Below are 121185 nucleotides of genomic sequence, written 5' to 3' on the forward strand. Positions count from 1 at the left end.
CATGTGTCTGTAATTTGTCCATTTTTCTTACTGCATGAATATCCCACAACTGATGTATCCAGTCTACTGTTGACAAAAATTTGTGTTCCCACCTGGGTGCTCTTATCAATAACACTGCCATGGGCATTCTCGCCCAGGTCTGCTGGCGTACGTGAGCATGAGATTCTCAGGTGGGTTTGCTGGGTCAGAGGTTTAGGGATCTCATTTGCTCCCATGGGCGTGGCCATCACCGTATGACAGTTGAGGAAACAGCATCAAAAGGTTAAGTAGCTTGCCCAAGGTCACTCAGTCGTTGAACTCTGCTCTTCCAGACCTGGACCCCTGCTGAACATCACCACCTCTCCTGTCATGCCCCGGGCTTGGATTCCCCTTGGTTCATGCCAGAGGAGTCCCACCTGCTGAGAATCTCTCTGCCTGAGGGTGTGTCCTTCTGGGGCTTTCGGGTGAAACCCTCACAGCCAGCTGGTCCCTCCTCTGCACCTACAGGAACCACTGGCATCAACCACACTGAGCCTGGGGCATTAGCCTGTCCCCGAGCTCCCCCGCAGCCAGACTGAGTGAGCCCTCTCTCAAGGGCAGGGATTGGGACCTAAGAGTGCTTGGTTGAGCACTGAATGTGCCCCCGGCCCTGTGCTGATCACCACAGCAGCCCCAAAGGGAAGTGTGTATCCCCAGTTTTGAGATGGAGAGAATCAAGTGTGGGAAAGGGTGGGTTGGAGGCTGGCCGGCTGGCTCACTGGATAAGGACATGAATAAGCCAGGCTATGAAGCAGGGCTGGGGGCCTGCTGCAGAATCCAGGTATCCCTGCGCTGGATGGTCTATATGGCCCGTGGTCCTGTCAGATCAGCGGCCAGCCTTTTTCAACAAATATGGTCCCTTCCAGAAATGCCAAAGTGCGAGGCAGGCCCTGACAAGCCCACGTACCTCTGGAAAGGCATGCGGGGTACAGACTTGTGCTAGAATGATAATACTCTGAGTCCCTACGCTGCACCAAACGCTGGTGAAAGGGCTTTCCGTGGGAAATCCCGAGATTCTACAGGATCTCATTTTACACACCCCCTAGGGCGTGTGCCCCATCCCCAGTCTCTCCCACCTTCAGAGGGGCCCTCACCTCCTTGGAGGGAGTTTTCTTGCTCCATTGGGAATGCAACCCAGGGGAGAGGAGTGCCTGGGTTAGAATCCTGCCTCTATCCATCCTTGCTGGACATCCTCAGGACCTCGGGCACGGCTCTTCACCTCCCCGAGCCTCAGTTTCCTCTTCTGTGAAATGGGGAAGCTCCCAGGAAGGTACCAATAGGAATCATGAGATTCCACTTTGCACACACTTTGATGACGAGAATCAAAAAGATAATAACAAGCGTTGGCGAACACTCCTACTCCGCGGGCGGGATTATCGAGTCATGCGGCAGCTTGGGAAAATACGCAGTTTCTCAGAATGTTAAACATAGAGCTACTCTGTGACCCAGCAGTGCCACTCCCGTGTATATACCCAAGAGAACTGAAAACATGTATCGTGCACAGAAACGTATGCAGGAATACCCACAGCAGCATTATGCCTAATAGCCAAAAAGTGGAAACCACCCACATACCCATCAAGTGATGAATGCATACACAGGATGTGGCATATCCAGACAGTGGAATCTTACTTGGCAATAAAAAGGAATCCTACACGCTCCATAATAGATGAACCTTGGAAATATTATTCTAAGTGAAAGCAGCCAGACACAAAAGGTCACATACTGGATGATTCCGTTTATATGAGATGTCCAGAACAGGAATATCCACAGGGACAGAAAGCAGCCTGGTGGTTGCCAGGGCTAGGGGGAGAGGAGAGGGGGAAATGAATGCTAATGGGTAGGGGGGCTCTTTTGGGGATGACTGAAATATTCTAAAGGGGATTGTGGTGATGGATGCACAGCTCTGTGAAGATACTGAAAACCACTGAATTGTATACTTTACGTGGCTGAACTGTATGGTGTGTGAATTATATCTCAGTAAATCTGTTGAAAGAAAGGAGCTGCTCCTAAATACAGCACGGTGGCCGTGGGAGGCACCCAGGAAATTCTGACTCCCTATTAATATTGCTGTGATTCTTTTTTAAAAAAAATTTAATGTTTATTATTTATTTTTGAGAGAGAGACAGACAGAGCACGAGTGGAGGCGGGGCAGAGACAGAGGGAAACACAGAATCCAAAGCAGGCTCCAGGCTCTGAGCTGTCGGCACAGAACCCGACAAACTGTGGTGCTCGAACCCACAAACTGTGAGATCATGACCTGAGCTGAAGTCAGATGCTTAACTGACTGAGCCACCCAGGCGCCCCAATATTGCTGTGATTCTTATGTGGAAGCCAGAGCCCCGTTGTGCTGACCTCAGAGCATCTGGTGGACAGAAGTTTCTAAAAGGGTACCTAGTTCTGTCCTCAAGTCTCAGATAAACCTCTGGACACCCGCAGCTTAGCTGCAGGCCATGTTCCCCTTTGTGTACCACCATAAGAATAATGGGGCTGGTGTGCTTCTTATAAATTCAGATGTCCAGGCCCCCTCTTGCCTCAGATCCCTGCCTACATCAGTAGCTAATGCCCGTAGGTGGGTCTCATGATGGGGAGAGAGAGCAAACTCCTGGCCAGGGACTTCTTCCCATACTCTTGCTCAGCAACCTTACTCTCGCATCTCTAGCCCCCAGCTCCCTTGGTCTCCAAGGCTCTGAATTCTGGCCCAAACCCCACCTACCCTGGCTGCCTGGTGTATGCCCCTCTCAGGGCTCCCCTGTTAATCCTGTCCAGGGCTTCCCTTTCCCTGCACCCACCTTGTGCAGGGTGGGGATGGGATAACTGAAAGCAAGAACAAGGCGTCTGCTCCCCATTCTTGGTCCTTCACCCCAGGATTCAGGGTGTGAGGCAGGGATGCCCCATTTTAGGAGGTGAGAGCATGTCGAAGTTTCAACCCAGGGGCTGGCCCTCCGGGTTCAGGGCAGAACTGTGTTCTCAGTCCTGGCAAGTCCCAGCTATGTGATGAGCGACCTACAGGTCCAGGCACAGTTCCAAAATCACCCCAGCACCTGAATGAGGAACCAGGTTGGGGCAGAGGATGATGGAGGCCTGGTCCAGGGAAAGGGGAGAGGGACTCAAGAGCCCCACCAGGGACCCTGGAAATGAGTGGGGTCTGCTGCCTACCGAGGCCCACACTTTGGCCAAACCCGGGCATCTGAGTCAGGGGAGCTTGTGAGCAACCCAGGTTTGGGGGCTCTATCCCTGGAGATTCTGACCCAGTAGTTCTAGAGTGGAGCCCAGGGAATCTATGTCCAACAGGATTCTGATGGAGGTGGCCAATGGATAGTTTGAGAAACACTGCACCATATGATCCTTTAAAGAAACAGACACACATAGAGAAAATAATAATAATACATTTCATAAAAGTGGGTGTTTATTTCACTTAACCACATGTCACAGTCCTTGCTTCTTACCAGCTCTCGTTTTTGCTGCTAACCGAAAGAGCATTCCAGCACGTGGAGGCACCACAATTACCCTAAGGGCTAAGTTATTTCTAATGATTTGCTGTTGCAGGTAATGATTCTCCAAATACGGTTCTATGAACTGCTTGGCACACTCAAGGTGTTTCAGAGTGTGTGGGAAATCCTTAAAACATGGAAATACTAGCACCAGACAGATGAATACACACTTTGAATCTGAGACAGTCTATCCAACTGCTCTCCCCCAACAAATCTGACAATCTCAAATAATTGCGGGGGGGTAGAATTTAAGGGGACACGGTGAACTTCGCATTTGGCACACAGAAGCTGCTCTCACTCACCAACGCGGAGGGGGGCAGGGCCTGGGAACCTGCACTGCTCACACATGCTAGCTCGTGAGCTGTTGGGATGCCTTGTGTGCACAGCGACTTGTCTGAAAAGACACCCCCCAAGCTGAGAACTGTGGTCCCTTCTAAGGAGTAGAACAGAAGGAACATACCCCAGTGAGCTGAACATTTGTAACGGGCAAGTGTTGCGTCTGTAACTTGATATGCACATAAATATTTTTCAAAAATTAACCAGGAACCAAAAGTAAATAAAATGGAGGGAATCCTGCTATGAGCACCACGCGGTGACTGAGCTCTCCCTCCCTCCCCACTCCCACTTCTTGTGTTGCTCGATTTTGTCTTGATGTAGCTTAGGGATCCACACTGGTTTTAGGCCATTTGTCTCAGCGAAGACTTGCCCGCTCCTAGCCCCAGCGTGTGAATCTTGATTAATCTAAGCTAGGGGCTCTTTGTGTGGAGTCCACAGATCACCCCAATCAGGGGTCCGTGGATCATAGGCATGGGATTCACCAACTTTCATGGGGAAAACAACCGCTACATCTCTGTTTTTACTAAGCTCCAACTGAAGTTTAGCATTTCCTTCTCTTATGAATGTAAGCAACAAACCACAGGAGTGTGGGCAGCAACTTTGTGACTTTATCACCAAGAGAAATCACAAATATTTTCATATCACAAAAGTTATTACAGTGTCTCAGAACACTGTTCACACTCATCACTACTACAAAATTATGGTTGTTATTAGATCTGCTGCTAGAATTTGTTATTTAATGCACTAATAAAGAAGCAAGTTTATTCCTATATCACACATTTCCAAAAATATATTTTGGAAACTGTATTTCAATGTAATTGGTTTCCTTTGTAATGCTATCATTTTATTTTATGCAGTTAAAAACAGTCTTCTGAGAAGGGGTCCATAGGTTTTGCCAGACTGCCAAAGAGGTCCATGGCACAGAAGAGGTGGATAAACCCTGGTCTAAGCCAGGGCTGGCAATTCCATTATCCTGGCTGGGGACTAGCTGAAGAAGGGTCATGTGACCTGCTGTGTTACATTCACCGTGACATTTGAGGGGACATCTGCTGGAGGCAGAGTGGAGCCCCTCTTGGGAAAGGTTTCTTAAAAGGAGACACAAGGAAGTCATACTTTCTTCCTCTGCTCCCTAGTGTCTGGACATGTGAGCTGGGAATTTCTCCTACCATTGGGCAACCATGCAGAGAGCAGCTGATCCACTTGAGATGTAGAAGCAACTGGTGTGAAAAGCCTAGGTCTTTTAGGATGCAGTGGATTGAGTGAATTAGACAAGAACCTCCCTACCTCTGGATTCCTATTATCAACCAATAAATCCCTTATGGTTTAGGCCAGTTGGGTCAGTTGTCAGTTACTTGAAGACAAGAGCAGTTTCTTCAACCCACCATGTTATTTTTGTTCCCCCATGTTTTCCATGCCTTGATCCTAACCATCACTGGAGTCACATGGAGAAACAAGCCCGTTCCTTCTTCCATCTGACCCTTATTTAGATTGATCACATCTTTTCTCCTTGAGGCTGAACATCTTCAGGTCCTTCAATGGACTCAAGAGACATGTTTTTAATATGTCTGTCTGTCTAGGTCAGTAGTTCCCAAACTTTAGCATGCATCAGAATCATGTTAATGTTTGTTAACGTTAGCTTGTTAAAATGTACATTTCTAGGTTTGCTGAGAGTTTTCGATTCAGCAAACACGAGTGAGTCTCAATAATTTGCATTTCTAACAAATTCCCTCACTGTGATGATGCTGCTCATCTTGGGGACCACAGTTGGAGAACCACTGGTCTAGGTCCCTATAAAAATATGGCTTCCCCAGATGAAATCACTACTCAAGACGGGGGTCTGACCAGTGTTAGTTAAGCAGAGCAGAACTATCACCTCCCTCAGTATCAAGAGCATGCTCCTATTATTGCAGCCCAGATTACAAACTGGTGTTCTATACTATTGAACTCTATGTCACCAAAACTCTGAAACTTGTATCATACATGTGGCTCCTATCCTACAGAATAGGAAGTATCGCTTGTTGAGTACTTGTCATGTGCCAAGTGTTTTAATGGGTTATCTCATTTAATTCTCACATTGAGGGGCGCCTGGGTGGTGCAGTCGGTTGAGCGTCCGACTTCAGCCAGGTCACGATCTCGCGGTCCGGGAGTTCGAGCCCCGCGTCAGGCTCTGGGCTGATGGCTCAGAGCCTGGAGCCTGTTTCCGATTCTGTGTCTCCCTCTCTCTCTGCCCCTCCCCCGTTCATGCTCTGTCTCTCTCTGTCCCAAAAATAAATAAATGTTGAAAAAAAAAAAAAAATTTAAAAAAAAAAAAAAAATTCTCACATTGATCCTTGAGATGGACAGCAATCTCTGGGGAGACTGATACCCAGAGAAATGAAAAAAATTCCCAAGGTCACCTAGCTAGTAAATGAATGAGAGACCCAGGATTTGAGCCTGGCTTATAGAACTCTACAATTAAGAACTTTCCTCCTGCTTAACAGCATCTATTAATCAGCTGCCCTTTGGGGCTCAAGACAAATTTACCTAATTGTGCCTCATCCAACTCATTCATCTTTCTTGTCTACAAAGTCATCAAATGCGATTTCTGTCAAATGCCCTAGGTTTCTTGACCCTCCAAGATCTCCTTCAACGACAACTCAGCCCTTTTACTGTCTCTACTCCTGCCCCAAAGAGAAGGAGGTTAGGCTTGCTGAGTTGCATTTGGAGCCACGTGAGTTTGGTTTCTGAAAGTGTTAACTGTGGGCACATTTTAATAAAGACCATTTTCTAGGCTACAGTTACATAAATGTTCTAATGTAATATGCAAATGTACCACAAGTGATTTAGGGTTTGCTAGGCCTTTATTGTTCTAGTTGCAGTTATGTTGATTTAGCCCATAGCTTTATGGTTAATAATTTATTAAGCGACCTTATTTTTTAATCTCCCTTTGTCCTCATTTCTCATCTTTTTCCACATTAAGGGACTTAAGCCTGCACAAAGATTCAGTTTAATGAACCATCAATCCTTGAATAAGTGTAGTTGCAATAGGATTCCATTCAAATTCTAGGGAAGGAGTTATGTTCATGAGTTTTCACCCTCTTGATGGGATGCTTGGTTTCATCATAAATATAATGACCCACTTTATCCTTAGTAGTGCTTTTTTGCATTACATTCTAATTTGCCTGATATTAACATTGTTAGACCAATTTTCTTTGGTTATTATTTGCCTGGGCTATCTTTTTCTGTCTGTTTTGAACATTTCTGTGTCATTGTCTTAGGTATAGTATCTCTTATACATAGCTACTAGCCGGATTTTGATTTTTAAAAGAAAAAAAATCATTTGACAGTCTCTGTCTTTAATAGGTAAGTTTAGTCCACTTACATTTATTGTGATTACTGATTTATTTGGATTTATTTTCTACATCTTATTTTGTGTGTGTGTTGTGTGTGTTTTCTATTACCATGGGATTTTGGTGGGTGAGGTGGGGTGAAGAGTATGTGTGATTAGTTTAATTTTTTTTCTTGACTTTTTGACGAATAGTACCCCATCCCTTTTCCTCCCCACTTATTTGAAAGCTATAAATCACATTTCTTTTAGTGGTTTTATTTTACTTTTTAACATACTTATTTAACTATGTATTTTCCTAACAGTTTATTCAGTAACTCTATTTTCCTTTTGACAAGACAACCCCTTTAATACAATGTAACTACTAATTGATCTGCCCCCCCACCCCATCTTCCTGGTAATAGTCTAGAATTTTAATTACACTATTTTTCATAAAAATTAATATTTATATGATCAGAAATTAACTAGATTTACCAATATATTTGACCAATTTCTGACCTAGTGTTTTTCTTCTTTCACTTTCTGTTTTGCTGAAATACATACTTTATTAATCTTTTCAATGAGGATTTGGGTGGTAAACTATCTTAACCTATGAAAGGCTGAAAATGTCTGTCATTTGCTCTCCTTTCTCAGTGTTCGTCTAGCTGTGCATTGAGGTAGGTTGATTATGCCTTTCCTTCTGCATGTTTAGGATATTACTCTCTGTCTCTGTCATCTGTTGCTATCGATGAGAAATCTTCTGTCAGCTCAATTGGCATTCTTTCACAGGCAATTTCTTTTGTAACTCAAGATTTTTCTCTTTACCTTTGACATTCTGCTCTATCATTACAATTTTTCTGCTTGAGATATATTTTTTACCAACTTGTTTTAACTGTTGGTATGTGTTTTTTGCCTGAGGACTTTCTTTCTGACTCTGAAATATTCTCAGCCACCATATCTTAAATATTGTAACTCCATTACAACCTTTATTCTATCCTTCTCGAATTTCTATTACACATATGTTGGAAATTTTCAATCTGTTTACCATGTCTTTCTTTTTTTTATTTTTTATTGTTTACTTATTTTTGAGAGAGAGAGAGAGAGAGAGAGAGAGCAAGCACGCGGGGTGGGGGCAGAGAGGGAGACACAGAATCTGAAGCAGACTCCAGGTTCTGAGCTGTCAGCACAGAGCCCAATGCAGGGCTCGAACTCACAAACCATGAGATCATGACCTGAGCCAAAGTTGGACACTCAACCGACTGAGCCACCCAGGTGCCCCTGGTTTACCATGTCTTAACTGGCGCTTTCATATTTTCCATTTCTTTATCTCCATCTACGTGAATTACTCAGGACTATCTATCAATTCACTAACTATCTCTTCAAATGTGTTTGATTTAGAGTTTATTCCATTTGAATTCACTTCAATAATACTTTCATTTTTAGTATTTCTCATTGTTTCTTTTTCACATCAACAATTGTTTTACTTCATAATTTTCTCCTTTTTACAGGAAAGGAAGTCAATCCTTCCTTTACCTTTTTTAAAGTCCTAAACTTAAAGTCACTTCCAAGATTGCTCTATTATTTGCACTTATCACAAGTGAATCCATCCATTACGAGTTGAGCTTACTGGCTGCCTCAGTGTCAGTTTCTTCACAGGCTTATTTTTAAGAGGTATTTTTCTCTCCATTTTCTTTTTCTGTACTTGTCTAAACCCACACTCTTGGGACCCTAGTCCCAAACCAGGCTTCCTAAAGGTGGCTCAGGATTCTCAGTCTGGGGGGCTATCAGAGATGTCACAGACAAAGTTAATGAGTTGGGGTGGCTTAGCTCAGGTCCCACTTGCCAGACCTACATCTGTCCCCCCTGTTACCTAACATACAGTTTTAAGCAATGAGTCTGATGCTAAACCTCCAGTTCTCCAAGAATCCTTTTGGTCCCCATTTACTCTGCAGGACTGGAATTCCTTGTCACTTCTGGACCCTGGGCCTGGCAGGTCTGAGGCTTTGGCCTCCATTTACTTTGTAGTTCTCATCCCTTTCCATTCCAAAGAGTTTACCATATTTGTGAGTATGGCTATGTGATTTCATTTATTTAAAAATATATGTAATTTATATATTATTGTACTGTATAAAGAGAAGTTTTTTTCCCCCACAATTCATGGACAGTGTGGTTAATTTTTTCCTATATCATTATTGAGGTATGACTTATATCCAAAAAAGCATCAATGCAAAGTGTAAAAATTCAATGAGTTTTGATAAATATAGTCATGTAATCACTGTTACAATCAAGAAAAGAATACTTTCATCACCAGCCCCTGCAAACTTCCCTTGTACACCTTTGCTATCAATCCTCTTGCCAAAACCCCAGCCCAGGTTATCACTGATCTGCTTTCTATCTGTAGAATAGTTTTGCCTTTCCTACAACTTCACATAAATTGAATCAGAGAGTAGATACTCTTGTGTTTGGCTTCTCTCACTAAACATAGTGATTCTGAGATGTATCCATATCCTGTATTCCAATACTTCATTCCTTTGTACTTTTGAGTAGTATTTTGTTGTGTGGATTTATCACAATTTGTTTATCCATCCTTTTACTGATGGACATTTGGGTTGTTTCTAGTTTGAGGCTATTACATACAAATCTTCCATGTATATCCATACACAAGTCTTTGTGTGGACATGTTCTCATTTCTCTTGGGTAATTATCTAAGACTGAGATTACTGGGCACCGAGCTAAGTGTATGTTTAACTTTACAAGGAATCTCCAAACTGTTTTTCAAAGTGGCTGCACCATTTTGCATTTCCATCTACAATGTGTGAGGGTTCTGGCTGAGGAGCAGGTTATTTTTAAAGCGCGGACTCAATGCCATCTTGACTGGAGGTGACTATAAAAACACTTGCGAATGTAGACTGAGCTAGAAAATGCCAGGAATGGTAATGAAGCTCTGTGAGGGCACAGACTCTTAAGTGTCCTGTTTACTGCTGCATCCCCAATGCCTAGCACAGGTCTTGGTTTATGGCACACACTCTGTAAATGAATATGGATTTGCCTCTGACAAACATTAACAGCCTGTAAGGGCTGGGTCAAAGTTTAGACCCACTGCATCTTATTAACCAAAGGAAGTTTTTTGGAGCCCTGTTTTCTCCTTCCCTAAATTTCACAAAAACCCTTGTTTTGAACTAGTTGGCATTTCTACCCTGAGCTCTAGCATCCTTTCAGCCAGGCTTCTTATCACAGTTCAAGAGGGCCACCCTACCTCCCTGCACTGGGTATGCATTTCAGCCAGCAGGAAAGAGAAAAAGGGTGAGAAGGGTACACACTCTCTCTTTAAAAGACACTTGTGTGACGATGAAGATCAATTCTGTTTACCTGTCATGGGACAGAACTTAGTCACGTGGCCGCATCTAGCTGCAAGGGACACCAGAAAACATGGCCTTTATTCTGACAGCTGTGTGCCTAGATGAATAGCAGCGTTCTTGTACTCAGAGGAACGGGAAGATAGATATCGGATCACTTCCAGCAGGCCCCACTGCCAGCCTGACTTTGTCCTGAATTCTAGGTACTTCAGGCTCAGTACACTGTATTATTTGAAAAACATGTTTATTCCTCAATTCTACGGAGGAATTTTCAATTCACTATACAAAAGAAAGCCAGGCTGGTGGGGATAGCAGAGGCGTCTCATTCAGCACCACCAGGCCCAACTCCCTGCCCCCAGGCCAGCCACCCAGTTCTCCTCCCTCAGGGCTGTCTGCTCCAGGTACAGGGGGTAGGGAGCAGTTGAAGGATGGGGCCTTTGCAGAAGGGAGGAGTTAATGATGGGATCCGTTAGGGGCCCATACCGCTAACCTTCCTGGGGCCCTGGGTGACCTACCTGAGGAAGCTCTGGCAGATCCTATCACTGCACTGAGTGCAGACAGCTGGGTCCACCTGGCTGCCCTTCTCACAGTCTATCAGGTTTGGGCTCCAGGAAGCTTAGCAGCCTACAGAGGGTAAGGCAAGTCTCAGAGCTGAGTGTCGGAGACAGTAACCACCCGCCACATATATCTATTTGAAGTTAATAAAATAGAATACATTAAATAAAACATTCAACTCCTCAGTTGTATCAGTCACATTTCAAATGTTCAATATAGGGGCGCCTGGGTGGCTCAGGTTAAGCGTCCGACTTCAGCTCAGGTCATGATCTCGTCTTCCGTGAGTTTGAGCCCCGCATCGGGCTCTGGGCTGACGGCTCAGAGCCTGGAGCCTGCTTCTGATTCTGTGTCTCCCTTTCTCTCTGCCCCTCCCCCGTTCATGCTCTGTCTCTCTCTGTCTCAAAAATAAATAAACGTTAAAAAAATTTTTTTCAAAAATGTTCAGTAGATACAGATAACTAATGGCTACTCTAATGGATAGCACAGATAGAGAAAATTTCCATCACTGAAGAAGGTTCTATCAAATAGCATCGTTCCAGAGGAAAGACATCTCAGGTCATGTTAACAGAGGCAGAGTACCAAGAAAGAGACAGGTGATAGGGCTGGTCTATATCATGCCAGGCAGACCTCAGCTGGGCCACTATGGTCCATGGGCCCCAGATTCTGTGAGGGAAGCAACTGAGAGAGAGGAAGGCATCCAGGCATCCAGAGTACAGAGAAGTGTAGGAAATATATCTGTGTCTTGCTTAAAGGAGTTTTAGCATGGGTTCCTCCAGAAGCAAATGCTAGGCCAAAACACTGGGGGCAAGGAGTTTGCCTGGGGGTGATCCCAGGAAGCACCAGCAGGGGAATGGGGAAGTGAGACAAGGAAAGTGTGCACTGTCAGACAAGTGACCGTTGTGAGCAAGTGGGGCTCCATCCTACTGGGAAGCTCTGGGAGCCAAGACAGAGCACACATCTCAAAATCATCCTGCCCAAAGGCTGGAGAGTGGTGGTTTTTATGCCTCAGCTTCCTCAGTCATTGGCTGAGGCCTGCTTCTAGGGTGTTAATTCACCAGGACTTCTGGCCTGCAAAGTATTAAGACAGAAGGACTTCCTTAGCTGTTAAAGTCCTCAGGCAAAGAGATGCAAACACGGGGCAGCTGGAAGTTGGCTGGAGCACACTGAAGGGATAAGACTCGCAGAATATGGGCTGGGCTCTCAGCACCATCTGCTACAAAGGAGGAAGATCAACATCCTTAACCCTAGCCTAGCCTCACCTCTCTCTCTCTCTCTCTCACACACACACACACACACACACACACACACACACACACAAAACCGTATGTTTCCCGTACACTTCTCACACAACCTTCTTCCTTTTACTCAGACTTACCCTGCTTCCTCCCACCACAGGACCTTTGTATATAGTGTTCTGGATGTCGGAGACACTCATCTACTCTTTCTTTTCTCCTTCCATTTAGTTAAGTCCTACTTACTCTTTTTTTTTTTTTAATTTTTACAGTTCATTTATTTATTTTGAGAGAGAGAGAGCACGAGCAAGGTAGGGGCAGTGAGGGGGCGAGAGAGAGAATCCCAAGGAGGTTCTGGGCTGTGAGTGCAGAACCTGATAGGGGGCTTGAACTCACTAACAGTAAGATTATGACCTGAGTTGAAATCAAGTTAGACGTTTAACTGACTGAGCCACCCAGGTACCCCTCTACTTCCTCTTCAGGTCTTTGCTCAAAAGACCTGTCCTGTAAGTAGCCTTCCCTGAGGGACACCCCACCCCCTGCCCCAAGGCAAGAACAAGTCCTCCTGCTGCACTTTGCCCCAGCTCCCTGACCTATAATTGCATCATTATATGTTTGTACGGTTAGCTAATACTGCCTTCCCCATTGGACTGTAAGGAAGGAATCTTGCTTGTCTCGTTCACAGCAACACACAGCAGATCCTCAAGAAATGTATGATGAATGAAAAAAAAATTAATGAATGAATAAAACAATGAAGCAACAAATGAGTGAATTCCAGTCGGACTGACTAAGACTCCCAGTAGCCAGAGAGGGAATTTACCAGCTAAAGACCCCAGGAAGAGGAGGAGGCTAATTAGCAATTCATTAGGATCCATTTTCACTTCTGTAGTCAATGCTAATCACTTGTTTGTTTAAAACAGGAAGTTCTGCACTCATTAAATCCATTAGTAAATGAAAATGTTTCTCAGGGAAGTCTGGCCTCCCACACTGGAGTCTACATTCAAGGGGCTGCACCCCCTCTTTTGTACGGACCTCTCAGATGTCGGCAAAGCAGGTGCTCACAAGTTGTTGATACCCTAGGCTAGGACCCTAGTCCTTTCTCACAGTAGGAGCCTGTTTCTTCAGCTGAGCTCGGGTTCTGCCCCGACAATGGGCACAATGTTTAATCTCATGGCTAGTAGTGAAGATTAGAGGGAGCTGTGTAGTCAGGAATGTCAGCTCATACCTTGGTATTATCCTCCCTGAAAGGCTATGGGAGGAGGGAGTCTATTTTAAGGAAGTAGCTACCCAGCAGCCCCACTGGTTTGAACTCTTAGGGTCTTATTAACAAACAGGCTCTTCTTTCCTCATAAGCAAGCAGCCCATGCTTAGAGGGTGCTCACAGGCCCACCCTTGCTTTGCATGGGCTCATTTAATCCTCACAGCCAAACCAACAAGGTAGCCCTCATTACCTGCATTTGCAGGTATGGAAACTGAGAGTGGAGGGGAGCAGCTCTTGCCCGGGGCCTTTTCTCTTGCCCATGCTGAGTCATATCCTCAGGAAGCCATCTCTGACCCTCGAAAAAGAAATGGGTGCTCTGCCCATCTTAGGCTTCATCAGGTGGGTCTGCCATTCCTGGGTCTTACTCATCCTAATGTTCCCAGGAGGCCGGTAGCTCTGCAGAAAAGAAACAGTTATGTTTGTCCGAGTGCCAACTAGCTTCAGTACTCGGTGCTTGTCATGCGTTAAATCACTGAATCCTCAAAAAAATTCTACTGGGGGAGCTATTATTATTATCTCCATCTTACAGATGAAGAAACTGACTTGTCAAAGATCACACGGCTGGTGTTGGGGGGGAAGAATTTCCTCTGACCTTCAAGGTTCTTCTAGCTGGACAAAGAATCAGATTGACACGAGACAAATTAACAGGCAAAAATAAACTTTAATAGTGTATGTATGAGGAGTCCACACACACATGGAAATTCTGAAGACAGTGAAGCAATATGATGCTTATATGAGCTAAGGAGAGCAGTAGGGGATCTGAGGATACAAAGGAGAGAAAGACCATTAGCAGGAAGATGAGAAGAGATGTTTGGAAAACAAAGGTTGTCCTGTTATAGAAATAAGTTTCTTAGGTAAGAAGGAATCTCTGTGAATAACCCTCTTCCCAGTATAAGCAGGCAGTTGAGGAGAATCTGCTGGGGTTTTATTGCTTTTAACTCAAAATAATGTTCATGACAAAGTGGCCCATTTTGGGGTGGCCTGCCTTGAACCCCTAACCGTGTGTAAATGGCAAAGGCAGTCTGCCTTCAGAGCCTATGCACTTGGCTTCTGGCAGGACTGTTTTGCCCCCACCACAGGCTTCAGGAATGGGGGACAAGGGGCTTGGGGGTGGCATGGCAAGGGTGAGCTCTGCCCTTCACCCAACCAGAGGCCTGCAGACAAGCCCCAGAGAACAACTTCCTGGGGGAATGCTACCAATCCCTCCCTCAGGCATCTTTTTGATGTCCCCTGACAGTAGAGCCCAGGCCCACCTTTGGGGTGTTAACCTGAAAACTAAAACTACCAGTTTTGTTTTTTTTTTTTTACCAGCAAAAGATGGGTCTATTCGGGAATAAAAGAGAATTGCAATCTGGGACAAACAAGTTGTGGCAAAACCATAGGCAAGTTGGGAACAAAGGAGAGGCACACTTTTTTAAGGAGAAAAGGGGCAAGCCGGAAAGGCTGTTATGAACTCAAAATCCATTGGAATAAAATGGAAGTTTGAAGTGTGCTGGCTTCTCACTGGTGGAGCTGTTGCTGGGGGGATAAGGAAAGAATCTCTTCCTCCACTGGAGTAGTGGAGTAGAATCCACCTGCAAGGTCAAGTCTGCATGAGGTCAAATGTGTTTCTTCCTTTTGGGTCTGCAATCGACTGAGTGGTAGGGCATGAGAGCTCCCCCTGCTGAAACCTTCATTTTAGTGGTTTCCCATTACTAATTTTTACAGGGGTATTGAACAGACCAGGCTCTCTTCCCAAAGCTTCATCCTTGTCTCCAGCCTCACTCTTTATGGTTCCTACCTCCCACTGACATGAGCAACACCCTGAATGTGCTGCGTAAGCCTCTGTATATGCTGTTTCCTCTACCCAGAGGGGTCTTTCCCTTTGTGTCTGGCAGGCAAATACTGCAAAGCTAGCTTGGATGGCCTCTCCTCCAGGAAGCCTCCCAGTTTCCTTTCAGTTCACCCTCTGTGCTGCCATTTCTACCTCTAACGTATCATCATCTTCATAATGATGACCAGCTCCTACAGAGCGCTGCCCAGGGGCCAGGCCTTGAGTCCAGCACTTTATCAGTCAGTTTCTTATCATGCTCCCAGGGAGGTATATTTTTATGCCCATTTAATCAATGCTTAGAGTTATGAAGAGACTTGCCCAAAGCAGCAGGGTGAGAATTCAAAGCCAGGCTGTCCATCTCCAGAGACCATGCTCTTAACTGTTGCTTCTGACCTCCTCCTAATACAGACTTTATACTTGCCTCCTCATGACATGTCTTGTTTAGCGCTCCTTTGAGCCTAGCCCCTAGAAGGCAGCATTTATGTCTTTTTATCTCTGGGCCTGGTACATAGAAAGCCTTGAAAAATGCTTGTTGAATTGGTTTCCATTCTGCAGATTTTGGATCCTGTTGCCCAAACTTGATATAATTGATCACGTGATGTCAGCAGTCTCAGGTTTGAATCCTATCTTTGTCTTTAACTTGGTGTTTTGGGGCCTGGCATTGGAAAGTTTGGGCATCCTAATGTTGAGAGGAAGGCGCAAACCACAGCCCTGTCCAAGGTGCTGAAGATGCAGTCAGGAAGGCAACCCCTCAACGGGGGGAGGACGGGGGTTGGGGGGGGGGAAGGCTGCAAGCCCTGGACAGTGCTGTGGCAGGGCACAGAGCATCCAGCAATGCCTTGAGAGCACTGAGCACGAGCCCTAAATTCTGTCTGGGAAGTCACGAAAAGCTCTGATGCTCGACCTGCTTCTCTTGGGGTCCTAAGGGACTCGGATGAGCTAGGGCATAGATGGGAGATGGTTTTCCTGTATGCACACGGGAGCCACGGTGGGGCAGGGGTGCTGCCTGCACAGTGCACAGCCATCTCCTGAAGAGATCCTCTCCAAGATCCCTTTGCATTTTTGGATTAAGCAATGCCCCCTCCCAACTCCAGCCCTGGTTCCACTTGGGAAATGCAAAGCACAGAAGAGGAGACCCCGACGACATTAGGCTCCTATCACCACAATGTGAGTTTACCATAGAACTGTAGACTCACAAATGTCTTACATTTTAATAATAAAAATTTTTGTGAGTGAATAAGTTACACAGGTATATGGTTTAAAAATGTGAAGAGTATAAAGGGCATAATGTGAAAAGATGTCTTCAGCACTGATCCTGTTATCCTTCCTGGAGGCTGCCACTTGGGTGTTCTTTAAGAGAAATTCCACACATAAAGTGCCCCCATCCCCCCAAATAGTTTCATTGTTCTGCGTGCCATTTTCTTTAATAACGTACCTTGGAGATATACACAGAGAACTAGCTCTTTCTTCTTAAAGACCACATGGCAAGTGTGGGTAAGGAACTTATTTAGCGGGGCTTCTCTGGATGGACCTTCAGGTTGTTTCCAACCTTTTATTTATGCAAACAATGCTTCAACGAACACTTTGTTCATCCTTTTTGCACATGGACAAGGAAATTCCTAAGAGCAGGACTGCTGAGTCAAAGGGTGTGTGCATTTTAAATTCTGATAGCTGTTGCTGTTTTATTCATTTTGTTACAGGGATGTACCCTAGTTTGTTTAACCAGTCCCTCCCTCCCCAAGCTCTTCTCCTACCTTCTTTTCAATTTCTAATATTTGCTTTTACAAAATAGTTAACAGTAACATTTCACTTTGGAGGCACCATTCTTCAGTATAATGGTTCACTAGAATTTCTGTGTTGTGAGGGGGGAGGTACACGGGATGTTTTGGCCTCTTTTGGATGGATGTTTATGTTCTATGATTAGGTTATTTCCTATCTTTTGCACCCAGTCTCTTGAGATATTAATGTAAAGCATTAGGCATAATGCCTGGCACATACTGGACATTCAGTACTTGCAAGTTCCTGTAAATCACAATGTTGCAGTGAATTGCCTATGCATGTACATCTTTGTGCACACGTGTGGGCATTAAATTCTTAGAAGCAGAATTGCCGGTCGAAAGGTGCACACATTCAGATTTGCTAACGCTGCCAATTTTGACCTCCGAAAAGCTTGTGCCACCTTACATATCCGTTTCCCCACATACTTGCCAACACTTTATTATCAAGTCACAGATGTTTTAAGGGGGTGGAACAATGCTTGGAGGCTGATTGGTTCAAACCCTTTAGGGAGCAGACAGGGACACTGAGGCCCAGGGAGGGGGAGGGGGTGCCCAAGGTCACCTGTGAGCTGTAGCGCAGTTCAATTAGAATCTCTGGCCTCTCCTAGGGAACTGGGCAGTGTCCTGGGTGGAATGTGTGAGAGTACTGGATGGGCTCCATGAGGTGAGAAAGGACACAAAGATGGGGCGAAGGGGAAGGGGGTGCACTGAGGTCTGTCTACTCCCCACCCTGCCTTAGGGAAGGCAATATTTTTATTTCATGAAGAAACTTCTGACTCTTCTCTACTACTTCTCTCCACCTCTCCCCCCACCAACGTCTTCTCCCTTGGAAACGGCCTCAGAGATTCTGAAAGGTGCTTTCCTTACTTCTGAGCCCGCTTGTGTGGGAGGAAGCTGAGGACGTGAGGGTACTGATTGAGAGAGCAGGTTGAGACCCAGGAGCTGTTGTGCAAAAAGAATGGCAAATTATATAAGGAGGGAAAGCGGAAGGGTGGGGGCTGGAGGCAGCCATTCATCAGTGCTTCTTAACCCTTTCCTGTTGCAAAAGCAGGCAGCCCCGGACGCTGGGAGGGATGGCTGCAGTGAGAGACATTTTCAAAAATGGTTTGTGCTGAAGGCTTTGAAGGGAGGACAGCACCACTCCCTCCTCGCCCTTTGCAGACAGGCTTTGTACTCTGGGTAAAACTGTCGGAAAAGGTAGAACAGCTCCTAATCTAGGAGATGATTCCTGGGGGAAATCAGGCTGCTTTTCAAGCGTAATTTGAAAAGCCGCTGCCTCCAAACTTCAGTGGTGGCAGGGGGTGGGGGGGCGCAGAGAGGAGAATGCCATTTATAAAGCAATCAACGCTTCGACAGAGTCAGCCATCACTCAGAATTATTTTCCGAAATTTGGCCTCTATTCCGTACTCTGGAGGAAAGGCAGTATGGGCACTTTGCTTCCAATCAAGCCCGACACAGAAGCTGGGGTAAGTCACACAAAGGGAGAGGGGCCCCCGCACTGTTCATCACGGCTGGAGCTGCGGAAAATCATTTCTAGGGCTTCTCAACTCTCCGGCACGAGCTGGAGGAAGCCTCATCAGAGGCTCCATTCATCTCACTTCTTACTTTTAAACTTTAAAGCACATATTTATGTGCCTCAAGTTGCCCATGAACCACGGCACGTCAAACAGTTTGGGGTTGATGGAAGAGGTGCATTTTCTCGTCCTGGGACTTTCGGGAACACAATTTCATCGCCAGTCTCCCTCCCTTCCAATTGCTCCTGGATGCTGCCACGAGATGAATATTCCTAAAATGCTGCTTTCCATACATTACTCACCTGTTCAAAAACCTTCTAAGGCCACTTCTTGATCTCTTACGGCTGGAATCCCTAGGTTGGCCTTCAAGGCCCTTCATAAATGTGGCCTCAGCAGCCACACCTGCTAACACATACCCTCCCAGACCGCCGGGCCATAATGGTCACCTGCCACAGACACGGGGTGGTAGCTGTCACTGGTGCCCACTGCCCACTCCGCATCTCTTCCTGGTAACCAACTGCGGTCCTTCCCTTTAGGGGAAACCACTCCACCCCAGCTCTGCCTCCATTTGGTTTGGGGGAGCTGACCTGAGCATCTGTCTCCAGGCCTGCCATGAGAATGCTGTATACGAGGCAGTGAACTACGGTCCACAGGCAGAATAATGGCTCACGGCTTATTTTGTAAGGATTTTACACATTTAAAAGGTTGTAAAAAAAAAAAAATCAAAGAAAATGCCACACAGATCCTATGGCCTGCAAAGCCTAAAATATTCACCATCTGGCTCTGCACAGAGAAAGTTTGCCAAAACCTGCTTGGATGCACAATGCTTGGTTTGGGGTGGGGCAAAGGACGGGCTGAGCCGAGAGGAGCTAAGCCTAGGACTTGAGTTTGGAACTGCCAGGAGGAGGCGCACACACTCCTAGGCTTATTAAAACTCAGAGAAAGAAGCCTGGAACTATTGGCCATCCTGGACACTTGATAGAGGGAGGCTGCTAGAGAAGGACGGGGAAAACAGAATCAAAATACGGAGCCTGGCTTTGGGATCTGGAACCAGGAGAGCCCGCTGGTTACGTGAGCCAAGATGTTTCTTTCTGCTCAAGCCAGTCTGAGTTGGGTCTTCCTGTCAGTGGCAATGGAAGGAGTTATGATGAGATAAGCAGATATTGGCAAGTATCCCCGTCTGCCTTCCGGCACGTCACTTTCTGCGTCTGGAATGCCCTTTATCCTCTCTTCCTGCCAAAAGTCTCCTTGTCCCACCAGGGTCTTACCCTCCTCTGCTGGGGTTCTCCTTAGTTCCTGGGTGGTTTATTCTGAGATTTAACCATCTACTTCGTCAGCTGTAATTGTCCAGGGGAGTACGTATCGCATCCTAACAAAGCTGTGAGCGAAAGGGTCGGGTGGACGGAAGGGAAAGGATGCAGTGTCCACGCCCCGGGCACTATGCTAAACTTTTGGAAACATGACAGCACTTACCCTTCCTGCTGCAGCCATTCAAAGAGGCAGAAACAGTAACTCCGTTTTAGAGATGGGAAAATAAAGGGAAGTGACTCACCCAAGGTCACACAGGCACTAAGAGGTAGAGTCTGAAAACAGCCCCAGCGCTGATGAGCCCTGGGTCATCCATGCTCTTTCTCCAACACGAGTCTCCTGAGGACCACACTCAACCCCTCTGGAGGATCCCTGGATCCATGTCTGTGCTTTCCTGCATCCCCCAGGAGGCGCCCACTGCCTACAGATCAGAGCTCAAAGTCTCCACCTGACACTCGAGGCCTTTCAGGACCTACCCTTAACTCCAGCCACACCAACACTCAGAAACCCTGAATGAAAGAAAAACCGTCACTGCACCAGCCGGGTTTCACAGGGGGCAACGATCGCTTTGAGAAGCCCACGTAAACAAGGACTGGAATGAGTCAGCTGGACGGGTTCAAATTAAAGTTGCTTGGGTAGAATAATAACCGGAGAGGCACTCTAATAAGGTTTTGTTTTGTCTTTTTTTAATCAAGTGCAACAATCTGCCTACAGGAATATGAAAGCAACTCAGGATGTCTTTACTCTTTGAGGGGGGGAGATGGGTTTTGGAACACGATGGCAAGTCCTCCCACACGGATTATCTCCGGGACAGCCTCCCGAGAGCCCACGTTTTATCACGGCACAGGAAGTGTGTGCGTGTTCCCCCCGCCCCTCTTGGCACACCATTATGGCCTGCCCTGCCCAGGCGCCCTGGGAAGGCAGGCTACTTTAATCGCACTGGAAGCCTGGAAATACACGACAAGTCACACCACCTCTCTGACCTGTTTTCTCATTTGTCAGGACCTAGAGATTGAATTAGCCTCTCACTTTGCGTCCCCGGTGGAATTAGGAACAATGCTGTGAATCTTTTTACAGTACTCTCAATTAGAGGGCATTTCCCCCCCCCTTCCCAAAGGAAATCATCCCAGAATTTTAAAGTGGAATAGAGTTAAGCGATTCTCTCTCTCTCTCTCAGGGGTTCTTCACTTGGGATCCCCACGGGGTCATAGATGAAGTCTCTAGAATTAGACCTAGAATTTGTGAGGTCAGCTAGGCGGACCCTGTAAGCAATGAGATGGTGCCTGACTGGTCTTGGAGGACGCAGTGCCTGGGAGTGATGGGGGAAGAGTAGGTCCTGTCATCAGATTCCCCCTTGAGGGACCCAGAATCCCCCAAATTAAGCTCCCTCTCTCTGGTCCATTCTCTCCACTCTGCAGGCGGGATTGCTGAGGCCCAAAGAGAGAGAGGGCCCCTGATGACCCAGACCAGAAGTCAGGCTGCCGCCACCTAGACCCAAGCTGGACATCCTTTGCCCTTGCAGAGAAAGACCCTAAAAAGAAATGAGGGGCCTCTCCAGACTGGTTGGGAGCCCTTGCTCCAATATGTCTCCATGCCAACTGCCTTCTGGGTTTTATAGATCTTGGGGATTATCTGCATCACTGGAGAAGTTATCTAGATGGTGCCTCACCATGCATCTGGTAAGGATGCATTCATCATTTGTAGGATCCTTCAGCACATTTGTGTGTGTGTGTGTGTGTGTGTCTGTCTGTGGCTGTGTACCTAAATTTACATAATCTGTGTTTTAAATCCCTCAGCTAAAAAAAAAATTGAGTATTTATCCTGCCTTTCTACATAAACTCCCTCAAGGTTACTGCATGGTTGATGAAGGGAAGGTTCCCTTTACACAAGTACTCTAGCTAAAAGCAAGCTCGTGTGGTGGGACTGAACAACACTACTGTGCATTCCCTAACGAGTGAGTGGATCCAGGCGAGGATCACCAGTGACTGCCAATCTCATAAGAGATCAGATATTATACACCTCCTGATGGAAGTAAATAATCCCACTTATGGAGGAGTGTTGCCAAAAACAAAAATGAAAACAATCAAACCGGATCACGCCTCCTGTTCTGCCTTCCCATTTACAGGAAATACAGGTGACAGGAGAAGCCTGTGAAATGACCCCCACGGGGATGTAATCAGTAAATCCAGACTGTGGGAAATGCAGTAGGATAAATGACCTTATTTCCTCAACAGAAACTTAGCGGGAAAAGAAAAGAGAGGTGGAGAGGGGATCTATAAAAGGGATTTATGAAGGGACATACAGATAACAGGAATGTATATACCTTATTTGGATCCTGATTCAAACGCACTGGGGAAATGTAAACATCTAATTGCCTACAACATGAACGGGTCACTGCTGATTCGTTTAGGTGTGATGATGCTATTGGGGTTTATGTTTAAAAAAAAAGTTTGGGGATGCCTAACTGGCTCAGACAGTTAAGCATCCGACTCTTGATTTCAGCTCAGGTCATGATCTCAGGGTTGGTGAGTTTGTGTCCGGCGTCGGGCTGTCTACTGACAGTGTAGACCCTGCTTGGTTGGGATCCTTTCTCTCTCCCCATCTCACTGCCCCTCCCCTGCTTACACTCTGTCTCTGTCTCAAAAATAACTTAAAAAAAAAAAAAAAAAAGGTTTGGATAAGATATCTGAGATGTGCTTCAAAATACTCCAGGGACTGGATGGGCTGGGGAGGTAAATGGGTGAGGGTAGCAATGAAAGAAGGCTGGCTGTGTGCTGGTGACTGGTCCAACAGGGTTATGGGTACACAGGGCTTGCTGTATACTATTATCCATAATAAACAGTAAAAAATAATCAATCTCTTCTTGAACAGGTATCCAAAAAATTGTCAAGAGTGTTTGTCTTTGGGGGCGCCTGGGCGGCGCAGTCAGTTAAGCGTCCGACTTCAGCCAGGTCACGATCTCGCGGTCCGTGAGTTCGAGCCCCGCGTCAGGCTCTGGGCTGATGGCTCAGAGCCTGGAGCCTGTTTCCGATTCTGTGTCTCCCTCTCTCTCTGCCCCTCCCCCGTTCATGCTCTGTCTCTCTCTGTCCCAAAAATAAATAAACGTTGAAAAAAAAAAAAAAAGAGTGTTTGTCTTTGGAGAGGGAAACCAGATGTCTGGCGAATAAGGAGGGGAGACTGACTTTTCACTGTTTCTGTTTTGTGCTGCTTGGATTTTATACCAGGGCTCTGCATTATCCATTTAAGAACTTAAATGCATTTCTTAAAAATCACCCAATTTAAATAACAAACTTTAAAGTGAGCTCTTGATCATACTGTTCGTCCAAGAGGTGCCTTTATTCCATTTTCTTCCAAATAACAGGTTAGGTACAATGAGCTGGCTCCAGCTCATTGTTTGAGGAGAGGACGTGCACGTGTCTGTGATGCAGGGCTGTGCTCTGAAGAGTCTTGGATGCGTGGTACTTCCACATGGTCGTCAGATGCCCGGGGGACACACTCGGTGCGCAGCAGAGGCCCTCCCCGCCACCTGTCCTGAGGCTCTCCGATGTGGGAGGATGTGGCGGGGACGGCCCAGGAGGCAGCTGGGGCCTCGGAGATGGTAAGCGAAGGAGTTAAGCCCTTAGAGCTGCCAGACAATGTCATTTGAAAACACCAGGTATGAAATATAAATAACAGTCAGCTACTTTCCTTCAATCCAATTTCTAAGCAGTTGTGTGATCGATCAATTTATAAATCGATCGGCTGTCTAATCCACCTTCGGAGTCTTCTCTGCTGCCGTGCCACCGCCTCGGGCCAGGGTGGGGTCGGCCCCGCATGTGGGGACAGGGGATGCTGCTGTATCCAGGTGTATGTGTGTGGGGTCACTGAAGCTCCTGGAGCAGGCGGAGCACATTGGCCGCATAGGGGTTGCCCTGTCCTGTGGTCCCCCGCAGCTGCACAGGGTGGAGGCTGGGGTGGGGAGGTGTGAACTGCTCCGGGCAGTAAAGTTCGTTCAGGAGAAACCAGGTGGAGTCCGGGTCCACCTTCATCAGGTGGAGGAAAACTCTGTGGAGAGATAGAAGGGATGGTGAGCTGAGGTCACGAGGGAGGGGAGAGAAGGGACAGAGCCCGGTGTTCTACGGAAGAGGCTGCTTATTGGGCTATTTGAGATGAAACTGGTAATAACATCAAATCCCTTCGAATAGCACAGCAAACCCACTTTAGTTCATAAGACAGGGCCATTAGGATGGTCCCAAAGTGTATAGTTTCATATCCATTGACACAGAGAAGTAATTAGTCTGAGCAGAACAATATTGACATCAAACAAGCTCTTGGCAAAGAATTCAGTTAAGTTCTGGGGTGTCAAGCAGACGTTTTCAAAGAAAACTGACAGGGCCCACCCCTCATTTCAGGCTCACAGGGCAAGCCCACACTCCTGAGTCTCCGGGTCCTCATCCTTGGCCCCCCAGCTTGCTGCTGAACTGGGTAGCTGGCCTCTTCTGGCCACCAAGAGCCAAGGATTCTTGGTAGTCTGGACATGTTCATAAAGGGATCAGACCCAGTTATTTGCCTGAGGCAGGAACGGACAGAGCCAGGCCAGTCTAGAGGCAGAGCACTGGTGTCCTCCACATGACAGGGACAGAGCTGAAGGAGCCAGGGCCACCTAACACCCTATGCCCACGAAGGGTGAGGCTTTTCAACTTGGGCTGAACTCTGGGGCCACACCCTTGCCTCTTATCTCCTCATATCCCATTTCTGAATGATCAACCATGTGCCCAGGGCCACCGCACTGGGCAGTCCAAATATAAATTTCATCCCCCTGGCTGATGCAGTGGTTCAGGTTCTGGCTTTTCAACCTCAGGGAGGAGAAGGTCCTCCTCAGTTGGGCAGCTCCGTTAGCCATCCTCCCCATCTCAGTCCACAGAGCACATGCTCAGAGAAGATGACCTTCCTGGACCATTCTGTTTAGGTGGCTGTCCCCTCCTTTTCTCTTTCAGGACACCCTTCCCAGCACTCACTGTCCATCTTCCTTCCTCACAATACAGCCCCTGAGGGCAACGACCATGTCTGTTGGGTTCACCTCTATACCCTGGGCACCTGGGATGGCACATGGTAAGCTCTCAACAAGTACTTCACCCGACAGGTTCTTGTATTTAGCTAAGTGGTCTATTACACTGCACACTAATGACTTAAGATGACAGATCTCTCTGGAAAATTACATTCTATAAAAGGATCTAAAGGAGGGGCCAGCTGCTCACCACCAAGGAAGGACTAGGGAACATTACCAATAGGATTCATGTTATCGTAGGCACCACTGCTATGTGGCCGTGGGAGATTTTTCAACTTGTCTTGCTCTCAGTCTCTAAAAATGCCTTGTTTCTAAAAATTGGGGATGTACTTCACTCAGGGTTTTGCTGAGGTTTAAATGAGAAGACACAGATCCAGACCTACACAGCGTTTAGCCCATGCGATCCCTATCTACCCAGTCATAGGGTAGATAGTATCTATTTGATGGATCACATTTTATTCTTGATGCCCATCCCTAGGAGCCTTTCCCATACTGGTGGGCATTAAACGGGAACTTAAGTGGAGCTAAATCCTGTTTTTAATTTTGTTAATCTGAAAAACCGTGCCCTCAGGGGATCTGGCTTTTACTTTGGGGAAGCCAGTCTTGCTTTCTTCCTTGGGTTTAATAGACACCTGCGAAGGAGGCAAGGTAGGCAGGTGGGAGGGGACCCTTTGAACATGTTTTTGGCCTGGTCTGTGCCTAGACAATTTAAGTTTCCTTTACTTAGGATAATCTTGTGCTTATAATCTCAGCAGTGGTTGCTGGAGAAGTGGTTAGAATATTCCAATTCACTGTTTCCACTTCACCGCAGAAAGGAGATGGGGCCTGCGTGGGAGACAATTTTTGTTTAAAAACAAAAATATCTTTGATAATTAGAGTGGCAAGGGAAATTATGAAAAAACACACCAAAAATGGGAAGCTGATTTCTATTTACACGTGACACAGCTGACAGGTTTCCCTGGTGCCAAAGACTGTCAGAATGCAAATGGTTTTGTGTGATTTTTTTTCTCCTTCTAGGACTAGAACAATTTCTCAAGCTACAGCATGGCACACGAAGGAGTATTCTGATCCGGGCAGTACCCAGCGAAGTGGTGCCCCAGCCCAGCCCACGTCAGTCAGAGCTCGGCTCTGACTTACATGGCATGAAAGCGTTGCAATGTTCTTTTTGAGTCCTTTTTAACATGCTAAATGTGCATGTTGTATTCTCTGGCAGGAAAGGAAAAGGAAAGAAGCCACTCTCTTTGCCCTGTGCACCTTTTTTTTTTTTTTTTAAGTTTATTTATTTATTTGGAGAGAGAGAGAGAAAGAGAACGAGTGGGGCAGAGACAGAGATGGGGACAGAAGATCCGAAGTGGGTTCTGCATTGACAGCAGGGAGCCTGACACGGGGCTCGAACTCACAAACCATGAGATCATGACCTGAGCCAAAGTCAGATGCTTAACCCAACCCTGTGAGAACTCGTAAATAAGATACTAACAGGGAGGCAAAGAAAACGTGCGTACGAAGTTCACTTTCTATTACTGAGTAAAAGCCAAATTCTTGGGAGAATTATTTGGAGTCTCTTTCCTTAGCTATTAAATGGGTGGACTCCCCAGAATGGCAGGCAGCAATGCAAGTTCCCTCTCCTGCCTATGCGGCTTGGAGCAAGTTAGTTTCCTCTTTCTCCAAAGGAAGATGATCACAGCCCCCACCCCCACCCTCCTCACAGGTTTGTTGCGAGGCTCTAAGGGAGATGAGGGGCAGGAAAACACTTTGAAGTATACAATGAAAACACTGTTCCTTCCAGAGAGTATGTGTGTGTCTAAGGAATAATTATCACTACCAACCTTAGCAGCACCGCCACACCACAGAACCTTCTCAGACACCCTGAAAAGGACAAAACATTTGTCTTTTGTTTCACTCATAATTTCCTTCCTACTGACTTGGTGGGGGTCCCAGTTCTCAGCCGATGGTGTTCTAATTTTGCCCGTTATTTTCAGGAAGAAGCGAATGCAATATTCTTTGCCCTCTGTGCACCTGAGGTTGGGAGTGAATACCACGCTGTGCAACCAGGTGCTGGCAGGTGTAGCTGTGCGCTTGCTCGGCCAAAGACATGCAGCCTGCTGAACTCTAAACACCGACACACATTCTGAACCTGGACCTTGTTCACTTTAAGGCCCTGGGAGCCGAGCGGAGATCCAGCAGGTCTTGTCTGAGAGCTCAGTGGCCCAGCTTTGCTCCAACTCTGGTACCACCTTGTCCTGGGGCTGGTTCCTGCCCATCCTGAGCTGGGGACAGGGGCTCCCAGAAAGTGAAGAGCCCAAAGCTGAAGACCTTAAAAGCCCTTGTGCATCATCCAAAGCCAGAAGACAAAGACAGGACCTCTGCTTTGACGAGATTGGGGCAACTGCCCGGAAAATGTTCCTAATACATCGTGAGACGTGGCAGAGATGGCTGTTGAACATGCCAAATGGCCAGCTCCACGTTTTCTCAAACCCAAAGAGAAACACTTAAAAAAAAATATATGTACACCATTTAAGTCCTGAACAAAAATTTCCTTCTCCTTCCCCTAGGCCCAAATCAGTGGCTCCAGGGAGCACAGTTATCAAGAGATTATCTGGTCCCCAGAGTTTCGGGAGGCACTCAGCTGTGCCTCATGCCTCCGAGTGTCCTGAGGCGAGTGATTATCTCTCAATAACCTGTAGGGCCGTGTAGCTTAAATGATAACTTGACTTTAAAAAATTTAGAACTTGCCGTTAGGCAGTTTCTAAGCAACCTCTGTTTCCATGGCAAAGAAGCCTGGTGTTTATACTGATTTTTCACTTAAAATGCGGTTTTATTGAATTTCGCTTCATGCAGGCAGCCATTTCCCCGCACTCCAGCCCTATCTACAATTGACGGGCATCAGCAAGTACCTAATAAACTCCAGACACCAAAACCCACAGAAGCGGCTCATTCCTTTATGATCAATAGCGGACCGCTCCCGGTGACAAAGCAGGGGGCGAGGTGGCCTGGGGACATAAGCAATGTGCTACCGGAATCCGGTCAGCAGGGGCTGGGGACCATCTCCTTGTGGTTTGCCAAATGTTTCCCAGCACCTGCTCCAGCCCAGGCGCCGGGCTGGGTGCTTGGGATACAATGATAGATGGACAAAGGCTCTGGCCTCGGGGCTCCCCATGTGGGTGGGGAGAATGGACTAATCACAGAGGCCCATAGTGTACTGTGGAGAGGACCACACTAGGCGTCCCATGTGGGGTGGGGCTGGGGAAGGACTCGAGGAGGGCACGGCAAGCTGCTTCTCGGAGTAACATCGATTCTATGGCCCCTTCCAGCCCCAGCAGTCCACAGTGGTCCTCAAGCATGGGCAACGGCTCAGTGGCAAAACCCCAAAGAAAGCCCTCTGCTGCGGATGCAAACATTACAGGGTGTACCCTCGGTCTAGACGACGTCTGCTCTAAAGACACTCTAGAAAACCGCCAGCCAATCGAGGCCCAGTAGAGCTAAATAAACCGTAACTGAAATGCAGAGCTTCCAGCCCTCCTGGGTGACAGGCTATTCTTTCTCTGTCAATTACTTGCTTGAGGGATCTGCTGCTCCTTGTCTCCTTCTGGATTTATAAAATGCTCTCATGAGCTGTCTGCATAAGTGCCAGTGGTAAAGAACTTGTGGCTTTGTGATCTGTTTATTTATTTATTTTGGGCTTCTAAAGAAGTTATTCAGGGATGTCTCCTTAGGAACATGATACAGGCTGTCACTACACAGCCATGACTAAATGCAATCAGAAAATAAACTCACTCGTCGGAAAGTGGGCACACCCACAAAGTTATTCTAGCTTCCCTGCTATTCCCTCGCTGGCAGAACCTCCACACTCTTTTCTTCTCTGGCCATCTCTTCTCCCACGACTCAGTACATGCTGATGCTACAAATGAGGCTGTGTGTGTTTCCTTTTAAACAAATGGATGATCAGGGTGTCGACGTGTCCTAGCCAGCAAGCAGTGGGGTGATGTTTCTATCTCGGTAATTTACTCTAATGGGTCTCGGTTCATTGGTTAACCAGTATTTCAAGCCTGTCCTTTCTTGCTATTCAATTTAGCTATCTTCTCCTGCGAGGAGGTCGTTTTTTGTTTCTAAATGTTGGAAATGGAGGATTATGACTTGGAGCAACGATTTACTCTCCAAATAAATACTACCAATTACCTTTGCAGCTATATGTACTCGTTAGACTTAACTATATTTACCTGTTCAAAACCATTCATCTATCGATCTAACTCCATCTCGCATCCTCACACAGAGACTGATAATAAAAATATTTAAATGCAATGGGGACGGGATTTAAAACCATAAACACCAGTAGAAGCTTACAATGCTAATCGTACCCCTAAAGTACCACAAGACAAAGTATCATAAATGCAGTGGAATGACTCCATTGCTTTGTGCATATTTAAAAAGATATGGCACTGAGAGGACCAATCTGTTACAGACAATTCAAAAATAAGCCAGAACCTAGAAGGGTTTAAATCCCACTGGGGCAGGATTTAAAAGCAGCCCCTTCCATCTGGCTGCCTCTCCTGCCTCCAGGCCCCCTGCAGGCCTGGATCCCCCTGGCTACGAAGCCGCTGCTAGGTGCGCAGATTTCAAAGCGGCCCTGTGCCAGAGCGCCAAGGGGGCTGACTCAGGCCACATGCGGTGTTCCCTGCTCCTCAGCACTCCCCCTCCACCCCCCACCACAAAGGTGCAAACCCTGAAAGATAAAGCTATCTTGTAGCAGCCTACCTATTTTGTCCCCCCCACCCCCTTCCCCCGCCCAGACTGTTTTCCTGGAACCTACGCTTTGGCGCTAAGCCAGCAGGCTCTGCTGATGGATGCGGGGAAGAAACAGCTCTAGGAAGTATACTTGTGTATTCACTGCAAGGGCGTTAGAGATATTAGTCACAACAGTACTCAGTGTTCTTCTAAGATGACCCATGGAGAAATTTTCCTAGGGTTCAGGACCAAGGAAAGCTGTGCTTTTTTCTACAAAGCCCTCTTCTCCCTCTTTTCTTATTTCAGGGATGCCTGGAAGTTGCACAACATATACATTGCCCTCTTTGCTGTCTGTTAGGGACAGGAGAGTCACATTTAAGGCTCATCTCCAGCAAGGGTGCTGAGCTCTAGGTGTGCGCTTTCTATGTTAACCTCGGCCCCGGCGTCACCTTGGGTTTTTCCTTTTATTATTTTTTGTTGTCGTTGCATACACTTAATTGATAAGATAGCCTAGGTCTTTTTTGGAATCAGGAAGAAGTTTAAATAATGCTAACAACCACTACTTACTTTTTCCCATGAGCTGGTATTCTCTGCTAAAAAATGTAATATGCACGAGTTTACTGAATCCTGGCAATAATGTGACTGGGTGGAAGGTAACAGATATGCCTGCTCGAGTCTCGTAGGTGAGGGAGCAGAGGCTCGGAGAAGTAAAGTGACTCGTCCACGGTGCCACTGCTACCGAGCAGCAACGCGAGGCTCCCTCTAACTCGGCATTCACCTTTGCAATCTTTCAACTTTCAACACGGTACACTTGGCTCGTTAATAAAAAAAAATCTTGTGAATAAACACACATATAATAAGATAACCAAGGCCATCTTCCTGGCTACTTTACTCAAGACTGAGATCATGACATTCACGCCAGCCTCTTACGTGCTCGGGACAGACCACGGATGCTGCAAAGTGAGGAAATGGCTACCCTCCGGTTTGCCAGGCAGTCTGATATGTGAAATCTACTCTGTGCAGGTGATCCTGGCTCCCAACCCAGTAGGATTGGCGTGCACACGCACAGGCACATCCCATACTTGCCTTTCCCACCGGGTTGTAAAATGGTTGACCCTGGTAAATTATCAATCACATGACAACACCGAGGAAGCAGGGAAAGGATTCGCAGCACTTGATTTAAGTAGCACGGAGGTCCCCACCTTCAGATCTGAAACCCAGCAACCCACTTTGTTTATAATCTGCATGGCAGATGTCTCTTATCTTTGACACCAGGAAATCATGCCTATATACGCACAGTGAACAGCTTCAGATCTGAGTGTATTTTTAGAACAATGAGCCTGGAAAAGAAACGCAGCAATGCCTGTCAAAAGATGGATAATAGGAAAGCTAACTACTTGGGTCTGGATTTGTCAACTATTAATCAAGTGTCAAAAGAAAAAATATCAGGAATGCCCTCATTTCCATGCTGGGTGCAACCCAAGGGGACAACAGCTCTGCAGCCCAAGCTCAAACAAACTGCCCACAACATTTAAGGGGATGAGCTGCTAATTTCAAGCTCAGCTGAACTAACGGATCACCTCGGTGGCTCCTGATCTGTTCAAATATAATAGGCCCAAGTGTGGGTAAAGAGAGGAGCTGGGCTCTGACGGGGATGAAATGAACGAGCCTGTGCTAGTCTGTGTTCGTCCAGGGTTTGAAGGCACCGGCTGGTTCTTTGATGGGCTGGGATCCTACTGCTAGAAAGAAAGCAGGGAAGTCAGCCAGTAAATGAACCTTGAAACCTGGTCCTGACTTCTCACACAGAGGGTGGTAGGGGGACGTGGCACAATTAACATGAAAAGATCATTCTGGGGTGAAAAACTCTCTTCAGAGTTCAGTAAAGATGAAGCAGACTTATAAGAAACGCCATGCCCAAAGGTACAGGAACTCATGTAAAGCATCATACATCTAATGTATTTATATATATCCCACATAGGTGTGTACATACACATGAGTATACCTCCAGAACACAAGCCCTGTGAGAGCAGAGGCCTCCTCTCTCATGCTCTCTTCTATTATCAGTGCCTAGAACACTGCCTGGCACGCAACAGATCCTCAGTTGGTCAGTGGAATGACTGAACTGGCTGAGTGGTCTCCCTCACGTATAAATGTAACTCGTGTGCACAATGACTCTGGGAGGAAGGTGTTATCACCACCCTTAGTTTACAGGGGAGAGAAATGAGGCACAAGGAAACGAAGTCATTCGCTCAAAGTCACAGAGTCAGTAAGATCTGAACCTACGTTTGTCCGCCTCCAAGGCTGGTGCCCCATGCCCTTATATACAATGGCTATGCAGAGGAAGCTGGGAGGGGACCCCCACCCACAGTTCCCCCTCCCCGACCACCACCACACCGAGGACCACAGCATTCAGTTCCTGTACAATCAGAGGGTGCACCCGCCAGTCACTACCTGCTGGCCCCCTGCATCCCCACCTGGGTCCTGTGCTTGGCAGGCAGAGGCAGGACTGGGGGTGGAGACCAAGTGGCCTAAAAGCTCTGTTCTTCATCTTTTTCAGAACAGGTATTGTTCCTTTTAGCCCCAGGATGGAAGGCTTATTGGATGATTTGAGTCCTCCCCGCAAAAGACAGGGAGCCTCAGAGGACGCTCAGAGAGGCCCAAAGAGTGTGGTTTTAACGGAGTTGAGTTGAATCAGGCTGACAGCATGTACAGGCTTTAAGGAAAAACACAGAAATTTGGGGTATGTGCTCTCATCTCAGATTCCTTTCATGTATGGGAAGGAAAAGCTCCATGGTCAGGGAGGCACAGAACTGTGGAGGTCCACTGCATGCCGGGAGAGATCTCAGAGGCTTCTGGGGCTACTCGAGAATTTAAATCAGTTGAGTCTGCCTCTGCCATGGTGGAGGCGGGGGCATGGCTGACACAGACCTGTTATCTGTAATCTAACACTTACCCTCAGGGACACTGCCCTGTTTACAACTGTGGGTAGGCTGACCCCTTCTCCGACACCCCAAATAGGATTTGCTCACTTGTAGTTACCCATTGAAGTTATTTAACCAAATGGACTGGGGGGAGCTGGTATTTCTCTTGCATAGCCAGTTAACAGTGACACCTAGTGGTAATACACAGTGAGGTTCTACCGTACCCCTACCCCCGCCCCTCCCCCAAGTTGCAAGATTTATGCCCCTCCTTACAAGGCACATTCGCTAGATAAAAGCATTAAACTGGAATGGCGTTTCTGTTCTTAGCATTTACAGCCTTGGTTATATCAACCACCCCCTGATCAATTTCCATTTCTAGAGTTTACAGCCTGGATGTAAAAGCCTGCCACAAAGGCTCTATTTAATATGACAAATTAAAAAAGCAAACACAGGCTTGGTCATCCTTTGGAGCCAGGAAAAGCAAACAGGAGGGAGGAAAAAGCCAACCGTAATGCACACAAAGAGGAACTTTCACGGAACTGCTGAGTTTGTCTCCATGCCAACGCTAGGGAGGCCGCCCCTCAGAGGCCCCAGCCCCGACCCGATGGACTCACAGACATGTGAAGGGGAACAGAGAAGGATGCCCCAAAATGTGCCACTTTGGTGTGTGAACTGACTTGAGATTGAAGGGAATCAAGACCCAGCAGATTCAAGAAAAACTTTTACTTCTCCATTAACTACCTAAAAAAATTTGAATAGGGAGCCTGACCCAGAAAAAGAACTATTACCAGAGATAACTTTTCATAAGAATAACCTAGGTGTATGGCAGGGCAAACATCTAATTACCAAACACCTGATCTTAGGTCCTGTGGATCACCCTGCTCCCTCCCCTTGTGAAGCCCCTGCCCCTAGACCATTCCTCAGGATGGCAAGGAAGCCTCAACTGCCCCATGTGACCCTGGGTCTCATATTTTTATAAGGCTCCCTTATATATGAAATTAAAAAAAAAAAAAGTGTTTATCTCCCACTAATCTGTCCTGTATCAATTATCAGACCAGCCAAAGAACCTAGAAGGGTACAGCAGAAGGAAAATTCTTATCCTCCCTAACACAGCTGCTCACCTACCTCCTTTCAGAGCAGCCACCGGTCCTCACTTGTTTCCTCACCAGCCGTGTCAGACAGAGGGGCCACTTCCAAATGAAGCTGGTCATCCACCCCGCATCGGAAACTCACCAGCTCCAAGGAAGCCAGGGCATTGGGGCATCTGTGGACAGCTCTGGTTTTTACTGCGTTTCTGTTACCCTCTGGCTATAGGGTTTCCCCTTGGGCCCTGGCAACAAACACAACAGCCTTCCCTTCTCCCATGAGTGGGCGGCGGGTGTCAGTGCTCGCTGTGTGGGGAATACAGAGGGGCAGGAGTGGGCACAGGGTGGGGGGGGGGGGGCGGCGAGGAGGCTTCTGCAATTGTTCAGGTAAGAGGTGAGGGTGGCCTAGCCTGGTGGCTTGGAGGTGAAGAGACGTAGACAGTCTGAAGAGAAATTCTGCAAGGTAGGTGGACAGGCTTCCCTTCTGGAACGGACGTAGGGTGTGAGGGAAGAGAAAAATGAAGGACAGACAACTGAATGGAAGATGGGGCCACTTGCTGAGCTAGGGGACCTGATTCATCAGTCCCTGCAGGCATGAGTGTCTCAGTACCCAGCCACCAGCCTCTCTTCCTGCAGTAAGGAGGCTCACAAAGAGACCAGGTTTCCCATTGTCTCAGGCTTCTTTTCCCATTTAGAGAGCTTATTAGTTTCTGAATCAAGATGCCAAATCAGCTCCTGATCAAGGACAACACTGGTTTTTTTCCCTTGACTTCAAAATAAGTTTGCAGATGATGTGTTTGTGAACCAATCAACCTTGCACTTCCTCCCCTCCCAGCCTGGCAAGAGGGAGGTCATCTGACTCAACCCCGAATGGAATGCGGTAGAGCAAACAAAGGCGCTGCAGTCAAGTGGTCTGGCTGCATTTTCCTCCTCCAGAGGCACCTTGAATACCAACTCAAAATTCAGCAAGGTCCAATTCCAGGTTTAATTGCTTTTAGCGGCACAAAAGAAAATTAGAAATGAAAAGATAATGGATTGCGAATATTAGCCTGTTTGATGGTTCTCAACTTGAAGGATAGGTATGGGGTGGATGCAGAAAAAGTAGAATGGGGCAGAGAATGTGAAAGTCAGATCGTTGTGACTCTTGGTTGTAATAGGCACACAGAAGCTTCAGGATGAATTTATTACATTCTTGGGTTGTACCTGAAATCAGCACCATTAGCTTTAGGAACACTGCCAGGGGTGTGTGTGTTGGGGGGGTGGGGAGACTATTTTCACCCTAAGTTGGTTCTTTAAGGAACAAGAATGTCTGAGGATAAGAAGCTGGTTGGGATGCGCCCCTGTGCTCCAGAAACCATGACTGATTCTGGGCCTAGGGGAAGTGACGGGGAAGTGACAGAAAGAAAAAAGGGAACTGGGGAAATCAAGAGCAAAAAATTGCAAAGGACAATAAATCAATTCAAAAAGATATTTCCATCACTCCCAGAGACCGCAAGGTTTATAAGGGAGCAAGCAGACTTCCTCATTTCACAGTCTGAGCAGCCTTGCAGCCCTTCAGGGAATGGGATGACTCCTACCCCACCAAGGAAGCTCAGGGACACGTTTCTAGAAGCCTAAGAAGTGGGAGGGATTGTTTATTTGCTCGGAGCCAGAGCTGCAGGGCCCAGGGTAATACACAGAGCCAGGCCAGGGAGGCCAACTTTTGTTTTAACTGCAGACACCCAGGAGATAGCAGGTCCACTCTGGTCCCCTTTCTCCCGATGGATGGAGAGCTGGGGAAAGGGGGCCACAGTACATTTTTGGTCTCAAGTCTGGGGACTGATGATGTGCTTGGTTTGAGCTTTTGAGAAAAGCCCTTTGGGACTCGAGGAAAACGGGTTCTTCCACTGGAGGTGGCGCAGCTATTCTCGAACAAGCAAAACTCTTGGAAATTATGATCACATAATATCGGAGCCAGAAAAGACCCTTTAAACTATTAGTCCGTGGAGTTTAACTATTGGTTATTGGGAGAACTATTAGTTCTCCATAATCAGATGCATGTTGTGGACTCTACCTAGAAAAAGGAACATACGCGTCTGCTTGTACACACCCAATTTTGTGCACACTCTGCAAGGGTTTAGAGCACCTGACAGCCGTTAAGATGCTCCGTGGAGTGAAGCCACTTCTGCCATCTTACTGCCAGATCAGTAACCTAAGGCTTTTGCTTTGCACACAAAGGAGCTGAGGTCCGGAGAGGTGCCAGGGTCACCTGGTCACTAGAGTAGGGCCTAGAAGCAGATCTCTCTCCGGCCAGGAGAGTGCTTTGTCCCCTTCAGCACACCATCTTTCTGCTTTTTGCCCCTTTGGCATTGCTGCTGACACTGCAGCAGAGGAAAAGGTTACTTGCAAAGAGAAACGCGTCCAGTAAAAATACCATCTCTAGAGTTGGCCTAGTTAAAGAAACCATCGTAACCTGGCAAGAAGGGCGAGGAGAGAAAAGCACAGATGTGGCTTGACTCCGCTCACCATTAGCAAATCATCGATAATTTAGAGCAAACGTAAAGAGATGCGGGTGATCAAGCAGACGTACCTCCTGGCAGCCTCTTGTAATTTCACGGGCTGTTTGGCGCTGAGGTAAATCAAGCAGGCATCAGCCACTCTATTCAGGTCACCCTCACCTGCGGAGAGGAAAAACAAAACAAGCATCGGCCCTCAGACTTCATTTGGGACAAGCAGTAACCAACTGCTCTCCGCTGAAACTAGAACAGCTAGGCGAGATGCCCTGGGCTCTTTACTCCATCCCGTGTATCAGAAAACACATCAAGATAGGTGGAAAAATGAGGCCAGAGTGAGACTGAAGGAGAGGGAGGAGCACAACTGGGCACGGAGCGCAAGAGTGGCGGTGAGACCACGCAGGGTGTGTGTCGCCAGGGGCGAGAGGCTGGTACCTACCTAGGTCCAGTCTCTCGCAGAGAGGGCCCAGGCCCTGCAGCACGGCCAGCTGCAGCTTGAAGGCCAGTGTGTGGGAATAAACTGGCCCAGCCCGAGCACTGACAGGAGCCTGGGTGACTAAGGAGCCGGCCAGCTTCGGCAGGACATCTTTGCAGAAACGGCTCCGTAGGAAGTCGCCACACTTGCCTCCCAGGGTCTGCAAGACCTGCAGAAACAGCCCCCAGTGTGGTGAATGCGTGTCGCCACGGCAGCAGAGAGCTAAGGAATGTCTGGTAATTCAATTTCTTCTTGGAAAAAAAAAAAAAAAATAGAATTACTGCTGTTAATTCCTTGCCCGTGGTTTGTGATTCTGACAGTTATGAATTCGGAGGTCTCTGCTCCCAAGGCATGGCTGCTTCTATCCATAAATACAGATTACACGGGGAATAAGTCAAAGGAATCTTGGGTTGGATGAATAATATGATTAATACCTTGATTTTCCTCCCTTTTTTGGTTAGAAAAAAAAAAAAAGCTTAAAGCAGTTCACATAGATCATCTCTTGACTCTTCCTAACATCCCTTGAAAAAAGGCTTGTGCTTTGAACCCTAGCTAGCTGAACAAACACAAACAGTGAGGCCCAGCTGCTGCTACGCAGGCACTGGGAGGGCAGTGGTTGGCTGAGGCCCCTCGGCTGAGTCGGGGCATGGACCCAGTGGTCAGGGGCATGGACCCAGTGGTCAGGGCCATGTCGGGGCCTTTCCCGTCCCATCACACCATCTCCTTTGTACATTACCCTCGTCCCATCTTCCACAACAGGCGGTTTCTTTGCACGTCTCGTTTTAAACTTTCTCTAGCAGAACGTATTGAAACGTTTTGCCCTGCTGCACAAGGCTGAATATACAGGATAATAGGAACTTCTTTAAAAACTGGTAAGCAAAGCATAACCAGCAGAGAATGTCTGCCGACTTTGCAGAGAATAAGGCCCTTATTTCAGGTCCCTCGGCTGGCCTGCACAAGGCATTACAGACCTCAGATGTCATCAGCGTGTCTGGGAGTGGGAAAGCAGCCTCAGAGCACACACATCTTTGTATCTTTTCCTTTTTCTACGCTTGCCGTTATTTCAGATTACCTATTAATTTCTACAAAGGAAAGCAGCACATCTGAATAAGATTTAGCAAGACCTCCCTCCTTCCCCCTCCCCCCAACCTCCCTCCTCCCCTTTCTGTGTGTGTGTGATTTTGCATATTTTGCTTTACAAAAAAATATTAACAACGTTGACAATTTTATATGTTTTAAACGTAAGCTTATATTTTGGTCTAGACTATGCTGAAGAATCATACAGGAAACCAAAACACTTGCTCCAACTAGTATACTAGTTGCATTTCTGGCTTCATTTTATGTCCCTACGGATCCTTTTTCTTTGCCTGATCTTCCTCACATACTCCTAATTTATGTTAGTTTGCCCTGATAAATATATTTCTGTAGGTTGCCTTAAGTGCGTTCCAGAATAAGGAAGGATATAAATAAATAAGCCAAAATACATGTGCTGATATAAGACAAAGTCAAGAGAATAATACCTGACATATATATATATATATACATATATATATATATGGTTTTTAACTTTCCAAAGTATTTCACCAAATAGTCCCGTTTTACCCTTGACAACAATACCATGAGGAAGGTAGAACACATGGTCCTAAGGCCAACGTGACTATGAGTGGTCCTGGGCTTTGCCCCAAGTCACTGGATGGGCGGAGGATGCCCACTGCTAGAATCTAGGCCCCTTCCCCTGGACTCCCGTGCAGTGCGAAGAACATGGGCACAAACTCAGATTTGGGTTCTATCACTCACTAGCTGTGTGATCTTGAGAAAATCCCTTAACTTCTCTGGGCTTGTTTCTTCCTCTGTCAAGAACGGGGGGGAATAGTAGCTACCTTGCCAGGTTGTTGTAAGGAGATGAGTTCGTACGTGAGGATGTGCCAGGCACACAGTGGGTGCTCCATAAATACCGGCAGCCCTTTTCATCTCCTAGTTCCTTCTGCTTCAAATTCAAAATAAGAGACTTTTACTTCCTTTTCTGTGCCTTTCTTGTTTTGCTATACTTTCTTCAAAGTACGTGATGTTGCAATCCGATAAAAAGAACCATCCCCAAAGACACCGCTGCGCTCTGTGCTGACCACCCCCCACCCCCGTGACTGACAGCGGTGGGGCAGCAGCACCGTACCTTGAAGGCTCTGAGCACTGCCAGGGGGTCGTCATTTGTGAGCCGGTGCACGAGTGGGGGCCAGGCCCGGTGAGCCAAGGGAAGGAGCTGGTTCTTGTGGGATTGCAGAACAACTACACACAAATCCAGCACATCCAAGACCTGAAAGAGAGGATGTGATTTTGGCAGAGTAGGAGTTAGTCACGGGAGGAGTGGAAGAGCATTCCTAGAAGTTCCTAAAGGTGGGAACAGCCAACGGGGAAGACCCCGAGGAGGGAGGGCTTGCAGGGCTTAGGAAACTAAGGCAGGGCCGTGTGCGGCATGACAGAGGAGGGGTAAGAGGGGGACTGTGAAGGTGTCATGTTAAGAATTTCTTATTTTGTACTAAGTGCAGTAGGGAGCCATCAGAATGGTTTAAGCAGGAAAGTGCCAGGATACAATTCGTGTTTTAAAAAGGTCATTCTGGCTACTGAGTGGGGAGAGGACCTGCAGCGGGAGAGAGAGGCCAGTAGGCCCCTGAGGGAGCTGGCACTGTGCCCCTGAGAGGAGGGCATGCAGGCACAGGGTGGTGGCCAAGGGGTGAAAGACTTTGAGGTCTGTTCTGGGATGGCTGCACCTGCTGATGGACTCCATACTGGGGCAATAAAGAGAGGAATCTATCCAAAGGGGCTGCTTGGGGTCAGGCTCGGCAACTGAACAGGTGCAGGCGCCTCTGGATGAGGCAGGAGTGGTGGAAGGCAGGAGGCTGAGATGTTGGGTGAGGTCACATGCTCTTTCTTCTAAATGGAGAGGCCAAGTAGGCAGCCGAGATACAAGTCCACTTTCAGAAGAGAGGCTCGGGGTAGCCTAATGTAAACTGGGTTTGTTACCCTCCCTGAAAATGTTTCCTGATCTCCCACAGCTCAGAACACACGGAAGACCACTGGCCTGCCTCTGTGTTGCCGGCAGGGGTCACGATGATGACCATTGTAGGCCTTCCTCCTCGAGACGGGCCAGCCTTCACAGCACAGGGGAAGGAGCACGTCTGAATAAGACAGAGCGAGGTCTGCCAACATGGGAGTGGTGAATCCTGCTGGTGCCTATTATATGCTGGTCACACTGACACCGGAATAGAAACAAAGAACAAAAGTGGGCCTGCCCCTCGGAGGGAACAGGCAGGCAGGAGAGAGAAACCTTGGCGTATAGCGGAGAGCAGAGTAGCCCAGCAGAAACAGCACTGCCATCACTGGCTGAGTGTGAGTTCTGTCACTAACTGGGCAAATTAGGTCGGGCGTCATTGATTCCAAGACATACATTTCCTCCTTCTGCCTGGAATGTTCATCTCCCTGCCTTTGCCCCTTGGAAAGTTGGCTTCTTCTCAGCCTTTAAGTCTTGGCTCAAATATCACCACCTCAGGAAAGGCCTTCCCCAATGACTTGGTCAAAATCAGGGTACAAGCTCTGTCTTATTCAACAGGGCTCGGTACAGAGTAGGCTCCTAATGCAAGTTCACTGGGTGGGTGAATTACTATTTTCTATCCTAGAACCTGCTTATTACCGTCAGAGATTTCCACACCTTATAGGTGTGTGTTTGTATACTGCCTTTTTCCACAAGAGACAGGAAGTTCCATGAAGACAGGAATGCTGGCTTCATATCCTTCTAGACACCCTCTGCCTGACCTGTAGCAGTCCTCAATAAACATTAAGTGAACGAATGTGTGTGTGAAGCTGTTTCATATCTATACTCAACAACTCAGTGAGGTAGGTACCATCACATCCATTTTACAGAAGAAATGGAGGCTTAAAATGGTGAATTAACTTTTTCAAGGTTGCACAGGTAGAGCCGGGATGTGAACTCAAGTATGGAGGTCTGATTCCAACGCTTATGATTTCAATAACTATGGTGTGGCTATAGCTGCTACAAAGCCTCTATGAAAGGGAAGACACTTTGCTAATGCATCACCCAGACATCTACAATAAAGCCTTGCATACAGTAGGCACTCAAAGAGTACCTGCTGAATGGAATAAGAGATGAGTGCTAAGAAGTGTCTCTGGGGGAACTAAACAAATGTGAGATAATCCTGGATCGGGGTTTCCTAGCCCATCACTCCAAGCAGGGCAGTGCGCTCTCATCACTAACAGGAACTCACTGAAGCAGCTGTGTTTCTCAGGCCTGCCTGGGAATGGGGAAGGGACGGGCCAGGCTGCGTTGTCTTCCCTTGGCTGTGTGATCTTCTTCCAGGTGATTCTGAAAGCCCTGTCCCCACCCCCACACACCCCACCATCCTGTTTCACTACTGCACAATTTAAGTCCTTGCTTAAGGGACTTAAGGGACAGGGATGCTGCTCGGGAAACTGCCAGCAAACGAGGATACAAGACTAAGAAGTGTGAAATGGAAACAGAAACAGATAGAGGCCAGAGTCATGTTTGGAAGAATGACCACCCCCAAGGATTAAAACCTGCATCCCGCATTAAGTCGCTTCAGAAAATGATATCCCTTCCAAAGCGTATGATTTCCTTTCCCTTGGAGACTCAATGAATGTCCAACGGCACTTTGCGGTTTTTAATTCCAGAAAGGGGACTTGGCTCCCTTTTGACATCTGAGCCGATACAGAAGGACGTGAGGCTGTCATCCCACAGATAAATTCTTCCTGAGGTCTTCTCTTGGCCACCACACATGGACCAGGAGATAAGGGCGGCTGCTTGCTCATCCGTGCAGTCACTGCCAACCGGACCAAACCTGAGTCCTGCTGCCACAAACGCAGGGAAAGGGCTGCACACTGACCTTCAATCGGATTTTCAGATGTTTATCTGACAACAAATGGATGCAGCGTTCCATCACATCTGCGGCTATTTGGACCTGCACTGGCAGTGGTGGCTCTACATCAGGACCGGTGTCACGCTCGTCCCCTTTGGGAGGGTCTGGCTGCTCCTCTGGAAAGAAAGCATAACCGGGGACAGTGTTTTATGAGGGATGCCCACTTTGACTTATTCTCCCAACCTCAGGCATGGGAACAGCATTCACAAGGGAAAATGTCTAGGAAACGACCCTAAGGAAACCATGTAAAATTTGGGTCAAGCTACGAGTCAAGATATTCACCACAGAATTAACTATAATTGCTAAAAACTGGGGGGAAAACCCCTCCATGGCCGCTCAAGGAGGTTATATCCGTACAATGACATATCACAAGGGCCCCCAAATTTGTGTTTGCCAAGGGCTTTCACAACCAGGGAATATGTTTTTGAAAGAATATTGTGTTAAAAAGAGAAAAGCAGCATATAAAATTGCATACACAGTGGGAGCATTATTATATAAATTTTTGCATGGCAGGAGGTACAATGAAATACTAAGAGAGATGGGGTCATGAGATCATACGGCATTTCAAATTTTCTCCAAAAATTTTTTTTCCAAATTTTTTTGCTCTTTTCTAAATTTCCATTAATAAATATTTAAGATAAAAACGTAAGAGGGCAACATTCTAATTTGGAGCTCTGACGCTGGACAGCTCCTGGGCTGGCCTTGCTCCGTCCTTTACTCTTTCTTTCCTCTTGGTTCATTCTTTGACTAAAGGACTCGTGTGTCTTCCACCAGCCTGTAAGACCTTTTAATGGCCAAGATCAGACCTTACTGATGCTGCACGAGAGAGAATAGCAGGGCAGCTTAATGTAACAAACGGGGAGGGGTCTGGTCAAAGGAGGTCAGTTCAAGTCCTGCCTACACACCTATTAGCAACCCTCTCATCCTGCATTACTTCATCTGGAAAAAAGGTACAAAGCATGCACAGCTCATTTGCGTGTTGAGAGAGTTAAATAAGATGAATGTCACCAGCTATTATTCTTTCATTGCCTAGAGTGCTGTGTCGCATGTGATAGGCGTAAGTTTGTAAATTAAAACAACAACAAAGACGTGGGAGTTGCATGAAACCCAGGCCAAAATCCCCATCCGGAAATTTTTTCCTCTATCTACTTACAGCCCCCAGCTCCCCCTGCCCAAGCCCCCATTACTAGTTGTGCTCATTTCCACCGAGCTGACGTCGTTCCCTTCACTCTTTCGCATTTCAGTTTTTTCTGCTGGAAAAACAGAATCTTACAGTACAGGCCACACTATCTCTACAAGATGCTGCAAAGATAAATGAAAAGGCATCTGTAGAGTGCTTGGATTTCTTGGAGAAAGGGACCTCAGGTATGCGAGGTGCTTTCATTGTGGTTAAAACAAAAAACACATGTCAAACCAACATCACGCCAGACATTCTTTATAATGCCAAGTGTTTGGTGTGTGCTTGATGAATGATAATTATAAGAATGATAAGGCTGTGCTTTTCTTCCCAGAGGAGGATTTGTTGTTTGAAATTCACCTACTGCAGAATGTTATTTGAGGGATGTGGATTTCTCCGTTACTGGGAGAAAGGTTGATTCATTCAGTCTGCTCCTAGCCAACATCAACTAGAACCAGAAGATCCTAATCATGAGAGAATGGATTCACAGACAATGCTAGAATTTCCAGCAAGAATGGCAAATCCGGATTACGAAGGATCATGATGCCTCTCCTTCTGGGTTTCTGGGTTTGGGTATGGGGTGCAGGTTGGGAGAACAAAGACTGGGTTGGCTTCAGAAATAAAACCAAGAAGAAAAGGCCTGATAATAGACTTCAGATTGGGAAACTGTCCTCAGGGAAGGCAATGACTCAATTCTGCATAAACCACTATCTGGGGCCTGCGATGCTTCTCTGCTATTTAGAAGGAACTTGCTGTAGTTAGTTGCACTGAACTACGATTTCCTGTTATCCTGGAAGTACTGGCTTCAGTTCACCAGAGTCTGAGTAGAGATCACCAAAAAAGAAAAAGAAATCTGCTCAGTTCCAACCTAGCAAACTAATTTGGGACTCAGTTCGATTTAGGATAGTTCTGAGACCACCAAGCTCATTATGACTTGGCATTTTATATTTGCAGAGGAGATTCTAACAATTTATTAATCCTTCCGTGACCTGAAGCTCCAGATTGAGCTTGTGAATAAAACAACAGGCCACAGCTTCAACTAGCCTGAACTCTCTTCTCCTTTCTCGTATAAATAGGTAAGAAAAACACTGAACTCTCCTCCCACTAATAAGTAAATAGACAAAGCATATGAACAGACAATGGGCAGAAGAAAAAAATTGTTAGGAAAAAAGCATATAGGAAGATGTTCAACCTTACCTGTAATCAAAGAAATGCCAAGCAAAATAGTAAGAAACATTTTTCACCTCTTAATTTAGCAAGAAGTGAAACGAGTAATGGCCAATGTTGGCAAGGTTGTGGTACAACCAGTGTTAATCCTGCACCACTGAACGGAAGGTATAAATTGACACAACCTTTCTGGAAGGCAATTTGGCAAGCATAAAATAATGTTCATATCCTTGACCCAGAAATCCCACTTCTGGGATTTATAAAGAAATATGCAAAAAAAGAGAAAAGGTCACGTGCACAGAACCAACCACTGCAGCGCTGTTTATTACAGAGAAAAGCTGGAAGCAACCCGAACTGGCCACAGGGGAATGGATACTTAGTAGCAGCTATTAAAACATTAATTATGAAAACTCTATAGCAACGTGGAGAGTTGCTGATTATATAACTAAGTGCAAAAAGGGTATAATGCATTGAAACTGTGGCCACAACCATATAAAAATAGGTTTGCAACAAAAAGGAACGGGATAAGATTGCACAAAAAAAAAAAAAAAAAAAAAAAGAGGATGCTTATGTTTAGCATGGTGAGGTTGATCCAGGATCTAGAGGTTTGGTAGACTTTTCTGACTACCAAACTTTCTGTAATGATATTTCATTCTTATAATAATCTGCTTCAAAAAGAAAAAAAAAAAAAACCGGCTAAGTCAAAATAAATAGTTACCTTCTTCATCATCAAAATCTGAGACATTTCCATCCGCCACATCCTTTTCTCTGAGGTAGCTCAGCAAAAATTGTTCAATGTCTTCCGCTGTGGTGGTATTCTCGAGTCCTTTCTCAGGAGTTGCTGGTCTCTGGCTCAAATGACTTCCCTCCTCCCCTGCACTTTGCTCTTGGAGTTGCCCAAGATCACCTGTGTCTGGGAACCACTGGGCTGTAAGCAAAGTGTTACAACGATCACCATAGTCAGGGACAACAGGCATCGGTACTCTATAAGCAGTATAAACTCTTTGCCATGGCCTGTGTGGCCCCACATGATCTAGTCCCTCTGTCTCTCCAGCCTCATCTTCCAGCCACTCCCAGTTGCCTGTTAACTGGGCACCGTCCCATTCCTCCAATGTGGCAGGTATTTTCCTGCCCTAGAATGTTTTGCAGACGCTGTTCTCGCTGTCTGGAATACTTTCCCCCCTATGTCACATCTGGCTAATTCCAACTCACCTTTCACATCTCAATACACATAGGACTTGCCCAGCAAAGCCATCCCTTGACTTCCCAATCCAATTTAGGTCCCTCACAGGCTCCTATATAGCACCATCTTCTTTCCTTTCACATCAACTCATCATGATTTGCAATTACATTTATCTTGAGTTACTGTTGAGGGTCTGAATCTCCCACTAGATTCCAGGCTCCATGGAGCGCCACTGGAATCCAATATGCCCAGCATGGAGTAGGTGCTCAAAATATACACTGGATGAAAAAACATGCTAGACTGGAGAATACATGCAAGTGACAAAATTCTGAGTACAAGATGCACTGCTCAGTAGCAGAAGACAGGCTCTACAGGGACTTAGAAAGGACACAGCCCCTCACATCTGTATTTCTGATATAAAAGGCTGGCATTTTCTCCCCAAAGCTTTCCCTTCTTCAGTGACGCTCCAACACTTCTGATGTGCCACCACAGAATAAGCCTTAAACATCAACTGAGCCAGTGGTTTTCAAACTGGAGCCCTAGGGCTCTGCAGAAATGTCCTGGGGCCACAAGAGGGAGGGCCCCAAAAGACAGCATGCTAAAGGGGGTGCACTCCAGACTTCTAACCCCTCTCTAACCCAGCAGCTCTGATTTCAACTATTCTTGTATCCTGGGGTTCCCCTAGGGCTTCATTTCAAAAAGGCTCTAACACTTAAAGAAACAAGAAAACCCCAGTGTGAATTTTCACCCTCTTTTTACAGACAGCAGGAAAAATGCCTCTGATAACCTTTAGCACCTGCTAATTTCCTTTCCATCAAGGAGCATGTGCACAGAGTAGGAGCAAAAACACAGGGGAGATGGCAGGGCCAGGGTAGTGGGAGTGGCCTGGTAAGAACCTGGTAATGCTGGGTAAGAACCTTCAATCCAGGATCTAGAGATCCCCGTATGTAGGGATCAACCATGCCATTTCTTCAATGCCCCATCCCCAGATGCATCAGGCCCTAGTATCCTCTAAGGGATCGAATTCCCAACAAGTTAAAACCAGGACCCAGCATTTACAATACTCAGAGTGGACATGCTGCGAAGATTATTTCTACATTCTTTCTACATTCGGCTAGTGCCAGACATTAAAGTCTTGGCTCACAAATGGCTTTTAAACATATGAAAAGAAGCTCAACCTCCTTCTTAACGTAAATTAAACTATAATAAGGTACTATTTTTCTCCTATCAGATAAGCAAGGATTAGCAAAAAGCTCCGGAATATAGTGTGGATGAGGGCGTGGCAAAATTAGCACTCTCCTGCATTGCTGATAGGGGTTTAAATTGGGGCAACCTCTTCGGAGAGCAGGTTGAAACTTTCCATCCAAAACATAAATGTGGGGCGCCTGGCTGGCTCAGTCAGTGGAGTGTGCGACTCTTGACCTCAGGGTTGTGAGTTCGAGCCCCACGTTGGGTATAGAGATTACTTAAAAAACAACAACAACAACCAGATTAAATGTACTGCCCTCGAAGTCAGCTCTCCTAAGGAATTAACCCTCCTGATATACTTTCATTTCCTAAAACGTGTGTGGGGTTCTTTGCAGACCTTTTGGAGGTTCTGTGAGACCACACTTCCACTCCCACCGACTTCAGGTCAGGTCATGATCTCACGGTTCGTGAGTTCGAGCCCCACACTGGGACTCAACAGCACCTTTGGATCCTCTGTCTCCCTCTCTCTCTCTGCTCCTCCCCACCTTCTCTCTCTCAAAAATAAACATTAAAAAAAAAAAAAAAAAGTGCTACACAGGGTTTCTCCTTTAGAGATGACCAAAGATATCAGCAATCCAAGGGAATTCAGTTTTCAAGGCCCACACTGAGATATCTCCTGAGAGGATATATTTAATAGGCCTTTCCTCAATATATTTTTAAAATCTCAAATGGACACACAGTATAGTTCCCTGAAGTACTAAAGGTGGAAGTCTGTGCTAGATTCGGACTGCGGAAGCAAGTCACAGTCTCAAATGTGTAAGCAGTCAGCCAGCCTGCCACGAGGGCAGGGGCCCGGTTCTTCCCAGTCAACACTGACGTCCCAGCAACTAGTCCAGTACACAGACTTACGAGTGGTTGCAAAATAAAATCCAAACTCCTCCCCTTGGTCTACAAGGCTGTGCAGGGTTTACCCTTGCCCACCCTTCCAGCTTTGTCTTGCGTCACTCTCTCCACAGCGGCCTCTCTTCCAGTCTCTGAGGGCCTCAAGCCCTTTCTTCCCTCCAGATCTTTGCACCAGTTCCCTTTGCCTGAATGTTCTTAAAAACCATAAAAAGGATACGACAGCTCTGTATGTACTGAGGGACCCTTCTCAGCCTTCGGGTCTCAGCTTTAGTGTTGCTTTCTTAGAGAAGCCCTCCCTGACCGCTCTACTTAAAGTTACCTGGCCCTGTTGCTCCCTTGCAGCAAGTTATCTATTTTCCTCGCAGTGCTCATTTGAATCCAAAGGGAACTTGTTCAATGATTTACTTGTTTTTCATTTCTTTTGCAATAGCAAGAAAATTTCATGAGTTTATCTGTCTTGTTCACGGCTATATCCTGGTTACTTAGCAGTGTCTGACATATGGCAGGCACTCTTCACTGAATGAATGAATAAAAGGACATTTAGACAGCATGTGAACGTTCGTGAATGAATGAATGAATGAACAGTGGAAATGGCATCAGGTACAGCGCAGACGGCTATCTCTGTTCCAGTCGCCTGCCTTGCTGTGAGAAACTTTCTTACATGGCTTTGGCTTTCTCGGCTGACGAAATGAAGCCAGCGACATTCCCACCTACTTTGGAGGCTACTCGTACTGAAATAAATACTAGAGATAGGGTCTTCGGATAAAAGGGACTCAAGTATATAACTCACTATGTTTTTTTCGTTTGAAGACGGACTATCTAGTTGAGAGGTTCTTTTTCTTGTAGTCCAAAACTTCGCCATTTTAATGGTTACTAATACCTGCCATAGACACCCAACAGGACTAAAAGAAAGGAGAGAAACTCAAACCACCTCATACAATTAAAAGGTTAAAAGAAAGTTTCTAGACCTCTACTATGGTAGTCACTAGCTACATGTGGCTATTTAAATTAAAAGAAAGAGGGGCGCCTGGGTGGCGCAGTCGGTTGAGCGTCCGACTTCAGCCAGGTCACGATCTCGCGGTCCGGGAGTTCGAGCCCCGCGTCGGGCTCTGGGCTGATGGCTCAGAGCCTGGAGCCTGTTTCCGATTCTGTGTCTCCCTCTCTCTCTGCCCCTCCCCTGTTCATGCCCTGTCTCTCTCTGTCCCCAAAAAAATAAATAAACGTTGAAAAAAAAATTAATTAAAAGAAAGAATTCAGTACCTCCGTTACACCAGCCATATGTTGCCTAGTGGCTACTGTAATAGAACATATACAAACTGTTTCCATCATCACAGAAAGTTCCACTGGACAGTAATATTCTAGCTGATCTGTGGACTGAGTAATTCCTGCTATTCCTATTCCCCACTAGCACAGACACCACTAACTCCAAGTATTGTCAGAAGCAGTTTGGTATATTGAAAAGAACAAAACTGTCATAAATCCTGACTTTACTCCTTATTTCCTGTGTGACCCTGGCTAAATAGGATCTCACTGAGCCTTAGTTCTTCTTTTCTGTAAAATAAAAATGATGTTTACATTTAGTCTACAGGGTTTATGTCTGTTGCACAGAGCAGGAACTCAATATATGGTAGAGATTATTAGAAGTATATAAAAAAAGTGGGGCGCCTGGATGGCTCAGTTGGTTAAGCGGCTGACTTGGGCCTAGGTCATGATCTCACAGTTTGTGGGTTCGAGCCCCGCATGGGGCTCTGTGCTGACAGCTCAGAGCCCAGAGCCTGCTTCAGATTCTGTGTCTCCCCCTCTCTCTGCCCCTCCCCTGCTCACGCTATGTCTCTCAAAAATAAACATTAAAAAAAAAAAAAAAAAAAAGGGCAGTGGACCGCTCTCGTAACATGTGGGACTGGGCCGACAACTATTCAAATTATGTTCTCCATTACATAACCACACATGGACAAAAAACAAGGATACTAGTCCTTCCCCCAAATCAGCATTAAAAAGGGTTCTGAATGTACCTAATGCTGCCAGCAGGGCATGCAGGACACTGACAAAGGAAGTAGCTCTCTTATCATAAAACTGGTCCAAAGTGGCCAAGACATCCTGAACCACATCTGCCACCAAAGGGAGCAGGCTAGCATCTGAGTTCCACAGCATGACTTCCAAGACCTTTGGGGTATGGGGGTGCAGAGACAGATGACGCAGATTTAAAGAGATTCCATTCACCAAATAGTCCGAATTTTGATTGATCAGGTGCCGCAGAGAGTCGTAGCCACAAGCACGGCAAATGTCCATCATGGCACTGGTAGCTGCCTGACTAATGAGCAGGGTTTGGTCTCCAGCCTTCTCCAGTACTGGGTAGAGGGCTGACATCAAGAGCAAACGAAAGTCTTTTCCTAGGGCACACGCAAAGCGCCCGATCCCTTCCAACTGGATGCATATTTGCCAGATGTTGCCGTTCATGGAGCAAATAGTGGCACTTGGCTTTGAGAAGGCTGGAAAAGATGGAACTTGGCAGGTGTGTGCACCAGATGTGATGGCCCGGAGGCCTGACTGCTTCACTGTTAGCTCCTCTCCCGCTTCTTCAGATTCGATACAAGTGATCAAATGCCAGTTTTCTTGGCTTGTGTATTCTTCAAGTATAGATGTCACGATCTCTCTCAGTTCGTCTGGGCTTGTTTTAATATGTTTCTCATGAAGATTCTCCACCTCCAGCCCAGCAGCCCCCGCAACCAGTTCATTCAGGATCATGGCAGCTTGCTTCCGGTAAACCACAGATTCGTGGTACAGCTCCATAAAGTGATCTGTGAGCAAATAGAGGTCCCCGTAAAAGCCGAGGAGCCGACACACCTGCTGCAAGAGCAGGAAGAGCCTCTCGTCGGTGAAGAAGCGGAAGTACCTCTTCTGCATCTGACTCCATGGCTGCGCAGCCACGGTCTCCGGAGAAGCACTCGGCTGATCGGAATTCCAGCGCCGCGCTTCAACGATTTTGATGTCAGTCACGTCTAATTCTAGAACCTGGACAAGCGCTTTGGAAAGGCGCTGAAGATGGGCCGCGGAGTTGAGGACGAAGTTCACTTTGGGGCCCAAGAGTTTCAGATAACCGAGTAACACGGAGAGCGTCGAGAATTTGCCCTGATCGTCCTGGGAGTTCATTAGGCGGGGAAGAGATGTGGCAAGGGAGTGCAGGTTCTCTGACAGGATGTCAGCGAAGGCTCTGTTGCCTACCACTACTTTCTGGTCCGCAAAATGTCTCAGAACTCTATTGCACTGGGCTTGGACTTCAGGACTCTCGTCATTCACTAGACCCACCAAAGCCTTCAGGAGGGGTCCAGCCGATCCGACCAGTGATTGGCTGCACTTCAGAAGAAGGGCTTCGACGAGTTCTATCAGTGCTAGCCTCACCTTCCAGTGTGGGTGAACTGAAACACACTCGATTATCTTTTTAATAAGGAGAGTCAATTTGTCGCTGGTATTTTTTACCCACTCGGCTTCCCTGTGAACCACCAGCTCTGCTACTCTGTGCTCCACTGCAGGCTTCGGTTGAACCTGTGGGATTCTTTCAAGCTGTTCATCAGCCATAATGAAACTCACTGTCTCGTAAAAGATCTTTAGAGAAGACGCGACAATGCCGTGCCCCTGTTTGAAGTCTCCTGTGATGACCCTGGTCAGTGCCATTGAGATTCCAGGTAAAAAACAGGCAAACAAGTCCCCTAGCTGCTTTTGCTCCAGCTCATCCAAGGACCTCGGATGGTCTTGACAATCGCACTGAAAGAGTAAAACCTGTAAACATTTTAAGGCAGCAATTTTAATCTGCTTTGATTTCTCCCGTTCTGCTAGGTCCAACAGTAAAGATACAGCAAATCCTAAACGAGGCAGAATGGAGGGCTCGTAAAAAGCCAGAATGATGTCCCCATAAGCCGAGTGCATTAATGTGCTGAGGCCCCGGATCACCGCCAATTTCAACTCCTCGGACACAGCTGCGGGTTTTTGGGAGCTGGGCGAATACAGACAAGCAGAGAGTTCCGAAAAGAGCTCCCGGAGAAGTTCTTGTTCCTTCACACATGTTGAAGAGAGGACAAACGTGAGGCACTCCACCACGCTCTGGACCAAGCGCTCTCTTTTGGGAGCCGGGGTCTTCAGGGTGAATCGCAAAGGGAAGAGGACATACTGCTGGAGCTCCTGAAGGGCAGAGTCACTCACGGCTCGCAACTGTGCCTGCAGACGCTCCACGTTCTCCACCGTCTGTGTCTTTGTGAGCTGAACACAGACCGGACGTAAAACACCAAAGGCCTCCTCAGGAGTGTCAAAAACTGCCATTGCACAGCGGCCTTCTCACTGAGGACGCATCCTGCAGGCTGGAGGAAGAAAACCCTCAGTAAAGGTCAAGCTCAAAGCAAATACAAAGAGAACCTGCATTCGGTCAATCAACAGACATTTCGTGGGGGCCTACGTGCCAGGCACTGCACAAGGCATGAGGGGGGCGAGGGAACTGAAGAGAGACGGCCGCTCTTCTTAGGGGGCCCCGGTCCAGTGAGGGAAGCAGACGGACAGCTACCACGCGGTCAGAGAGTTAGGACAGGCCCGTGCTCACGACCCTGACTGTGGAAGCCCTGAACGTCCGAACCCTGGGGAAGCCAGGGTGGGTTTCACAGGAGGAAGATGCTTGAGCCAGACCTGAGGGAGGAATAAATAAGACTCTGTGGGCTGTTCTAAGGAGTTTGGATCTTAACCTGTGGTAGTAATGGAGAGCCACGGAAGGTTTTATCTTTTTTTAAGTTGAGGTAGGACACTTACAGAGTAAAATGCACTAGTCTTAACATACAGCTCAGTGGATTTTTGTGTATGTAGAGATCTATGTAACCACTATCCAAAACAAGATAGAGAATATTTCCAACACCCTAGAAAGCTCCCTCAAGGCCTTTTACAGTCGATTCCTATTTCCCCTGCCCAGTGGTAACCTCTATTCTGACTCCTATCCCCACGGATTAATTTTGTCTGTTCTTGTCATGGAGAGGTTTTAAGCCGAAGTTGATATGATCAACTTTATGCACTGAGAAGATGCCCTGGCAGCCAGTGATATAGGAGAAGAGTCAGAGCTGAGTGAGACCAAGGGCAGAACAAAACGGAAGGCAGTAGCCAAAGAAATGGGAAAACCAGGAGCGCACGCTATTACAGAAATCACGGGTGAAGAGAGCCCAACAGGATGGAAAGATGGAGGGCAGGCAGGCAGGCAGTGAAAGGAGATAGGTCTATAGGTGGCTGAAGGAAGTGAACAACTTAATACCAGAAAATCTCTTTTCTCTGTGAGAAGAAATTCAAAGTCATGGGCTGGCAGTGAACAAGAAGTGAGGTAAACAGAGGGCTTGAGAAGAGAAATAAAAGTCTCAAATATTCCCTCTGGGGAAGCAGAGCATGCTGGGAAGACATAAAAGTGTGGCCCAAGGGTACTGAGGACTGAGCTGAAGCTGGAGACCATAAATGTGTACAACTGTAAAATGCTGGCACTGGAAGGAGGCTTAGAGATTGTCTAGTTTGGTGGGGTCTGTCAGTCTGTCTCTCACAATCTCTCCCTCTCTTTTGGCTCAACTTGCTGGGGGCTTCTGGAGACATGATGCCTCTCCCTGTCCCCAATCCAATCAACCCTCCTGAGCCCCACTGACTACAAGGCTAGCAGGCAATTGGAGCCTGGTGAGTGTGTAAGCAAGACCTACTCAGCCCAGAGAGAGCAAGCCAGGGCCAGATTTTCCTCCTGGGTCAGGAGAGGGCTCAGGGCAACAATCAGGCTCTAAAACCCTAGAAAGAGTCTGGTCCACAGAGTTCCATGGTCTTCCGCAAGAAAGGGCAAAGCTGGTCTCTGTGAGGCTCACTGGGGGAGATATCTCCTGGTTGCTGTGACCCCCCCGAGAAGCTAAGGAAGGGAGGAAGCTCAAATGTTCCCTATTTCAGGTCACTGATGCCAGAAGGCTCAGCCTGGGACTGCTGACACCCCACTGGCACCGGCCCACACGCTGATGACCCAGAGGCTGCTGGGCCATCCCCTCTGGTACTGTAGTTGGAACAGAAGGAAAGGAAGATAACCACTTAATGGGACCCAGGAGTCAAGAGGCAGGAAAAGCTGGCACAGCACTCTTTGAGGTGGTAAGTCTTAGATTAACAGAAGGGGTCTGTTAATTTGAAAAATAATAAAAGCAATAAAAAGCTTGATCACAAGGTGAATGACATCCCTTAGAATTTTTAGTACATGACTTGCCACACCAAAAAAGTTCAGTTGGTGGAATTTTTAAAAAAAGAAGATGGTTAATGACTGATATTCCATCAGTGGCCTGGAAGATGAAGTAGAGCTACTCTAAAACTCAGAGCAGAAGGACAAAGAGATGGAACTCGTGAGACTGGGAGAACGGACCTGGGAGAACCAGTGTGTAAATGGCTGGGAATTCTGGAAGGAGAAAAAGGACCAGATGGAGTTGCTGAAACAAATAAATAACGGAAGCATTTTCCTGAGTTGCAGAAAGATTTATCTGGAGAGTGAAAAGACAGAAGGATACACACCTAGTAACACTCTGGTAAAATTCCTGTACACTAAAAGACAGAAAAACCATGTATGCTTTCAGGAAGAGACAACAAACAACTCAGAAGACTTGCTTTGGCTTTCTCATTTGCAACAAGGGACACTAGAAGACAATGGAATAGTATCTGCTGACTGCAAATTAAGGACTGTGGCCCCCAAACCCTATATACCACCAAGAGAGTCACCTGTCAGACTGCAAGAACAAAAGCAAGGATTCAGAGAGGGCATTACCCGTATACCCTCCCAAGGAAGATCCAGTACTTGAGAAAGGGCTCCATCAAACAACAGGAAACAGAGACCTAAAATGGGAAGATGAATGAAAAAGGAAACACCATTTGTTGGTAACTTTTTTTTAGTGTGGAAAACTTTCTTCAAATACAATGTTTAAGTGGAAGCCCAGCATACAAGGTAGATAAAATCAGAGGGTCTGGCTGAAGCTGGAGTAAAGGTGATGGGGCTGGGGCTCTGCATCTGTCTTATTCGTCTCAGGAGTTTCAAGAAAATAACCCGGGGTCCGCAGAATTATGTTCTCAGATTATATGACACAAACTGCAATAGAGCTAAAGAAGTGGGAACGTGCAATATATCCCAAACTAAACTTCTCTGCCCACTCTTCTGTGCTTCCTTTGTGATTTATAGCCCTCACCTTGAGCTAGAAACCTTAGTCTTTCTTCCACCTCCCTCTTAATTCCACCATTCTCTTCAATTTCATCTATTCTACCCCTTCAATATCTTTCCAATCTGTTGGTGACGATAACCATCTATTTAACGCTGGACTGACTGTTTCCTCGCCGGCCCCTGGCCTCATGTGCTTGCCTTTCCTGGATCCACATTTCACCCTGACATGTAAGTAATCTTTCCACAACAAAAATCTGATCACTCTTCTCTGCTTAAAATTCTTCCACTGCTCTCCCTAGCCTGCCTAATTACCATGGCACACGTGGCCCTTCGCCATCAGGCTCCCACCTATCTTAGCAACCTCATCTCTCAGGGCTTCACCCCTTCCACGTGAAACTGCAGCCATGTAAAATGACAAAACTTGCTATTCCCGAACAGGTGGCGCTATTTCACAGGCTCCTCCTCATTCCTACTTCACGGTCACTGCTGTGCATACCGCCACTATGGTGTTTAGTACGCTGTATTATCTTGTATGCATACGTCTGTCTTCACAACTTTATTTATTTTTTAAAAATATTTATTTTTGAGAGACAGACAGAGCAGAAGCAGCGGAAGGGCTGAGAGAGGGAGAGACACAGAATCTGAAGCAGGCTCCAGGCTTGGAGCTGTCAGCACAGAGCCTGATGTGGGGCTTGAACCCACAGACCACGAGATCATGACGTAAGCCGAAGTCAGATGCTTAACCAACTGAGCCACCCAGGTGCCCCGTCATTGCAACTTTACACTGGGCAATCATATATCTCAAACCTAGAAGGGCATCTGGCACATGACAAGCACTCAAAAACATTGTGCCCGTTCTGCTTTGAAGTTGGATGTGGTAGGGTATGGCAGGCCAAACTTCTGCTGACAACTAGAAAAAACCAGATAAACTACAAAAATACTTTTTAAAGCATAACTAGTCATGGATACAACAAGGACTAGATGGATGAATACTCTAGCGAGGGACAAATGTTCAGTGAGCCAATAGTCAATAGCTGTTTCTTTTGTTTTTTATTTTTTACCCTTGCTGCATTTGTTGACCCTGAACATGAGCTCAGGATTACAGTGTGGCCCAGGCCAAGGGCTGTCACTGAGGAAAGAGAAACCACAACGCATTTAATGTGGTTTATGTGAGGTTGAGGGGGCAAAACTGCAGTTTTCAGAGATCTCAAAATACATGGCTTCTGAGAGAAGGCTGCTGCTGGGGGACAACTGGCTGAGAAATGTCCAAACACATGGAAGAGATCAACCCACAGGTTCAAGAAGCTCAATAAATCCAGGTTGGCAGTACAAAGAAAAACACAGACAGACATATCATAGTCAAACTGCTGTAAACCAAAAATAAAGAGGAAAATCTTAAAACTAATGGAGCAGTAAGACGGACACATACTTCTTTTTTCTTTTTTAATTTTTTAAAATGTTTTATTTAGTTTTGAGAGAGAGAGAGAGAGAGACAGAGCGTGAGCGAGGGAGGGGCAGAGAGAGAGGGAGACACAGAATCAGAAGCAGGCTCCAGGCTCTGAGCTGTTAGCACAGAGCCGGATGTGGGGCTCGAACTCACAAACTGCAAGAACATGACCTGAGCTGAAGTAGGACGCTTAACCGACTGAACCACCTGGACGCCCTGATAGATCCTTCTTAACAGAAATGATGAAATCCAGAAGACAGTAGAATGACATCTTTAAAGTGCCGAGAGAAAATAACTACCAATCTTGCATTTTATACCCTATGAAACCATCTTTCAAAACTGAAGGTAAAATAAAGCTGTGTTTAGATAAAAACCAAGTAAAAACATGGGTATCAGGTCTGCACTAACGGAAAAAATGAAGGGAGAAAATGAATCTAGAGAGAAGCATGGGTATGTAGGAGGCAATTAAGAACAATGGAACACACCAATATAAAATAATACTAACTGTACAAAACAATATTTATGTTTTTTGCAGTTTAAGTATATATATATATATAAAACCAAAATGCACGACAATAATGCACAAAAGCTACAAAGGAGGGGATGTAAAAAGAGTTATGTGCATTAAGAGTCTAGAGTATCAGGAGGTGATAAAATAATTTATATCAGACTGTAACATATCAAGAATGCATGTTGAAATCTGTAGGGTAAAGCGCGAAAAGAACTGTAAAAGAATACATACTTAATATGTTCAGACAGTGGTAAAAGTGGAATAAATACTTTTGATTTACCCCCCCCCCCCAAAAGGTAAAAAATGAAAAAAGAGAAGCAAAACCAGCGGGTCAAACACAAAACAATAAGAGGGTAGACAGAAGCCTAACTGAAAAAATGATTATATTAAATCCGACTTTCTCAACAGTAGCACCATTGACATTTTGGGTTTGATAATTATTTGTGAGTTGAAAGCTGTCCTATGCGTTGTAAGACATTTACTAGTATCTTTGGCCTCTGTCCCCCAGATGTTAGTAGCATCACTCCAGGTGTGACAGCAAAAAATGTCCTCAGAAACTGCCAAATGTCCCATGGAGGGTAAAAATGGCCCTTGGATGAGAACCACCAGTTTAGAGTCATCATAATACCAATCAAAATGCCAACAGGACTTTTGTAGAAAGCAACAATAATGCTCTAAAATTGATGGCACAGACAATCTTGAAGAGGAGAAGTTACACTGGCAAGTTGTGGTTTCTTACGCTATTTGATTTTAAGGTTTACTGTAAAGCTATAATAATTAAAGTCAGTGTGTTATTAGCATAAAGAATGACAAACAGACTAACAGAACAGAATAGCCCCCTCGTGTACAACAGATCTGCATACTGGACAAGGGCAATGCTGAAATGACCCGGTGGAAAGAACAGTCTTTTTAATGGAAGGTGCTGTGTCATTTGCCTATCCATATGAAAAAATATGTATGTCTTGATTCCATCACACACTGGATTCAAATGTGAAATGTAAAGAAACTGTAAGAAAACAGAGAAGAGCATCTTTGTGATCTTGGGGTAGGCAAAGATTTCTTAAACAGGATACAGAAAAGGGCTAACCATAAAAAAAAAAATTGATAGACTGGATTACATTAAACAACTTCTGTTCATCAAAAGACATCATTAAGAGAATGAAAAAACCGGGGCGCCTGGGTGGCTCAGTTGGTTGAGCGTCAGACTTCGGGTCAGGTCATGTTCTCACGGTTTGTGGTTTTGAGCCCTGCGTCAGGGTCTGGGCTGACAGCTTGGAGCCTGGAGCCTGCTTCAGATTCTGTGTCTCTCTCTCTGCCCCTCCTCTGCTCACACTGTGTGTGTGTGTGTGTGTGTGTGTGTGTGTGTGTGTGTGTGTCTCAAGAATAAATAAACATTAAAAAAAAAAAGAGAGGGGCGCCTGGGTGGCGCAGTCGGTTAAGCGTCCGACTTCAGCCAGGTCACGATCTCGCGGTCCATGAGTTCGAGCCCCACGTCGGACTCTGGGCTGATGGCTCGGAGCCTGGAGCCTGCTTCCGATTCTGTGTCTCCCTCTCTCTCTGCCCCTCCCCCGTTCATGCTCTGTCTCTCTCTGTCCCAAAAATAAATAAACGTTGAAAAAAAAAAATTAAAAAAAAAAAAAAAAGAGAGAGAGAGAAAGTGAAAAGACAACCCATAGAGTGAGGAGATATTTGCTATATATCTGACAAAACACTCATGTTGATAATATAAGATTTTTCATAAGTCATTAAGAAAAAGACAACCCAGAAGAAACATGGAAAAGGACTTGAATAGACGTATCAAAAAAGAGGATGTCCAAATGGCTAATCAACATATGAAAAGACACTCAACATCATTAGTCAGGAAAATACAATTTAAAACGTCACTGAAATATTACATACCTACCAGAAGGGCTAAGGTGAAAGAAAAACAAAAAAAAGAAAAAAAAGAAAAGAAAAAGAAAAAGAGAAAGGAAAAGGAAAAGAAAAAGAAAACACTAGGTGTTGGCGAGAAAATGAAGCAACTAGAACTCTCATTCGGTACTGGTAGGAGCACAACTACTTTGCAAAACTCTTTGGCAGCATCATTCTATAGGTGAACATGAGTATGCTCTATGATCTAGTAATTTCACTCTTTGCTAAACACCCAACAGAAATGCATACACAAACATACCAAAAGATGCATTCTGGATTATACTATCCACAATTGCCCCTGAACAGAAGCGCTCAAATGCCCTTCTCTAGTAGAATGGGTAGATTTCGGTATATTCTGTTAACGGAGTACTCTACAGATAAAGATTTATCACAATTGGAGATCTTCAAAAGAATGGGTTATAGACTCAGATAAACCAGCTTTCTGTAAGGAAGAGAGTATACCAAATTGCTACTTTGACACGACTATAAAAGGCAATCATATACCTTTATGGGAGGGCCGTGAAATCACACTTGTGTGACAATATGTCAATTACAGAAAGAATTGTTTAGAGACTTAGAGACTCAAGAGTTCCAGATTCTTTTCCTATAAAATGCAACCCTGATTATTTAAAGTGGCACTGCGAGGTTTGTTGTTGCTGTAACTGACGGCACCAGGGGCATTCTGGCCCAAAGTGATACTGGGATGAGGCCTTTGGATTCTCTGGCTGAGTAGAGAATACCACCCAGAGTTCAACTGTGGCAGACTGGGACTGAAAAAACCTAAGCCTGAATAACCAATTCTCGATTGCTGATGGCCAACTCTACCTTCCTAGCTCAGTGTGCCCAGACTGTGGTTGTGGAAAGCAGTCACTAAAGAGGCAAGGGAAGAGATCTGCAATTGTAGTGCATGGGCGAACCTGTTCCCCACCACGGCCTCTCCTGGTTCTCTCCTCTCTCTCCGCCTTGTCATGGGGATGGGTCAGGGACCATCCCTGGGCCATGGCATACAGGTGAAGACAAATGGGAGCGATCTGTACAGGACAAAGTGCTATGCCTTACAGACACTTCAAGGATAAGATGGGAGATCACAGAGTACTTACTGTGTCATACAATCAAGAAGTGAAAAAGGGAGAAAGAAGGAAGTACAAAAGAAATTTGGGGGAAAAAATGAACACCAACAGTGAAGTGTTCACGGAGGGAGGAGGATTTGTGTTGGAATTCGGGGACTGCACGTTTGGGGCTATGCATGAAGGCTGCTGGAGGTAAAATGCCTGTTACAAGCAAAGGCCAGGAGGAAGAAGAGTGAAAGCATCTAGTAAATGCAAAGACAAGATAGAGATGCCATCAGAGCAGGTGAGCCACACACCATTCAGGACTGACACTCTGATCACCTGGGCCTTTGCACTTGCTGTCTGCCGTATATCCTCCCGATTTGCTCTCTCATCTCTTTTAGGGCTTTGCTCAAACGTGAATCCTGAGTGACGCCTTCTCTGATCACTCCTATTGGAAACTGCAACCCATCCTCACTCCTCCCCACCCTGGCACTCCCTATCTTCTTTCCCTGACTGTAGTTTTCTTCAATAGCACTTAGCACCATCCGTCAAACAAGATTATCTACTATTTATTTGTTTACTGTTTCTCTCCTCTCACCAGAATAGGCTCTAGAAGAGTGATAACTTGACAGGTTTGCTTATTGCTTCTGGCACAGAGCAGGTATTCGATAAATGCCTGCTGAGTCAACAGCCATGTTCTAAGGTCTGGTTCTCTCATTGGTAGAGCTTTAATATCAGCTATGCCTCAACTGGATTCTGGGTTAAAACTGCCATATTCTTCTTCTCTTGGGGTAATTCCTACAGGTAGATGACATCATCCTTTATGGGAGGATCTTGCTAGGTTCATTCTTAAGAGGGAATCATAGCTCTAGATTTTGGCTAGGCCACTTATAGGCTGTTTCTAGGACAGGGCCACAATAAGAACACAAATCTGACTATCTGGATTCTTGTCCTGGCTCTACTCTTGGCTGTGTGACTTCCATGAATTTCAGTTTTTTCAACCTAACATACACTTCGTAGATAAGATGATCTTCAAAATTTCTAACTTTGAATAACAAGCATATGGATAGAAAGACTGGGTTTAGATTCCAGAGACAGTAGTTCAGACCTGAGAATTGCCAATACGAGTTCTTGGACAGAAAGAAGAGAATTAATATTTGTTGAACAAAACTCACCAAATGCCCGGCATGTTCTAGGTATTTTATGTGCATAAAAGTTCCTCATCCACAAGCTGACTATAACACAAGGCTCAGAGAGGTTAAGTGATGCCATGGGCACACAGCAAGCAATGTCAGACATGGAATTCACCTCAAGCCTGTGTGACTCCAAAGGCTGCACGCACACTTTCTACTACACCAGAGGTTCCCCCAGTCTGCTTATCGGAATCAAGGGGGAGCGATGTAAGTACAGATTCCCGGGCCCCACACCAGAGCTACTGAATCAGAATCTATATTGGGGTGGAGGAGATGGCAGGTATGCTTCTGAAACTATTTTAAAAGTTTTCAAGGTCAGTCTGATGACCAGCCAGGCATGGGAATCCCGCATTGTATACATTCTACACAAACTCTATCTTCTGAAGAATAAGAACCAGGTGATGAAGGGGTACGTGCTCAGTATCCATCTGGCAGTAGTGTGCAAAGTACACTGGGGGACCACTGCTATGGGTTAAAATGACTGGTTTATTCGTGCGTCTCTCCAACTGAATAGTACACTTTTTTAGTTACTTGTGATTTTCCTAGCATCTGATACAGTGTCTACCAAGCAGGTCCCACTCACTGTTTGTTTAATAAATGAGTAAAAGAGGGGTGCCTGGTGGCTCAGTCGGTTAAGCGTCCAAATCTTGATTGGCTCAGGTCATGATCTCCCAGTTCATGGGGTCAGGCCCTGCGTCAGGGTCTGTGCTTACAGCGTGGAGCCTGCTTGGGATTCTCTGTCTCCCCTCTTTCTGCCCTTCCCCGGCTCATGTGCACTCTCTCGCTCTCTCTCTCTCTAAAAATAAATAAACATTTTTTAAAAATGAGTAAAAGAAGCTGGATAAACACGAAACCTCCAGCATACCGTGATATTTTGTAGCTTCCTACTTCTTTCTACCCAGAAATGTTTCCTTAGCATATACTATGTGCCACTCACTGTGCTAAGTTCTTGACAAGGAAAGGGAGATACAAAGTTAACTGAAGGGTCTAGCCCTGCAAGGGAGGAGTATACAATAGAACCCTAAGGTATATATATACAAAATAGAAGGTGGAGGAGGGGAATCAAGGAGACCTCCCATAAATCCTTCTAGAAATTACTTTAGGCTCATTTTGTTTACAGCTGTCCTCTACAGAATACTTGTGAAACAGTGCCTTGTATTACACTAACACTATGTGCCTATACCTTCTACTAGACAAGAAGTTCTTTGGTAGGCAGTATATTCTAGAAAAGTGGCTCTTAGCTTAGAAAAGGGTGTACATCAAGAATATATGCTCTTTTCTTTCATCACTGGGGTAGTGTCAGAGGAGGCCTAGTGGATAGTTATGATTTTCACTACAGTCCTGTGATAATGAGGCCACCCCTAGTGCAGTGCACTGGTTACCAAGTGGGGAGTGGAACTCTTACTTCTACTGGACAGTAGTGAGGAGCTCTTCCCCTTGGGTGTCAAAGGAGGCCAAGTGAGGAATCTGGACTTCTACTGGCACTTGGCAGTAAGACGGGGAGGGGTACCCCTTTCTTCTGCCAGAGTGGTGTCAGAAAAAGCCAGCTAAAACAGAAGACTTAAATAAGATCCAGAGTGTCACTCAGAACATAATGCAAAAATGTCCAATCAAAAATCATTCATCATACTAAGAACCAGGAAGATCTCAAACTGAAAGAATAAAGACAATGAATACATTCAACACTGAGATGACAGATGTGAGAATTATCTGACAAAGTTATTACAGCAGCCATGATTAAAATACTTCAATGAGCAATTCTGAACTTGCTTGAAGCAAATGAAAGAATAGAAAGCCTCAGCAAAGAAATAGAAGATATAAAGAAAAAAATAAATAGCAATTTTAGAACTGAAAAATTCGATAACAAATGAAAAGGTCAGCAGACAAGTTCAAGAGCAGAATGGAGGGGGCACAGGAAAGAACCTATGAGTTGTAAAAATGAATAACAGAAATTACCTAATCTGAACAACTGAAAGAAAATAGACTGAAAAGAGCCTCAGGGACCCATGGACCATAACAAAAGATCTAAGAGTTCCAGAAGAGGAGGTGCAAAAGGGCACAGCTGAGAAACCACTCAAAGAAATAATGGCTGACAACTCCCTCAAATTTGGCAAGAAACATACATCTATATACTCAGGAAGCTTAGTGAACCCCAAATAGGATAAATCCAAAGAAATTTACACTGATTATAATTACATCATAATTTAATTCTGAAAAGGAATGACAAAAGAAATAACGAAAGCAGTCAGAAAAATGATACCTTGCCTATAGAGAAAAAATAATTGGAATGACAATGGAGTTCTCATCAGAAACCATGTAAGCCAGAAAGAAGTGGCACAATAACTTTCAGGTGCTGGGAGAAAAAAAAGAAAAAAAAAAAAAAAAAAAAAAAGAACTGTCGAGACAGAATCCTATACTGAGCCAAAATGCCCATCAGGAGTGCAGTGTAAATCGAGACATTCTCAGATGAAAGAAAACTAAAAGAATTTATCACCATCAGGCCTGCTCTAAAAAAAACATAGCTAAAGGAAATTCTTTCAACAGAAAGGACACATTAAAAAAAGGAATACTAGGGGTGCCTGGGTGGCTCAGTTGGTTAAGCATCTGACTTCAGCTCAGGTCATGATCTCACAGTTCATGAATTCGAGCCCCATATGGGACTCTGCTGACAGCTCAAAGCCTGGAGCCTGCTTCAGATTCTATGTCTCCCTCTCTCTCTCTCAAAAATAAATAAACATTAAATAAAAAAAAAAAAAAAGGAATACTTGTGTCAAGGAGGAAGAAAGAACATGGTATGTGAAGATTTGTATAAATAGGCTTTCCTTATTCTTTTGAGTTTTCTAAATTGTGTTTGATAGTTGAAGCAAAAATTGTAACCCTGTCTGATTTGGATCTAAATGTACGTGTAGAGGAAATATTTACAACAATTATATTATAAATGGGGGAGGGTAAGGAGACATAAAGGGAAGTAAGGCTGCTATCCTTCACTAGTGCTGGTAAAGATAAATTACGTACAATGTGATACCTAGAAGAACCATTAAAATGGTTCCAAAGGGATACATTCAGAAATGCTGTAATAATAAAATGGAATTCCAAAGAATGTTCAAGTAACCTATAAGAAAGCTAGAAAAAGAAAACAGAGAAACAAAAACCAGAACAGAAAACAAAAAATAAAATGGAAGATTAAGCTCTATCATAATAATTATATTAAATATGAAAGGTCTAAATATACCAATGAAAAAATAAATACAGAATGTCAGAATAGATTACAAAATATGACCTATGTCTATGCTGTCTACAAGAAACTCTCTTCAAATAGAATATAAGTAGGTTGAAAGTAAAAGAACAGACGAAAAGGGATATTATCATGCAAACATTAATCAAAAGCATGCAAGAGTGGTTATCTCAACATCAGATAGACTTCAGAAAAAAGAAAATTACCAGAGATAGGGAGGGACATTCTATAACCATTAAAGGGGAAACCAATAGAGAAGACAGCAATCTCCAACGGATTCTGTCAAGACATAAATGCTAGATACAAAACAACCACAAGATGTGTGAAGCAAAAATAGAATAAAACTGAAAGGAGAACTATAGGTGGTCACCACAAGTATAGGTGGTGACGTCAATGTTCTTCTCTCAAAAACTGATAAAACAAGTAGGAAATCAGCAAGGATAACAGAACTCAAGAACACCTCCACCAACAGGATCTAAGCAACATTTAAAGAACACTACAACCCACAACAGGAGAATACACTTTCAAGTGACCATAGAACAGATACCAAGATGGGTCGTATCTTGCACCACGAAACAGAGAATACAGTATGATCCCCAACCACAATGGAATTAAACTAGAAATCTCAGTAACAGAGATAACAGGAAAATCTCCAAATACCTGGAAACTAAGCAACACATTTCTAATTAATCCATGGATCAAAGAGGAAATCTCAAGGGAAATTTTAAAAAGATACATAAAAATGAATGAAAGTAAGGGACGCCTATGTGGCTCAGTTGGTTAACTCTTAATTTCAGCTCAGGTCACAATCTTGAGGCTGTGAGATCCAGCTCGGCATCAGGCTCAGTGCAGAGTCTGTTTGGGATTCTCCCTCTTCCGCTCTCTCTGCCCTTCCCTGCTCGAGTTCTCTCTTTCTCTTTCTCAAAGCAAACTTTAAAAAAAAAAAAAAAAAGAAAAGAAAGAAATGAAAGTAAAAATACAATGTATCAAAATTTGTGTGCCACAGCTATAGCCATGCTGAGAGGGAAATTTACAGCAGTAAATACATATATTAGAAAAGGGAAAAGGTCCCAAATCAATAATCTAAACTTCTACCTTAAGAACCTTGAAAAAGAGGAGCAAAATAAAACCAAAGAAAGCAGAAGAAAATAATAAAAAGCAGAGCAGAAATCAATGAAATTGAGAACAGAAAATAGAGAAAAATCCATGAAACAACTGGTTCTTTGAAAAGATCAATAAAATCGACAAACTTCTAGCAAGACTGATGAGAGGGAAAGACAGACAGAGAGATACCAAAGAAAAAGAAAAGAAATCCTCAGGCCCAGACAGTTTCATTGGAAGCTTCCACCAACCATTTAAGGAATTAACACCAATTGTACACAATCTTCTAGAAAATGAAGAGGAGGAAATCTTCTCAGCTATTTTACGAAGCCACTATCACCCTGATACCAAAACCCAACAAAGACAATACATAAATAAAAAACCTGCAAATTTCCTCCATGAACACAGATGCAAAAATCCTAAACAAAGTATTAGAAAATACAACTCAGCAGCATGTAAAAACAATTATATACTATGACAAAGTAGGTTTTATTCCAGAGATGGAAGGCTGACTCAATATTTGAAAATCAATCAGTGCAATTAGCATTAATGGGCTAAAGAAAAAAAAAATCACATGATTATATCCCCCTCGTCGTTCACTTCTAAGTGTTGAAGTGTTCTAGGACTCAGTCACTGGGCCTATTTCTTTCTCCACTTATTCCCCCTTATGACTCCCACATTTATATCTCCATCTCCATCAGATCTCTCCCTTAAACTCCAGACCTATGAACCCCGCTGCCTATGGAGACACCTCTACTTGGGGAGGCATTTCCACCTGGACACGTACAAACCTAAACTCCTGCTTTCACTGCTCAAACCATCTCTTTCCGCAATTCAGTAAACGCAATCTCCCATTTTTACGGCTGCTTCGGAGAAAACCTTTGGCACCACATAAACTCATTTTTGTTTCGGATCGCTTATCTAATTTGTCAGCAAGTCCTAGTCTTCCTCTAAAAGACAAAATCCCCAGATTCCTATCTCCAGAATCTGACCCTCTCTCACCACCCGGTCTTCACCTTTCACCTAGGTTATCACAACAGCCGCTGAATTGGTCTTCCCGCTTCGGCCCGTGCACCCTTGCTATTTTCTTTTTTTTTTTTTTTTTTAATTTTTTTTTTAACGTTTATTTATTTTTGAGACAGAGAGAGACAGAGCATGAACGGGGAGGGGCAGAGAGAGAGGGAGACACAGAATCGGAAACAGGCTCCAGGCTCTGAGCCATCAGCCCAGAGCCCGACGCGGGGCTCGAACTCACGGACCGCAAGATCGTGACCTGAGCTGAAGTCGGACGCTTAACCGACTGCGCCACCCAGGCGTCCCACCCTTGCTATTTTCCACTCAACAGCCACAACGTTCTTCTTTTGTTCAAACGTGTTCAGTGAGCTCTGATGTAATTCAGAGTATTATCCAAATTCCTTACTATTGCTTACAAGTTCCCACGTGATGTGGTCCGTATCATGTGGTCTACGGCTGCTTTTTTGAGCTCATTTCTAGCCTTCTGGTTCATTATCACTCCGGCCTTACCATCCTCCTTGCTGTGCCTCAAAAATGCCAACAGCGGTCTAACAATTGTACTTGGTTTTCCCTCTGCGTGGAACAACATTCCACATACAGTATATGGCTTGTTCTCTCATTTCTTTCAGGGCTCCGATCAAATGTCATCCTATCAGGGAGGACTTCTCTGACCCGCATATAAAACAGACTCCTATCCTCCCACAAATCCATTCATCGCCCTCCTTGATTTTCATTCAAGGTAGATATCGCTTTCTGACTTATTTTATACTCGCATGTTTTTTCAATCTATCTTCCCTTGTAGAAGGTAAGCTTCCTGGGACACAGACCCTGTTTGCTTAAAATAGTGCTTCAGACATAGGTGCTCAACAATTATTTGTTGAAAGATATTTGTTGGAAGAATGAATCACTGGCTCAGGAGTGAAGACTTTGGGATTGGACATCAGATAACCTCGATTTGACTCCTAGCTCTGTCATCTTCCATGTCCAAGTGATATTGGACAGATTACTCACCCGTTTCATGTTTTCTCATCTTTGAAATTAGTGGTAATAATCCTCATCCCACAGAACTGTTGTTAAGAATTAAATAAAACCAAGTATGGAATGTGCTTAATACAAACTGACTTGGTATAAAAGGGTTCAATATATGACAGTGCTACTCAATATAGAAACATGGTCTACATTTGGACTCAAAGGCCCTTGGTTACAATTATGACTAGATATTAACTGTATAGTTTTAGGCGATTCACCTTTTTTATATTAATTTCCTCAATCAGCTTTAAATAAAGTGGTGGGATGAGAAAATAGGTTAAGAAGCAGTCCTTTCCCTCCAATCTTAGTTATGTAATCTTGGGTCGGCCACCTAACGTCTGTCTGTTTCCTCATCTGCCAAATGAGAATAACATAATAACTACCTTATAGCTTTGCCACGAGGATTAAATGAGTTACCAGTGTGAAGTGTCTAGCCCCTAGCAACTGCTCACTACGTTGGCTACAATTATGATGATTCTAGTCTAGAAGAGAGTCAAAGCATCTGAACAAAGAACTACAATACGGTGCAGTGACAGCAAAAACAGTCACCAACTAGAAGAATGTTTCTTAACTGGAGTTTGCCCATTGCTGGTTAATTCCACACTAATCAGTAAAATGTGAAACTCGGTTATGTCTACAATAACCTGACTCCCTACCACTACCCCCATAGCAGTGAGAAAGACAAATTTCTTCACGGATTTGATAACTGGACTTTAAAACTTTTAAAAAATAGGTAAAGGGGTCAGAGTCTCAAATAGTGCTCTAAAGGAGGTCAATGAAACCACTGACTTCCCTGCCCCCACCCTCAAAAAAATTAACATATTACTTAAATTTGAGAAACAATCGAAAGGACCCCCCCCCCCCCCCACAGGGCCAGGGCAGCATGTAATTTCCCGAACGAAGCCAACAAATTAAGGGCGCGAAGGTGTTTTATGATGGTGCTGTCACAGACTGAACTTCAGAACTAGACATTAAAGGGTAGTCCTGGAGGCTGAGTGGGAGCACCCCAGGTGAGAAAAGGGGCGTCACCCTTGAAGAAAGAACAGCAAGAGCCAAGCCGTGAAAAGTGCACGTGGGTGGCTTGGCAGAACCAAAAGGAAGACTTTGGGGGGGGGGGGGACAGCCAGACAGAGGAACGTATACGGAGAAGAGCGCGGCCTGGGGCCCGCCAGGTTAGGGAGAAAGCCGCCCCCGCCCCCCCGCTCCCGTACCCGGTCCTGCTCACTCCGCAGGAGTGCTCCCTCGGGATCCCCCTCCGAGGGCTCCCGGTTGCTGCGTTCCCTCTAGCTCCGGCCACTCTTCCCTTACCTCGTCTTCCAGCCTTTCCCTCACTCTCCCGCCTCATCGGCCCCGCCGGAAGTGACGTTCTAACTAGCGCGCCCTACAGTGCCAGAAAGGTTCTGCGGGAGCGGGAGAAAGGGTTCCGGTGAGGCTCACTGCGCCTGCGTGCGGCTGCGAGCGGTCAAAGCGCCTTCCGGAGGCAGTAGAACTGCGCCTCTCTCCTCGTCTGTTCCTTTCGAAGTGCCCTAAGCGAACTTCAGAGAGGCCGCCGCCACTGAAAGGGCGTTTTTCTGTAGCCCCGACACCTCTCGGTGCGCAGCTACTCCGGCCCTTGCCCTTTGACCCTGCTCTCACGGCGGGGTGAGAGGTCGGTGGCCATCTTGTGGCGGCGGCGCGGGTGGCTGTTACTGCGGAGACCCATCCCCTCCCCCTCCTTACCCCTCTGGCCGTCTGTCAGTCAGTAAAGAGCCCCGCAAGCCGTCAGGTGAGACCCCGGCCTCGCGCCGTTGCCCTTCCCGCCGCACTGGGCGGCACAGGCCGCTCCCTGCAGGGCCTCACTGCCGCCACCATGTCCTCCTTCTCCGAGTCGGCGTTGGAGAAGAAGCTCTCGGAGCTGAGCAACTCTCAACAGAGCGTGCAAACCCTGTCCCTGTGGCTCATACACCACCGCAAGCATGCGGGACCCATCGTCTCTGTGTGGCACCGCGAGCTCCGCAAAGGTAAACACCCCCTCTGTGGCCCCTTGGGACTCCCCTGGATTGTCCTCTCCTCGGCTCACTGCCGAGGCCCCTCAAGCTTCTTAGTGGAGGCTTGCTTTCCAAGCCCCGGCCTCTGATTGCACTTCTGAGGTTGGAGACAGTGTTATTCCCATTTCTCGGAGAAGGAAACTGAGGCCCGGGAAGGTTTAAGGTACTTGTCTGAGGTTCCCAGACTCCCAGTTCATCCGGCCCGTTTCCCCTTCGGCTCCTCCTGCCACTTGTGACTATTATTATCTCGACAGCCTTGTAGAAGGTACTGGCCCAAGGCTGTTGTGTGCCAGGCGCTTTGCTGGGCATTTGGAGTAGGAGCCAGAGGATTCTGGAGTAAGACTGCCTCGATCAAGTCCTGGCTTAGCCCCTTATTGGTTGAATGATATTGGGCTAGTGTCTTCATCTCCCTGTGCTTCTGTTGTCTCACCTGTAAAACGAGGACAAAGATAGCTGCCACTTAGAGAGCCTTTATTCTGTGCCAGTCACTATGCTGAGAACTTTACGTATATCCTCGCACTCAGACCCGCTCTGTGAAGTGGGTACAGTTACCCCCATTATAGAGCGGTTAAGAGACCACACTACCTAGACCTTATCTCTCAGGCCTCTCTTCTCATGCATCTTTCATTGATTCTGGACCCTGCTCAGGATCTGACATTCATTCATTGACCCCAGCCTGTTATGTGCCAGGCACTGAGCTGGGTGCTGGATAACACGTTGGCCCCAAAGGCCGACTGCCTGGAATTTAAGCCTGATTTTGCCGTTCACTGACCCCGGTAGCTTAGCTTCTCTGACCCTCAGTTTCCTTACCTATAAAGTGGGTATGATGAAGACTGATATTTACTGTGCCTTTAATTATGTGCCAGGTGCAGTACTGGTACCTTCACATACATTGCCATTTTTTAGATTCTCAGAGTTCTCTGGAGTGGGAACTTTGCAGATGAGGAAAAACTGAGGCTCAAACAACTGGCTGTGGCAAGGAGTAAACGGTAGACAGGATAGTGCGGATGAACATCTGGCTTGGTGTCAGGCACAGTATAGGCATTTCATAAGCAGTGGTGAAATGGGACTGCTAATTACTCCACGTGAGGCAGGGTCTTTGCCTTCAAGTGCGTTCAGCTCGATGGGGAAGGATAGGCACCTTCACAGCTGTTACCCTGACGATTCCATAGCAGAAAGCTGAGGCAGTGAACCTTAGAGCAATTGTGGGCAGCCTCTGTGTAGTAGGCCCTCCATAGTAAAGGAAGTAGCTTCACATGTGCTTCTCCTGTCTGTGAGGTGGAGATCCCACCTACGTGGTTGAGTATTTTCAAGGCCTCAGAACTGGGGAGGCTTAGACTACATCAGGCTGTCAGGCACCAAATTCCAGAATTCTTTCCGGAGACCCAGTTCTAGCCCTCTAGCAGAGACTCCCCTCCCTCCAGATATCATGTGCTGTACTGAGATGGGGTCCCCTCTGGGCATTTGGGGGCTAGAACCTGGAGCCCCCCAGATCCTCCTCCTTGTACCCCACTGTGCCATTCAGATACTATTTCCAGCATCCGAGATGTGAATCACCTCTACAGGGATCTCAGAGAGGTCGAAGTCCATCTCAGATGTCACTTTTGTGAAGCCTTCTTGATTCCCCACCTCATCCTGTTTGACTTATGGAAAGTCACCGAGTGCATTCATTTATGAAGCTCCTTTCACCCTAATTTTATATGATCCTAATCTCATGGAACCTACTGTTTTAAGGAGGCTAGCATTATTATTTTACAGATGAGAAGGTAAAGATACTGAGAGATTAAGTGCTTTGTTTAGGGGCATTATAGCTGGGGCATAAGCCTAGAGCCCTCTGATGCCAAAATTCGTGCTTTCATAGACCTGCTGCCTTGGTGCCCATTAATAAGTGAAGGTGATCATCTGACTCCAACCAAACCCATAGCACTTTTGTTTATTAGAATTAGTTACTGTATCCCACCCCCTGCCACGTTAATTTAGCATTTATTTCATTCTTACTATAGTTCTGGCTTTTTCACTAGATTTGTGTTTTGAGGGAGAAACTAGGCCTTCTTGTTTCTTTGCAACGCTAGTAGGATTTACCATAGTGCCTGTTACAGTTTAAAAATAGGTTAGGAGTTCAGTTGTGGTCTCTGACATCATTTTCATGGTTGAGTAAAGGATCCAAACAGCACTACCTCATACAACTTTCTGTGGGATGTTTTATATCCATGCTGTCCAACAAGGTGGTCACTTGCCACATGTAGCTGTTGAACACTTGAAATGTGTGACTAAGGAACTGAAGTTTTTTTGTGTTTTTTTTTTTTTTTTAATTAAGAAAAATTTTTTAGGGGCGCCTGGGTGGCGCAGTCGGTTAAGCGTCCGACTTCAGCCAGGTCACGATCTCGCGGTCCGTGAGTTCGAGCCCCGCGTCGGGCTCTGGGCTGATGGCTCAGAGCCTGGAGCCTGTTTCCGCTTCTGTGTCTCCCTCTCTCTCTGCCCCTCCCCCGTTCATGCTCTGTCTCTCTCTGTCCCAAAAATTAAATAAACGTTTGAAAAAAAAAATTTTTTTTAAAAAAAAAGAAAAATTTTTTAAACGTTTATTCATTTTTTGGGAGAGAGAGAGCGAGTGAGCATGAGTGGAGGAGGGGAAGAGAGAGAGGGAGACACAGAATCTGAAGCAGGCTCCAGGCTCCGAGGTGTCCGCACAGAGCCCAGCAGGGGGCTTGAACCCTTGAACCATTAGATCATGACCTCAGCTGAAGTCAGACGCTTAACCGACTGAGCCACCCAGGTGCCCCAGGAGCTACAGTTTTAAATAATTGTGTTAGTTACAATTGAAGTATTCAGTAGCTATCTGTGGCTAGTGGCTACCATATTGGATAGTGCCAAGGTAGAGGATGCTCCTCCAAGCATCAGGATCATGAATTGAGCATGCCCCCACACTGAAGTGGAAAAAGATTTTGTGCCCTTGTGTTGAAAATGTCTAGCCTCTTAGATTCTGGCCCACCCTGAGTCTTTAGAAGTCGACAGTTCAATCGATGGTCAAGTCATTTTCCCTAAGGTATTCACAGACTATCTGTGAATCACCTTCAAAGTATTACAGGATTTAAAGAAATTACTTTGTGTTTTGCTTAAATACTACTTTTATTCTTGATAAAATAATAAGAATTTGATAAAATAATAGGAATTTTGATAAAATAATAGAAATAATTCTGAATTTATCCCTTTGGGCTCCATTCTAGGTAGAACTTCCCTTTATGGAGAAGTTATATGTAAAATGCTCTTGGACGAATATTTTTTAGCAATGTTTTTGTATGTTGCCTTGAGTGCAGAAAAACAGGCCTTTTTTTCCTAACTGTTTTGGATGTCAAAACCAGCTAAACGTGACATTTTTTTCGTCAGTTAACCATATAAATTTTGCTTAATAACTGTTCTGCTCATTTGGAATGGGCATAGTTAGGCAGTGAAAGGATCTATTTTGTCATATTGGAAAGACATCTGAACAAGTGAGTTGTCTGTCACCTGGGACTAGAGTGGAGGGTGTGTGTGTTCAGGTGCTCTGGGCTTTGTCATAGCACCTTTACACACGTGATACTTCTGTTGGCTTCAAGAAGCTGGATGTGGAGGGATAAAGTTTCATGCTAAATAAATCCTCATTGCAAAGTTTGAGGATGATGAAAATTCATTGGCATTGTAAATAGTGAAAAACTTCGGCTCTCTGGCCTCTTGGCTATCATGTTTGTAGTACTGAAAAATGTATCATGTCTTAATTGTCCAAACTGACATTTTATACAATGGATGCTGAGTTTTTAAACATAAAATACATGGCATTTGTAAAGCTTCACACAGTCAAATTTTCTTTGTTGAAGTTGAATCTGTTAACTCATGGCATTATTAGACTTGGTAGTTTTACTTGTTGCAACATCCCAGAACAAGGTTTGCTTTAAAAAAAAAAAAAGAAAAGCCTTTGCCATAACGATACCTTTGTAGCGAGAGTAGGATATTGTAACTGTTGACACTTTTCCATCTGCTTTTGAGTAATAATTAGAATAGTTAAAGATACTTCCAGGTTTACATATTATCATCAGTTAGCCATGTTAAACTAGGTTAGTACCAGAAGGTTAATGTAACTCAGGATATCCATATTTAATTTTATGAATACATACTTTAAAGATTGTTTTTAACTTGGTTTATTCTTCTGTAGCTATATTTTAAAATGTCACATCTTAAGCCTGCTGTGTCAGATTTTATGCATGCTGTGTGCATTTTGAAAGAAACAGGTGGTTTCTGAGAACAAGTAGAGTAAGGACCAGCTATTTAGGTATGTGAAGGTTATATAAGGCTTGTTTGAGTTTTTCAGGTATTTTAGCATTGGAGAAAACTTAGTGTTTTGGACTGTCTGATTGTGTTCTTATTTATTTCCTTTAAAAGAAAACTGGGACCAAGAATGATAGTGATGTAACTTTACGGTTGAGAAGTTATGTGCATAGAAGCCAGGAAATTCAGTAATGTTCCCCCAAGCAACTGTAACTCAGACACAGTGCATGAGGTTTTTATGGTTTAATATATGATACCATATAGAGTAATAGAAAATACTACATTTAATATGTATAAGAGAGAAGAATTACAGTTTTTGTGGGAGCCATAATTTTGCGTATCCAGAATCCAGACATCTTTAAGTTTTCAGTAATAATGTACCATTAATATATATTTGTATTTGAGGTAAATATCCATTGGTGCATCTAGAGATTTCTCTGGATTATAAAGTTGGTATCATTGGCTGATTATTGTTATTGGAACGTCCAAAGAGAAATTCTCACCATAGGAACATAAATTACAAGAATCTGCTTTAAAACTGACACCTAGTTCACCTAGCTCAGTCTTTCATTCTGCAGGATTTGATAATTAATAGTGAATTAGAAATGCTTATCTTTGCAATAAAATAAATGAAAACCTTGATTTTAATATGTCTTCTTGAGAATGTTGACTGCTTCTCCTTTAGGAATTTTCTTTGGATTATCTTTATTTTTACTGTCAATTATTCCTGTTAAAATATCACAGAAATGAAAATGGCCCATTCTTGTTTTGTTTCAAAATTGTATTCTCAAACCTGTTTTGTTAGAGATGTCAAAAAGTTACTTAAGTTGTTTTTTCAAACATAAAGGAGCCCTGATCTCAGGTAGATAATGCTTATCTTAGTTTCTTTAGGAGTATTTTAGGGCAGAAGAATTGTGGATTGAGCATTTCCTTGGTGTAAGTTAAATTATCTTTTTTTTCCTTTTTTCCAGCCAAATCAAATAGAAAGCTTACTTTTTTGTACTTAGCGAATGATGTCATCCAAAACAGTAAAAGGAAAGGACCTGAATTCACTAGAGAATTTGAATCTGTCCTTGTGGATGCTTTTTCTCATGTTGCCAGGTATGTTGTCTGGTTTTTCTGTTTGTTTTGTTTGGTATTTAAATGCATTACCCTTTCCTCTTTATTGTTCTTTCCTTTTCTGGGATAACCTTTGTAAATTGACAACTTCATATTTTACAGGGATGTGCTTTACGGTGTTGCAGAGGCCAAATTATAATTTTATGTTTTGTTGCACCCTTAAGAACTGTTTCAGACATGTAAACATTTTGATGCATTGAAGAGATTGAGTCTAGCACTTGTAGAACATTTTTTACCCTAAATATATTCATTTATTGAACTCATTTCTTGAATATGGTGTTTTCCTTGGTTTGACCAAGTTGTCTCATTAGTTTATGGTCAGAAAACAAAGCTAAAGAGTATGTGGAAGCTTTTCAGTAACAAAACCTTAATAGCAAGATATTAGTTGCTTATGCCTTCATTTTTCCTCCCTTTCCTTCTTCTAGATGTCTAGAGGTCTAGTTTACTAAAAATAGTAGTCATCACTATAACAATAGAGATAATTATTAGTGTGAAAAGTAGATATTTGCTCTGGCTATATCATATTAAATCTTTTCTGTTTGTTTTGTGAACGAGAGGACTAGAGCATAGAGCACACGTGTAGCTAATATCACAGAAAATACATTTGATTAGAACTTTTATAAATCATTTTTAGTTATTTAAAAACAAACTGCTTCCTGTAGACCCAAGTTGGGTGCCCAGGAGGAGCAAAGAAAAACTATTTTTCACTAGAATATTAGCAGACGTATAAAAAAAAAAAAATCTTTGCGAAAGGAAATTGGGAAGACCAAAAAGGAGACCGAGTGGTTAAACAAAATTGTTGTAGATCTAAAGTGTAAGTGAAAGGCCTTAAATGTGTAAATGGCTCCAGCATCTCAGGAAAGATTTGACAGGTTTGAAGGAATAAAATGAGAAATCCAAAAGAAACAAATGACAGCTAGTTTTCTAGAGGTGGGAAAAAGATTTTTGTTTGCCACCTCCGTGGCTGGCTCTTTCTTTTAATGAACATGGGCACTGAAGAAGCAGAATGTGTTACAATCTTGAAACAATCCTGAATCCTTGTAACAGAGTAAACTTAGAAAAGACTGCCAGAAAAGCTATCTGAGATAGGAGCCAGGCATTTTCTTGTTTTGAGGAGATGTAGTTCAATTTCTTAGGCTGTAGCTCTACCTCCAGCACTGTCTGAGTGACCTTGGATGTGTTACTTAGCTTTTGGAGCCCAAGTTTCCTAACTGATTAGAAAGGGCCAACAGCACCTATCTCGCTGAAGTTGTTGTGGGGCTGAAGTACACCAGTCTGTTCGAAAGTACCTAGTCTGATGCCAGGTCCCCAGTCTTTGTTCATTCCTGGGTATATGTTAAATTAGAAACTATGTGACAAGAAGGACCATTTGTTTTTTATTTGCTGTATCCTGGGCACCTGGTGAGCGGTCTGGCACAGAGCTGCCAGGTTGCATAGTTTTCGGGAATACCATTTATGTAGCCTTGATGGGATTGGTGTCCCGGAGTTGGGCAACATTGTGGTCTGCCCTGGTACAGTGAGGATTCAGTAAATCTTTGTTGAATGAATTAATTAGGGTATAGGAAATTGACTAAAATAATTTCCTATAAGGATAGTAAACATACCATTTTTATTTTAAAATGTCTTGGCAGATTCTGTGGCATTATGTGGAAAGTAAACCTGGTCCTTTTTTTTTTCTTTTTTTTCTTTTCCCTTTCCTTTCCTTTTTCCTTTTTTTTTTTTTTTTTTGCATTCTTCTAGTATAATGTCCTTCTTGGGTATTAGGTTCAGGGTCCCCATGTTTCCAAGCCCCTTCCACCATTTTTGGAACAGAAAAGTCAGCTACTCCACTTCGATCCTGACGTGCCTTACCTGTAGTAAGAAGTACTCGGTCTGGTTTTCTGTGCCCAGTTGATGAACAAAGATAGGGGACCCATTAATATCGACCAAAATTGATTAAAAGAATCTCTTTATGGTAATTTCCTACTTCCTCCCTCCACCCCCTCAGCACCCCCTGCCCCCCCAAAAAACCCTCAAAACCAAACCTCTCAAGTCAGAGGAAGCTACCAAGCTCCTAGGTTAGATTTAATTTGAATAGTAGTTTAATTAGCTAGACTTTGAACTTTTTTCCACACAATGCCTTCTTATTGTCTTCTCAGTTTGGAGATAGCTGTGCACTTTGTTTTTCATTCAACATATATTGGAGTGCCTTCTGTGTGCCAAGTACCGATGCAGACACTAGAGAAGCCGCAGTGAACAAGGCAGGCAAGGACAAATAAATGAACAAGATGCTTTCAGAGAGTGATGATATGGACATAATGAGATAGAATGACATTCTGGAGTGGGATCCCTTCTAGTGTGTTCATGGAAGAGCTCTCTAAGGAAATGGGATTTGAGGTAATCATCCATGAAGTAGGAGCAAACAGCTGCTAAAAAGAACCTAAGGTAGGAGTAACCTTGGCGTGTCAAGAGGATCAGGATGAAGGCCAGTGTGGTTAGAGCAACTGCGTTGAGGAAGGGAAAAGTGGCATCCAGATAAGATCAGAGGGGCAGGCAGGTTCCCATCACGTAAGTCTTGTAAGCCTTGGGAGAGAGGATTTTGTTCTGATGGGATGTCAGTGACAGAGTCTTAAGCAGGAGAATGATGTATTCCATCACATTGTTTAAAGGTCTCTCTGGTTTGGTGTGGAGAATGGGTTATAAAGGCCAAGGGAGGGGCAGGGATGTGAGGATGAAGGATATTGCTCTACTACAGGCTAGAGGTGGCAATGGCTAGGACTCAGAAGCAGTGAGAAGATAGTAATAGCTTCTAGTTTATCCAGTGTTTACTTTGTGGATGTATTTGACTGCCCCCCCCCCGTAAAAACTGATAGGATTTGTGGGAGCTGGTAGTAAAGGAAAAGAGAAATCCGATTATTTCTAGGTTTTTGACATGGCTAAGTAGATGGCTGATGGTGCTGTTTACTGAGATGGAGTTTGGGGCAAAGATATGGTAGAGGAAGTCAGAAGGTTTGTTTTGGCCGTGTTAAGTTTGAGATGGCTAGTAGATATTCCAAGGAGTGATGCCAGATAGGCAGATGGATGAAATAGTCTGAAGCTGAGGAGGAAATTAACTTCTGGAGACATAAACTTGAGGTTATCACCATATATATATTTATTTACTGTTGTGTCATGGATCCCCACGGATACTCCAGGATTGGAGACTTGCTAGGAGGACTCGTAGCGCTCTGCGTATAGTCTCGCTTACAGCTGTGATTTATTACGTTGGAAGTATACAAAGCAAAATCAGCAAAGGAAAAGGCGCATGGGACACAGTCCAGGGGAAACCAGGTATAAGCTTCCAAGAGTCCTCTCACAGCGGGGTCACACAAAACATACTGAATTCCTCCATCTTTGAATTGCCACAACACGTGTCAAGTGTTGTGTACCTGGGAAGCTCATTAGAGACTCAGCGCCTAGGGTTTTTATTGGCGTTAGCCACAGATACTCTCTGCCAAAATTCCAGACTCCCAGAAAGAAAGCAGGTATTCAGCATAAATTACATTGTTTGCACAAACAGTTTAGGCACAGTAAACTACCCTGATTATCAGTTAGGAAATTGCAAGAACGCTCCAGAAACCCAAGTTTCCAGGTGACAGCCAAGGGCCAGCCTGGTGAGCAGGCCTTTTCTAAGGGTAACGGTCTCAGGCTTGCTATGCTGATTCTTTTCTGAGCTATTGGCAGTGGAACATTTCTGCTCCAGTTTCACATGAGGCTCTGTTGGAAGTGCTGAGGATATTTAGAAAGAATTCCTGCCTTTAGTAGGCCTATTACAGTGCTACTGTGCCTGGCACAAGACAGGAACACACAGATTATGGTGAGTATACCAAGGAAGTGCCGGAAGAAGAAAAGGCCCCAAGCTGACTTGGCAAGGCCTCAGCTGACATTTCAAGCAACAATTCTGTGTATAATACACAGTTTGCACTTTTCAGATCAGTTTTGCGGTGATTGGATTTATAATCGGAATTGAAATGCATACTAATTTGTGTTTAACATAAGTCGTATATGTATTTAGTAATGATTTTCCACTTATTCATTGATTAATGGCAAGGACTTTTTGGTGTCTTTTTCACTTAAAGATTTCTCAGTTTAAACATTTTTTTTTTCAACGTTTTATTTATTTTTGGGACAGAGAGAGACAGAGCATGAACAGGGGAGGGGCAGAGAGAGAGGGAGACACAGAATCGGAAACAGGCTCCAGCTCTGAGCCATCAGCCCAGAGCCCGACGCGGGGCTCGAACTCACGGACCGCGAGATCGTGACCTGGCTGAAGTCGGACGCTTAACCGACTGCGCCACCCAGGCGCCCCAAAGATTTCTCAGTTTAGAATGGAGTTAGTGCAACCTGGAAAGATAGTTCTGTCTGATATCAAACTACTTTATTGCTTTAGTTGTACCTCATTCCAAGTGCTAACGGGATTTCCAGTTCACTTGAGCTGCTTACGGCAAAACCTCATGAGTAAAAAGATTTCTTGACTGTTGTATCTTGTAGCTTTGAAACTTAGCGGGCAGAATCTTCATTTACTACATTGCTTCAGGAATTAGCCTATCCTGGTTAATTACATTCACCAGTTTTAACTATAGAGCCCCCTTTTGGCTTTCGCCTTTAGTGGTAAAAGCCTTTTAAAAATGACTTGGTTATTACAGGTTTGTGTATCAGTTTCCATTGCATATAGTGACGTTGGTCGAAGCTGGACCGCGAGTCATTCTTAGTCTAAATGGAGTCCCAAATATTTAGTCTGCATTGTGGTCCCCTGGCTCCTTAACTAAATCCTTGATAAGAATTTGTCACGATAGGTTTCTCTTTTAAGTGAACAGAATTTGCAGAGAACAGATTGTGTGTTAAAATTATCAACCAGTTAATTAAGTTCTGATTAGTTGTGATTTGGTTATCCTAGTTATTTTATTTTCTAAACCATACATTTGACCTCATCAGTGATTTCTCATTGCCTTCAGGATAAAGGCCACATACTTAATATGACATTCGGGGCCCTCGTAATCTAATTCCACTCTCTCCCTCCAGATTCTTCTGCTCCTTATGTACTTAAGTCATCTTATATATTACCCACAACTTCTCCCTCTTCACCTTGTTCTGCTTTCAAGGAGATGGCATGAGCAAAGGCACGTGGGCAAGAGGGAGCAAGTTCTGAATAGAAGATACGTATGGTTGAGTGCTGCTAGAATGCGAAGCCCACGTTGGGGTCTGGAAAGGGAAGGGGCCGATGGGTTAGGCCCTGGGCCTTGTTCTTTGTATTCCAAGCACAGTATTTCCTAAACCTCATTGAAGGCCCCGAGGAGTTGTTTAGCTGGTGTCTGACCCGGTGGCTTTGTTGTGGGAAAATGGCTGCTGAAAGGTAACTATTTGTATGGCCTACTGAAATCTATCTAAAATTTTCAAAAAAAAAAAAAGATTACAATTAGACAGATATTGTGCCTGTTCTAGGGTGGGTAGCAGTGGGGGTCTGAGAAGACAAATCGCTTGGCCCTGTGGAAGTTATATCCAAATGGACAGAATATAAACAAGTCAGCTATATAGCTTATCAGAAGCTAAGTTAATGGAGTAGGGAGAATAATTATTTTTAGCTTTTTATGTTTATTCATTTTTTGAGAGAGAAACCGAGCATGAGTGGGGGAGGGGCAGAGAGAGAGGGAGACGCAGCATCCGAAGCAGCCTCCAGGCTCCGAGCTGTCAGCACAGAGCCTGACCCTGGGCTCCAGCCCACGAATTGGAAGATCATGACCTGAGCCCAAGTTGGACGCTTAACCGACTGAGCCACCCAGGTGCTCCGGGAGCATGATTTTAAATAGGGAGATTAGGAAAGGATACCTGAGCCATGCCACCATGTAGGGAAATGGGGTTCCAGGCAAAGTGAACTTTAAGTGCAAAAGCCCTGAGGCGACAAGAATGCCAGGGTAGCTGTTGGTGAGCGAAGGAGGGAGAGAGAGTAGGTGAGGTCAGAGAAATAATAAGCTCTGCTGAGAATGGCTTTGTAGGCTTTTTAAGAACTTTCGGTTTTATTCTGAGGGAAAAACCATTGGCAGTTTTGAGCAAAAGAGTGACATAATCTGCTCTGAGGCCAGAGCTAGAAGTTTTAAAGCTTGAGGTGAGCTTGTAGGAGGACAAGCGTGGAAGCAGGGACCAGTCATCTGGCAAGAGATGATAGTGGCTTGGACCAGGTGGACAGCAGAGGAAGAAGTGAGAAGTCATTTGTTTCCAGATGTATGCTGAAGGTGGAATAAAAGTGTTTTTATCACAAATATCAGCTAATTAGGTCTTATCTCTAAGTTTTATAAACTGTCATTGAAAATTGTTTCCTTTTTTTCCCCCTTCACTTCACCTCTGACTAAAAAAAAAGTTTGAGCAAAAACAATTTTGTAAGAACCCTGATATAGTACTTTGGCCCTGATTCAGTGAGATTTGCCACTAATATTTCATAAATAATGCATTCTGACCAGATCAAGCTGAGCCCTCATGTTATGTTGACTGTTAACATAAGTTTTAGAAGAGTGCTGTCGGGGCTGAGGGTGGATGAAGTTCCCATCTCTGTTGAATTCGGTATGATTTCTTCTTGAAGTTCATGTTAAAGACACTGGCTTAGAAACTAAGATGTCAGCTTATCCCTTCTTGTTGAAAGTCACTCAGGGTAAGATCACTGACATCCAGACAGCTTTACCAACCAGAACAATTCATAGTAACACTGTGGATGGTGAGGAATTTGTTTTCCTTTCAGAAAGTCTTCCCATTCTCTGACATTTTCTGGTAAGCAGCTGCTGCACGCGGAGTGCTAGTTACGGTCATCTCGCGGGCAGGGTGTGAGTTACAGTTATCTCTTTGAAAATACTGTTTCAAGAGTGTAATACATCAGAAAAAAAACTGTGCAGCTTCTTTCAGACATAAATTACAGAGGGCTATATTCTCAGTGTATTCTAAGATTATCCATTAGACACCTTTGTGTGAATGAGGACTATGACCTGACCCAGAATTAAAATAAGTATGAAGTAGTTCATTTAAGTGGAGATCAGTCTTGGCATATACGTGTGTATGATTCTATTTATACATATAGCGGTGTTGCTGTGTTAGCTTTGATGAGTGGTGGTGAATTTATTCCCCATTGTAAATGTTTTATTTTTTTAAATCATTTTTTTCTGTATCCTTTAAGGTTTTGACCCTTTAGGTTTGTTTTCCAGCAGAAAGTCTGGCACTACGTTTCTATTAATGTCTTCCTGAAAAGCAAGTGGTCACAATTGAAATGATCAATTTTTGATAATTGTCTGTAAAAACCCGCTATTGGCTTGTTGCCCTATTTACCCCATCTTTAAAAGGAGGTCAAGGACACAGATTACTTCTATAACATAATCCCTCTGTCTTTTCTGTGCACCAAGGAAGAATGTAGTTCTGGTCAAATTTTGGGTATCTGTTCATCACGATATGTATCTCACTCGTCCTTCTGTTTTTAAATATGCCAATCATTTAGTCAGTTTTTGTTGTTTTTAAAGTAGATCTGTCCTAATAAAAGCAAAACATCTTAAGCTTATATATATCTTTTCGTCTTTTCTGGGCAGAGAGGCAGATGAAGGCTGTAAAAAACCTTTAGAAAGATTGCTGAACATCTGGCAAGAAAGAAGTGTGTATGGCGGCGAGTTCATACAGCAGCTGAAGCTGTCTATGGAGGACTCCAAGAGCCCTCCCCCCAAAGGTAGAAACATCACCACATGTTTACAGCTCTTGGTCTTTGCCTACTTTCGAATCACATATGAAAAGCTGCAGTGGGGGTTGCTGTGAACCACCAGCGATTGTATGATTCTTCAGAGAGATGCTCGTAAATGATGGTGAGAATTTATGTAGTGCTTGCAGCGTGTAAGCCTGGTTCTAGTATTCATGCTATTCATCATCTCACACCCGTAACTTTGCCGTGTATCCTCCTTGGCTCTCTCCTGCCTTGCAGAGACTTTTCCTTGCACAAGGGAAAGGTAAACAATGTTGTTTAGTTGTGGGGAACTAGGAAACTCCCCGGACTGAGGTTTTGTCCTAGCCCTGCCACTGACCCCTACAGGGTCTGATATGTCCCTTGGCCCTCTCAGAACTTGGCTTCATTAAATATTGGTGTGGTTTGGAGACATACTTTTGATGTTTGTCAGTTTGCAGCCTACAGTTGACTTTGGTCTTCACTGAACCCAGGATACCCTCCAGAAGTGTGTACACACAAGTGTGTGAACCTCACACACTCATAAGAGCTTACGTTAAAGAGGAGTAACATCAAACATTATGTGGTTCTTGGGTTTGTGGTTAGTTGCGGTTTAATTTGAAATGGCACGACGTGTTTCTGGGCTACAGACCTGAGCTGACTGTACATGAACTCATCGCCTGGAGGAATAAGTCTAAGGGCTAACATAATACTTAGGACCCTTTATAGTCTGAAATTAGCTTACTTTCCCAGATTCTGCTGCCATTGCCTCACACACACCATAGTCTTTGGCCATACCCATTTCCCTTCTGGATGTTCTCTTGGTACCTCTTCCTTTGCGTCCGGTGTTACCTCTGCCTGAAATGTCCTCTGTCCCTTTCACTGTGTGGTGAACTCATTCTTTAAGAATGCTATTCTCATTTTGACATCTTCCCTACCTTGTCTGGGCACATGTAACCATTCCCTCCATGTTCCTCTGGTACTTTGTACATGCCTCTGCTGTGGCCTTTAACTGTGGTTAGTTGACGTGTCAATATCATTCATTCAGCCCCCCCTTTATTGTATACTTTTTATGATCTCTCCCAGGTCTGAGTTTCTATGCATTTCAAGGTAGAACAACTTTCCTGTAAAACTACCAAGTTAGAGGCTTTGTGAGAATGACATAAGTGCTTTCAGACTGCAGGTCGTTGTTGTTTTACTTAAAGGTGATGGAAAACAATTTTGAGGTCACTCTGGTGGAAGCTTCTGAAAAGTAGGGTATTTCCTACTTTAGATTCTGGTAGTGTTTGTATCGTGCCTTTTGGAGGTGTTCTGCACAGCGTTGGGGAATTACTCAGCATTCTTTACTCTTAAATTTCCTTGGTAAGCAGTGCTGAGTTTTTAGAACACCTTTGGGCAAGGAGGAGAGCTCTGCGAGACAACGTTGGAAACTAAGAGTTGAGTTTCAATTCAACAAGCATTTGCCAGACATGTGCTTTGAGTAAACGTCTATGCTAGATGCTGTAGGACTGAGCAGAGGAGCGAGAAATAGTTTTGTGCTCAGGGAGCAGCCAGGCGAATTGGCGAGTTTATGGTAGTGGTACATTTGAAAACAGCTCCTTTGGGTTTCTGATTTCTTTGAGCATCTAGATGTTAACAGCGGTCGAAGCAGTACTCTGTGTGGAGGACAGTGCTGATCTGAAGGTAATTTCTCTTTCTCTGTGCTATAAACATGGAAGCACAGAGCTAAAGGTTCCAACATATGTGTTAGGTCTTGTGTTGTCTTTGGACCTGAGTTACCAAAATATTTTACCTCAGTCCTTTCAAAATATTGGTAAGTCCTCCAGAAGTTTATTTCAGAATTCAAATTGTCCTTTTATATTTTCAGCTTTGATTCATGATATTTCTTTGTCATGAGACAATTCTAGAGTTTACCTTTGTTTTTTTTTGTTTTGTTTTTTTTTTAATTTTTTTTTTTCAACGTTTATTTATTTTTGGGACAGAGAGAGACAGAGCATGAACGGGGGAGGAGCAGAGAGAGAGGGAGACACAGAATCGGAAACAGGCTCCAGGCCCTGAGCCATCAGCCCAGAGCCTGATACGGGGCTCGAACTCACGGACCGCGAGATCTTGACCTGGCTGAAGTCGGACGCTTAACCGACTGCGCCACCCAGGCGCCCCGCTAGAGTTTACCTTTGAAATAAAAATTTTTCTGTGGAACCTTGACAGTGGAGAATAAATGAGCTTAGGAATTTTGTTTTAGAACTGGAAGTTTCTTGGGTTTATATACCCGTCTCCCCAGGTGTTCTAAAGTTGTCTCACTGTTCGTGGGAATACTCAAGCTGTCACTCGACTACGTGGAATTTCATTTACTTAAGTCACACATGAATCACACAGTATCCTACAGTTGTAGAAGGATTTAGAAAAGAAATTGGGAAGTGGAAAATTCATGTTTAGGTCTATACAACTTTAAAGCCTGTTTTCTTAAAATACATGGATTCAGTAGACTTAAATTAGGATATGAGTTTATTATGAGTACGTCACCCAACTTTCCTGGACCTTAATATAGTTAATTTAGCTCTTCAGAGCAAGGATTTGAAACCAGACTTCCAGAGTATGGATCCCAGCTCCGTTACTTCCGACCTCTGTGACCTTGTGCGTAGCATTTGACTTCTTGAGCTTTGGGTTCTTCACTGTACCATGTGTCTGTTAGTATTAATACCCCATAGTGTTGTTGTGAGGGTCATTTGAGATAACGGAGGTAAGATGTTATTAACAAAGTGGCGATATGACTTTTATTTGATTGAGGTTTTAATATCTAATGTTCTAAGTTTCTCAGTATGAGCCAGTGGCAAACACAGGAAGACGCTTAGTATTTTCAGTCCCCCAGATTTTGTGCAAGACTAGAAGGCATAGTGGTTAAGAGCACGAGCTCCAGGCCCAGCGTCCCCAGGTGTTCAGGTCTGGACCTGGGCACTTAGTTCGATTAGACGGTACTGATGAGTGCTTTCAGGATGGTACCTCCAGCAGCAGAGCTTTGCTTCGGATCTTTCTGTGAGTAAAGTTTGATATGCTTCTTTTAAAAGTTGCCTTTAGGGGCGCCTGGGTGGCGCAGTCGGTTAAGCGTCCGACTTCAGCCAGGTCACGATCTCACGGCCCGTGAGTTCGAGCCCCGCGTCAGGCTCTGGGCTGATGGCTCAGAGCCTGGAGCCTGTTTCCGATTCTGTGTCTCCCTCTCTCTCTGCCCCTCCCCCATTCATGCTCTGTCTCTCTGTCCCAAAAAATAAATAAACGTTGAAAAAAAAAAAAAAATGAAAAAAAAAAAATAAAAGTTGCCTTTATTTTGCAGGGAGAGAACAAAGAATGAGGGAGCTGTTGTAAACGATATTTCCTGATTCTTTTTCATTCTAAAAGTAACATCAGATCTGTGGGTTTGGGGTTTTTTCTGCTTGTTTTTTAATCCCAGAAAATTTCAGGTGGATTGTCTGGAAGACCTAGCTTTACAGGTAGATGACTGCATTTCATAAAATGATTTGGGGCTTTCAGGCTTTTTGCCTTAAAATTAATTTCATAGTCTGCCATAGTGTGTGAAATTCTATCACAATCAGGTCTCCAAGAGACACATGATAAATGCTTAGGTAACCAGGATTACTTGAATGTTAGCCAAGTACAAGGCCCCTAGAGACACAGGGACAGGTTGGAGAATAGAATAGACGGTATACGACATGAGGACAGGCAGATTGGAGCCACCCGTAGTGTTTGCCCTGCCTGTAACAGAGTGGTTGAATAAGTCAAAAATGAAGTGTAAATACTGTGGTCGGAAGCTGAATTGATAGTGGGAGGGTATGTTGTTGACTGACAGATTTCCTAGGCTGTTTTTAGTAGCTGCCTGGCTAGATTGAGAATCCCAGGCGTCGTAACTGCTGACTTTGTACAGATGAATCAGGGCAGAGTTACCAGAGCAGGCTGTCCTGTTAGTGTAAATGGAAGCAATATAGTCATTTTTGGCACAGCACTAACATCTTCCAAGCTCTATGCCGCCTCTGCTTTCAGGAGGTTTCCAGCTTGGGTCTGTTGACACTTTCCTAGGTATTATAGGAATGTAAAGAAATAAGATGCTTAATGTTTCTATCAGAGAGATAAGGCCCATGCCTGCCAGTGGCCATTCAAAGTAGCAAGGGCCAAGTGCTGTGGACGTAGGGGGAGATGATGATTCGTGCGGTTACCACTAGTAGGCATTGATTACTGTCACATCGTTAGAGGCCATTACAGGTTTTTGAGCAGAGAGAGAGGTGCAGTGGGTGATTTCATTTCATAAGAGTATAGTCTGAGTTGAAAAAGGAGTGACTAGATGCAAGGAGACCAGTTGGGACAGTGGTCTGGACCAGGCATGGAGAAGGCCGCATTACTGATAAGAGGCAATAATGGGAAGGAACAGACAGGAGAGATCCGTAAGGTTCCTCTCAGAAGCATAGACTCTGCTGGAAGTTAGAACTTCGGGAGAGATCTTGGTGGTCTCCAAGGTGATGTACTTGGAAGATGGGGCCAGTGGAAGTGTTCATAGTGTGAGTAGGTAGGTAGCTCAGGAAAGGAGGAGGCTTAGGGAGGAAGTCATGATAATGCATTTCCAATAGGTCCTCCAAGTGGAAAGAGGAGAGAATTGAAGTAGGATGACGTGGTCTTTTCTTATTACACCCTCTTCCACCGGGAGGACAAAGGACAGAAATGGGCCTGTGATTATTTTCATTAGTTTGATTTCAGTCTTGTAATGCCATGAGCGAGTGGCAGCATGAAGTGGTAGAAAGCACTCCAGTTTCGGAGGCAGGTGACTTTGGCTACAGGGCCCAAACGAGGTGGGTTGAAAGCAAAGACATAGATCTGTCTAAGGCTTTCCAGTGCCCAAATTCAGTGATTCTGAATGTCCGGAGATACTAAACGGTGTGCGGCTTTTATATATAATAACTTCTGTATGGAAGTTTGAAAGCTGAAAGATTCAAGTTTTGTAATTTTTCTACCGTTCTTAGCGTATTTAACAATTATTTAATCGAGCACTGTTCTAGGTGCTTGGAAGTGAGCCAAAAAATATTTAAAAAATTGTTTTGCTCATGTGCTTATTTTTGTTGGTGACTCCTGACTCAGGGGCCTCTTTGATGCTGTGGTGGCCAAGTGTCTACTTGGGTCATACTCTACGCTGCATATTAATTAGCAGCTAGTGTGTGCTTAGTACTGTTAGATACTTCATATGCAAATTATATACCATTAGATTATTCTACAAATATAGCTGTCCTTATTTTGCATAGTGCAGGACTATAAAAATGACCATGTGAGCTGAAACCACGCAAAATGATCTTAATGGGAAAAATTATGATCGTTCTATGACTTTTAAAAATTCTTTGTCAGAGAATAAAAAACTCACTGTTCATTACAAATCTATAGGGAAACAGAAAAGATAGTAACACTCATGGTTGCCTAGCATGCTGTCACATAAAACGTTAGAAACATTGAGAATTAAAGTGTTTTATTTCTTTGTAATGAGCTTAACAAGAGGGGTTTGTGCAGAGCTTGCCTTCCTGTGTCATCTGTGGTACGGAGCAAGTGTCCTAGAAGTTTGGATCAGCTTCCGGCAGCTTAGCCTTTGTGCCTGCCGTGTCGTGAGATAAGTTGGAGAGTTCCCGAAGCGTGAAGTGTTGTTAGCGTTGCTTCCTCTGGGACACGGTCATCCTTTTCGTCACAACCACTTTCTTCATTTCTGTGGACAAGCTGGCTTTCCCCAGGTGACTCTGGCTGCGGACCTAGAGTTTCTGGAAGGGTGTGGCAGCACCAGTGTCCCCTCCGCCAGCTACGTCTTCTCCAGCTCTCGTGACATTCCATTCGCTTCCGTCATGAGCTTTAGTTTTAGTTTCTGGGCTGCTCTTTCATCTTTGTCATTTTCAGCCAGTTCCCTGTTTTGACTAATCATTTTTATAAAATGCCATGTGCATTTGATCACTGGGAGACAACACAGCTAAACACTTTGCTGGTGGTGTGTGAACTGAAAGAACAGCTGTGCAGTGACCAGCCACTGACCTTGAAAGAAGTGATGTGGTCACCAATCGTGATGCATTTGTATTATTTATGCAGTGGTTTGTGGACTGAAGTTAGTGAAGTTTGTTCTTTATGTAGTTACTCAGAGTTAATATGCCACAGTAACTGAAATTTGGACTGTGTTGTTGGGGGACTGGTGTTATTTAAACTGTGGTAGGGGGCGCCTGGGTGGCGCAGTCGGTTAAGCGTCCGACTTCAGCCAGGTCACGATCTCGCGCTCCGTGAGTTCGAGCCCCGCGTCGGGCTCTGGGCTGATGGCTCAGAGCCTGGAGCCTGTTTCCGATTCTGTGTCTCCCTCTCTCTCTGCCCCTCGCCCGTTCATGCTCTGTCTCTCTCTGTCCCCAAAATAAATAAACGTTGAAAAAAAAAAAAATTTAAAAAAAAAAATAAATAAATAAACTGTGGTAGCAAATCCATGCATAATAGAATCACGCAAAGTGAGGCCTGCTTGTGTTGCAGATATTTAGTAGAACAGAGGAGCAAAGCATTAACAAAAAATAGAACCCGTGATACTGACTTGGCTTTCACATCAAGCATAGTTTGGTGAGTTAATGTGTAAGGTAGAAACAGGAACTACATCCTTCTTTCCAGGAGAAAGTGTTTAATTAAGCAAGAAGTGTACGTTATTCTGTTTATAACTCACAGAGTTCTAAGGCAGGTGCATGGCGACCTGTCATTTGACAGATGAGAGAGTGATTGTGTGCTGCTAAGAAATTTGACTGCAGTGGAAAGAGCACAGATTTTTTTAAAGTCGTACATACCTTTAGATGAGTTATTTAACCTCTCTGGGCCTCCCATTTTCTCACCTGCAAGATGGAGAGACTACATCTTAGGGTTGCTGGAAGGACTAAATGTACAGAAGCTGTTGCAGCGCCTGGCACACGTTAGGTGTACCATTGTTTCTTTGCTTTCCAAGCCTGAACGTGTCATTTAGACTTGTGTCCCACAGATGTTTGGCATTTATTTTGTATTGTCCAATTTGATGCAAAAGGAAAGAGTTTTGAAATGGACATGCCTATCATAGCGTGGGTGTTTAGAGTTTCTGACACAATTTTATTGGTTGGTTTCTCTCTACTACAGGTTTCTCCTGCTATCGAAAGTAGACCGTATCTATGAAACCTTTCCTAAGCCAAGTTGGAATAAAGTGAAGAAGCAGTTACCGTTAATTTATATGGAAAAAGTTTTGAGCATTCCCAGACTCCAAAAATAACCTCTCTTAGGCTTTTCTGATACCTTAGGCCACATCTTGCTAACAGATGCACAAAATAAATCGAGATGAAGCACAGATGCTCACAGATACAGCTCAAAGCTCTGGTGGCTTTATGTTGAAATTCTGAGTGTAGTTTCTGGAATGAACTTGGCGGGCCCCTCTGGCTGCTTGGGGTGCACACCACCTCTGTCAATGCTCCCTTCAAAACAAATGCTGACCACTATTCACTTTTTGCCTTTCTTTGCGAAAGCAAATATCCTCTCTGAATTTGTTTTGGTTAGTGAAAACGGATGCTGTTACTGTAGGTCTTTCATAAAAGCAAGCTTTAGAAAAGTGGGGAATGCCTGTTTTTATTTTCTGAAGTCCTCCTGGGAAGTATATAGTGTTCCATTTAATATGCAGTATATTCTCTACAAACCCTCCCGTATATTGGCTCGCTTTGTTATATTGTCTCATGGGTTTCTTGCCACTTTACTTCTCTTGTTACCTTTTATTTTTAAGAAATAAGCTTTTTAATGAAATGTGTTAGTTGGGGAAGTCTCGTTTTTAGACGCATGTTTTCGGTAGTATTTTTTTCAGTGAGTCATTGTGAGATGACAGACCTAAGACCATTTTTGACTCTTCAGTAATGTAGGGAACTACCACCAATTTAAAATAACTAGCGTATAGGTTAACGTTAAGCTATCTTTGGAAATGTACACCCCCTTTTGCCCTTTTTTTGCATGTGGCCCATTGTGCATAGCATTTGACTCTTACCTACACGGGCTGTCGTGACCCAAGTTTGTGCCCTATTTCTTTCCTCTAGCAGCAGAAGAGAAGAAATCCCTGAAGCGAACTTTTCAGCAGATCCAAGAGGAGGAGGACGACGACTACCCTGGAAGCTACTCTCCCCAAGATCCTTCTGCAGGACCCCTCTTGGTATGTCTGGACTCCCAGAGAGTGGGGCAGAGCCGCTTTGTGGCATGACTTCTAGTTGAAGATTATGGCCACAAGGTGGCGCTAGGAACCAATAGTACAAAATCACCAGAGGGCAGTTCCGGGGGCGCTGGGTGCAAGATCCACCCAGGGAAACTTGGCAGATAGCAGGCTTGCCTTTGTCTTCGCATGCCATGAGCCTGGATGGGTTTATGTCTTATAGAGTATTTGGACTTGGCTTTTTTTCACTCCTAGGAATTGACAATATTCTTAAAAAGTAGATTTTTGTGAAAGGGTAGATAATGCTACAAAGACATTTGAATGTCCTCTGCCATGGCTTTTCTCCAACAGCGTGGTTATTTTTTTAATAAGTAAATAACTCATTAGTTTCTAGGACAGTCTGTGCAGCAATAGCAAATTTGCTACAATATAACCTATTTAAATATTAAAACAGGCCGTTGAATTTTTAATTATATATCCGCTGTTTAGCCCTAAATATAAATTAGCTCATGAACTCTGTGTGGTTTTAATTTTTGCTGTTTATTTATTTACTTACTTACTTTACTTACTGTCAAAGAAAGTGAGGCTCAAAGAGACAGATTAACTTGCCTAGTGTCTTCATTTGAATCTGGGTCTGACTGACCTCAGAGACTATGCTCTTGACTGAGTTACATGGCCTTTCATTTTGCCTAAAACAGCTTTACTTTATTATACATGGGTCTGGCGAAGACCCATGTAAATAGGAAGCATGTCTGATTTGTGTTATGTTAAAATGTTGACTTAGATGGTGGGTTAAGTGAAAACAGCGTTACATATCTTTCCATTTAAAAACTTCCAGGAGGACAGCCTGAATTATCAACTTGTAGGATAACTTGACTACCGTCTGCATTGTCAGTTTGTCTCCTGGGTTTTTATGGACTGGCTAACCTGTTGGTGTTCATTGTTTTCTGATGATTTAAAAACCTCTTTTTTTAATACACAGAGTATGCATTCTTGGTTTGCTCTTTTCTGTGTCTTTTTCCCCTTTGTTTGTAATTAATGAGTTTGACACATTTAATTTTGGGAGTGGCTGCCAAAATCGAAACTGTCATCTTTGTGACATTTATTTTGTAAAGCAAATCCAAGGAAGAATTGAAGTCGGCGGTGTCATTTCATTTAATCAGTCATCGCACAATTGTTCAACATCTGGTGTGTATGCCTTTGTTCTGTACTGGAGACCAAGACCGTTCTGTATTAGAAACCATACATTATTTGAAACTAAGCAGTGACCGGGCTCCTGGGTGGCTCGGCCGGTTAAGCTTCTGACTCTTAGTTTCAGCTCAGGTCACAATCTTGCAACTTGTGAGTTGGAGCCCTGAGCTCAGAGCCTGCTTCAGATTCTCTGTCTCCCTCGCTCTCTGCCTCTCCCCCACTCACACTCTCTTTCTCAAAAATAAATAAATGAACATTGAAACCTAGCAGTATGAACCAGACTCCATTTTTTTTCAGTTGCCGAAACCATGCTCTTTTAAAAGGTTGTGGCGTTTTTTTTGTTTTTGTTTTTTTCAGAATTATGTAGAATTTCTTTATGTTCTGTCATTGACTTAGAAAAATTAACTTTGTACATTCTCTTAGACTCCATATCATTGACCTCAGTATAGGCTCTGGTACTAAGAACAATGTTTTTTAAATGTCAGGAATGATTATTTTTAGAATTGGCCTCCACCTCATTTATTTCTAGCTAATTTTCTTTAAGTCTACTACATCTTAATGGACAGTGTTGTTTGTGTTTTCATTGTACAGACTGAGGAACTAATCAAAGCTTTGCAGGACCTGGAGAATGCTGCATCGGGGGATGCTACTGTCCGGCAGAAAATTGCTTCTTTGCCCCAAGAAGTGCAAGATGTTTCTCTCTTGGAAAAAATAACAGGTGAGAGGGTAGAGTTGGGGTGAAAGGTGAGGGAAGAGGGACATATCTCTGAGGCATCAGGCCCTAGGACATGCTTATGTTTGGAGATACAGACTTCTGTGCGGTTTGAGTTTTGCAAAACAGCAAAGCTGTTGAAATAGTCCAAGCTTTAATAGGGATTCTAGGAACTATGCAGAAATGCAGGCCTGCCACTACCCGCAGCACTCCTAAGTCAGGTCTGTTGAAAACACAGGGCAGATTGTGTGTGTGATGTGGGGGCCAGGAGAGGAGGTATTAAACTCGTGATCCTCTTACTAAAAAAAATTACGGTTGAGTGCTGTGTGATTTGTACACACTGACACACCCCGTGGATGGTAGTGCCTTTAATGCCAGGAATGCTGGGTGTGTATTGTCAGTCATGTCGTTTTGCCCTCATGCTGATCACCCCCGTTTCAATAGGGAGGGACAAGTAATGTTCCCGCTTTATGCATGGAGAATTGAAAGGAAGGAGTGAAGCATGAACTAATGTTTATAGAGTATGCTCTGTGCCAGATACTTTTTTTTACTCTTGGTGATAACCTTTTGAGGTCACTGAATATATCCCCATATTGCGTCAGAGGAAATTGAGGCTTTGAGAGATGAGGTGCCTTCAAGAAGTCTATTGGTGCCACTTTCCCCATGGCATTTGCTCACTTCATGTCTCCGTGTCCCCTTTTGGTAATTCTTGCAATATGTCAGACTTTTTCATTATATTTGTTATGATCTGTGATCAGTGAGTAGGACTCACGGAAAGTTCAGGTGATGGCATTTTTTGGCAACAAAGTATTTTTTGATTATGATGTGTGCATTTTTTTAACATCATGCTATTGCACACCTTGGGGTGGGGGGGAACAGCGTAGTGTAAATGTAACGTTTGCATGCGTTGGGAACCCAAAAAATTCACTTGGCTCACTTTATGTGAGACTTGCTTTATCGCAGTGGTCTGGAACTAAACCTGCAGTATCTCCCGAGGCACACCTGTATTTTAAAGGGGGTCAGGGAAAGCCTTTTTGATGAGATGACCTTTGATCAGAGGACCCCCAAGATTAGGAATCAAGCCGTGAGGCTCTCTGAGGGAAGGAAGTGCCACCCAAGCAGAGAGTATAGTCCAAGGAGAGGCCTTGAGGCTGGGAGGGTGCTTAGTTGGAGGACACAACATGGAGGCTGTCTAAAGGCCACATGCCGCGTCTCGGCTCGCGCTGCCACTTCCCCGTCTCCAGCAGTTGAACCCTCTTCTAGACTGAACAGTCTGCTGCTCCTTCTGCCTTTTTCCAGCTTCCACTTGTCTGTGCCCTTATTTTCTCCACTTAGCATGGAGTCTTTGTAATCACTCCCTACGTACACCCTCAATCCCTGTTTTTCTTTGTCCTCTTGCCTGTGGTCTTCTGGCAAACCCCAGCTTTTCTCCTGGTTAAATTCAACTTTTATTGTTACTATAAGGATCAACTCATTTATTCGTACTACCAGGAACAGTCTAAAAATTGGGAGCAACTTAACATAAAGCTAGCAATGTATGTGATTTTATTTATCTGTTTTCACTGACCTAAAGGTCTCATGTCTCATAGTTTTTTTAAATTAATAAAAAATTTGTTTTGATTTTTTTTTTTTAACGTTCATTTATTTTGAGAGAGAGCAGGGGAGAATCCCAAGCGGGCTCCCGTGCCGTCAGTGCAGAGCTAGATGCACAGGGCTCGATCCCACAAACCGTGAGATCGTGACCTGAGCTGAAGTCAAGAGTCGGACACTTAACCGACTGAGCCACCCAGGCTCCCCTATTTTGATTTTTATCGCGGTAAAATACACCTAACAAAATTTACCACCTTAACTGTTTTCAAGGGTACACTTCAGAAGTGTTGATAAGTACATTCACACTATTGCACAGCCGATTTCCAGAACTCTCTTCATCTTGCAAAACTGAAACTTTATACTCATTTAATAACTCATTTCCTCCTTCGCTCAGCCCCTGATAACCACCATTCTGAAATCTAGCTTTTCCTCTGTTCCTTTCCTGGACCTGAACGGCTGAGTGTGGCTGGGAAAAACAAATAACACACATAAGCTGACTCTTCTTCCTACTTTGGTGGGTGATGATGCTGTTTTCTAAACCAGCCCCCTACTTTTTTGTTAGCCCTGTTCCTTCTCACTACTCAAGGATGTAGCTCCAACAGTTCTCCATTTTCTCCGTCTACTGGATCATTCTTTATGCCATAAAATCATGTACTTTTTTTCCCACGTGGAAGAGACTTTTTTACTTGACCCAGATATTCCTACATTTCTCTGTTCTTTATAGTAAAACGTCTCAAATAGATTGCCTTTACTCATCTGCCACCATTTTCCCTCTTCCCATACTCTGCTGACTACACTTCACTGAAATTGCTTTTATCAGAGTTGCTGATGACATCCATGTTGCTAAATTCAGCGGTGAATTTTTACCCAATTTTTATCTGTGGTCACCGTAACTTGATCTTAGTAACCTTTGGCCCAGTTGGTCATTTCTTCTCATTTGGTGCAGTAGACAGAATAATGATACCCCTGACTCCACCCTGTTGTCCGTGTCCTAATCCCCAGAATCTGTGAATGTACTCTTACGTGGCAGAAGGGACTTTACAGATGTGATGAAGTTAAGGATCTTGAAGTGGGGAGATAATCTGGATTATTCAAGTAGACCCAATCTAATCACAGGCTCCTTCTAAGAAGGAGGCAGGAGGGCAAGAGTCAGAGAAGGAGATAGGATCCTGGAACAGTCTTTGGAGAGATGCATTTTGAAGATGGAAGAAGAGGCCCTTAATAGTAAATATTAAAATAGTACATTTATGTTATTTTAAGCCAGGGAGTTTGTGGTCAATGTGTTACGGCAGCAGCAGCAGGAAAGTAGGGCTCCATATCCTAGCTTTCCTCGCCTCTCTCTAGCAGTGGCTCTTCAGTATCCTTTGGGGGTTTCTTTGTGCCTCTTTTCCCTCTTCCTGTTGAGTACTTAGCCCTCTTCTCTAGTTAGTTTTACTGTCTGTTCCTCTTAATCCAATTCGGTGGCCTTAAATAACCATTTTTAGGCTAATAATTCCCTAATTTACATGTCTAGTGTTGGCCTCTCACTTGAACTTGAGACCCGTACATCTGGCCTTCTGCTTAGTGTTGCTAGCTAGGTGTCTCCAAAGACATTTCAAACTTGTCTCAAACCAAACTTCTCATCCTCTCTCCAGAATTCATTTCTCTTATGGTCTTGCCCATTTCGGTAAATGAGCCCCTCACAACCCTGTTGACCAGGACCAAAACCAGTATCTGACGCTGTTACCACTTCCACTGCTGCCTCCTGTGTGAGTCACCGCCATCTTCACTTGGGTTACCGCCGCAGTCTCCTCTTTGGTGTCCGTGCGTCCTCCTTGTTTCTCGTCCCAGCCGTCACTCTGTGCTCAATATAACCAGAGTGGCCAGAGTTATCTGTTAGAATGGAGGTTGTATCACGTCTCCCTCTGCTCAGAGCAAAGGCTCCTTGCCAGGCACTTTCCAGTTCTAGGGCCTTTGTACTTGCTGTTTTCTCTGCTTGAAATGATCTTTCCCACATAGTCACATGGCTTGTTCTCTCACTTTTTCCAGGCCTTGCTTTACATACCACCGCAGTGAACCCTACCCTGACCAGTACATTTAAAATTACACTCCTCCCTCTGAATGCTCCATGCTTTCTCCTCTGCCTTTTCTTTCTCCGGCATTCTTACCTTCAGTTGATAAACACGCAAAATGTAGCATATTGTTTCTCTTCTTACCTGAGAATGTAAACTCTTTGGAGCAGAGAGTTTTTGTCCTTCCTGTTCCCTGTTGCTCTGAGGGCCTAGAATGGTGTTGGGCACATAATAGCAGGCCACGTATTTGTTAAGCTAATTGGAAGGTTTGGGGCATAGCAGTCTGATCGGAGTGGGCTTAGTGACATTGGTGGGAGAAAGGGTGGGGGGTGCCAGGAATATGGTCAGCTCTCCTGAAGAGCTCTGTGAGGGAAGCCGGGAGATGGGGCAGTAGCTAGAAAGCAACATGTGGCCCGAAGGTAGAGCAGCATGTCTGTATGTTCGTGGCAGTGCTTGCGGAGGAAGAGTAAAGAAATTGAGAGGTCTGGAGAAGCATGAGGGACAGTTGCAGCAACAGAATGTTGGAGTAAGCAAGAGGGAATAGGATGCTTGTGCGCAAGTGGAGGGCTGGCCAAAAGAGGCACACAGCCACTGGCCTGCAGAACTGGGAGGGCAGAGCATGTGAGGATAGGCGCAGTTGGTAGGTTCTCTGGAGTAAGCGTCTATCTGCTGTGCTTTGACTGCATTTTTTCTGCGACTCCTAAAATCACAGGTTATTTTTCTGGACTGTAATTATTTGTGTGAAGGAATTCTCTCCCTTGGTACAACTTGGAGGGTGAGAATTGATTTTTTTTTTTTTTGTAATCTTTTTTTTTTTAATGTTTATTTTGGAGAGAGAGAGAGAGAGAGTGCGTGCACACGCAAGTGGGGGAGGGGCAGAGAGGAGACACAGAATCTGAAGTAGGCTTCAGGCTCCGAGCTCTCAGCACAGAGCCCAGTGTGGGGCTTGAACTCACGAACTGCAAGATCATGACCTGAGCTGAAGTCAGAGGCTTAACTGACCGAGCCACCCAGGTGTCCCCCCCACCTTTTTTTAATCTTAAAATTAGTGTTTTCCTTGCCGTTTTTGCCATGGGCGCTCAAAACATTTTAAAGAATTAACTATTTAGGGGGAAAAGAGATGCAGTCAAGCGAAGACAAAGGTAAAATCAACCTCACCACTCCGGCAGCTTGTTCTCAGACCTTGCCACCGATCTTGAAGAATAAGTTTCACCATCTTCTTTAATTTTCTGTGATTGAGATTGTCTCTTTCCTTTGTGTTCTCTTTGGCTCACTCTTTTCTTCCTCACCAAGAACATCCTTTTGTTTCCCTGCTCCTGAGGAGTGTAGAAGTTCCTCATCTTTGGCATCAGACCTAATTTGGGATCTCTCAACAGTTCACCTCGTGACATTCATATTAAGAAGGCGTCCAAAAGTCAAACAGACTGTGTGCCAAACAGAAACTCTGTTGGGAATCCTTAAATCCCATTGCCTCCCAGAATACCGAGGCCTCTCACTTCTGATGACCTGTATTCACAGGGAACAGCATACCAGTATCCCTGTAATCCCCTTCCAGTTGGTCCCACAGAGCTGCTGGTGTCCCTGGTGTTCTTGGTTCAAAGAATTGATCCGCTCTTTTGACCCCTAACAGCCTTTTTTAAATGATATGCACGTATTAAAGTTGCAGTTTCACCACACCCGCATGAAATTACTTATATCTGTTGTTTCCTAGTACAGATCATCCTTCTGTTTCTTCTTCTCATTTCCTAATGTTGAGTCTTGTTCACCTTCTTTCCCAAGAATACCCTTTCCTAGATGCTTCCCGGTTTTTTTGCAAATAATGAGTTGCAACTCGTTAATGGGATGTACATCAGTCTGGTAGGTAATGACCAAAAAAAACAAAAAAAAAACAAAAGAAGATGGAACACTTTGTACATAGTAAGGATAAGTATTGTTTTATGAAACACGTCTTTTTTCTGTGTTTGCATTAAGTGTGTTTCTTAGCATGGGTCGCGGTTAAAGAATTTGAAAGAATGTCTGTTATCAGACCCTGTATTTTGCTGAATGGAAGACAAGAGCTCATCCCCGGGTTTAAGGCTTACATGGTGTAAGGGGTAGAGTCCTATAAGTCCATTTTAGAGCCGTGGTTTTGAGTCCCAGCTCCTCCGCTGACCGCCTGGTGTCAAACCTGTCCTGTAGCTTTTATTTGGCCATAGTTTCCACACCCAAGAAACGAGTGCTTGCTTCTTTATTTCAAAAGAATGTGCGAAGAATACTTAACAAAATAATATGAATGAGAGCACTTTGGAAATTCTCAGAGGCAAGGAAAAATTATTTCACGTATGAGCTTAGATATCTCTTTCTGCTTGGTTTATTTATAGAGCTTTTGCAGGAATAGGCATTTAGAAATCCTTTGTAAGATTACCCTCACTTCAGGTAATTCAGAAATGTCCTATCTTATTAGGAGTGAGTGCCTTTGGGTTTCTCTGTCAGTCAGTCCGTTGTTTGTCTACAGGTTCTGGCTTATTTTTGGACTCTGTACGTTGAGAGAAACTGTTAACCTTCCCCAGAAATGTTTGCAATCATGCCTGTGTGATTTCTATATTGTCTCTATTTTTTGGTCTCATTTGTATGTAGACAAAGAGGCAGCCGAACGTCTCTCAAAAACAGTAGATGAAGCGTGTCTGTTACTAGCAGAATATAACGGGCGTCTGGCGGCAGAACTGGAAGACCGGCGCCAGCTGGCTCGGATGTTGGTGGAGTACACCCAGAACCAGAAAGACGTTTTGTCAGAAAAGGAGAAAAAGCTAGAAGTGAGTACGTTGCAAGGCGGACCCAGACTTTCCAAGTTTCCCTGCCTATAGTCCACATTAGGAGATTTTTATTATGCTTTAATTAACACATTTTTTTGTCTTTTAAAAATTTATGAGATGAGAACATCCATCAGATAATTGTGTAATTATTTGAACCGAGTTGAAAATGAAGTCACGATTTTATGTGTCCAAGAAGGAACGAACCGGAATGCAGGAAACAAACAATGAAGTCTTAAAGCATTTAGGATCTTGGGGCGCCTGGGTGGCGCAGTCGGTTAAGCGCCCGACTTCAGCCAGGTCACGATCTCGCGGTCCGTGAGTTTGAGCCCCGCGTCAGGCTCTGGGCTGATGGCTCAGAGCCTGGAGCCTGTTTCTGATTCTGTGTCTCCCTCTCTCTTTGCCCCTCCCCCGTTCATGCTCTGTCTCTCTCTGTCCCAAAAATAAATAAAAACGTTGGAAAAAAAATAAAAATAAAAAAAGCATTTAGGATCTTAATATTGCTTTAGTTTGAATTCGCATTAAAAAAATATATACATAGATTGAGGTACAAAAAGAATAGGTGGTTAATAAAACCCAAGCATGTTCATTTGGTGGTATTTGGGAAATGCTTTGAATTTTCTGTCGTCCAGATCATATTGAGATTTATTTCTGACTTATATCCACGGTTAAGGCCAATAAGAAGTCTGCCTCTAAGCTCTGTCTTCAATCAGTTCTACAGTTTCACAGTAATGTTTATGAAGTCCAGTTCTCAAACTGTGGAGAAGGAACTGATTCCTACCCTGAGTTCACATTAGCGTGAATGCCCTTGGGGAAGGCTCTAGAACTGGTTCCTCACCACGGATTTGTTTGGCTTCTTAATTCAGTACATGGTGGTTTAACATCAGCACTTGCATAATGCAGCCAGCAGTATGGACATTTGGGAACCTTCGCTTGCCCGAAGCTGCCAGTGGTTTCAGGGGTGAGGACAGTTTTGAGTTGGAGAAGCAGTCACATACTATAAGAAAAATACCAGAGTAGGTAAGGGAAGGAGGGGATAGTCCCCTCTCCCCACCCCAGCACTCAAGAAACATGTTCTCTGGCACAGAGGGAGGGGAAACGGAGCTAGTTCTGTGGCTGAGATTATTATGTTTGCCTTTTCACACAGTTGCTGACTTGAGGCAGGTGATGAGTGATGGGCACTTTTGACCATATCCTTACTTGCGGTGATTATGGGATCAGAGATAGGTAGCGGTGCGGGTTGGGGTCGGGGGGGGGGGGGGGGGGCTTCATAAAGCCACCCTAGAAGTGGAAGATGGGAAACGGCTGTGAAAATAGTATGGCTTAGATTTAGAAATCGACACTGACCAGAAATCCTAAAGGGAGTTTCACAGGCAGTACCAGACGGTCATTTATCTGAAATGCTCATCTTTCACTGAGGAAGCATTTTCAGCACTGTGCCCCGGGACTAATAAGAGAGTGTAATTAATGATTCTGGTTGTAAGTCACCATGCCATCTGTTGAACTGCCCCTTGGCGACACATTAAGGGCTTTCTCTGATCTGTCAGACATTGATTATCATGAGCAGCTGTTGTTGGGTGGAACGTGGCAAGCTACCATAGAGGACAGAGTCTTTGAGAAGGAGATTGGGTTGGTAGAGTGGATTAACTGTTTGTTTCCCTTCCTCACAGTTGCACTTTGCTCCCTGTGTTTCTTGGGGGAATCATTCGGGTTTCTGTAGAACCAGTGTTTTGTGAGGTGCCGTGACAGGCCATTAAGCAGAGAGATGGATCAGAGATTTGGGTCTGTTCCGTAGCTTTCCAGCCCGAATTCTCTGCTCATCTGGGCATTGGGATTCCATTGCTTAAGAATCCGAACAGGAGGGTCCCACCACTGGAGAGTACAGATTGGGAACCAAAGATTCTTTCTGTTCTCAAACCATGTCTCTTAGCCACTTGAGCAAAACCATTCACTGTAAAAATGAAGCTAAATTTGCTTATTTGAAAAATCAAATGGCTACATACAGTGTAAGATGTTGAGAGATGGCTGTAGTTCTTTATTCACGTTTGCTAAAAATGCAAATAGTCTGCTCTCTGGAAACTGATTTTTCTCTCACATTCCATAACAAACTGGTCTTATTCCACCATATCCTTGTAAAGTATATGCCACTTGAAAGGTGCATTACTAGTATGGATTATTCCAAATCCTCAGAGTCTCCTGTTGATGAGGACAGTGTATCAAATATACTTACGTTTTTAACATTCCCTTTTTTAACACTGCCAGTCCTTGCTTTAAAATTGCCATATCAGAATGTAAATGAAATCTGCTTTTATTTTTTTAATCCTTTCATTGCCTTTCAATTAGAAACGTGGAATTCTTAGAACTCTGGAAATGTAATGTTTTGCTTGAAAGTCTCTTTTCTTCCCAAAGTTCTGATTTGTTAACTCATGAGATTTTTTTATTTTTTTTTATTTTTTAAATTCATATCTCCCTTCACATAATAAGCATACCTTTTTGTCATTCACTTAGGAATCTTAACATTAGATTTCTGGATGCCTCCTAAACTTTGGGATAGGGAATAGGAGGATTCAGAGCCAAGGATGCTTCACACCCTGGGATGTAGGAGGGGACAGTCACAGCTCACAGAAAGAGATTGTGTTTCTGCCCTCCAGGAAGTCATTCTGGCATAAACAGCATAGGTGAACATAAAACCCAACCAGGGGATTATACGTAACGCAGATTAAGGAGACAGTTGGCAACTCTGATTGTGGTTTAAGGGCAAATCCAAACTTCCTGTAAGGCAATGAAGCCTTTTTTGTAAAAGGAAATAGCAATCGAAGAAGAGAAATATGTTTATAGATGGGAAACAGCCAGACTGGAGCAGACCTGTGTGTGAAGAAAGACGAAAGACAGAACGTGTGGGAAGGAGGCGTCAGAGTCCTCCGATGGGAACGAGGCTCTGTACTCTTTAAGGAGCTGCTTGCTTCTTCGTGAAGAAAGTCCACAAAGTCTCGTACCCGTCAGGAGATGTGCAGAGATGAGCAAGACGTGCTGACACTCTACTGGGGGAGAAACAGCAGACGGGGAGTCAGAATGTGAGACAGAGTAAGGGGAACATCCCAGCTCACTGTGTCTCAGTTGAAATAGACCCGGAAGAAATTAACATGTTAATTATAACACTAATTTGGTCTGAAGCTTACTTAAAATAGGAGAGAATTATGAAACACACAGGCAGTTTCTGAACACGGCAGTGCCCTCAACAGGTCTTCCGAAGTCTGCTGGACTGCACACTCTCGCTGCTCTGTCAGTGCCGGCGACATAATTGTTCCTCAGTGAATATTTGTTCTGTGCATGAAATCTCATCAGTCATTGTATTCTTTTTCTAGAAATAAGAGGGTTGTTGTTTTTTTTAGGTTGTGGGCAAAGTGGTTTGACAAATCTGATTTAATTTGTGGTAAAGAAAGGTGACTTTTTGATAGAAACTCCTATGGTTTCTCATTTGTCATGATCCATTTTGAGATGATTTTTTTTTTACGTGTTTTTTTTTGTTTGTTTGTTTTTTAAGCTTCTGTTTCTGGATGTTAGGGTTGACATTGGCCTACCACCTTTCCATCAAACTACAGGCAGAGTTAGAAGGGTCTGCTTCAAATCTGTCTGCAATGCTTTTGTCACGAACACGAGAAAATCTAGAAATGGGAAAGGGCATGTGGGTAGGAGCACAAATGGCAGCCTGGAGGTGAAGTTCAGAAATGTGGAGGGGAGAAGGTTAATTCCAAAGGTAAAGGCCAAAGGTACCAGAAAAGCCTCCAAACTTCAGTTCTTAGAGCAAAAGGAAGGCTTGTTTCTGATAGACAGAGGTGACCGTTGCCCCGGTTGGCTGTAAGAAGCTCACAAGCCGTGGTCTGAATGGTTTGGATGGAGTTCCTGTCTCGTCAGTTTGGATAAAGCGTGGCGTGGGTATGTTCCATCCGAGGGGTCAGGGCACGTGGGGGCGGTGGCGGAGGGAGGGAGTGCAGATCTATTTGTACAAGCACTGGGGAGAAAATCAAAAAAGTGCACACGTGTGCAGTTTTACTACCTTAGCACATCAGTTGTTTTCATTCACATCGTGGTGTTGTCATTTCTGCAAAAACAGGTCGCTGGAATTTTCATAGGGATTGCACTGAATCTATAGATTGCTTTGGGAACTGTTGCCATTTTAACAATCATAAGTTTTCCAATCAGTGAACACAAGATTTCTTTCTGTTTACCTAGATCTTCTTTAATCTGCTGTGGAATTTAAAAAAGCATCCTGGAGTCCCAGTTACTGATGGATTTGACATTACAGAGGCCCCGTTTAGGTGCCATAAGTATCAGGGGTCCCGGGAGGGGGCTGTGGTGTGTGCTGCCTTTCGGTAGGCGTGTGTTCCCCACCTTTACGAGGCGTGCATGCAGACGTGTGTGTGCTCAGCAAAGCCACCAAGGCACAGCCATGGCAGCCAGCTTCACTTTTCACGCAAGATGAAGTGGCACGTTGAGGCCCGGATGTCTGGGCAACGTCGTTAACGGTATTCTTGAGCTGGATGGAACCTTAGACATCATGGAATCTGACTTCCGAATTGGTGAAGAAACTCAGACCCAGAGAAGGGAGTTTGCCAGAGACCAGGAATAGAATCTGAGGCAGACATCTGGTAACTTGCCATCAGGTTTGTGTTTGCCTTTCTTTCTTGTTGTTTTGTTTATTTTAGATTTGATTCCATCAGGTGAACAGCCGGAAGACATCCTCCACGAAAGAGTAGCCAAAGTTGAATCATTTCAGCAATCCCCAAGAACCTTGTTTTAGAAAAATGCCATCTTATGTAGGGGGATTAAAATAGTTGCATGAAGCATTTTCAGAGTGGCCTCTGAGAAGACCTTTCTAAGGTTTGAGAGAGCGGACTCTGCCGCTGAGGTTCTGAGTACCCTCCTGGCTATGACCGGGCGTGCTCAGTGTGGGGGAGGGCGATTGGCTCATCGAACTTGGGGGTGCTGCTGTATCTCCCCAGCTTGGCATCTCCCCCTTGGCTGTAACGAGTACTCAGGAGCAGAGCCTTCTACTTCAGACAGTACAGCTGGGAAGGGGGAAATGGCCCCGGATCTAACATTGCCTTGTGACTCTTCGTATTTCTGTTTGCACTTTGGTTATAACAACTTGAGAAATTCTTTGGCTGTAGCCGAGGAGGTACTAAACCAAACTGATGGCCGTCTGTTGTTTTTGGCAGCATCGTTCCCCTCCCTGAGGGTGCAGATGGTTATTTCAATAATGGGATAGGCGATAGGTGGAGATAGAGAGCTCCATTTTTGTCAGCTTTGGAGTAAATTCTTCCTCTTCCCATGATGTTTGAAGCCAGTATCTCATTGTCCATTCCAATACGGGCAGATGGGAGCAGGCGATCTAATCCTCATTTTAGATGAGAAAACAAAACAGGCTCTGTGAGCGGTTCAGGGTCACAGAGGAAGTCGGTGAGGACCAGAACCCTAAACTGACTCCTGACTCAAGTGATCCTGTACTGTGTTCCCCTGGGAACTTAGAGGCCCTGCCTGCCCCCAGTCTTCTACACTCAGTGCCCTTCCTTAGCCTAGAGTTCTTTCCTCCTGGTCTAGCAGTGTGGTCAGCACCATGGGCTGTTCCAGCCATTGTCGAAAGGTCAGTCTGCTTACACAGCTCCAGTGACCCCGCGGATGGCTTACCCACTGCCTTTTCACCCCTGTTTTGAGATGGGAGCCTCCCCCCACAAAGTTTCCCTCCAGTAGATGGGGACTTTTCTTGAATCATGTGCTTCTGTCATTTGGAATTTAGGGGCTGTATCCTTGAAGTCCCTCCCTTCTTTTGAGTTGCTGCTGACCCTTACGCTCCGGTTAGGTGTGCGGCTTGAGCTTTGATCCATGAGGGCGCGCGTGTGTGTGCGTGTGTGCAGGTATTAGTGTGTGTTCTTGCCATGTCACAACGTGGAAATGGTATTTGTTCATCTCTTTTCATCCCAGGGGGGAAATACCACATTATAATCATAATGTAGTTCACATACTTGGTGACCTAAAGGCATGGTTCCCCAACATTTGAGACTTCACATTAGAGAAGTGACATGATTTCATAGCTCCCCCAGCGAGAGTTCTTTTAGCCATAGCATTGTTTCCATATTTATAATTCCAACTTCTGGTGATTCCTCCTGTTTTCCAAACCCGCTCCACTGGGTGTTAGCTGGTGTGTGTAGCACTAATTTCTCATACTTACAAAGTATATATACGTGTTAAGTGAAAACAGCATCTGGGCCCCTTGTCGCTTCCTCCCTGCCAGAATGTTCATTCTTATTCAGCGAATACTCAGTTCTTTCTTTATTTCTTTGTTTCTGATTAAATAAAAGACATACATCACAGGAAACGTGGAAAATAAGTATTTAAAAAAGTGTTATAATCTCATTACCCAGAGATAACTTTTTCTAATGTTTATTTATTTATTTTGAGAGAGAATAGGAGCTGGGGAGGGGCAGAGAGTAAGAGAGAGAGAGAGAGAGAGAGAGAGAGAATCCCAAGCAGGCTCCCTGCTGTCAGCAAGGAACCTGATGTAGGGCTCGATCCGATGAACTGTGAGATCATGACCTGAGCCGCAACCAAGTGTTGGACACTTAACCAACTGAGCCACCCAGGAGCCCCTGAGATAACATGTTTTCATTTTGGTGTGTTTCTTTTATTTTTTTTCTCCAATTTTAAAATTAAAATGATCATAATATGGAGACGGTTTTCTGTCCTTTATTTTAATGGTATGTGATCATCTTTCCTTATTAACACAAACTTTATATAAACACTTGAAATGGCTGCTTGAACACTTATGGCTGGATAATCAATGATACTTGTATTGAGCATTTATATTTTTTTGTTTTGTTTTACCTTGAGCTAACTTCCAGTATTTGGATTATTTCCTTCCCGTAAATTTCTAAAAATGAATGCTGTGTGAATGTGTAGATGCCAGCTTGTCTCTGGGTATGTTGAAGTGTATGTGCATTTCAAGGTCTTTGCCACCAGCATGCATGCCTGCCTCAGGGGTTCTTGCTCTTTGCAATGCTCTTAGGCTGTCTGGTGCTTTAGAGATAGAAGATACAAAATCCATGTATCCGTGGGTATACGAGTTAAGGATTGTGAGAGCATTGAATAGTTTAATTAGACAAATGGGGCTCTCTTCTGGGCTTTAAGTTTGGGTTTACATTTGAAACTGCTCTGGGAAAATAGCAGCTACTTCTTATTTATAACAGTGACTTGAGTGACCATCACTTTGAGAGCAGGTTCAGATTACAGAAATCTGAGCCCTAGTGTCTAAGTGTTTGACCCGGTGGATACATGCCATTTTGAGCAGAGGTCTGTTTTAGTCTTTATGAATGTTCTACTGTTAAGGTGGGCCTTCACCCACTTCAGGTTGTCATTTTTTAGAAAGTAAAACTGGATTGTATCATACTTTGTAATCTTGGAAGTTCCTTCTCTGACTTTCGTTTTTATCTCTATAAAATATAGGGCTTGGGGGCGCCTGGGTGGCGCAGTCGGTTAAGCGTCCGACTTCAGCCAGGTCACGATCTCGCGGTCCGTGAGTTCGAGCCCCGCGTCGGGCTCTGGGCTGATGGCTCAGAGCCTGGAGCCTGTTTCCGATTCTGTGTCTCCCTCTCTCTCTGCCCCTCCCCTGTTCATGCTCTGTCTCTCTCTGTCCCAAAAATAAATAAACGTTGAAAAAAAAAATTAAAAAAAAAATATATAGGGCTTGAAAATTACAAAGTCTTTTTCTAAAGTCTGGGTTTTTTTTTAATGTTTATTTATTTTTTTAGAGAGAGTGTGAGCGGGGGAGGGGCACAGAGAGGGAGACAGTATCTGAAGCAGGATCCAGGCTCCGAGCTGTCAGCACAGAGCCCGACGCGGGCCTCAAACCCACGAACCGAGAGATCATGACCTGAGCCGAAGTCGGACGCTCAACCGACTGAGCCATGCAGGCGCCCCAGAAAGTCTTTTTCTATGATTAGAGTAGAGGAATTCGTGGTCGGAATAGGAGTCCGGATGAAACCTTTGCAAACAAGTCCGTGAGCTCCCGGGAGTGTGGTGCACTTCACGTGAAGTGGTGAAGCCAGCTGTCATTGTGACTTTGCCTCCTCATTTGTTCTCTTCTTTATTCAGGTTCTTCTATATTCAGGAAAAAGGATGGACAACTGTCTTGCTTAATCCAGTCATTAGGTACTTGGAGAACTTCAAACAGAGCAACTTTGCAGTTTTAAACTCCACAAAAACTTACCAGCAGCCTTCTGAGCATTCTTGGGGTTTGGATAGTGATTAATGGACTCAGTGCAGTCTTTCTTCAAAATGTCTGGTGTGATGTATTTGGTACTTTTCCGGGTCCTTTTATTTTGCCCTCCGTGTTTCTATTCCGTGAGGCGTAGACTTGCTAGGCGTTATTCCTACGGGTATCATTGACCTCAGTTACGATTCATTGATGAGGATCTGCGGTCCCCATTCCAGGCTTTTTCTGGCTTTCTCCATTGAGGTGAGTGGTCCTTGCCTTTTCTCTTCGGTGTGGTGTTTCCATTTCTAAAATAGCCCTGTTACCCTCACCTGGGGCAGACGGGTTCTAACGCTTGTCTAACCTGAAGTTGTTAGCGTCTGCCTTTTCCTTATCACACGGGGCCTTCAGCGGCACTTTCTTTTACTTTCTGTGGAAGAAGTCTCCAGGAGAGTCGCTGAAGGTGTCCTTCTTGGCAGGTGGCACGCTTCGCCTCTCTAATATTAAAAACGGCGACAGAAACAAACCATTCACGCGAGCGCACACCTCCACCGCCACCTCTCCCACCCCCACCGTCCCCTTCTAACTACCCTGTTTTCCCTCGTTGCCTCTACTTCTGAGCCCACTGCAGCATGGCGTGCGCATCTTACGGTCAACTGAAGTGGCTGTGTTCAGAATCCGCCACCACTGGTCCAGTCTCAAAAGCCAAAAGATACTTGGCCCCCCGTCTCTTGTTTCCTTTTCTTTTTTTTTGGCCCTCTCAACGGCGCTTGATGCTGTCAATTACCCTGTATGCGTTCTTCTCTGGTTTCTGTACACCACCCCTGCCCTTCTACACTTACTTGTGTGTCCTTTACGAAGCTTGACTCCATCCCCGCCCTGTAGATGTTGGTATTCCTTTAGCCTTTTTCTCGTTCTGTCCTTGCGTGACACGTTTAGAAAGGCTTCGGCTACCACCGGTGTGCTGATGGCTTCAATCTAGATCGTTAGCCCAGATGCTTCCTCGTGCTTCGGATCCACGTATCTTCTTTCCACAGACACCTCAAGCGCCAGGTGGCCCAGACAGACCATCCTCTTCCAACCTTTCCTTCCCTTCTCTCTCCCTGTCTTGGAGAATGCCATCGCCATTCATCAAAACCACACACCGGCGTTCATCCAGTGTTCCTCCCTGTTTGTCCCGCCTCCCAGTGGGTTCCTTCAGCCTCCTTTTGTCCCGGTCTCCCTCAGGCCCTGTGCCACCCCTCTGCCAGACGCCTCCTGTTGCCTGGCTGCCCCGTCGGAGTAGTCAGCAAGCCATTGTGATTTTTCTGTCCTCAGTTTTTCTTGAATCTGTCCCCTTCCTCTTCCTCTCTGTGTCCACTTCCACCACCTTAGCCCAGACCGCCACCACCTCTCACCTGCTCCCCCATAGTGGCCTCATCGCAGACCCATCGGCATTTATTCTTGTGTCCTGGAATTCATTCTGCACGTGGCAGCCCTGTGATACTTTCCAAAATGTAGCCCTGGGCAGGTCGTTGCCCTGTATGAGCATGTTAATGGCTTCTCCTTGCTCCTGGAATTTAAGCCCAAATTCTCGTGTGTTCCTACCGCACACCCCACACTCCACCCCATGGCCTGCCCCTGTTAAGCTCATCAGGCGTGTCTCTTGTCACATTCCATTGCGTTTTGTCTGTGCTGGCCTTTTTTGTCTCCGGCTTTACATGTGCTGTTCCCCTTGCCTAAAACACTCTGTCCCCTTTTCTTCCCACCGGTTACCCTTACCTCGTTGATTATGGTTCATCATTTATATTCCATGTCAAACAGCATTCTCCTGAGACCCCACCCCCATCTCCACCCCATAAAACCAGGTTCCCCCCTCTCCCCCACCCCATATATACTGTCCTGTCTCCCGATCTTTTTCCTTCAGAGCACCACATAGTCTGTCATTCTGTTTATGGATGATTTGGTCATTTCCCTGGCCAGACCATAAAATCCTGTCTGCATTGTCACTCTTTCATCCCCAACCCTATGCTAAGGCTTGACACGGCGTCCTGACCTAAGGCGGCAGCTAGGGTTGTAGCTCAGTTCGTCTCTAGGCTGGGACAGACTGGATCTTTGATGGCGGGGGGGGGGGGGGGGACGGACTCCTTTCACATGGACGACACTACCGTAAGAGCTAGGCTTTACTGGGTAGACCAATTTTTTCTCTGTCGACCTTTAGATTGATAGGACTAGACTGTGGTACTACCTAGTTATAAAAATCTGACTTTTTTCCATGGTCTTGAAGGTTAGAGGCTCTTTCATTTGCTCAAACCAACTTTAGTGAATGTGGTAAATTTTCAGGACATACTCGGATGGCTTATGGGAAGAAGGATCTTTGTATCCCATTAATACTTCTCTTTTTTTCAATTCTGTCATGCCTTTTCTTAACATGTAAATCAGGAACTCTAAGGACTGCTTATAAAATAATAAACATGGGAGTGGTGGCAGTTCTCTTCCTCCTCGGCTGATTCACCTTGAACAGTTTAGCAAGTGCCTGGTCTTATTCAGATCTGGTACCTCCCCACAGTGTAGGCATTATTTCCATTCCCGTCTTCAATGTAAGGATGCTGAGCCCAGAGAGGTGAAGTCATAGGGTGCACCATAGGCGAATGGTAGAGTAGCATTTGAACTTGGATTTTCTGACTGCGTATTTGCTTTCCTATCACAGCAGCCTCCCTTTGGTGGGAGACGTGATATATCCTCTCAGCCTTTTGGAGGAGCCAGGAAATGTATTTTTTTTTCCTTATGGAAAGGAATCGGTCTTTTTATTTCTTGTAGAGAAAACTGTATCCAGATGCAGTGCAGTAACCTACAGGCTGCCTTGCCCCAGGCAGACCTTCTGGCACTTAGAATCATAACAAATAACCGCCTATGATTATTCCGGGTGAGACTGCCCTTTTCCTTTCTACCCTTTGCTTCTCAGCTGTCCTCCGGGAAGGCTGGACTGGACCAGCATTTGTCTCAGAAGGAGAAACCATTCGAAGGTCTGCATTTCCTTTTTTAAAAATGTTTTCATTTTTTTTTAGGTTTATTTATTTATTTTTGAGAGAGAGAGCGCGCGAGCAGGGGAGGGGTAGGGAGAGAGGGAGAAGAATCCCAAGCAGGCTGCGCGCTGTCAGCACAGAGCCTGATGGGGGGCCCCACCTCACAAACCAGGAGATCCTGACCTGAGCTAAAACCAAGAGTCAGACGCTTAACGGACTGAGCCACCCAGGCGCCCCAGGGTCCGCATTTCTGATGTTTGCACATCAGTAACCTGCTTTTCCACGAAAATGGTTAAGGAAGCCAGTTTGTGGGGGCTTTTGTTACTTGCATCAAACTTATATTTTTGACATTTGACTTAAAAAAAACCACATTTATTATAAATAGTAAACCATAAATAGTATGGTGCTTGTACTTTAGCACCATATATTTACCTGGTTTTGTATAATGAGAGACCCCTAGCATAAATGTAAAGCATTTTTGGAGGGCCCAGGTACATTTTGTTAAATAAATCTCTTTTTAAAGCATTTTGTGGACATCTGTTAAATTATAAATATTTAGCTTAATAATTACATCAAGTTTTGAAAATTTGCCCAGTCCTAAAATTGACTTTATTTTTTTGTTAGTTTCATTTTTTTTATTAATTTAATTATGGATGTGTCGACACTTTTTATTCTTCTCTTGCTTCTGCAAATCCCTGTCAGAAGGGAGTTTTTGCTGCAGCAGTAGAAGCTGCCTTAAACCTTTTGTGTAGAAGCTCTGCTGGGGAAAAACAAAAATCCTGAAAAGACTTCATGGTACGATTCCAAGCCTAAGAAGCCCTTTCCCATTCAATGCCTCCAATGGATGATTGACTCGCTCTGAGAACATTCCTCTAATTATAGCCTTTTTGTCATTTTGCTTTCTGGGAAATACTTTGTGTTTACCTTTATTATTGGTTTAGTATGGGGCCGGGAGGTCCTGGGTGCTGGAGCCAGAACCACAACTTCCTCCTTTTCTTGTATCTTCCCCAGCATCTTACTCAGCAGCTCCAGCCCTGCTGTGACATCCTAAGATGTATCATTTTGAAATGTCGCAGCTGCCACTGAGTCACATGGGACCATGGAGCTGGCTGGGGCAGAGAGGTGCAGATCAACGATGGCTTTTTTTGTTCTCATGTAGATTCGTGAAAAAAAAGGCAAAAGTGGCATTCTTATTTTCAGCCCAAAGATTTGTATGTTTTCTCTAAAAAGTGAAAGAGAAGTGAATTAATTGTGGCATAAGTAGAGGCTGTAGGTCCTGTGAGCTTTAGTGGCAAGATGAGGCGGCCGATTAGGGGCGTTAAATGGTTTTAGGGCGAGGGTCAGCTTCCCCTTTCTGTTTGGCCGCCAGCCTTCATGCAGCCAAGCAGTCCTTTGACTTAAATTCAGTATGGTAGGTCACCTTTAAAACAGGGCCCTTCATAAACTGCTTTGTGCATAATAACCCTTTATGACTCTTAATTGCGAGTAGCCGAGCAGTGGGTGATTTTTATATACCATATGTCCTGTAGCACAACAGGGCGAGATAAAGAAAAACATGGGTCTCAATACTGGAAATTTTGTCTCATCAAATCGAGCCCCCGCCTGTGGTGGTATTTCTAACACAGTTGTTCTTATGTATATACTTCCTAGCCAGAAAAAAATAGATTGGACAATGTTTACATTTTGATCAGTATTTCTTATAGGACTTGCCAGGGGAGAAGCTTATAATTTTGTTTTGAAGATGAAATTCTTGTAGAAAGGTCACCACAATGTCAGTCCCTATCGTTTCTAACCCTCTTATCTCAGAGCTCATCTGCAGCATGTCAGGTCTGGCCTCCTGCTCTAACCAAAAAAGGCAAAGAATGTGGAAGCCTTGCTCCAATCAGCCAGTTGTGTTTGTGCTCCACGATGGTCCGTGTACACACGGTGTCAGCTGGATCCACAGGAACCAGAGGGTGTTGGACACATTTTCTGCTGCAAGTTCAGAGAGCCCATGAGGCAAGATTCCAGAGCTTTGCCAGAAGCATAAATCCTAGGCATTATCTCCAAACTGCACACTGGGCCTCACCCTCTACGTTTTAAACATTTCTTGGCAGTCAGATAAACCCAGGCAGTTTATCGCAGGTGCCCACTCTCCCCCCGCACCCCCTCCTCCAGGATCCTGAAACAGGATAGCAGCAGCAAGTCTGATAGAACTCTCACCTTTTTCCCGGCTCCCTGCAGCCTCTCATGGGTGAAGTAGGGTCTGCCGCGGTCAGTGCATGTGGCGGAATGGGTCAGCTCAGTCCCTCACCTCCGCCACGACCCCAGTACGAATCATGCATGAGCAGGAGAGGAATTGCTGCAGGACAATTTGGATTTGCCTTGTCTCTTGCTTGAGATGGGTAGTGGGGGAAAGGCAAGTATCTGAAGACAAGAGTACGAAAAAGAGCCACTGTGAATTATGGTCAAGAGAAGCGGGGGTGGAGGGGGCAGAAGGCCGAAAGCAGGAGCGCTGCGGCCGTGCCCCCCTGCGGGTGTAAATTGTGCAGGTCCCGATCTCACGTGTTCCTGTTCCAGGCAGGGTAGCGTGAGTGCCAGAGTAAAGGCTTAGTCATCTGTTGCACACAGGTGGAAGGTATTGGAAACGAGCATAGGACCACCTTTTGCCACATCATTTCTTTAGCTGAGTAGTACTTGGTGTACTGAAGAGGTGGTGGGATGCAGCACACTTACATGGGTCAGAAGACTTTGACCAGGTGTCATTACATTGATGTTGGTTTTAGTGATAACGCCACAAGCTGGATCTCTTCAGCGGGCTGGAGTTGCTGAGGACACGGTTCGGGACCTTGCAGCAGGAGAGCTTGTGGACCAACTTTTGTTAGAAGGTGGACTGGTAGATTGAGAAGAAAGATTCTTGGGGTTTCGTAATCTGTCTCCTCTACCTGTCCAGAACCAAAGAGAAAAACCGTGGAGAGACAGCTAGTGAGGAAATGCCATCACCCGACCAAGGGAGCATAGGAGCCGGAGAACTGGAAGGCAAGTGAGAAGCCGGGGTTGTATTGTGGGCATAGTTCAGTTTGGATCCGATCTCAAGTTTTTATTTGTCCATAGTGACATTTATAGATCACTACATCTATTGGAAAAAAAAAAAAAAAAAAAGGAAGGGTTGGAGGTCAGAGTCTGTTACTACTGAATCTATTTAGGGGACTATAAAATTAGTATTACTATTCAGTTTGACCTAATCAGAGCTTGCCATGAATTTTTTTTTTAATTTTTTTTAATGTACGTTTATTTTTGAGAGAGAACACAAGTGGGGGAGGGGCAGAGAGAGAGGGAGACACAGAATCTGAAGCAGGCTTCAGGCACCCCAGAGTTTGCCATGAATTGCTACCTGCTCATTTCTCCTCAAAGCGTTAAGCTAGGTCATTCAGCTGTCCCAGCTAAGCCAGGTGCGTGTTTTAACAATTTTCGAAGCAATCTTTACCTGTATTTGGATATTCAGAGTATATACTTTTGTCACCCTTGCCAATGCGTTTAAACCGCTTGGCTTATTTCTTCGGGTCACAGCAAAATAAGAGGAAGGTACAGAGATTTGCCATATACCCCTTGCATGCCTTCCCTTCGCTGCCAACAGTGTGGTGCATCTGTTATCGGTGATGACCCCACACTGACCTATCCTCATTGCTCAGTGTCCATACCATACCTGAGGGCTCACTTTTGGTGGTGTATGTTCTGTAGGTCTGGACAGATGTACAACGACGTGTGTCCAGCATTCTGGTGTTTTCACTACCCTAAAAATCCTCTGTGCTCTGTTCATCCCCCCAATCCCTGTCTCCATAGTTTTGCCTTTTTCAGAATGTCATAGTTGGGCTCATACAGTATGTGGCCTTCTCAGCTTGACTCCTTTCACTTAGTAATATACGTTTAACATTTCTCCCATGTCTTTTCATGACTTGATATCTCCCTTCTTTTTAATGCTACATAATTGGTTGAAGCAAAGTTCATTTATCCATTTACCAAAGGACTCCTTAGTTGCTTCCAAGTTTTGGCAATTATGAATAATGCTGCTATAAACATTCATGTGCAGCTTTTTGTGTGGCGTTAAGTTTTCAACTCCTTTGGATAACTACCAATGAGCATGATTGCTGGAATGTATGGTAAAAGTATGTTTAGCTTTGTAAGAAACCACCAAATTGCCTTCCAAAATAGTTGTACCATTTTGCATTCCCACCAGAATGTATGAGAGTTCCCCTTACGCCACATCCTTGTCAGCTTTTGGTGGTGTCAGCGTTCTGGATTTTGGTCATTCTAATTGATGTGTGGAGGCATCTGGTTGTAATTTGCATTTCTCTGATAACAAATGTTGTCTTTTGCAAACATTCTCTCCCAGCCTGTATCTTGTCTTTTCATTTTGTTGACAGTGGCTTTTGCAGAGCAGATAATTTTTCATTTTAATGAAATCCACCTTATGGGTTCGTTCATGGTATTGTACCTTTGGTAGATTATATGTTATATATATATAGGTATGTATATAATACCCTTTGGTGTTGTATCCTAAAAGTCATCACCAACCCAAAGATCATCTAGGTTTACTTTTGCTATCTTCTAGGAATTTTATAGTTTTGTGTTTTCCATTTAGTCTGTGATTCATTTGAGTTAATTTTTGTAAAGGGTGTAAGATCTGTGTCTGGATTTGTTTGTTTGTTTTGCATGTGGGTGTCCAGTTGTTTCAACTTTTTTGCTGAAAGTACTATTTTTTCTCCATTGTATTGCCTTTGCTCCTTTATCAAAAGTCAGTTGGCTTATTTATGTGGGCCTGTTTCTGGACTGTGTTCTGTTGCATTGATCTGTTTTGTCTATTTTTTCGGCAGTATCACATTGTCTTGATTACTGTGGCTTTATCGAAAGTCTTAGGGTCGAATAATGTCTGAATTTGTTCTCTTTCAATGTTGTGTTGGTTATTTGAAGTCTTTTGCCTCTCCATATAAATTTTAGAATCACTTTGTCTATATTCACAAAATAACTTGCTGTGCTTTTGATTGGGACTGCATTCAATCTGTAGATCAAGTTGGGAAGAACTGACATCTTTACAGTATTGAGCCTTCCTATTCATGAACATGGAATATCTCCCCATTTATTTAGCTCTTCTTTGTTTCAGAGTTTTATAGTTTTCCTCATGTGGATCTTACAGATTTATACCTAAGTAGTATTTCATTGTTTTGGGTGCTAATGTAAACTCTGTACTTCTTCATCTTTTTCAGGGACAGTCCCACTTTCATCCTTTCTGTAGTGATGCCCTCCTCCTAGGCTCATGCACCTGCTCTTAAAGTAGAAATCCCTATGGAATGAGTAACCCAATGGCATGAGGAGGTGTGTATAGGATCCATGAGCTTTCAGAGTGGCCTGAAGAGAGGACTTTAATGGGGAAACATATTTCCTTTAGTTAAAATGAAGTTTATTTGATTGTATTTAAAATGTAATCACAGCCTAAACATGATGAGATACCCTCTCCCCCTCCCCCAACACCCCCCCCCCCCCCCCCCCGCCTTACCCCCAAATAGGAACAAATGGGATTTTGGGTTTTTTTTTTTTAAAAGATTGCCTGGGAGAGGATTATTTGAACTTAAGGTGATGTCTAATGAGATCAACCACCTCTCCTTTTAAACTCACATGGACTTGCTAAATTAGTCTGAGGGTCACCCAAGAGTGCAGAGCTTTGGATTCTGAATCTAGCTCCACTCACTAGAGACTCAGTGATCTTCAGACTGTTTTTAAGGAATTCCTTGGGTTGAAGTGCTCGGTACGTGCCAGGAGCAATGGCTCCAAGTCACAGTGGCTTTCATCTGTCTACTTTGGTCAGAGGGTCTGGGCAGGGAGCAAGGGGCAACTATTCAGGAGCTCTTATACCCTTTTTGTACATAGAATTCAGGAGAAGCTAATTAAATGGATCCATGTTCAGTAACAGAGAATTAGTCTTCTCTATTAATTTCCCTTGAAGTATATAAAACCGAAGAAAAAAAATGTTTGCAGAGGGGGAAGGGTGGGGAACCTTGACAATTTACATCCTCATCTCTGAAATTTGTTTTCAGTTTCAAGAATGAAAGCTTAATGTGGTATGCTTATACCTAATGTTATGTTTTATATGTTGTTAATTTATTGGGCAGCTGTTGGACACCTACTGTTCACAGGGCACTGTTGGTCGTGGTGGATAATGGGTAAAGCAGATGGGTCCGGTCTTAGCCTCCTGAAGCTCACTAGTGTGATAGGGGAGTCATTATTAACAGTTTACATAAGTCATTATTTTAGTTGTGTGAGGTCTACAAAGAAAAGAAACGGGATGCCAGGAAAGCTTCCTTTCTTCCCTGTGTCTTCATCCGATGGCTTGTGTGAGCAGTTCTTTCGGGCAGAAGCCGCAACTGCCTGCACTAATGTGGGCACAGAGCGTCCCTGCCCACGTTTCCACATCCCTCCTCCCACTCTTTTCTTGGACTTTGTCTTTATAACTTGAGCTAATTGTTCTTCATTTAACCTGTTTCCTGTCTTACCACTCTTCCCAGGAGTCCTCGAGCATATGCCCTCAAACTCTCTGCCTCTCTAAGTGTGTCTAAGGTATCTGGTAGGAAAGAATCTAGAATTTGAAGAACAATCTTACGAATAGGCCAGTTCCTTCATTTTCAGATAAGGAAGGTGAGGACGAAGGAAGAGAGAGACCATGTCCACAGTCACATAGCAGGTTGGAGTCAGAGCCAAAACTAACTCAGGTCCTTGCCTCGGAGCCCAGTGCTTTCTTTTGCTTTCCTGCAGGAGAGGCTTTAGTCAGCAGGGATCCATCCTCAGGAACTTCCGGTCTTTGCAGAAATACTGAGGAGGGTACACAGCTAGCTAGAGGCTAGGAGGCCCAAGAGGGGCCATAAACAGACCTCAGATGGCCCAGGGTTGTTATTCCATACAGATTCACCAAAGGTGCTTTTTGTTGGGAGGAAAGAAAATAGTACACCAAGTTCCTGTCATTAGGGAAGTCATATTTTAGAGGAACATAGAAGTCTAACATGTATGAAAAGAGCACCTCAGAGCAGCCTGTTAGGAACTCGGATGCACCTCGGTGCACAGGAGGGCTCCAGAAGGGGTGGAGGTGGGGACCGGTCTTCTGGATGAAGAGAAAGAAAGAGTTTTCCTAAAAGAGGCAGAGCTCGGGGCGCCTGGGTGGTGCAGTCGGTTAAGCGTCCGACTTCAGCCAGGTCACGATCTTGCGGTCCGTGAGTTCGAGCCCCGCGTCGGGCTCTGGGCTGACGGCTCAGAGCCTGGAGCCTGTTTCCGCTTCTGTGTCTCCCTCTCTCTCTGCCCCTCCCCCGTTCATGCTCTGTTTCTCTCTGTCCCAAAAATAAATAAACGTTGAAAAAAAAATAAAAAATAAAAAAAAAAAAAGAGGCAGAGCTCAGTTGGTAGGCAGGGAAGTGGAGGCAGAATTTCACTGGGAGCAGAAGGAAGATACCCCTCGAAGCTGGAGCAGACTCCTGAACAAATGGCCCTTGCAGGCAGCGGCCTGTGCATTGTGGGGTGGGGGTGGGGTTGTTGAGAAGTTGGGGGAGATACTTTTGGGCAGGCACTAATTTTAAAAGACCTTGAGCTCTGAGCAGCCATGGAGCTAGCACGGTGCCGTGCTTCACTCTCTCAAGGAGGTGACTGGATGAAAGCTGGGCTTTCGGAAGAGAAGTCTGGCGTGTTTAGGGGAGACTACCGGAAGGACTCATCGGGGATTTGCTGCGGTTACTTGGGTGTGGGATGAGGAAGCCCTGGGCACGGACGTGGGTGTTTTGAGCTTCTGTGGTGCTTGTTTGTCATAGGTGATAGATCTGGATGACTCTCTCAGTTTAATACAAAGTGGAGCTTTATAGTGATTTTTCTAGGCATGTCTAGGTGGCACCCTCAAAATAACTGTAAAGCCTGAGCATCTGTCTTTTATTTTATAAGGTGTTTTGAAATAGAAAAGCACCAATAAAAGGCAATGCAAACACAAAATGTCATGCTTTTACTTCTAAATCTCAAGTGCTACGTTAAATACGATTTAATTCACTATTGCCAGTATTGAACTCTGCTTTCCTTTTTTATGTAAAGGATTCTTCCTTTTGTGAACCTGGCTGAAGTGGGGAGGGGCTGTCTGGTGAAGAGAACTAGAGCAGGAAGCTGAGATCTGTCTTGGCTCCTGAGGCCTGACCATCATCAGCACACACAGACTTAACCACGTTGTCCTCTCTTTGTCTCCTTAGGAATATAAACAGAAGCTCGCTCGGGTAACCCAGGTCCGCAAGGAACTGAAGTCCCATATTCAGAGCTTGCCAGACCTCTCGTTGCTGCCCAACGTCACAGGAGGCTTGGCCCCCCTGCCCTCTGCTGGTGACCTGTTTTCAACTGACTAGGACAGGTGTCGTGCCCCAAATTCCCATCTCTACCAGCAGAAAGAAGAGAGAGGGCAAGTCATGGTTGGAAATAACTTGTGGCCCCTGGTTCTGTCCCTCCTTCATCCCAGTCCCGCAGCCTCAAGAAAGAACCACTGACTCTGAATCTCCTCTCCGTCCTCTCCTGTTGAGCACAATTCAGAACAGTGGCGAGTGGAGTCCAATTAGATTCATATTTGGAAAGAATACAAAGTCTCCCACTTCATGTATTCATGCCCCTGTTGGTTCTCCATTCTTAGCTGTCTCTTTACACCCAAGAAGTTATGAAAATCATGTGTACTTCTGGAAGTTTTCAGAAGAATCTTGTCCCTCCCGACAGCATTGTGTCATGAGAGCCGCTTCTCTTTTCGGAGCTGGGTTTGTTCAAGTTCAGTGCAGGCCTCCACTGAAGGACTCACTCTGGAGTCATTGACTTTCCTGGCTACCGTCCACCCCAAAGGTTGGAGGCACGACTGTCAAGCAGCTTTGCCGTGAAGAGTTTGCCAAATCTCTGATCCTTCCTTTCCCCTGCTTGTAGTGATGTATAGTTACAGGTGCAGTGCATTTGTTTTATAAGCAGACTAGGGAATCTAGCAATAAGATTCAAAGCTGACCTGGGATATACGGTTCAGAAGGAAGACTAACGGGGATCACAGACGTGAGTTCAAAATAAGTTACGTGCTTCGGGTTCCTACGGACAACCTTCCCAGGGTTCCTGCTGTCGTAGAAAACGTTCCTAAAGACGTGATCTTTTGGCCCTAATCTTGTGAAGGCAGTTGTTAGGAATGGCACCGGTGGACCCCAAAAGCTAAAGGCAAAACCAAGAGTGTGGACTCTGCACGGGTGTTGCTTTTAGACTCCTGTCTTTTGGGGAGTAGGGCTCACACTAGCATTGCTTCACTGGGCTCAGGTCTACGGTATGGCGAGTGAACTTGAGTATCTCCCCTGCAGATATGACGCTCTGTGCACGTCTGTCTGTCTGTCTGTCTGTCAGTTTACGCCACTGCACACATCCTTGTGCCCGGAGGAGGAGGAGTACTTGATCGGCTGTTACCGAGTAGCTCATCTCGGGCAGAGGAAGGGGGGAAGTCAGGGATATTAATTTTGGGTTTTAATTCCATTATCATGCCAGCTGATATCATGACTATATAATGTAGTTACAAAGGATTTTTACCTTGCTTTTAGTAAAGGTTAGGCCTGCTAACTGTAAATCATTCTGATTTGGCAGTCTTCTTTTTGACATTGGAAAGGGCAGAAAACAGTTTGCCCCAGTAGTATGACAGGAGTCAGGGCCCGGAGGCTGAAATCCATAAGCTATAAAAAGGAATTCAGCGGTGGGGGCTTCAGAATCTCCATTATTTTGCGTTGTTATTTTCAGGATTACCAAAAAGCCAATTACTTGTAATTTTACATGTTAAACATGGTGAAACATAGCCTGTGTTTTTACAGTGTGCAGGCTTTCCTTTTAGAAGCTCTTCTGTCTGCCATGAAGTGAGAACAGTGAAAAAAAGTCCTAGCAGGTGTTCAGTTTGACTCTGTGTAGAACATAGTAGCATTGAAGCTGTTCTTTGGATTTGAGTATAGACTGGATGTTGTTTGCTTATTGATACTGCCTGTGGTCCTGCCATTATTAAATTAACGAGTCTCGAACTATAAAGTTTTCCTCCCAGAGGCCAGAGGGCAGTAGGTGACTTTACTAAGGAAAATTGCAGGAAAATTGCAAGATCGCTTCTAATCGTTGCTGTTTTCTGCGCGTACGCCCCTCCCCATGTGGTGTGCTGCTTCAGTCCTCCATGCGAGCTTGATGTGGAACGGACCCATCTGGGACATTCTCTGTGCTTTTACCAAGGAAGCAAAATTTGACTAGCCGCAAATCAAAAGGGCAGAGTAGATATTTGCTCTGATCAGCTGGATGAAAATGTTAACAGCATGATGGATTTCCCCCATCGCTGTATTTTCTCTGATTGAGTTTGACCAGCAATTGGTGCGTAATTCTTAACAGCAAGAGCAAGAAATGAAACTGTAGCAATTATGTAAATGAATGTGTTGGCCTCCTAACACCTGTTACTAGTGGACTTCCTGTGAGGAAGTTAGTCTTGGGGTTTGTTTTGTTTTTTAATGAAATGCTTTTGTGTTTTAAATCTTAATTCTCCCTGTATCCTCCCCATGTGTGCTCACTTCATTTGTTTAATTTAAACGAGCCTTTCTCCTTGTATGTACCAGGTGGGCCGGTGGGGTGGGCTGGGGTGGGGTGGGTGGCTTTTGTTTTGTGTGTTTTCTTTCTTTAGGGCATCCGTAGGCCTCAAAGGACCTCTCCTTTAGGTCATATTCCTCAGAACGTCTTCATTCTAATTTGTTTTGTTTTGTTTTGTTTTTCTTAAAGAATATTTTTAAAGCTTAAATTTGTATATTAATTTAGGACTTTATTTAGAAGTATAGGCTGTCATTGGCGGCAGCAGTATATTCTGAAATGTCTCATAGATATATATTTTTGAATAAAGATGGTGTTGTTGAACGACACTGTGTGATGTTTCTTTTCCCTGCCTCGTTACAGAACACCCGATGCTTCCTTCGTAAGTGGTGGGTAATTAGTAATCACCAATAGAGATTCTGCCGTCTGCACAGAATCTTGTCCCTTAGGAGTTTTGTTACTGTTAGCGGCCCATAAATACTCAGCACTTACATAGTATGTTCTGGTTCTTTCCAGGGGCTTAATTAGCTTTAATTAGCCAATCCACACAGGGCCCCGGAGAAGGACCTCCATAGTTTTATTCTCGTTGTACAGAAGTGGGAACGGATGGAGAGAGGTTAAATGACTCTTTCCCCACTACCACAGTCTCTGACAGATTCAAACTTGGAAGTTTTTGATTTCAGCGCTTTTGTTCACACCGCTAGGCCT

At 44.7% G+C, this 121185-nt stretch overlaps 2 protein-coding genes across 3 annotated transcripts; one reads left to right on the forward strand and one right to left on the reverse strand.

Annotated features, from left to right (window-relative positions):
* Positions 1–23278: 23278 nt before the first annotated feature.
* TTI1 (TELO2 interacting protein 1) lies at positions 23279–68392 on the reverse strand. The gene is made up of 8 exons (XM_025932580.2): positions 68257–68392; positions 49285–51624; positions 44717–44926; positions 41622–41770; positions 38879–39019; positions 36673–36877; positions 36311–36398; positions 23279–24010 (listed from the first exon to the last, which is right to left on the reverse strand). Exons 2-8 carry the CDS (start codon positions 51584–51586, stop codon positions 23827–23829), a joined length of 3279 nt encoding a protein of 1092 aa, XP_025788365.1. The 5' UTR covers positions 51587–51624; positions 68257–68392; the 3' UTR covers positions 23279–23826.
* A 26-nt stretch (positions 68393–68418) lies between these two features.
* RPRD1B (regulation of nuclear pre-mRNA domain containing 1B) lies at positions 68419–120806 on the forward strand. 2 transcript variants are annotated; one of them, XM_025932251.2, is made up of 7 exons: positions 68419–68948; positions 74246–74375; positions 81974–82107; positions 90177–90286; positions 92066–92192; positions 98444–98619; positions 118119–120806. In XM_025932251.2, exons 1-7 carry the CDS (start codon positions 68798–68800, stop codon positions 118266–118268), a joined length of 978 nt encoding a protein of 325 aa, XP_025788036.1. In that variant the 5' UTR covers positions 68419–68797; the 3' UTR covers positions 118269–120806. The 2 variants fall into 2 exon arrangements, with proteins under 2 accessions (XP_025788036.1, XP_025788035.1); XM_025932250.2 differs by having other exon boundaries at positions 68420–68948; positions 90174–90286.
* The last annotated feature ends 379 nt before the right edge of the window (positions 120807–121185 follow it).

The sequence above is a fragment of the Puma concolor genome, chromosome A3 (assembly GCF_028749965.1).
Source record: "Puma concolor isolate L17-30 chromosome A3, mPumCon1.1.hap2, whole genome shotgun sequence".
NCBI classification, from domain to species: Eukaryota; Metazoa; Chordata; class Mammalia; order Carnivora; family Felidae; genus Puma; species Puma concolor.

What these genes read in the sequence shown, in the direction of transcription:
- RPRD1B (XM_025932250.2), top strand. Translation starts at nt 68,798, where the DNA reads ATGTCCTCCTTCTCCGAGTCGGCGTTGGAGAAGAAGCTCTCGGAGCTG. An exon ending in GCTTTTTCTCATGTTGCCAG is followed by an intron (nt 74,376 to 81,973) that starts GTATGTTGTCTG and finishes TTTTCTGGGCAG; the next exon opens with AGAGGCAGATGAAGGCTGTA. An exon ending in TCTCTTGGAAAAAATAACAG is followed by an intron (nt 92,193 to 98,443) that starts GTGAGAGGGTAG and finishes ATTTGTATGTAG; the next exon opens with ACAAAGAGGCAGCCGAACGT.
- TTI1 (XM_025932580.2), bottom strand. Translation starts at nt 51,586, where the DNA reads ATGGCAGTTTTTGACACTCCTGAGGAGGCCTTTGGTGTTTTACGTCCG. An exon ending in TGCCCTGCTGGCAGCATTAG is followed by an intron (nt 44,927 to 49,284) that starts GTACATTCAGAA and finishes CTTTGCTTACAG; the next exon opens with CCCAGTGGTTCCCAGACACA. An exon ending in AGATTTTGATGATGAAGAAG is followed by an intron (nt 41,771 to 44,716) that starts GTAACTATTTAT and finishes CTTTCTTTCCAG; the next exon opens with AGGAGCAGCCAGACCCTCCC.